The following is a 144179-nucleotide window of genomic DNA, read 5'->3' on the forward strand; positions in this document are numbered from 1 at the left end:
TTGAACGTTTAGAATATTATTATTTTGTTGATCTTCTTCTCAAGTCTAGTCTTATTTCTACGCGTTGGTTTGATTTCCAGGTGGAATAAGTTTCTTTATTTTTTTGCATTCATGATGCCACGTATAACATTTTTAAACCAGTCATATGAAAATGTTGTTTGGTGGTTTTCTATCACTGTGCCAGTCTGACAACTTATTTCACTATAGTTAAACATGAATGACAAAGTTTTTGCGATAGGCTGTACATACAAAACACAAGACGTCTAATGTTATGTAAATGGTAGGCAGCAGCCGTCTTTCTAGAAAGAAAAAAATAAATAATTTGTAATGCTAAATCTGCTTACAGACGCGAAAATAGAACAGTAAGCTCCATTTTTGCCGTGTAACCTACTTTGTTTTGTATGAAAAGAATGAAATAATAATTCATGTAGGTTTTATGTAACTTTATTTTTTATTTTACAAAAGGTAGATTTTCTCGGCTTCGTTTTAATTATGCAGTGGATTAAATGTTATTCAAGGTTTTTTTTTTTTATATTCCTACTGTCTGGTTCATATTCACCTTCGTTCATTTTTTTACAATTGCTGTCGATGAGGTCCTGGGTTCAATTATGAGGTAGGCACAATTTTTTTACATGCTTGTTGTATATATTATGTACTAACGTGTACATATTTAAATCCAAGATTCGTTAAATGCAAAGACATTTTGTGACCCTGTCACCGTAAAAATCTATCAATAAATAATGTCATTCCTATAAATTTTACACTTCCAATTCTCTTCGCCGTTACCTACCTCAAATAAATAATGTATGAAAGGGAACGCATACATTTAAGTGCGATGTAAACGGGCCTTACAGCTAGTCTATATGCATAGTGCATACCTTTGACCTAGAGAGGCTTCCCTTCAATATATTCTACGGCGGATTTAAACTTGAGCGAGGTGGAGGTGTTAAAGGGTAGGTATGTTGCTCTGCTTCGGATTTTTTTGGTGATATTTAACTTAAAAACATAAAAGAGCGTAGTTTTTGAAGGTTTGTGAATCCCAATGTATTGGTTAGGTTAGAATAATTCTTTATATTCCATTTTTTTTTTTGTGAATAAGTATTTGAGATTGAAAGGGATTAAATGGTGGTTGGTAAAACAATGTTTACTTGAAAATGTTGTTGTGATTTTAAATAGATAAGGCAGTGTGTATTATTTTGGTTAAATCAGAAAAGCGTCAATAAATGTTACGAGAGACGTTTGAAATCTCTAGCTTTTGAAAATACTCATCCTACTTTTCTTATCTTGCCAAAAGTAGAGCAACTTACACACCAGCTTAGCTATAGGTCTAGAGGTATAATATATCTCCGGCAATAGAGGCTAGGGCCGCGGGCTACAGATTCACCGACTATATTGCCAGCACAGATAAAATATAGCACAGCTAAAAAAAGTGGGCAATTATTCCGCGGCACGAAATTGTCTGTGACATTTGTATTGGCTGAATAAAGATAGATAAGTTTCAAGGCTCATTTTATTCCGTGGGTGTATAAAAGTTAATATCCAGACTAGATTTAGAATTATGAAGGAAATATACTATTCTACAATATAAATCTATTTAGGTTAATAATGCTCAAAATGGACGAGTGATAGGAATTATGTTACTTATGTTTTTATTTATTTTAAGATTGCGGGGACTTTATTTCAGTGTCATCTAAACTGATTCTGCCAGTTGTAGAGAACCCATAAAAATCTAAGACATTTTTTGTCTTCATTTCTGCGTCTTGTTGTCTCCTCCGCTTTCTTTTCTCAATAATTCGTGGCTTATACACAACGTAGTTTATAACAAGCGTTACTTCAGGATAACATAAGTTTATTGTGTACCTATTCAGGTGAAGGTAAGCGCTTTCTTTATGATGCTCGTGACTAGGAGATTAAAGAGGCTAGTTACTTTTGCAAGGATGATCACACATCTGGTGAACAGGCTAACCAAGGGAAATTGGGTTGCCCGGGTAACTGGGTTGAAGAGACCAGGTAGGGCAGTCGCTCCTTGAAAAGCACTGGTACTCAGCTGGATCCGGTTAGACTGGAAGCCGACGCCAATATAGTTGGGAAAAATGCTCGGAGGATGAGGATGATGATCACACGCATCTGGTGGATTCTTCTTCGTTTATGCTAAACTGCTTGAAAGAATTACTATGCGAGAAAATTCTGTATCTAAAAGTAGGTTTGTCATCGCGATACACTTTCGTATAGTGTGCCAAATTCTAGACTGAAAATAAGATGGTGCTCTTCAAGCTATATAACATTATAGTCATGGTTTTGATAATTTCAACAGTCTACGATTAATTGTAGATTTAAAACATTCATGTGTATGGACCCTTATTTTTTGTGCGGATAGGCGTGAATGTAACTTATGGTGTAACCATTTTTCCTTATAAAGCAAGGGTGTATGAGAAAGTTATACACGATACGATTGGATTATTTTTATTAGTACACATTTCAAAGCAAACCTGAATAAATCACGAACTGATTTTGTATATAACAAAGAAAAAGAAAGGAAACACAATTATTGACCATTTGACCGTCCTATGTCAGTTAAAATTTTAATTCCTGTATAAATAATTTGACATTAACAATTTTGTTCTCAATATTCTCCAACTTCTTTTTAATATTTTTTTCTCAGAGCTATCAGTACTTAAAAATTTCCATGGTCGACTAACCTACCTATACTGAAATAACCTACCTATACTCGATGCGAGCTCGCTTCACGCAGCGCCATGAGATCACATCAAATATTGGAAAAACCATGAGTGTTTCACAAACTCCATGCGGGACGAACATGACTTCTATTTCGAAATTTCACGTCGGGTTTATGTGTGTACCTGTATACCTTAAGTATGTTTCGGTATGTTCGGTGTAAGAGTTTCAATCTATGTTAATCCTCCTGTATTCTACATAGGATTTATACTATCCTTATCCGCCCTTTTTTAATTTGCGAAAAACCCATATACTGACACTACGGGGATTTTTAAGCGATTTTAATTAGTCATTAGATGGACTTACAAAAAGCCATAAATATAAATCTATAATTTTATCATCGCATAGTTATGTCTTTTCTAAAAAATATTCAATATACTAGTTATAACTACATTGTATGATCTAGTCTCCATGAGTGAACAGGGTGGGGTTTTATCAGTTGATTCTTTAATACTCTCATTCAAACCTAAATAAGTTCATTAACATTTATCCAGTAGGTACCTATAATAGTAAGTTAAAAAAATATCTACCCCGCTTCTAGCATCAAGTGTTCACAACAATAAAATGGTAAGCCGCTTAAATCAATTAAAAAAAAAAATACTAAAAATAAAATTATTATTCATACAAGATTTGTTACGCTAAAGCTATTCGAGTTTCCATTTTAAAATAAGATACACACAGCTGGTGCATCTCTCGCGGATAGGGGATGCACTAATCTCTCGCCGTTCAAGTTCTATTGCTCCGTGGTAATCGTATTTTAAGGTGGTTTGTACACGGACGGCTAAACTAACAATATTTTTTGATTAATGACCTGCTTATTTTTTTAATTTCTAATGACAGGATACAAATTATATTAAAAGTAAGTATGTTAAAGCAAGAATAATATTATATCGTAACCAGCAACAATTTCTTCACAATGCATAGGTATAATAATTATCGTGCGTTTTTTGTTGTTGATTTCTGAAGTTTTAAGAAAATAAATAGGTACTATAAATAGAAATAAATAAAATAATCTTTATTTCGGATTAAGTGGCATCCATATGGGTTAGTAAACAAAGAACAATAAAACCTATGTTATTAAAACCTAATATCTATCTACTATAGATACCACAGCATATTTTTGTGTAAATTGGAAAAATAAACTACATGAAACGTGAGTAGAAAAGAAATCTAGCAATCGCCTACTATCAATATCGACTAACGTATATTGAAAACGATCACAAACATAAACTAATCCGTCACACAGGATACATTGTTATTTATTCAGTTTTAATCCTGAATGTATCGAACGTGCCTATCACACAAACGTGTAGTTCAAACACATACAACACTGCAAATCGTATTATTTTCTGACAGTGAAAAAAAGTCGTGTTATATGCATGGCATATTTCTAACTACTTTCAGAGAGAATAATAATTTCATCTTGCATCCGACCTAAAAGTGGAACATATGTACCTCATACCAATACCAGAGCTTTTTTCCTATATAAACGTATGAACTTACTCTTGCAATTATACTTTTTAGGGTTCCGTACCCAAAGGAGGATAGATACTTAATACGGGACCCTATTGTTGTCGCTCCTCTGTCCGTCCGTCCGTCTGTCACCAAGCTGTATCTCATGAACCGTGATAGTAAGAGAGCTGAAATTTTCACAGATGATGTATTATTGTTGCCGCTATAACAACAAATACTGAAAACTAGAAGTAAATAAATATTTTGGGTGGCTCCCATACAACAAACGTGATTTTTTGTCCGTTTCATAAATCGGTACAGAAACCTTCGTGCGCGAGTCCGACTCGGCCTTGGCCGGTTTTTTTAAGTTTTTTTTTCTAATAATACAGCAGATAAGATTTTTTTACGAAAATTCCCTTTCATTTTTGAAACAGATACTCGCCAAGTTGGATGGAAAAATGCACAGGAATTTCAGCAAGATACCACGTTCTATGTGTTATGTATGAAGCCGGTACAATTTCATGGTAAATTTGATGGTTATGGCACATTGTAGCGTCCTCGTCACAGAATGTGGGATTTTTAAGGATTCTCCTTTGTATTTTCTGGTTTTTATGATAATGGTAATAGATGATGTGTTTCCTGAACATAATATGTATATTTATATTACCTCGGACAAAGAATCAGCATGGCGATCCAACGAGGTAATGCTGCCAGCCTCTTGGGCACGCTCCCAGTTGACAGCGATGGGGACGAATTTTTTGACGCTTTTTAGTTGTTTGTTTTACTAGGATAGTTTTTGATTTTTATTGTAAATATGTATTGTAAATATCTATGTAAATAAAAATAATGATATTTTTGTGTAAGTTTTTCCCCAATTATGTTCGGGAAATATTAATGGAAATTTATACACATTGTATTGTTTAAGTTAAGTATAGTCATATAGTGTATGTGTTTGTGTTACTTGTTTACTTTGAAACTAAACCACCAACAAACCTAATGGTACATAATGTATTTTTCAGCCGTCATTGTGCACAAATCCTAAGCATCTGGAGTGTATTTAGACGATATAGAAACTCGGTAAATACAACTGCAATGAAACGCAAAGAATAATATTGCCCCAAGTAAGTTGTTTCTTACTTTTGTATATAAAAATGTTTGTTTGTTTGTTTTCTTATTGCTCCTCAATTACGTTGTGCTTTAGATGAACATTTCATTGTATTTATTGCGAGTAATATTAAGTAAAAATCTTTATTAGAACTCAAAATGTCCTTAAGCCTTAATTTGAGAATCACTTCGGTTTCTCAAGTCAGTACCCAAAATTAAGGTATAACGGTCCTAGTAGATCGAGACAGTCGAAGTTAGTATTTTGTTAAGTTAAATTCAAAATTTGAATACGTTTTAGATGCAATAGCAAAAAGAAAATGTACGAACCTATTTAATCCTACCAGTTGAATCAGCCCATTAGCTGATTTAACCCATATTCTCTGGGAAGTGCTCCGCGCAGCCGGATAAAAGCCTTCCTCGATAAATGCGCTATCAAACACTGTAAGATTTTTCGAATCTGTCCAGTACATACCTGATTATTGGGATTAGCGCGGTCAAACAAACAAACAAATTCTTTAACCTTAAACAGTATAGATACTGCAAAGCTACTAAGCGGTAGTTAAGGTACTACTACTACTTCCAACAATGGGTCATTCCTCAAAGAGCTATTACTTACTTCCTAAAAACCGTACTTAGCAAAATAAGTCGGTTTTTCAAATAGCTTAGTTCTTTCAATGAACATAATAATATACTTAACAGCTTTAGCACTTCCTGGTGTTTCACTTGAATGGTTTTCTAAAAACAATGTTTTATGACTAGAAAAATAATTTCATGTAATTACTTCTATTTAAAGTGCCTTCCATTGTCTTGGAAACGGTAGCTTAGGAAAAAAAACAGTTTTGTTTAACACACAATTTGATAACAAAAATTCTCGTCTCAAACTCATTTCGGTAAAATGAGTTCTAAGATATTCACATACACTGACTTACGTAAAGGTATTTTGTGTATCAAATTTTCCCTTCCCTCTCACCTTCGTTATAGGCTTTTCAGAAACCATTATCCACATTTACCTGTTCTAAAATCAATGTGAGGTAACGCATGGGAAGCAAAGATTTGGATCAAGACACGTGTAAAGGCTCAGGTATGGGTATGAAGCTTCTTCACTACATATGTAGTATACAACAAAGTCGCTTTCTCTGTCCCTATGTCCCTATGTATGCTTAAATCTTTAAAACTGTGCGACAGATTTTGGACATGTTTTTTTTTAGATAGAGTAGGTAATTGAAGAGGAGAGTTTATAATGTATAATGACATCAGCATTGCTCCCGTGCGAAGCAGCGGCGGGTTGCTAGTTTAATATAAAACAATTGAAGGCTGAGATGACAAATTGGCGTGAATGCTACTTACCTACTCCATTCCTCTATGTGAGTATTTCAAACTGCAATGCGATACTGAAAATGAAACATTAATTTTTAAATTAGTTAGAAAAAGTATGTTGAACAAAATATATCCGAATTGAAACCCTTCTTTTTGGGAAGCCATAAGAAAATCAAAGGATTTTTAGTCTTCTTTTTATTACCGATACTTATAATCCTTAAGTATCTAAGTCTATATAAGGAAGAAGTTGGATAGTCAACGAATACTGGCAGGTAGGTATTCCGAAGTTGTTAAATGTAGAACAATTTGGTAATATTCGCTGGTATGCAGGACGTGGCCACTTAATTAGACATTTGCATCAGAACCTCTTTACTTTGATGTTGGGGAATGTTATGTTCTATGTATGAGTGGTATAAGTAATAGACTTTGAGTGTTTTAGATGATAACGTCAGGTTTATCGCTTTACCTAAACTTAATAAGTCATGGTGTCTATCTAGCTTTTTCCTTTTACACTGCTTACCTGACTCTGACTCGGCGAATACAATAGGTTAGGTAGATTGCTTAGTCTCCGAGTACGCTTAGATAACGTGCCTTCCAATTCACGGAGAAACTCCTTATGATAAAACCAGTTATCTACCAACGACCGCACAATTCGATTGACCCATGCATCTGCTCTGAGTGCTTATCATTAATACGTTACATATATTAGTTCGTTTAAAATTTTGTATTTCAACGCTGACTTCGCAATAGACAATATTGATAGGTAAAATTTGAACATTTTCTTTTATGCATAGGTAAAACAGCGGTTTTAAAAGTCGCTATATCTCATTACTTACCCACTACCCCTCGCATAACGCTCAGAGCACATGCTAGTGGTCAACCAACATTCTCTTTGTAGTAACTTCGCAGAAATTGGGGCATTCAGTCTACAACTATGTAGGTACGTGCAAAATAGTTTGCGACGCTTCACTACGCCGACGGACTGAAATCGAAGCTGCAAAATGCATAAGTACTTCGTAGATTCTATGTGTGGCGTCCGCGGTTTCATTGCGATGGGAGTTCGTCAATTTTCGTGGTGGTAAGTGTAGTTAGAACACTGGTCATTTTGTGCTGATGAATTTTTAAGTTCAGTTATCACGAAGAAAATCGATCTCAGTGGCGTGCACTCGGAGAGGCCTATGTCCAGCAGTGGACTGCGATAGGCTGATGATGATCAGGAAGTAGTGGAAAAAATACTTTAAATAAATTAAATATTCACTTTAATTTCAATTATTTAGTGTTCCAATTAAAGAAAGAAAATAAATATTCAATCGGTATTTTAGTTAATAAGTGATCCATTTACCTCCTGCAAAAACAATCCATTCATTGCGTTCAGATACGTAATTAACACACATATATGCTCCCTATCATAAATTTTTCAGAACTTTCTCTACGAAAATATTGCACTTCCTTAAAAATCTCCCCAAAAAGAACGAAGCAGAAAGGGCGACTAAAAGCAGTCTAAAATGGACTGTAACCTTATTAGAAACACAGTCACTAACTATAGCTTGACGCCCTAAAAGCAACGTAAAGGTAACTAATATCAGCGAGAACGCGTAATTAAAGTGAGCGGTGACACAGAAAATTAATTCCGAAGACGTTTCCCGTCTCGGGAAGTAGGCGACCATCCATGAGGAAGGAATGCTAATGTGACCAATTTTGGAATGATGTTTTTGGTTTCAAAGTTATTTAAGCTGTTTTTTATTATTGTGTTGTGGTTGGTGGGGTTTTTAACCAGCTTTTCTAAAAGGAGGAGGAGGTTCATATGACTCATATTTTTAATGTGATAATACCTAATTATACATTTGGTACGTAAAAAATTCATCATCTACCTAACTAGCCTACTATAGGGTTGGTTTCCACAAATGCACCGCTGCCTCACCGCAGCCTCACCGCCACGAAACGTCCAATTTAAAAGCACCCTTAGATTAAATTAATTAGCGCCTGGCATATATTTCAGAGCAATAACACTCACGGATGCGCGCTAACCGCCGCCCAAGGCGCTTCTAACAACCGTTTACGTAATAATTTATGGCTAATTTTAATTTTAATTAACAGGATTCCCGTTTTGACACCAAAACGACCACTTTATGACGGCCAGCTATTGTTAACGTTACCAACATAGATTATTTTGAAAATAGAAGATTTATTTCGAACTCTGCGTTAATTTGAAAACCTTTTTTGTCATTTGTTGGCGTATACACGAAAAATAACTGACACTGCTTTCAAAAATAAAATATTGTAACTCTTTTTCGGCGATGAAAACACTTTTGCTGTATTTTTTTTCAGCTGAATAATGTAAACGGTAATTTGTAATATTTTTATGTAAGTAATTGCTGCTGAAAAGTAATGATAACTCCGCATATTATTTTAATGAAGAAAATTTCATTTCTTTAAAAGGGAGAAAGTTGTGGGCATCGTTGTACGGGTCGATCGATAGACGGCTGTTTCAGCACTCAGCAGGAGTCCTAATAATAAAAGATAGTCAATATTATACCAAATCTCCGTGGTTAATCAAGGGTCAGAAAAACTTGTATCTGAGACAAATAGACTATATGTAAGTATACCTACACCACTGCTTCATGTAAAACACTAGTCAACTTTATTCTAGTTGTACTGGAAAGTTGTCTCCAACATTTTTGAGAATAAAAGGTAAGATGGAAGATTCCCAGATATTTTTTAACGAGAGTAAAGTTTTTTATTCCATTAAATAAAATACATTAATTTAAAAAAAAGGACGCTTATATAAATCTAGAATGAATGAGAGTTCATTCTTGGCCAGCACATTGTGACATTCCGTTGCTAAAACAAGAAGAAAAGCTTTATAACCAAGTTTTCATAGGTGTCTGTTTTCCTTTAGGTATTTCTTCGTTTACATAATTTAGGAAAATTCAATTTCTGATGTATTAAGAGGAAGATTTCAAATAGATTACTCATCAAGCATTTGGCACTTGAATGTACTCGTTGTTTCTAATATTAAAACGACGTGTTTCACGTGTAACGTTATTTATCACCATTCTGCGGAACTTCAAGATTATAATATTATTATTAGAATTGGATTTATTTGTGTCTACGAAGATTGGTTTATGAGACTGCAATGTCGGTTGTAAATTAATCATGGTTATTTTACAGAAATTACAGTAAAAGCAGTTGCATTTAATACACTATGACAATACTGCATAATTACTTTTACACCTAATAAAAGTCTTGTGTTCGAGAATCCTAATAATTGCAGAGATTATTTATTGACATATTTTTATTGTCTGGGTTTGTTTCTAAAGTACAAATGATGGCAATACTTGTTTTTTACACACCTCTCAATATTTAGAGTGTTCACCGATCATGATTTCCACGCCGAAAATCTTATATGTAATAAGCGTAAATTATCACAATTGAATTTACTCATCCTCTCATACAACATTGCTAATTCTCTTCATCATTACGAACATTAAACAGAACAAACGCAAACTCCAAGAAAACAACATTATAATAAAGCAGCAAAATTCAAAACATATACATTACTTTAATAAGTTGATCTATTATCTTAGAAACAAGTACATAAAGAGACGCAGAACAAACAAACTTCTTAAATACATCAAAGCATGTGAAAACTCCAAATGTCGTTTGCTAACGAGAATCAAGTCAGTAAAGAATTAAGGAATTTCGGATGTCATTTGAACATCTTTGGCAGTCGTTATGGGTAATCAGAAGCCAGAAAGAACCAGTCTTAACAAGAGGTATTAAGTTGCCCGGGTAACCGGGCTGAGGAGGTCAGATAGGCAGTCGCTCCTTGTAAAACTATGTTTCTCAGATGCATCCAGTTAGACTGGAAGCCGACCCCAACATGGTTGGGAAAAAAGCTCGAAGGATGAAGATATTCTAAACAGAACTTGTGCCTTTAATAAAATCAAAAACGGTCAATTAGATGAAATTAACAACAGCTTTGTAAGTGTAAAACAATTAGTAACAAAGAAAAGGGCTTTGAAACAGGGTAAAGATGGTACAATAAGTTTGTTTGTAAGTTTAAAGGTTACCTTAATTGTGTAAACAACGAATTTCTAAGTATTGGAGAACCTTTCAAAAGCAGTTTTTCTCTAAATGTATGCAAATCCTTACTAATATTATAAATCGGAAAGTGAGTTTGTTTGTTTGTTTGTTTGTTTGTTTGTTTGTTCCGCTTTCACGCCGTAACTACTGAACCGATTGCTTTGAAATTTTGCAGACGTAAAGTTAGAAGTCCGGATTAAATAATAGGGTACTTTTTATCCCGAAAAAAAATAGATATTCCCGAGGGAAAACAAAATTTTGTTTGCTTGATGGATGGATTGTAGATGGCGCTGTGTGTCATTTAAAACAAGGTAATATATTGCAAACGAATATAAACATGTAAATTTAGAAGCTAAATGATACGATAATGAATCCCCGAAAATGAGGAATTCCCGTGGGATGATGTACAATTTGTTTAATCGTCTAAACTGTTTTTTTTACATCTACTTATATATTGCAAACGAATATGAACATATAAATTTAGAAGCTAAATGATACGATAATGAATCCTCGAAAATGAGGAATTCCCGAGGGATGACGTACAATTTGTTTTATCGTCTTAACTGTTTTTTTTACATCTACTTATCCTGAAATAACTATAATTCAACGAATTACTGAGGTATGCGATAGATGGCGCTGGGTGTTTTTAAAACGTGGTAACGATGTGTTTTTAAAATACGTAAGAAGTGGAATGATAGCTTTTTAAAACGTGGTGACGTTGTTTTTTTTAAGATACGTAAGAAGTGCAATGATATCTCGCGCTTTAACCTGTAGCTCGTTGTTCAATCGCGAGCTTCCCGATAGCTCGATAGATGGCGTTGTGCTTTTCTGTATCGCGGTGTTAAGGTTTGCCGCGAATTAGTCTTAAGGTGTTTTGAAATCAGTGGGGCCCAGTAGCGCCAGGGCCAGCCGCGGCTGCGGGTTGTTCGAAAGAGGTACCGCGGCCCTGGTATATGAAAGGCCTAGGACGGAACACGACGATTTTAGTCAGTAAGGGTCGGTTCATATCTAACGGAATATGCGTCGCGTATTATCGGTCGCGTAACGCCAGAACTGACAAATATACGGTAAAACATTCAATCATTCACACATAACCGATGATGCGTTAGTGCGTCGATCATACATTTACGATACGCTCGACGCATTTTCCGTCAGATATGAACCGACCCTAAGAGTCTGACACTCCCTCACCGCTGCTAACCCACAGCGGGAGGGGTGAACTGAAATCCACGCGGGCGAAGCCGCGGTCGGAAAGCTAGTACAATAATAAAAACACGTAATCTTCATTATATACATCGAACAGTAAACTTAATCATAAAAATCATAGTCTATTTAAAAAAAAAGGCACATTATATTTTCAGTTCCAAAAGTTTTTTTTTGAAAGTATAAAGTAATTAGATTAAACGCTCGTATTATTTATTTTGCGTTCGTGATTAATTTTGGCGGAATCACTTTAGTTTGGGAATGTGTGTTGAGTGTGTTTTATCCTTGCTTTAATCTTTACACGTGAATGTAGTGAAGTTTTGAGAACCTTATAAAGTTTTTGACCCCACATCAAAGGAGCAGTGAAGACGTGTTAATTTAAACTAATTTGGTGTAAGTGTTTCTTAATGAGCTTCTAACTGCGTAACGGTTTATTTTACTAAGTGCTGTCTTCATCAATTTATTGATGAGTCAGAATTTTGATATTATTATAATTTGCCTCATATATATAATCTAGCAATTTTGTTTCATAAAACGAAATAAGTATGATTCTTTGCTCCATTTAAGAAAATATGATAAATATTTAATAAGTTTGTTGTTAATAAAGAAATTGTAAATAAAGAAAATGTAATTGAAAATCAAATACTGGTATATGAGCAAGGTGACCTTAAGTTTAATATTCACTTTAAACCTCAAAATAATAGAACAGACAAGTCTTTTAAGATTTCAGACATCATAAAAAATATAAAGTACTAAAAGATTTACTCTGCATAGCACTTTTAAGACAAGATATTTAATTCAAAATTGTTGTATTAAAATACTTTAATAAGAATTTTAGATAAAAGAGGTTTAGGGCTTTATGAAGTAATACTTTTCACAAAATTGTAAAAGAAAACATGTAACGCGATTTATCCAAAATTAAATACATGACAAAAGCAATTAACCTAAAGCAACATAGAATATACGTTCAAGCATTCATAGATCCCAGCATTCATTAAGGCTGCCATTTGTACATCTGGGCTTGAATAAACCATTTGCCAAATAAACTAATCCGCTAGAGGGCGCCACGCATCGTCACTTCATCAAACAGTTGCCACAATTCCCTTAGCGGGGGAAGGAAAGATGAGCGGAGATGCTATAAGACAGGTAGGTCAGGCGCCTTCTAGGTCACCTACGTACGATGAACGATCTGTTAAACTAAAGTTCGGGTTATTTGAAACATCTATAAGAGATTAGTTTTGATTGATTATTGATTGGGTTTTGAAAATGGGCGGTTTCCAAAGAAGGCGTATGAGGGCCAGTACCTAACGTTTCGCATGCGCCACTGACATTTTTGTGATTTTATATTATGACATTTTTTTTTTACTATCGATGGCAAAAATCATCAAATGATCCCTCCTGCTGTGGGTTAACAGCGGTGAGGGAGTGTCAGGCTTTTACTGACAAAAAATCCATCATGTTCCTGGGCCGCGGTAACTCTTTCGAACAATTCCGCAGCCCCCCACATTATGACATCTCCGTTCATCGTTTTGTTTTCCACTGCTATGACAATTCCCTCACAATAATGCAATTGTGTACGTTGTTTGTGATAAGACAATCCTCGTTGCGCGTAAGGAACCCTGATTGCTACGACGCAGCTGTGCAACACAAATATGGGAACTACTAATGAATACAAAGTCGGAGTGTTGTCGTTTATCGCAATCTGATTTATTCTCGTGTCACTAATTTTGCTTATGCGTAAATTCAATCACTGAAATAAGTGAAATTGTACACAGAGTTTATGTAATGAGAATTGCAACTGGGGTTTAGTATTAATATGTGAAAGGATGTTTTCTTGAAAAGAGAATAGTGTTGATGTGTAACTCAATTATGCAAAATATAATGATAGTCAGTATAGAATCTATTGAAGTATTATTAATAAAAAATAAGGAATGTTGACCAGTCAATTGCAACTATAAGTTCACAAAAAAAGTTTTTTTAGAATAACGCTAATGATTATATAAGAATGGCTTTTAATATTACAAAAACATACATGAAAGTATCATTTATTTGCATAAAACAGAAAAACAATTATTTCAAAGCTGATGATGATAATGTTAATAAGTATAATCTTTAATATGGATAGATTAAAATAAAATATTACGTGTTAAATAATGTAAAAACTAGAAAATAAAAAAATAGTTACTTACCTGTCAACCTACGTAGGTGGTCTTGGTCATATTAGACTAAAATAAAAACGTGGGGCCCATTAACTGTTGCTGTAGTACTTTCTTTTAGAGGTATAATAGGTGTGGATTGCATCGACTTACTATAATCGTAACTGGAGATTTTGACAATCAATAATCAGCCGTAGCGGCTTCACCAGCGAACACCGAGCTCATGATCTACCAAAGTATAAAGATATGCTTTGCCATAGGTAGGATTTCAGAGGGGCCCCACGTTTTTATTTTAGTATAATATGACCAAGACCACCTACGTAGGTTGACAGGTAAGTAACTATTTTTTTATTTTCTAGTTTTCAGTGCACATAAGATAAAACCGTTTGACTTAAAAGTTTTTTTACCGATTTTTTATTTTCTAGTTTTTAGTATTTAATGAAAATACCTACCGAATATTCCTCATTCTATCTAATTCATTTAGTGCATCATTATTACACGGTCTCTTACCTGATAATTTATTACAATCTAATTTTTTAAAAAGTCAATTTTTTTAACGACACCAAAAATCATCAAGTGACCCCTCCCTGGGTCAGCAGCGGTAAGGGAGTGCCAGACTCTTACTGACTAAAAATAGTTACGTTTCGTCGTAGGCCTTTTATGTACCAGGGCCACGGTAACTCTTTCGAACAATCCCGCAGCCCAGGCAGGCCTCGGCCCTGTTGGGCCCTGCTGGGGTTGCTGACAGTATTTTACTTGTGTAGCCCTTTCATTTGATACCCATATTGAGGGGGTTGTGGAAAAATATGTAATCCACCATTTTGTGCCGGCCACCATATTAGATTTACAATGTTATTGATATTACTGTATTGTATTGTCATCGGAATAAAAGGTGTATACAAAATTTCAGATTAATCGGTTGACAGGAAGAGGGTGTTTGAATTACTAAATTGGACCCAAGAATAAAACAAACGGGATGAGCTAAATAAAACCGTTTAAAAATTGTTATCAGCCATTTGGTAGCGGCGGCCATCTTAGATTTCAATTTTGCATAGTAAATTGTATTCTACTTGTTGAGACCTTTCATTTGATATCCATGTTGATGGGATTTATAAAACCTAAGTTATCCGCCATTTTGTAGAGGCCGCCATCTTGGATTTGAATTTTATATAGTACATTGTATTCTACTGGTTGAGCACTTTCATTTGATACCCACATTGCCGGGATTGATAAAACCTACGTTATCCGCCATTTTGTACCGGCGGCCATCTTGGATTTGCAATGTTATTGATATTACTATATTGTATTGTCATCGGAAATACAGGTGTGTACCAAATTTCAGATCAATCTGACAACAGGAAGGCACTGAAATTTCAATTTCTAAATTTGACCCAAGAATGAATAAATAATAAAACAAACGGGGTGAGCTAAATAAAACCGTTTAATAAAAACATTTGTGATTTCAAAGTCATTATGTATTTGCGACCTTTAAATATGTTTTCTAGTTTTAAAGAGCCTGTGGGTTCAAATAGAATTACGACGTTTACCAAAAAAAAAACTATTTTTCAAATATCTTAATGTTTTTTTTTCTGCATCAAACACAAATTCTTAGTTTTTAATCTAAGAAATGTGTTTTTACATTTGTAATGCATTACAATCTAGAATAAATCATAATCTTAAAGCAAAAATAAACTTAGGTAAAATCTATAAAACATCATAATCATCATTTGACTAAAAATATTTAAATTGTGAAATATAGAATTTAACTATTTAAATACACTCTTTTGCAAAAAAAACGGGCACCTATGCGAAATCTTAGTTTTAACTCTTTTGATGCTAGAAACATACTACAATCATTAAAACCCTTTGAAATACACGTAAAGTACGTGTATTTCACAATCATTAAAACCCTTTGAAATACACGTAAAGTACGTGTATTTCAAAGGGTTTTAATGATTGTAGTATGTTTCTAGCATCAAAAGAGTTAGCCGAGCATGCGTGAGAGTGTATTCTAAATTTGAATTTTGTACAATTGCTAAGAAATTGGTTAAACCTTGTTTTGGATTAATTGCTGGCAGAAAGTTCGTCGGTGTTTTGAAAAGTTTTTGGAGTGATTTTCAAGAAAATGATAATGCAGTTTTAATTAATGATTAAGTAATGTACTTTTTTGTTAGATCAAAACATTTTTGAAAAACTATGCGTATTTGATAAAATTTTCACCTGCTCTAAATGGGCTATGCTGATGATTGTTGGCAATGTTAAGAGTTTCGGTATTTTAGTGTAAAGTGTTCTACTGTTTAGGTATTGTACCCACGTGTTTTAAAATATCGCTTTTTCATAAATAAACACTATTTAGAAGAGTATCAGTACCTTTGGCTGCGACAAAACCAATTTAAAGTTAGCAGTGCCCATCACAACTCGTCTCCTATCGGACTTTGACATTTTTAAAAGTCTTTGAATTCTACTAAATTCAGAAAATAGCGCATAGACTGTGAGCACGAGGTCTTAAGGTTTCGTAATCGCTGATTTTTAAACAACCTCGCCTCTTGGGAAACTCCGTAGACCTCTGAAGATCTATGAGTCTGAGTGTTCAAATAGCGTGTTTTCATCCCACGGACATTTTATTAAATAAACTTGCCTACAATGAGATTTTCTGGCATCTGCAGCACTTTCCTGCTTAAATCATAACAATAATTGGCTATCTGCTCATTTCTTAAGAAACATACGTTTGGCCAATAATTTTGAATTTTTGACTCCCTTTCAGCTAAATCGTCGTTTAGTAACCCGATACCTATGGAGTTAGCGAGAGCTTCAACGGGGCAATAATTTGACTTTTTAGATAGCTTTAACCCTCCTCATCATTTTTCATGTGGTTAATTTTAACATTTATCACAAAATTTGGTATTTTTTAAATGTCAAAGTCCGATAGGAGACGGGTTGTGATCGGCACTGCTTACTTTAAATTGGTTTTGTCGCAGCCAAAGGTACTGATACTCTTCTAAATAGTGTTTATTTATGAAAAAGCGATATTTTAAAACACGTGGGTACAATACCTAAACAGTAGAACACTTTACACTAAAATACCGAAACTCTTAACATTGCCAACAATCATCAGCATAGCCCATTTAGAGCAGGTGAAAATTTTATCAAATACGCATAGTTTTTCAAAAATGTTTTGATCTAACAAAAAAGTACATTACTTAATCATTAATTAAAACTGCATTATCATTTTCTTGAAAATCACTCCAAAAACTTTTCAAAACACCGACGAACTTTCTGCCAGCAATTAATCCAAAACAAGGTTTAACCAATTTCTTAGCAATTGTACAAAATTCAAATTTAGAATACACTCTCACGCATGCTCGGCTAACTCTTTTGATGCTAGAAACATACTACAATCATTAAAACCCTTTGAAATACACGTAAAGTCCATAAAACTAAGATTTCGCATAGGTGCCCGTTTTTTTTGCAAAAGAGTTTATTTTTCATATTCTAGTAGCTAGACTAATGTTCCTATTTTTGGCTGCCCACAAACTGCCCACTGCCCTCGGTAAAATAACGATATTTTTACACTAATTGTTAGAAATGAGGAAAATGTCTAGTTAATATACGTCGTACCTACCTAGATTTAATTACAACGACATTTACTAAGAGACGGCAGTCACAATGAGAAAAAAGCTGTTTCTTACTCAGATCCTCTACACTGTCATAAGTAACTAAATAAACTTTGTTCGTGGCGGTTCCATCCACCCAGTTTTTGGGACAACTTCCATCAACCGGGTTAAAAGTAGCCTAAGTCCTACAACACATAATTTTATTTAAATCGACTCAGTTTTGGCGTGAAAGCTCAATAAACAGTTACTTTCCCATTATTAAGAATAGTTATATTAGTAAGAATTTTCCAAATAACACATAACGATTAATATAAAAGTTACAACTTAAGTTTAAAATATACATACATTTGTACCCTATTCTTGTTCGTGTAAATATAGCCTCTATACAAACCCTGAAGACAAGATATATTTTTATCTCACAGCTTTCTGTTTACAATGTACCATTTCTACAATTCTTTTATTTATATTTACGCCTACTCTACTATAATACGTAGCCGGGAGGGAAATACACGACCCATTTTCTCTTTCATAGAACATTTTTGTTGTATGAAGTGATAAAAACAGTGTTAGTATGTTCTTGGAGGATGACGAAACAAAATATTGTAGAATTCTTTTGTACTATCCTTAGCACAAAACATAATAAATCTGACTGTTGTATTGTAATTTTTGAGAATTAGTTTTGACATATTTTTATCATTGATTTATTTTAGGTTCTGTCTGATCATAAATGATGTTCCAATCATCATTATCTTAGCCATAGCACGTCCACTGTTGATCTTAAACCTTGGCTGGAAGCGACCTGCATTCAGTGCCCACCCACAACTTTTTTTTAGATCCCCCTTTTTTTTAGATAATTGATAGTGTCTTCTCCGATTGATACATAAATAAATTGAAATAAACATTGGCCGCGAATATTGGTGAAACCTCCAAAATTCATGTGATTACACACACGTAATTATGATACCAAAAGGAGATTATTGTGTTTAATTTTCACCTCATTATACATTATTAACTTTCATTACATTAAAAACAAAAGACGACCTAAGCTTTCGAGTTGTTCCAGTAGTAAATAATATTTGAAATGCGCCTCTCCAAGCTAAAGTAAACGTTTATTTTGCGAAGCTTTGTGTCAAAGACATAAATGAAATGTAAATTGCTTAAACAAGGATCCTGGCGTATGATTTCCCATGTCGCTGTTCAGATCTCGAACAGTTGTGTTGTTTAAAGGGGATTTTGTACTGTCGTTGTTCTAGTAGCAATTGTTGTTTAAGAATATTGTCTTATTTTGTTCTCAACAGTTGCTGTAGTAGTGCCTAGTTGAACTGTAATTGCAAAACTTCAATGTAATTAAACTTTTGAGCTAAGGTAGGACAATCTTTCTAGCAACGTTGTTTTAAGACCTTTTCACTAACTAGACTAATAAATTGCCCGATAGGGTCCATAATATTAATACTTATATTTTATATAATTTATCACCTTTATAACACAAAGCAAGCTAATACAAAATGATTATTGAGGTTTAACTCTTCAAAAAAGCACATTTACCAAAACTCTACTACACTCTTGGCACTACATTCTTCGTCCTCCTAATTAAAAGAGATAGTGTTAATTGCTCATCATCAAGGCCACTATTTCTTCACCCACAGTTTGGCAATTATCCCGATAATTATTTACGAGATACACACATAATATATCTTTATTTAGCCTTCTATTTCGACCTCCCTGTGTTTTACTTCCAGCGAAATGTGCGCTTGCAAAAAATATGGCGGCCATGACAGATTGGTGTTTTCCTCTATCAAAGAGAATGATGCTGGATGCCTAATGTCGTGGTCATTTGTACGGTCCAAGTTCTATTTTTGTCGCGGTCAGTGACCGTGGTATTTGCTGGATTTTCTTCTTTTTTTAGAATGTCAGATTATTGAGACTATTTTGATTGTTGTGAGTTTGCAATGTCAGTGTGTGTTTAGACTAAATGATCAAAGAACTAGAGAATAGGTAGAAGTGTAGGTACGGTGAATCATCTTAAGCTGTGATAACTGTGAAAAATATAAAATGTCCAGAAACTTTATTACGGTCAAGTCGACTAATATTTAGCAATATTAGTCGACTTGACCGTAATAAAGAAAAACCTAAAAAGATTACATACTGTATATATTATTCATTTGTTACTTAAATAGTTATCTAAATATTAACTGTGATTTTGACATTTAATTAATTCTTCAGAGAAATAATTATTCTTGAGTCTCAACGGCCATGACTCTTTTAAAGTTTATTATTAAAAAAATACTTATCAAAAGCATCTCATTTTAAAACATCTAACCACACTATTTAATATTTAATGAAGTAAATAAGTTTCGAGTTCAACATTGTTGTTAAAAGTTTCAAATATACTCTTTTAGAACTATGCAAATTGCGAAATGTTATTGCTTTAGTAATTTCGTAGATAATTGACACATTAAGTCCAAACTAACAACTGAATTTAAATAAGATCTTTGTAAGCATTCTATTAACATAATGATATCGTTTGAGCTCTCTCGTTTGTTATTAAATGTTTTGTTTAGAGATAAATATGTTAAAGAATATAAAGTTATCATTCTTTGAGAATTAAAATAATAAGTTTGTTTAAAATGTGCATTGTGACATTTGAAGGTTAGTGTTGGGGTGTGTCCAAAAGTGATAGAGAGAATAATTTTATCAACTACAATTGTATTTACCGGTTTAGTTTATCGGTTTGTCTTTTAAATGATGAACCGACAAATACCCAAATAATCATTACGAAACGAATAAAACTGTTAAGAAAAATTGAAATGTTACCCAAAATTGGATCATCTAATTTATCCCAATCCCATCAGAGGCAAAAACTCTCTTTACGCTATATCCATCAAAAGGAAAGACGTTATTATTAATATATTCAATTCGGTTCATTTCCTAAAATTTTTCTTTTTGTAAAAGCCAATTGAGGCGTATTTGTTGAATAAATTACATTTTGATATTTCACTGAAGATTGTGGTGACTCCGTCTACATTGAGTTTTTTACTTTTTTGCTCTGTGGCTAGCAGATTTTATGCGATGGAAACGTCGCTTTTTCATATTCAATGGTTTCTGGAGTAAGATTCTATTCGAGTGCTAGTTTATGAGTAACTCGATTTTTCTAATTATCTGTATGTTTAACTTGTACTTTAAAAGGGTCGCAGTTGATTTTTTCACAACTTTGTGGGATCATCATTGACCTGATGAACATATCTAAGTTTATTTTGACAGAGTTTTACCGGACGGAATACCTATGTGTCACGCATATATCTGCGCGCGGTTTTGCTACGCGTTTAAAAAATCCGCAGTGTGAAAGCGCACCAAGTTGAAAGCATTAAAATTATTGTGTGCTTGATTTTAAAAACAGAAATAAAAATGTAACCCATAATTAATGTTTGTAAACTTACCTACGTGTAAATTCTAACATACCATGACACTGCATTTTTCCAGGCATTTTCCATTATACGCTAGCGTAGTGACAAATTGCAGTAAGATGAGCACAATATTTTCATATTTTAAGTGTATCTATTTGCAAATCTATCAACAATATTATTCCCTTTCACGACCAGACAAATAGCATCAATAAATAATATTATCTTCCCTATACAGTCCCCAAAAATCGATCTTTTCCAACGAATTGTTAGTTCACTAAATCGTGTTATTACAAGTCTATATTTGCGTTTACTATAGTCCTTATTCTGTAAGACATAAAGCTTAGAATTCCATGTTTACAGTAGAGTTTTTCTTGAATGTTTTTGATAGACTTACTGGCTTTCAGCCAATGGTACTGTCAATCATTTATTAGCCCTCTTGTTGGTCGGTCGGTAATAAAGTAATGTTTATTTTCCAAAAAATAAGACTGTTATGATGGGATGTCCATTTGATTTCCTACTTAAGTATGAAACCCATTATATTTTTATTGCATTTGTAATTGGGTCATGACTTATCATTAGTAATTTGTGTCGTTTCGTGATGGCTAAAAGTTTGGTGAGAACTAAATCATTGTACCTACATACAGTCAACTTCAGGTCAGTGGTAACAGTTTTATAGGAAAATCGTACTTATTACTATTGAGTTAAGGTGCATGACAGTTACCACTGATGTGCGGTTGACTGTACATACCTATCTTGTCTAGCTTCTCTTCGCGCACGCTATAATTTTTTGAAAAGACTGTTTAGTGTTTATGGAGATTAAAACTCACAAACCACCCACTCCTTGGAATCGTGCACCTATTGTCGTTTTTTAAGCCTAATGTAGGTAGGTCTGCATAAAAAAAAAACCTTTGACTTTGATTTTAAATCATCCTGAAAACTCCGCCCATAAAAGCGCATCTCAAAACAAACCGTAAAGATTATTACAAACTACCCTCGGTTGCAGTGTAAACGCGACAGTAACAATATGTAAGCCTAAACTAAGTGGCAATTAAGGTTAACTTAACTGACGGTTAAGAGAGCAGTTAAACGTACGAAGTGGGTATTAAAACAGAATTATGAGCTTATGAAACGTCTTGTGTAGACATTGTTTAAAATTGAGTGGTGCTTGAAGTGTTGGTGATAGAAATTTTATTTTAGGCGAAGGCAATATTTAAGACCAGTATACCACCAGACCAGCCAATATTGCTAAATCACTAAGTCAAAATGAGCAAGGCATGCACGTAGTGATGTGGGCAGCTTAAAATCAACTAAGGTAAGGCTTTGAAACTACATAAGTTAATCATTACATAACAAGTATACAGTAATAATTGTAAGTGTAAGTACTGCAAACACTCTTGGATTGCATTTTTTTTACTGAGACTAACGACACAAGGCAGAGAAATTATCCAAACATTAATATATTGACGAATTTAAGGATGTAACTTATTTTATTTCTGCAGTAGTATATTGCTAAGATAAGAAAGAGAACCATAATGTCCTTAAACAAATTTCCACCCCGAGCGGTTTCCATTCACGCATATTCTATTCAGATTTTTGGATATTACGCAAATCGGAAACTCGTCTACGCGTAAAATTGAACTGTCTTTGGTATTTGTTACATTATCGGGACATTTTACAGTAGCTTTATGTATTTTGAGGCACTTTTTGGTTTTCGGTACTGTAACATGGTATAAAAAACTTTTTGATGGAGGAAGGAGGAAGAAACATTACAAAATCCTCAGCAAAAAGCAGAAAAAAAAATATATCATAACAAATTGCTTTTCCTACTGTTCCTTTTTTAAATCACTCATCCATCGGTATTCATTTGTTTATTAGGTAATCATTTTGATGTGAAACCTCCACAGGATCTTAGTAACATTAGTTTGTAAGTGAGCAACGGCTTTGCATAACTTTAGCTGCTTTAATTTCGGGTAGACCATAGACAGAGACCGTATTTGCTGTTTGAAATGAGAATAGTCTCACGTACGTACTTCAGGGAGCACTTTAGGCTATCAGGCCTGCGCCTGAATTCACGCCGGTCGGTGGATTACCATTCCATCGGAATATGAGAGTGAGGGAATTAGAGAGCGCACCTGCGTCTTTATAGTTTATGTATGGTGGTATAGTTACTACAGTTTGTCACTTTTTGTTATTATAGCTACGTAAATAATAAGTTCTCAAACATTAATTATGAATAGCAGTAAAATTAACGTGAACCAGACTAAAAAAAATTTTCGTAATGATGATTTGTGACGAAGTTTTAATGAGCAAAAATATTAACTATTTACTTTCAAACTTAGTTTTGTATTAATTAAAAATTTCTTTACAAAAAAATTTTGAAAACTTTCGCTCACCAACACAAGATTTATTCAAAACACGCCTCGTAGGTAAGCTACATAAATAAGAAGTTTCCTTCAATACCCCGCAACTGAAAAGAAAAACGTATACTTGGAATTAATCCAGCACTCCACATATTAACTTTTGCACTTTTCTTCGAAGCCTAAGTCAGACGTTCAGAACTTGGGGTAATTTTCGGTGAAACCAACCAATGGGTTAAATTGAGGTTCAATAGAAACCTAATCGGTATAGCAGGGGTTTCCTTGTAAGCCGTATGGGATAACCTATTGAGTAACTAGAAACTACTGTCGGTAACTGGTAGCCATTGTGCATAAATCGCTCAACGTAATTGAAGATCTAATGCAGGTATAGAGAATCGTTATCGAAGGCTAATCGGCCTCAAAAATGCAGAAGATAGTTGTTCATATTCAAGTATCGTTCATTAGTTTGATAATTGGGCTTTTTATTTTGGTATAATATTCTTTGAATTTTTTACCAAGTTAAATTTATTTAGATCCCAGTCTGACTCAGATTTGATTTTACTAAAAAAACGTTAAACGAAAATATAAGTAAAACATTGATAAATAAACGTTTAGAAAAAAGGCGTGATGTATACGAATGTGTCATTTAAGTTAAAACGTAAAATATACAGCGAGAAACTTATATTGCATCTTATTTATTTTTTCATACTGAAAGTTATAAAAATGTAAATCTCTGAATAGATTCTAAAGAAACGAATGGCGACATGCCTACCCGCCTAATAGGGCCATGAAAAACGTGGCTTTAATAAAAATAATATAAATAAACATTATTTAAATTATTATTTTTGCTTATACTGGCGAGAAGTGAATTCAAGTCAAAGTTGAATTAACATAATATTATTAAGTTGTCTTTATTTAAAAGTTAAGCTTAAGAAAAGATCTTACAATTGATGGGATGAGATAGGGATTGGCAGAGTAAAGATGAAAATATAACTCTTTGATAGCCTTGGGAGAGTATTTAAAATTCTTTGAACATTCCGTATGTTATTCCGACAGATGATACTTACCTATTTTTATAAAATAGACACGATAAATCTAATCATGATAATTACCAATGGTATATTAGTCAATACCAATGGTGAATTGATAAATACTAGAGATCATCACTAAAACTGGAAATTATGTCCTTAAGCATTCTTTAAGTACCTAATGTAACCCTCAAGCTTTTTGCTTGCAACACATATTTTGTTTCATTATTGGAATCCAACTCATATGGTGTTATCGCACGTACTACAACATTGCAAGCGGTTACAGTAAACAGTGTATGTAATACAATATGTTCATGTTCTCCTTTGTTCAAGGATTTCTGAAACAAAGTGTAACATACAAGGGGTTATTTTATGTTACCACAAAATATTCGAAACAAGTGTCTACTACTTGTTTAATGATCCAATGAATATTGCTCAATTATTTTAAGATCCTTTTAATCATATCTTCTTTCCCATTTTGAATTCTAAAGTCTTGCCACTTTCTCACGTATACTTATTTAAACAATTCAAATTAATCGATTTGAAAATATAGAACTCAGAATAACCCTTTAAAGACTCAAAAAACTGCTTTAGAAAATATATTTTCAAAATTAGTTATTATCGCTACACCTTTTCAAAATCGCTTATTTTATAGCCTATCGTCACCGACACGGTTCACTAACAAGAAAAAGTACTTTCAAAATTGGGTATCAAAAGTTTCTAACGCTCCCTTTGATGTGTCGCTGTTAACATTTTGCTTTCCTACAGATATTTTATTGATGCAGTCTCTCGCTAGGAATACCATTTCGAATTCTCGAGTTTATACTTTTGAAGCTTTTTCTGTTGACTGGATAAAGTTGAAACTCTGTCTGCACAAAGTTTTATCTGGCACGTATCGTGTTCAGTCGCTACTCTCTCAAGTGTGAGTGTGTGGGTTCGATTCCAGGTCAAGCAAGTACTGTTCTATGTTATTTTTTTGTATATCCTGGACACTGGCTTAATAATACAAAATAAACAAATTGTAAGGATATCTGGACCTTAAAATTTGGAAATTGTAAGGATATCTGGACCTTAAAATTTGGAACCGATGTCCGTCTGAGTCCGAGGAGGTCAATAAAAACTGATAATGATGACTGCATTCAGAACAAATTATAAAATTGTATTTTAAAATTTCCTTAAGTAATATTACTAGCACAAACTGAGTCATGAAAACATAATTTTAACTTTAAAATGAGACGACAGTTACACGGCCAAATATTCGTGAAACCACGGCTGTTATCTGAATTGAAGTTATAAGTCTCATAAACGTCAAGCGTAAGTTTCAGTATCTTGTTCTACTCGTTTTAATTTATGTTCTAAGTTAGTAGGTAGGACTTTGATTCATTGTACTAGGTCGGGTTATAAGGATTAAAAATTGCCTTAAAAATTGGGTGTTATGTCTTTCACTTTGGTATAATTGTCGCTTGAAGTTCTTTAAATTCATTGAAAATTTGAAATTGTTAGAAAGTTGAAGAGTTCGTATGTCTCCGCTAGTCTTACAGCCCTTTCACACGGCAGTCCAGTTTTGCGGGACCGGCATTTTACTGTATCCTGCAAAACTGAACTACGTGTGAACACAGCGTCCGTTTTTGCAGGATTCCCGCTTTTTACTGGACGAACGTTCCAGTTTCAAATCGACGGGAACAGCATTTTGCAGGATCCTGCATACGGTTTGCTCGTGTGAACGCTATCATATAATATCTTTAGCGATCAAACAGGATTCTGCAAAAAACGGTATCCTGCAAAAAACTGGACTGCCGTGTGAAAGGGCCGTTAGGAACTACTGGTCTGATTGCTGCGGGTAAACCCACTGGCGAAACCTAGTATTTAACAAAGTGTTTGTAATGTAAAAATTGTTTACGTAACTTAATTTAAATAACAAAATACCACAAGACAAAAACAAAAATTATTAAAAAGTTTGCAGTTATTATTTTATTCGTACAAACGAAAATAAAATAATCCAGTTTATCATTATAACTTCACAAAATTGTTTCATTTATACGAATTCTAGACTCTTGTACAAGTTTAATTTATGTTATGCTTCCAAGTTTACACGCGGGCTAGGTTACAATTTACAAGTTACAATCTACAGAATTTTGCTCGGAATTTATTTCAAAGTATTGCTACACTTGAGTGCAATAAATCTGGGTTAGTTTTCAAATATGTATATTATGTCAAGTGGTCAAAAAAACATAATTTATATTTAAAAGCATATAATTTCTGCCATTTATTATTATATTAACAAAATTACCTTAAATTGATTATTTTTATTATTCAGTATCTACATAGCTGGCCGTAGTGTTCAGTTAGCAGGTAAATCCATCCAAATTATATATTTCTGTTTACTTAATTAATATGTAGTATTCACATTTACTAAAGTAAAAAAATAAAAATTATTTTAAGAAAACTACTTTTCTTATTAATGTTTTTAGTACCTACCTAAAAAGGTTTTTAAAACTAACCCAAATTCATTGCCGCTAAGTGTAAGCGAGATTCGCTTTTAGCTGATTGTGGCCATGATATATTGTGATTTATATAACTCATTTATGCAACAACTACTTCTTAATGCGATAACTCATTGAAACTTTAAGAAAACATATATTTTTTCTGAAAAGTTATTTTTCAGCTGTAATAAATATTTAGTTGTGCTCAAAAGTTTTTTAAGAAGAAAGCATTTTTAGAGGTTTTATGACATTTAATATGGAAAAATGTAAACACAGTGAAATCCTGCTACACAGGTATATTAATATTAAAGAGTGTTTTGTTTGTACGCGCTTATCTAAGGAATTAATGTTCGATTCTAAAAATAATTTTACCACAAGTTAGTATTCAAATAAAATGTGCCTATTAGTTTTCCCGAATGGGTTTACCAATCAACACATTCGGTTTTTCTAGAAAGAAAAACATTTCATACCTTTCAATTCTTAACTGTTTAATTTGTAACTAAATACTTGAGCTTACAAGATATATTTGCAATTACATCAGCTAACAACTACTTTGAGGAAACAAAGGACTGCGCAGTATTTTAATTGCGAATATCGCTAGCAAACGAGCATATTTTATTGAGCAAAAGACGTTCTATATTCCAACAGTTAAAACATTAAAGCAATGCTTTTGTGGTGCTCCTAAATTGTTTCAAGAAGTGTAAGTGTAAACCAGTATTTGTGTAAGCAACCATAGGAGTATGTTTTTAAGGTTAAAGCGTGTTCAGGCTGCGTGATTGATTAAAAGTAAACTTGGAACATGACGAACCCAAGAAAGAAAATTATGGGGCATCATTCAGAACCATGACTCTCCTTTCCACTATTCTCACAGTGGGAGAGGTCATTTTGATGATTTAACACCTACCAAAAAGAGTTACACTCAATCATCATGCCCCTTTCCTTATTCCAATCTATGATTTGGGGTCGGGGCGCAGCATGTCTTCTACTTCCATACTTTCTTATCTGACGTCGTCCAATAAGGACCTAACACTTTTAGCAGCCATGTCGTCTTGCAGCCAGTCCATCCATCCATAGGGCCTTGGGTCGTCTTCTTCTTCTATATTCATCCTTATATTCATGTTCAATATCTGTATATATCTATCTATATGTATAGCTTAAAAAACTATTAAGTAGTTTTCGTAAAGTATAAAAGTTTCGTTACTTATATCAGCTGGATACTTTGTAATTGAGTAAGATTTAATGGAAAAAATAGCTTTTACTCTGTTGTTTTCATATGGTGAGATTGATAGAATAATCAAAATTATAACATCTTATAATAATGTTAACTCTGCTAAAGTGAACGTGTAAATGTATTAACTTTACAATATTAACGTTAATTTACAGAATAATTAGTAATATAAGGTTTAATTTAAAGAGCACTGGAGCGTTTAATTTGGTCCCCGGTTTACTGTCAAGTAAGATATTGGATTGAGGCCAAGAATATAAATGTAGTGCCAAGTGAAGATTGGAGGTAATAGTAGAAAGTGTGCATATTTCATGTGCTTTTAGAATTGGGAATCCAAAATAAAATTGTGTTTTATAATACTTTATTAAACCTTGCTTTTACACTAGCGGTTTCAACAAACAATTTGCAACTACCGGTTCAATCGTTGTCGCTTGTAAAAAAATCCCAGCGGAAAATTCGCGAACTTGACGTGTAAAAACGATCATACAAAATTCAGTCCACCATAAAAACGTTCCTTAAGGTTTATAGGTACAAAAGGTTAACCATATTACACTGCCTTAACCGTACAACTTAGGCCCGAGATTAGTTTCCCTAAAAGGGGATAATTTACACTCTCGTGTCGCATTTGGCTCTTAGGTGCGAGGGAACAGATAATTTATCGTGGAATTACCTTCGTTCCTTGTTCAGTTACATTTTATGTTGTGCTCTATTTTGTAGTGAATTTAGGTGTATGTGTGTTATTGAGAAACGATGGAATACGTTGGTGAAATCATTGTCAAGTGCTACCTATGTTTAAGCATAAATTAAATATTAAATGCATTTCTTTCAACTGTTAAATAACTAGATTTACATTTTAGAACCTGATTTAGTTGTGAATAGTAGTATGTTGCATTGATTCTACAGTTTCGAAATATAGTGCGATAACATTATAGTAGGTAGATGATAATTACTATTCCTCTATCTGAGACTCAAATAGACATTCAGCTATCAGCTATCAGACAATTTCAATATTCAGGCTATATTATAATACCCACACGAACATCGTCGCGGGGCAAACCAGTATTACAACATAGCTTCATGAATGCAATATAAAAATAATGCAAAGTAATTGCATCTAATATAAACACAGTGGTAGCATATTTATCACCCGGGTAAGACGATCCCCCATTCCTTACCGCATCTGTCACAAGATACAACTAAAGTAAGACGGATCGCATGCATCTTAAAGGTACTGGTATAAAAACGCACAGCGAAAATCTTCAGCCTGTAAAATATGTATGGAGTGACTGAGAATAATGTTCAGGATTTATTTGAGGCCTAAAAGGATTGGGGGTGTTGCGAGGACTCGATCCAACTGGAATGGGAACTAGGGTATGAAATAATGGGGACCTAAAAGCCCCCGCGCATTGAGAACTTTTAGTCGGCCGGTAGTTCGATAAATCAGAATGTAGCCTATTTGCCGACCGTAAGTCTACGGTGTATGAGGGCTCTAATTTTTTTTAAGTACTCATTCCTTGCACAAACGTTTAAGCTTGAATTTCATTATAATTGTCAAAAGCATTTTTAACGATAAATCCGAGATAATCCGGTCATGTTTTGTTGTGAATAGATAGATCATTTGAGAGCCTTCTAATGACTTGAATTACATGTGGCAACAAGAATACTCGATCAATAATTTTGACTACACTACTCTTCACAGTTCCTCTCAACCATATATTCACTTTCTTCTTTAATTATTTGTCGTACCATCACTGACAAACAAATTTTAATAAAAAACACCAACACAATTTTCCCGAGTGCTCTCAACTAACAAAATACATATTACATTGTATTCCTCCAACACTATTTTTTATCAAAAGGTCCCAGGAGTCAGGTCAGGTCCTGTCAAGTGAGTTATGATGACGTGACGTCACAAGTTTCGGGTTTAATTGGAGCCCGCGTCAACGTCAGCCGTCAGGTGTATGAAAGTGGAATATATGTGACTATGTGACTCCTTACAAAAGGTGTACAATATGTCAGTTGTAGATCTTTCTTGATTTATTTTTTGGAAGTCGTGTAACTAATAACTGTTTTCTTGTTTTGGTGTGGAAGAAGGTCTCAGGAGGATGTTTGCTAATTTCTTTTTTTTTCATGTTATAACTGGGATACATCTGACTAGTATGACTTCATGGTAAAGAAACATTCATGGATTAGGCTTTTGTTAAATCCTTATGTCAAAATTGCTGATTTGTTCGTCTTACCAAGTAGTATCGGATTGTGTCCTTTGAGGATATCAGCTGGTATGCTGGTATGCTGCATCTCTCTGGTAGTTGACTGTTTAATCATGACTTCATCAATGTCGAACCAAATTCTCTTTCACAAATACTCCAGTATCATCAGCCATACAATGTTCATAGCATAATTTCCCATCGCATTAGAACGACATTGGTCTAACGCATTGGACATAATCCAACATACATTAGAGTTTCCAGTAGCCACTGTATTTTAATAGAGATATAAATACATTATCTGGAAGTCTATATATTTTGTGCATAGACTCGATGCGTGGTTTTGCTTGACGTAATTTTTATTTTTGGAGTCCTTATTGGTGACGAAAAGTTAACCTCATTAAACTTTAATTGAGTATGTTTTTTTTTTTTGGTTTTCCGACTTCCAGGTTGTAAGAAGTTATCAGAAAAACAGACTTAATATTTGAGCAGAGACAAAAATTGTGTTAAGGTGGTCACTGAAAAGAAAATAATATTTAAACCGTAAACTCTAACAGAATATTTTATTCCAGTATCTCATAATGAAAATATAGCTTCATAAAACAGAAAAATAAAATGGCAGCAAAATAATCGATTCAGCAGATAATATGTAGTAGATACTATTCATAGTTGACGGAGCGCATTGGAACGCAACCGACTGGATAGAAACTCAGCTTAGCATGCATATAAAATACGTTTATTATAACGTAAATCTTTGATATAACTTACAGCTTGGATTAGCAATGATACATAGAAAAAACATTATGGAGAATTTATGTTTATATTATATACCTACTTTTAAACAAAATACAGTGTGAAAATAGTCAATGACTTGAAAATAAATATGGATAGATTTGAATTCAAATAGATATTTTACTTTGGTGTAATTATGCAGATAAACTACAAAATTACTGTTGATTGTATGAAGTACGAGTACAGGATACATGATAATATGATTCAGTATTAATACATACCTGAATATTTCATAAATATAGCCCTTGTTATACAAGTTGATTCACAACTGCACAATATATATTTATATCTATAAATCCAATCCCAAAATTAACTTCTACTTATTCAGCCTCTGTTTACAAACAGATAAACAAGAAAACTGGCTATTTATATAATATATCGATGACGTCATTGACTTATTTACGCCAACGACGGGCTTCTGTCTACTTTGATTTTGTTAATGGACGGAAATTCAATCCAGAATCTACTTTGCTAATGCCGTTTTGGTTGTATCTCAATATTATGGCTTTTGGATACTCGTCTATTTTAGCAGATATTTCTCGGCTTAAAGGAAGATTAAAATTGTGTTGTGAATTCTTCATATTTTTGTTATTAGCATTATAATCATGATTAACACACTTATTACTGGAAGAGGTGTGTTATATACAAAGTAGGCATTAACATAATATCGTTATGATATTCATTTCATATGTGATATAGAAAAATATGTGGATGTCATGTCATGTTCAATCTACAAGAGATGTTTCTTATTATATTCATTCTATGTTTTCTCTGAGCTCTCAAAGTTCATGTATTCCATGCGATACTTGTGACAAAATAAAACATAGGTATTTTGACAAACTTGCGGCATGCGCGCACCTCGCAGAAAAATTAGATATCTCCAAATATGCCAATATTGATGAGGAAAAATCTTAAACAAAATCACTTTCACATTAAATTTGTGTATCGCACTAAAAGGCAATCGAATCCTGACAAGTGATAAATGTCCAGAAGAGGGACGGTCCCGTAAAAAGTTAGGGAAAATTTGCGTTTTCAAATTTCTATTTAAGTCCTTAATGCTTTGATAATAAAGTCTATATTAGATTTCCAAGAAAGGGAAGACAGTTTTGAAGATTTATGGTTTTCTAAAATGTATGCTGTCGATGGATATTTTTTTAGATTGCTCTCTACGTGGCAACAGCGTTTTATTTGCTGTTTTCAGCATTTATTGATAAAGGTTTTTTTTTTATTTTTGATCTTGAAGAAAATGTTGTTCTGAGCTAGCACTATAATTTAGGTACTCTTTCCTCTTTAAGTTTACAATCTCATCTGAGTTGAATCGATGTTAAAAAATATATTTACTGTTAATCTGATGATTAATTGTTTAGCTGTAATAATACGATAGTCGTTTAATTTATAAAAGCTAATTTTATACAATTTGCAAGTTGGGTGTACCACAAGGCAACATTCTAGGTCAAAATACTTACCTTACCATTCAAAATAACAAAAAAAACTGTCTCGCAGCCTTTCAAAAAACCTATTTAGATAGGTACCTTTCACGTTCTCAAATAGATACTTTTTTTCACGTATTGTTCATTCGGCAACCCTTCTGAAATAATAAATGGGGCTTATAATATTTTAAGTGGGTTTTAAGTGCGGGATCGTACGTTTTATACTTTTTATACACATTCGGATTTTACTGCGAGCTTATTTTTACGCCTATGCTTTACTGCTACTGTTTATACGCAAAGGATTTATTATATGGAAATTATTTTGAAATGAAATGTTTTACTGGTATGCGGCAGAGTGATACAAGTAGATATTTTCAAAGCAGTGTTTGATTTTTAAATATATCGAGACCGGTTTAGAAAACCGGTATTTTGAATTCAATATAAATACGTCGATCATTTAGAAATCGTAGCCAAAAGGCTCAATTCGACTTCTGATGCACACTGAATAAAAACTGTATACCTGTATATCTACCTACTTAATTATTTAACCACTTCAACAGATAATAGTGGCATAGTCACCTCTAACATTTAACAAAGAACAGTTTCAGCAATATCTATTATAATACACTGATGATGTGAGATTGTTCGAACGCATCGAACAATTCTAAAATCATCATTTATGATTTTGACCCTGCACACGTAATGCGGTTAGAGCTTTAATGTGCTACTGGCACGGAGGAAGGAAAGATTGCGGAGATGCCATGCAGGTAGGTCAGACGCCTTTTTCTAGGTCAAAAACGGTGGGCATGACCAAAATAATCAGTCAAGAGTGAACTAACAAAGTCTATGGAGTTTCTTGCCGGCTCTTCTACATGAGGCCTACTTTTTGGAACCGTGCAAACAGAGTGACGTTTCATAGGTTTATAGATTTTGAGTGGCTTTTCGATTCTTTGGGACAACTGTCAACGCTTTTGGTATTAAAAAAAGGGCGGGTTCCAAAGAAGGTGTAGGTATAAAAGCGGAGACAGTAATGTTCCTCGCCCCCTGCACACCCGCATTTTGACGCGCTACATCCTTAGGTGATTTTGCGTTATGATATCTCTGCTAGTAATTTTAATCTCCATGGTTACTAGTCATAAACTGCTCATTGTACTGTATAAAATAAAGCTTCATTATGATACACAGTTATCTACGTTTAGGTCGAAACAGCTTGCTTTGTTGTCTGAGTCTGAGTTATAACTAAAACGTTTGGGCGTTGAATTTTGTTGGATGAAATGTTATCTTGATTGTTCTGCTTTTGTTTTGTTTATAAGATCTTATACATATTTTTTGAAGCATTCTAATTATCATCACTAGTCTTTAAACGTTGTGTCCCTTGTATTGAAAACATAGGTCTGCCATGGTGTGCCGAAAGGTATACTTGCAAAATTTTGATTTTCATTTAAATATATGACTAAGCGTGGACCCGGCAAAATAATGTTTTTCAATTACATGCTTTTAACTTTTTATATGCTAGATGAGGAAAAAAAATAAGACTATAAAGTGCGATTTATTTATAGTAAAATCAACGTCACAACAACAAACTTTTGTAACATTTAGTCAAAAGCAATAAGTCCAATAGTGCGAATCTTAGTTCGAAGTTAAGACAAGCCTAATGTCAGACCAGATAAAACAGTTTTGGACATGAGCGCGGTCATAAACCAACTGTTTAAGTTTTGAAGGCTAGGCTGAAGTTTGGGTCTTAAACCCAGATTATTTGGCTAAGTTTTGACTGCTTTTGTGGATTTCATTAGGCTGCCAAGGTTGATGTAAAGATTGTCCAATCGTAACTTTGATATGAATATTCAAATGCAGAGAATATTAAGAAGACGGTTTATAAATTGGATTTATATTGTTTTTCAAAATTGGTGCGTACCTACGTAGTATTTTTACTTACCCTTTTTTTTCCCCTCTCAACTAAGCCACACTGAACTATTTAAAAGGTTCTCTACTCATTTTTAAATCTTCCTGTATTTATCTCTCACTTTTATATTTTTCTATATAGATATGTTCTCGATGTTCATACTTGTTTAAAATAATTGATTGAAAGAAACAAGTTAATCAATTTACAACCTTATCCGTCCAAGAGTTAACAACTAAAGTGCTGGTCTAACTTCATGTAATACATTTGTAACTGTCTATGGTTACAAAATAACATGTGCCCAAGAAATGGGTTGACCACACTATTTCAAAGGACTTATCCGCAGTAATGACTTTGTGATCGGATATTGGAGGTATGGTCAAATGGTCTATTTATTGTCTATTTATTGAATCTTTCATAGTTTTCTTGAAGTTTTCTGTGATTTTATATGCAATACATTAAATACCTACGGAAGTATTTCAGGCTTATGATGGTATACCTACTTTTTACTAATGTTATTAACATGTTGTTGGCGCGTTATTTTTTTTTCATTATTTTTATAGGGCCAGGTGAAAGAAAAACGATAAAATATTATATACGAAACAATTTTCGTTTATTTTTGCAAAAAGCATTTGATTACACGCACATATTAGGTAAATACCTAAAGGTTAAAGTCGCACCACGCATCATTATTTTTTAAATAATTTAAACAATTTTATAATAGCAATAATAATACATTAATTAATTTAAATATTATTTTTTCTATATATTATCACGTATGGCAATAAACAGAATATTTACAACTTTACATAATAAAATAAATTAAAAATATATTTTTTTAGTAAAATCTCGATAAAACTAGATTTAATGAATATCAAAATAATAGGATTTGTGATGACGTTTATTTTAAATTCACTAACAATGATATACTATCACAGTATCGTAGGATACAACAGACAAATCATTAAAACGAGTTTAAAACATCAATTAATTTCTAAAAAAAAACTATAAAAAACATTTTGCTAACAACCATTTGCATAGAAAATGTAATAAATTAAATATATGAGATGCAAAGATTTCACGTTGAAGAAATCTATTCTATACACAGATCTACTTATTATTACACATAATGGTTTCTTTAAATTACATAATATTGCTGTTTTTTATCTATTTTACTGTAAATTCTAGTGGATTCAACTATTTTGTAAAATAAATACTAATATACGTTTTAATATTAGATATCTACACTTTAAAAACTGACAAACATTGATTTTATGTACATTATTCTCTGAAATTCCACATTGATATTCGTCTACAAATTTCTAACACATTTATTTTCTGAAATCACAACAAGCTAATAGGTTTCGAACTAGTGGAAAACAGATTAAAACAAAACAAAAAATAATGGACGGATTTGAAAAGAAAAATAGGAGAAGAACAATTTTAACTTATCAACACGAATTTATGTATTTTTGGTAGGTATTGTACTTTATATACCAAACTATGTACAGTAGAATTAAAAAAAACTGGTTAAGTTGAAGAAAGTAAGTTTTCAGATATGATTAATATTGTTAGAAAGTTAGTTGTAATATCTATTAGGAGTCACAACCATTTATTATTACTTTTTTTACATTTACAGCCCGTACGTGCTATTTTACAATTTCGCACATACTATAAACACTAAAAATTGGCTATATTATAGTATATGGTTTACTAAAAATTTTACATGCTAAAATTTTCTTTTTCTATTTTTTTACATATACTTTGAGCCTATGTTACTTATTCAAAAGGAAGACACATTGAATTTACAATAGCGAATATAGAAATTGTTGTTTGAAACCAAAAACAGGTTCATTTATTTTGACCATTATTTTTTCTGCCTAAATTATTAGAATGACCACAGTGTCGCTCACATTTTGACATTAAATTCTAGTTTCTATTTTATTATAGGTGTTTTTAACGACAAACTCAAAATCCATGTAAACAAATAGCAATATTTGGCTTATATTAGGAAACAAAACATTACGTTTTCCTTTTCAAACAACAATTTCCCAACAGTTTATGAGAACGCGAAAAAACAAGCTAACGTGATTAACATGGACATTGACACGACAGAAATGAATATTATTATATTAATATCTTTGGACGTAAGAGGTAACAAAAAGTATCCACTGTGGACTATAATACAGATTTCGATATCAACAGACAAAATAAAAAAATAACAGACAGGTATATTTTACCGTGTACTTAATGTTGTAATAGTGGTAAAAATCCTATTGAATCCGAAAAAAGGACAGATCTAAACCTTTTTTCATCAAATACCTACAAGATTTCTTTCACGATTTGTATTTAACTTGTGAAAAGTGTAATGTCTTGAACAGTTGTTATATTAATCAAAGTGGGACATCAAGACAGGTTAGGATAAGACAGGATTTTTTTTCACCAATCAAAAAGTATAATCAAAGATCTGAAGTTTAAAATAAAAAAATAATTTCAAAATAATCAAAACCTTTGGAGGAAATGTCTACAATACTGGGAAGCGGACAGTGCCTTGAATATTAGTTCAAGTTAGTAATTATCTATAAATATTTAATCGATGAGTTTTGACACAACACTAACACATCAAATCTAACAGGTTGGTTATTTACCGTAGCACATCAATAATAATTATATTAAAAATCCTTTTTTTCTCTATTGAAGCGTTATTTGTCCCCATTATAGTATCTTCCTATTTTAATTTAAATAAAATCGTTATTATTAATACTAGATGACTGATATTATACTATTTTAAGACTATTTTCTATCTACAAGACTGACTATTCGATAAATACTATTTACAAAAAGTCTAATTATTACGTACGATTTATTCATGTTTTGTTGTTAAATTAATTTACAAAAGTTTTGTATTTTAAATGAAACTTATTTATTCTAAATGGTTATTAAGAAAAAATGAAAACACCTAATTATTGACTTTGCCTAACACTTTAGACTATATTTCGTTAAGTCAAGATAACCTATTCCTTGTTTTAAAATGTTTAATTATTATTATTATATTCTGTACGATTTACATTACTATTTCCAAAGTCAATATTTAGTTGCTGGACTGAAAAATGAAAATTTATTCATATTTTTATAATTATTTTACTTAAATTAACTACGGCCTATATACGGCCTTTTTACAGCTAACAATAATTTATTTCATTTAATTTTACATTAAAATCTAATAATTAAATATTTACAACACTTTGGCCTCTTTTAAAATTAGTTATATCTTATATTTAGGCCCGTAAATATAAAACAGCCTACATTATGTATTTTATCAGAAAATGACTTTAAAATGTTCTTTTATGGAATGATTCTATCATACAATAATGTTTTTTAACTATGTTGTTCAATAAAATTCAGATGAGAAAAAGTAAAAAATGGTATATAAAGTAGAAAAATAAAATTAATAACAGACAAATATAAAAAATTACTACGTGAAGAAAAATAAAAAAATATATACGCATTAATGAGTTAAATTTTAATTAATGACTACATATTTACAATTTGATCCTTTTCGTTCTATAATTACTTACAGAGCTTTTGTTTGTATTTTTTCGTTTCACGAAAAACTTCGATGAAGTAGACTTCGTTCGTTTTAGCCTCATTTAATATTTTTTCTATAAGTTTTTAATTACTTATCTACATATTTTGCTTAAATGGGTCAGGTAAAATAAAAATGTATAGGTTCAATATTTAAAACATAGAGTGAGTTTAGAATAAAAACATTATGTTAAACATTCATTTCGTAAAAATGATAAAGGAAACATGTCCGTTTGTGCTGAAATTCTGATCCTAAACCAAAAATATTTTCAAAAGTAGAAAAAATAAAATCTTTGGTTTAGAATTGATAGTTATTTAATACTATCAGATTTAATACATTTAATTATCTACTCCTTCATTTGCAAATAATAATACAAAAAACTGCGTTTCTTGTGTGTTATACTTATATTACATTACAGTTTCTGTATTATTTTTCACAGGATATACAAATTCATACCTAACACGACACGTACGTATATTTTTCTATACAAAATTATTTATACATCGACGATTCTAAATAAATCACATCAACTTTGGGAATAAGTACACGTATGTCCTTAAATATTTCGTTGAGACTACACTAGGCCTCTCAAACCGTGGTCACCTCACACTTTGGCGATATTCAAAGCGATGCTAGGTCTGATGTTCTCCTAGAAGGTACTGGCACCCTCAGGTTCGCCGAACCTCTCCTATCTAACCGCTCTAGAGCATCAAGGTCCGAAGCACTTCTCCTACAAAAACTGCAGAACGCACAAGCTAAAGTGTTCTTGAACGCATTACGGAAGTCTCTATTGAAATACGCGTAAATGATTGGGTTCAACGCTGAGTTGAAGTAACCAGTCCAGAACATGATCACTGTGACGACTTCGGGACACCGGCACGAGTCACACAATGACGTTGACACGTAGAATAGGAAGAAAGGTAACCAGCAGAGGATGAAGGCTCCCATGATAATGCCCAAAGTCCTAGCTGCCTTGTGTTCTCTCTTCATTTTGAGGATATTTCTATCCTTTGTCGGAGTGGTAGCGTTTATGTGTAAGGCGCCATTTTTGTCGCCCACTTCTCGAGAATGTCTATGCATGAGCATAGCATTGCCAGCTCTGGCGTGAAGGTTTTTCTCCTGTCGATTCGCTTCTCGGAATATAGCGTAGTATGTGAACAGCATTATGGTACAAGGAATCCAGAAAGATATTGAGCTGGATATGACGGCGTATGGCTTGTTGACTATGAATTCGCACTCGTCAGCTTTTTGGACTTTTAGATGATCACTCGTTGTGTACCAGCCCATGAATATTGGGACGTAGGATATCGTGATTGGACTTAACCATGTTGCTGCTAACATGATGAATGCCATCTGAAACAAAAGAGTAAATAAATATGAATTACTTTAAGAAATGTTTTTATTTTGTCCTACGGAAGGAAGGATAAAAAAAAATATTAGAAGGATTTATTTGCTGTAAATAAGTAATTTTTAACAGTTAATTTTGATAGGTATTACTGTAGTGACTTGATAATTTTAATCACCGGGTTATAACAGATTTTTGCATATTTCCCCAAACCAATAATTATATTTAGCGAAAATTGGTGTTCCGTGAAATAAGCATTAATGAGTCGGCAAATGGGAGGCAATAAATTAATATTTGCCAATTCATTAATACCTGGTAGATGTTTATTATTCATCTGCATTATTCATGCATTGTATTAGTAGATCGCTAATGGATTTAGCTTAATAGCTCATAAACATTACTTAACTCTAAACCATTAATTAACTTTTGAGGGAGAAAATTCCACTTATAAAGTTGATTTATGAGGAGATTTTTATTACCCTTTTTAAAATACATTCTTTGAGAATAAGGGCTACTATTGTAAAACCCCATGAGCTAGCCCCAGTTTAAAGATTTTATATTCCTCGTATATTATTTTGGTCTCACCATGCAGATAATATTTTCTGCATCATAAATTAGAACATTAGCAAAGCTGTCAATATAACAGCTAAAATTGCCACACAGTCTTCTGTCGAACGAAAATAGCTGCTTAAATTATAATAATGACACAAAGATACCAACCTTCTTCGTCATCTTAATAGGATACTTCAAGGGCTTCACAATAGCGTAGTACCTATCCACCGATATGCAACACAGATGTAGAATCGACGTGGAAGTGAAGTATACATCGGAGGAGTTCCAGAGGTCACATATCGTTGGTCCGAAGAGCCAGCTATTGTAGAATTGGACGCTGAAGTTGAACGGCATTACCACCATGGCCACTAGGATATCGGCGAACGCGAGGGAGACCACGAAGTAGTTGGTGATTACGCGGAGTTTCCTGGGGATGAGAATGATTTGTGTTAGCATACCTTAATAGTAGCTATGAATACAAGAAAGGTCCAATGGGAGCTGGGAATGCCTACTAGTAGTTCTGGATGTAGAATCATTATCAATAGTTTAGGTACCTGGTTTTTATGCAAGTGCATGAAATATTCACCCCAAGAAGCTGACGGAACCACGGAAGTTGGGAACATGAAAGTATGGTTAAAAAGATAGGACATGTAAAAATAAAAAGCGGAGCTTCAAATTTAAATCCGTCTATCAAATTATATACAAAAATAATAAGGTTCTAAATGTGAAATGTATGTGAATGTTGAATCTTTTGATAATGTATAGACTGTGCTTCCTCTTTATTACTCTCACGGTTCTCAAATCTCCGAATCGTTTAGCCCCAAGAGGGTCATAAGATAGAAATGAAGTAAGATTCAGAATGCAACTACTTTCTGTCTATCCATAAGAAATAATTACTTTTGATTGGACCCATGGGACGATACATGAAGAAAGACAAATCTTATTGACAGACAGCACATGAATTTACTGGTTATAGTTTTAAATCCCCCAGGATTTTTATATCACTAGAATTATGACAGTCACAGTAATAAAAAACAAATTTTAAGTACACTCAACTACTGTGAAAATGCTCTTGTTTTAGAAAGAAATACAAATCAAAAACTTGATTCGTAATTTATATAGATCGCCCTTTTTCCAGACTACCAAAATTGATTTCTCACGAGACTAATACAGTCGTTTAGCAAAACGTTCCATTTTAGATCTGATACAAAAAACTTAGCCGTCTTATCTCGACGGCCTCGGGTCTAATGTCCAAGAATAATAAAGTCATTTGTCCGACCAATCCGTTGACTAGTTTCGCAAAATATACTGTGTTGGGAGAAAAAGTTAGGAGAACTTTTGATTGCTTGGCTGAAGTTCTAACGATGGACCCGGTCGCTAGCAAACGTGGGAGGCATTTTAAGGGTTATGTTATTTTGTTTGTATGTGTGTGTATGTGTGTGTATGTGTGTATAGTATATTTTAGTGTATGTTAAAGTTCATACTGTGTAGTTTTTGATGACTTTCTAACATTTGAAAACTAGTTATCAATTTTTTCTCTATGTGATTTGTTAGAAAAGAAAAAGTCAAGTGCAGTGACTCTTTGATTTTATGAACAGCAAAACTTCACAACGCGATCTCTTGATCTACAAACTGCATACAATTTGGTCATTTCGGAGCCAATTCATGCAAGGTAACAAACTGAACGAATAACTTAATCATTCTTCTTATTTATACGTAGAGGGTACAATGACTAGCTACATACAACAGCAACAAATCTATCAAAACTTGTAAAATTAAGTTCAAAAACTTCATCATTGTTTCAAAATTCAAGTCGTATAACCAGAATATGATGACCCTCACTTTGTTAAAGACTTTTGACTTAATTCAACTTTGATGATATAATTATTATGCTTAAGACAGTTATCGTTAAATTAGACTTGTTAAGTTAATCTGTAAAACTTTCGTTAATTAAGGAACGCTAAAAGATTCTTTGAATTAATGACTTGGACTGACTTCATTTTTCAAGGCAATTGCTAGCAATAATCTCTAAATTCACTAAGTAAGACTTTCTCACTGTCCGTTTCCAAATTTAAGTATTTTTTTAAGCCATTCATGATTACATTCGTAGAAATAACACTACATTTTTCTTTCTTAACAATAAAAAAATGATTTAGTATAAAGATAAAACTGCTTACACAACATTTAAAGCATTATGTAAGTTATGTATAAGCAAATAAATATAACAATAGAGAAAAATAATATTTGATCTTTTCACAAACAAAATACCTTAAATTTTTGACGTAAGCAGTGTTTTACGTTCATCATAAAAGATACATATATTTTATGAAGGTATTGATAGCTTATAAATATTTACTTTCATCAATCGTTAAGTGAATTTTAAGTCTCTTCGATGTTCAAGTTAAAGCTTATGAAATTTTAATATCCTTTATTTTATACGTGTTTGGATACGTATCTGTATTTTTACTGAATATTAATGTCGTTTCAGATATCTGTGATTTTTAGGGCAAACTTCACTGGGTTTGATCATGTATCTTTAAAACAGCGTGGAATTTCTTATTTTTTCTAGAACAATGTCTCCAATATTTGTTTACTCGGGGTGAAAAAAAACTACCTTACAGATATCTATACTAATATTATAAAGAGGAAAACTTTGTTTGTTTGTTTGGTTGTAATGGATAAACTCAAAAACTACTGGACCGATTTTAAATATTCTTTCACCATTAGAAAGCTGTATCATCTGCAAGTAACATAGGCTATATTTTATCCCGGTGCGGGCAGTAGTTCCCACTGGACGCGGGTGAAACCGCAGGAAAACGGCTAGTATTTGATAAAGCATGTTGTAAATAATATGTAGTAAATGGACTAAAATGTGGTAGTGAGAAGTGAGTATTTTTTTGTGGAAATAATGGAGTCTAAGGCCCATTTAGGCCACGAAGATCACCCATCTGCGCATGACATATATACTGCACAAGCATTTGCGCGGACACAGGTGCACTTACAATATACAACAGTCTTACCTGTGCCTCATAACACTGACTATGACCAGCATATTGCCCAGCACCGCCATGATGACGATGAGCAGCAACACCGTGATCCTCAGCTTGAAGAATATGCTCTGCGTCAAGTCATCGTCGTCTGTCTCCGCGACTGTGCCGTTGGTGGTCACGTTGACAGTCGCGTTCACTGCCGCGTGGTGGGTTAAATTTTCGCGATCCATATGGGGTGGCCTAAGGAACAAAATACGATTAGAAAATCGAAATAGAAAAGGTAATAAAAGCAAACATTGATGAAAGTCCATGTTGTTTTGTGGAATGTGACACATATTACAAGAGAATCACTCAATATTTCGCATATATAATTAAAACCGATCATTTTTGCATATTACATTTGAGTTACTACGTTAACGCACGAAATGTTTTATCTAACAAATTGAAATATAGTTCTCTACTCAAATATTATATTCTATTGTAAACTAGCTCCAACGCTTTACCGCACACATTTCCTTTTGATTCAAAATTTATGAGTGTGGGTAGACTCATAAATTCTAGGATCGATATTTGAACTGAATTACGTTATTCTAGTTTTTGCTGGACGTTAAAGAAACCTAGCATTTTCGTCCATAAAAAAGGGTCATATGACAATTTTTCTTATTTAATGCTTTTGGTGTAGTACCCGGGTTTTCGGGAAACCTTTTAGTGGTTGTAAAGCTTGGGATCCAAAAAGAATGTGGGAGATTTTGACTTTAGGGGAAAGGAGCTGTAAATATATAACAACATACAAACCTAGTTACTCCCCACAAAATCAGGGTCTGAATTAAAAATCCCCTCCTATAATATTCACATTATAAAACGTAAAATCTCTTTTTTACTTTGGAAAAATCTTCGAGAAAGATAGCAAAAGAACAACTCAAGGAATTAATAATGACGACGTTATAAAAAGTGAATATTTGCGTGGCTGCTTATAATTTTCTCGGAAAATGTTTGTTTATTTTACACCAATGAGGTATTAAAAGATTTTAAGGAAAGCCGACGTGGTTAAGCATTTTTATGTCTTTTTTTGCGGCTCACAAATGTATTTTATCCGGTCTCTATTTTGGTAGAAGTAGGTATTCTTTTCAAAATTTTCTAAGGAATATCATTTAATTTCAAAATAAATTTGAAATTAAATCCAACTACATAATTATGTCGCAGTCAGTTTCCAGTCAAACTGGATGCAACTGAGTACCGTTGTTTTAGGTGGATCGACTGCCTGTCTGACCACATCTTAGTTACCGAATAACAAGGTCTGTAAAGCTGTTTAAAGGTTGTTAACTTTCCGCCTTTTAACTACACGTAAAGGCTGTCAAAGATTTACAAATTGTCAGCCAAAACACATGCTACATACTTTAGCATTAATAAGACGTGCCATCACCGTAAATTGAACGCCATAAGTCTTGCTTACCTTTATCTGGCTCGTTTTATCTCCGTTTCACTGACAATCCGGCCGCCAACCTTACACGCAGTGTATTTCAGTGACTCGGTATCTTCGCACATTATTACAAGTACTTTATAAACTTTTGAAAATAACACTTTTGAGTATAGTACTCATTTTCTTCTTCACCGCCTCTTCGTTGAAGTTTTGAAGCAGAATTTCATTACGCATCTTCGATTTTTCTCAGTTCTTCATTTTGTAAAAGGTTCTTTTCGATCTTAGGTCATCGCAGCTCTGAAACAAAAAACGGTATAATGAAATGAAGTATTGGAATGAAATTAAAAGAGTTAGAGGGTGATATTTCCTTTGTTTTTTTTCTTACGTATTCGAAAAGATTGCTCTTCTATCTTATTTATGTTTTGTATTGAAGACTGTTAAATCATATTCTAATTTTGTAAATTATATTTTGAAATGCTTCATTTAAGATTTTAATTCCAAAACACAAATGCATAGCAATACACGTTTCATATACCTTACTGTAAAGTAAGTACAGACTTTTCTTAACATTGATTATTTTGTAAAGGTAAATACGTCTTTTTAGTCGTCAAAATGTATTTGTCGAAATTGTTCAAATATAATATTATTGAAAGAAGCCTATTGAAGGTTACTTTACTCAATCTAATGTTGGTTCAAGAAATCGGCTTTTGATTAAAGTATTTCGTGAAAATATCTTTTTTCTGTGTGTTATTTTTCCTCGCTTATGTAAATCTTTTATCGTTATCGTAACAATAGAAAATCCTTTGTAGTACTAATGTGTTGTATGTGTTGAAGAAGAAAAAATATACGAAAGTGTTTTCTTTTTTATATGATGTAATATTTATTATACCTAGACTAGGACGTTGTTTTTGTTCCATGAAACTACGAAAACGATAAAACTAATGAAAGTAATTGGGAAATGGAATATAAACCAATGTTAGTTTATACTTTACGTACAGTATTTAAAACAAACATTTTCATATCAGTTCGGATAATCAATTCATGAAAATATATTTGGGTGAATTATTATTATTTTAGGCAAAGTTCAAATGAGCTTTCACATAGTTTTATGTATAGTGGTCAATATTTGAGCTTATAAATATGTTTCAATATGAATAGTAAATAGTTATACATGTACATAAGTCATTAAATAGCAAGGACATACTTATACCTGCAAGTTTCTCAACTAAAAAGTTTTGTCAAAACCTCGATGAAAAGCGTTTATTATTAATCCTAAAGAAAATAAAACTTGATTCTCTTTGGGCTCCCTAAGAATCATCGTTAAAAGCACAATATTTAAGCCCAGCACCAACAACTAAAATGGCCTACTGTAATCCACCAGGACCAAACAACAGAATATCACCTAAATGCTTCACACAGACACTTCCACACAAAACAGTATAAACGACTAAGGTACTGAAATTCAGAAATTCTAGACTACCGTATATTCTGCACCAAATGTTTCGTAGTGCCCATTAATTTTATATTTTACAAGCAACGCTCCGTTTTGTGCAAGGTCTTAAACGAAGCTATATTGCCCCGTTTAGTAAAGTACAATGTCATCAAAATCGTGTAGAAGAGCTTCCATCTGGCGTTTAAAGCATAAAATGAGTAGATGCATTTGCCTTTGCAAGCTAATTGCACGACATGAACATTTTGTAGATGAAAATTTGGGCTGAAGTTGGTTTCGTTTGAAATGTTTTTTGTGTGTTGCAACTTTACTACACAATGAAACGACTTTTTGAGAATTTACAGTAAAAATGATCACGGTCAAGTTAGGTCGTATAAGGTCACATAGCAGCGAGTATTTCTTTTTATGAAAGGATGAAAAAATCAGTCTATATTAGATACGAGTATTATAAAGCAGAAATTTTTGTTTGTTTATTTACTTGAGCGCTTTAATTTTATATTAAGGCCTTAAACGAGGCTATATTGCTCCGTTTAGTAAATTACAATGTCATCAAAATCGTGTAGAAGAGCTTCCATCTGGCGTTTAAAGCATAATATGAGAAGATGCATTTGCCTTTGCAAGCTAATTGCACGGCATGAACATTTTGTAGGTGAAATTTTGGTGCAAGTACTATTGTAAGTTGGTTTTGTTTCAAATGTTTTTGTGTGTTGCAACTCAAACACAAAAGGAACTTATAATTCTTTTGTAGAATTCTAGATATGCATGCAAAAGGGCTTGATTAATATAGAAGTTAGATGGCAAGAGTGAAAAAGAGATGTGATAATGATGTTATAAAATTGAAAAGTTTGTTCTATTGAGCGCGCTAATTTCACAACACTAGCTTCTGGACTGATTCAAAAAATATTTTCGTAATAGATAGCCCATTTATCGAGGAAGACTATAGGCTACTTTATGATGGAATCGTTCCCACGGGATGCGTTCAAAACCGCTGGTGAAAGTTAGTGGTTTATAATACGAGATAAATATAGTAAATAAAGTAAGTTTTTATATGGTCTTGCTCTGAATAGGGAGCATTTTTAATTAACATTCATCTTAGTTTTATAAACCAGGTCACTGTTAGGGGAGAAAATATTTTTCTCTTTCTAGTGCCTTCTTATACCTCTTAGGCTGAATATTTTTTTTTGCTTCAGGCGTCTTTATATGAAGATTGTTAATTTTCAAATATTAAAAAGAAAAATGATGATGTCCACCTAGCCGATTATCGGCTACGGCGGCTGTTCTCATTTAAGGAGATCAGCCAATTGCGCAGGACATATTATAGTGCACAAGCATTTGCGCAGACACAGGTGCACTCCCTATTCCTTCACTCTCATAATCCGATGGGACGGCAAATCCGACACGACCGGAGAGAGAACAGGCGCAGGACCGACATTTACGTGCTCTCCGATTCACGGGTGTATCAATCACCAACTTACAGGCTCCGGGCTACTTTGTGAAAGTCTTCTAAAACCCACAAAGCGATTTCGGCCCGACTCGGGAATCGAACCCGAGACCTCGTGCTCAGCAGCCGCACTTGCGACAGCTAGACCAACGAGGCAGGCGAAAAAGAAAAATACGATATAACTTGCACTGTTTTGTAACTTACAACAGTTAAATTGGTACTTTCATGGTCTGAAATCGAACCCGCAAACTCGTTCTTGAAAGGCTTGTGCTTTAACCGCTTTCGAAAAAGAAGAATAAATTCCGCAATAAAGATTGACTGTACTGTTTTTCCTGAATTTCTATACTTAAAGACAACAACAAATAAATTCTAAGTAGCTAGTTAACTTATCTAAGCCGATCCATTAAGACAAGTGATTTATAACTTAATCTCCCGATGGTACAGGATTCTGTGTTAGACGTTTCAACTTTATTGCCTAATTTAGCTGAAAGAAAAACTGGAATAAAACCGTTTAATAGATAACGATAAATTGTTGAAGTTTTTGTGCGTTTGTTTGAAGAAATTGTCTGAGATTGTAGATCTGACGGCAATTTATTGTTATTGAAAATTAGTAGAATTGTGTTTGGGATTAGCTTAAATCTCTTGAGTTTTAATGAACGTTTTTGGTTTTTGACATGACTTTGAAATAATTGTATAATTTTTACAACATATTTTTTATAATTATTTTTAATTTTAAAGAATCTCGAATCAAGGTATTTGTTTTAATTATCAAATTGATAAATGATGGGCAAATTGATAAAGCATTGTAATCCGAAATATGAGTGACAATTTTATCATCATCCCTTATAATTAATTTTTGAAGTATTTAAACAAAATATAATACGAGTACTTTTAATTAAAATGACGCATAACAATCTTACATTAACGTAGCCTACATTAATACGTTCACGTTGTTCCACGTAAAGCCAGATTTTATATTTCCCTAGACACAGGTGAGATACGTTGCCTGAAAATACCGCAATGCGTTTTTGTCTAGAAGGGTCTTTTTCCTACGAAAGCTTGGTTATATGAAAAGGCCTAATGTTATACATAGAGAAATGATCTTTGTTAGGTATCATAGGTATATACAGGTACATGTTAGTTGTAAGCCAAGTTTTTTATTAAAAATCTAACAAATGTTATTGATATGTTCTTGCTTCTGTTTTCTTCTAGGTTATAGGAATTACTTAATTTGGAAAGGTATAGTGAAAGATAAAGTTCATAGCTCAAATGCGTTATCTATGTATGAAGATAAATATTTAAAACACGTTGTGTCACAAAAAACAAAAGGCACATAAAAGTATCGCTTGCAATAAAATAGATTGAAGAGTAAATAACCAACTATTATGTTATAAACTTTTCAAAACAAAAACATAATAATTATCTTCCACAAAATAATGCAAGTAACATCACAAACAAAAGCGACATCAACCAAACTAAGAACAATATAAAAGCAATTTATTTAACGACAGTCCACTCTAGAGACGACAGCACAAAACTTCTATAATAATCTTCAAAGAATAATTGGACTTCATAACAAGGGCTTTCTGGTCTAAATTCCATAGATTGTTGTAAACTGCTAAAGAGCAAATTCCCTTGAAAAGGTTATGCGCGTATGCCATTTTGGGTAACCGCTCCCTAGAGGATGGTAATAGATTCTGTGCTAAACGCTTATTATGCTTCAAGGACATGAATTAATATGGAATGTAAACATGAAACACCTGTATTATATTTGTTCTAGTATGTAATATGACACTAAAATCTTGCTTCTTTGCTTAAGGACCAATGTTGTTACTATCCTGGGGTTCTTTCATATGAAATTCAAAACTAATTGAATAATAAAGAGTGACTTGTCGCCAGAATAATGTAACCAATTTGGAAGAAATTATAGGCGTTTATTTAATTTATCGTCTGCTCTGTATTTTCCATGCAGCTAGTGGTTTCATTAGTCAGTGGCTAATATTATGTATTTGGTACATCATTTTGCAGTTTTGGAAGACCTTCTAAGAACAGCCAAGATCCTGAAGAAACTTGACGAGGACTGAAGCATTTAATCTTACTTTAGTTCTTAATTCTTTAATTTCTTATGTTTATGTGTATTCCGATCAATTGAACACCCAATACAAACGTCAAAAAATGCAATAGGTACTCCTTTCTCATAAAACCAAAGATGAAAGAATAAGTATGTTCGACGTACAGGAAAACATCACGATAAAATACATATTTTCGAGCAAAAAATCTTCTCGAGTAGTAACATGTTGACATGATATGTGGGGTGCATGACATAAATGTCAATTGAACAGAATATTGGAGATTGAACACGATCTTCTAGGGAGATTATTTTGTAAGGAAACATGGTAGTATAAAAGTCTTATTGGTCCAATCATGTCACAGAAATAATTAACTTCACTTTCCGGTCAGCTTAAATATAAAGAAGATTTTTTGGGTACACAATAATGAAAATTTCAATTAGACTCCTAAATGATGCACAAGGATCTCTGAGATTATTAACTTCTAAAAGTACTTCATTATCTTTCTTTGCGTTTTGCCTAATAATTAGTGCAACTATGATGAGGTCGACTTCCAGTCTAACTAGATACAGCTGAGTAGGTACTATTATTTTGCATGGAGTAAATGCCTATCTGCCTTCCCCAGCCAAGTCATCTTGGCTACCCAATACAGGTATGTGAGTAGTAGGTGCGATTGTCAGACTTTCAGACTTCTTACTATCCGTAACGATTTCAAAAGTTCTTCAAATGTCAGCTGGAACCTACCAGCTTATGCCTTCCGAAACAATGAAGAATTCGGTAGACATAGAAAGTCACTCATCCAACGACCTACCGAACCCGAGCGTTGCCTAGCCCCTAAAGTCAATAGGTTTATAATAACAGTATTTAAGTCCAGTCTAGACAACAGAGTTACGTGGGTGCCGACTGGTATCGGAACTGTACAATATAGAACAAAACATTACGGACAGGAAAAGCCTATTTAAACTTGTGCGGCAGGTCAACATCTGTCCAAGGACTTATTGTTACTGGAAGCGGCATTAATGCCGTTTCGACATTAGGTATTCTATTTCGAATTTCAAAATTAGGTTTGTCATATTCTGACTTGTAGGAAAAAGGCTGTTCTCATAAACTACAATGGGTTTAATTCTGAATGACTCATTATATCTAGACTATTTCTAGACTTATTTTACCGCATGTCTTTGAAAAACTATTTGCTTTACTCTGTATTTGACAATTTTTATCAAAATGAAACGAAACATTAAAAGAAGTCAGTTTATTCAAGGTGACGTAATGCAATAGGTAAGTAGGTAGTCCAATTCAAAGCCATTAAATAAAGGATTCTTTACTTGTAACTCATTAATAAAAATCATTTTTGTATTCAAACAACTAAAACCCCATTTAAAGCCACTTCTAGCAATTTTATTTCCAAAACATTGCCCGCGCGCCGGACACAGTGTAATATTTAATTTCCTTTGATATTTCGTCCAATCGAAACTTATTGTTAAATGGCGGGAAAACCATAAAAAGTCGGCCATTTTGAGTGGCATGTGTGTTATTATAATGATTTATGGCTACACTAAAATACCTTGGCTGATAAATTACCTAGATTAGCGGCTATTAATATTGTGTCGTCAAAATGCTTTCCTTTGAAGTTGGATTCGGATTATTTTATGACAGGTGACTTATAAGTTCCGGACTAGAAATCTACATATAATTTTATCGACCGTTGAGAATTTGATGTGTTTCATTACCGTGAATCGTCGTGAACTTATGAGAAACCATTGAATTTTATTCTCCAGTGAATTTTCTGACGTGATAGTGTCATATAAAATTCCCACTATACGTACGCAAAAGTATAACACATTGAACTCTGTCTACCGTGGAACCAGCAAGAGGTGCGATCAATGAATTTTTTCATGACATTAACGAGTAAAAATATCATGTGAAAACTGACTTTACAGACATTTTTTCATAAACGATACATTTGGCATTATTTAAACGTATAAAGAAAGTTAAATGTGCTTTCTCTTTGCAATCAAACGATATTTTATTCAAAACGTCCATCATCAACCATAATTGCCGAGTTTTCACCATTGATAAAAATCGTTTTCAAACCGAGTTTTATTTGTGTCTATTAACAAACTACCTGAAAATCATATAAAAACAAAGTTGTACGAACTCCCACTAAAATCCCATTGAATTTAGGTAGTCTGTAAGCGATGAGTTTTTCATTTCTCCTTTACAATTTTAATGTCGAACAGAGTTTCAAACTGAGCGCACACAACGCTGAAAACTAGCATTGAAAAATAATTCAACTTACTCCACTTTATAAGCGAGAGTAGAGAGAATTCAGCTTTTTATTTTTGTGTAGCAGCAGTTTATCTCTCTAGAGTGTAGTTAAAAGCCAGCAGAGGATTTATACGTGTTCCATTTAGTATCGTTTAATGTAACTAAATAACTGGTTCTTTTCCAGGTAATTTTTACTGCATTACGTATAAAGTAAACCAATCTATATAATCGGCAAAAAAACATTACAACGCACATAGCAGATATAGAAGTACCGTTTAGTTAACATCTGTCAACTAATAAGATAATGATGATGAATTGAGTGTACTTTAAAGTCCCCTACAAAACAACATGCTAGCCAGACCATATTAAATTAATCGGACACAAAGGCCATTTGTCACATCACTCTTTTAGTCAACAATTGGTCAAAGGGTCAAACGATTGGTAATAGGTAACGCGGACCTCTTTGATTTAAAGTCATAACTACAGAGAACAAAATGACTAGCGGAGGTGCCATAACGGAAAATCTCCTAAGGTGTGCGAGGGACGAGGAACGTTACTGTCTTCACCATTATACGCCTGTTTTGGACCCGATCATTTATTGTAATACCAAAAATCGTTGATATATGGCTCAAAAAAGCCGAACGCCTCATTTGTTCACTCGTAACTGATCATTATGCTCATGCCCGATGTATTTGACCTACAAGAAGGCGCCTAACCTACCTGCATTATAGCATCTCTGATCATCTTTCCTTCCTCCGTGGTCGTAACTCTGTCGTCAAGGCCTGAGATTTCGTAATAGTTTGATAACTTCTAAGTATGAAGGCCATAACACATCAAAGTTTCTCACAAGACCGGGCACAATAGTTCAAAACAAGGACAAACTGAAACTAAATAAAGAGTAGTTTAGACTTTAGATCGAGATCGAGACAAAAGTGATATTGAAGTAGAATTTCAGAACAATATTATAACAACTGATAATGTTTAGAATACTTGCACAAATATAAGAAGCGAGATTGCAGAAGAAAGGTTATGAGCAGGTAAAGCGAACTGAAATATGAGAAAATTTTAATAAAAGAATGATGACATTAAAATGAAATACTAGACCAACGGTTTATGATGCGCTGAGAAATCGATACAAAATGAATATGTTATTAAAACCATAGGAACTTGCCTTTGTAATAAGACATTGAATATAAGTTCTTATAAAAATGTAAATAATACTTCACAAGGCTGGTCATTGCCATTGAACATCCGAACAAATTGGCTAAATTGTGAAATATTGCTAGTTTATAATATTGAACATTATTGTTTTAATTAAAACGATACATTATACAGTTGGCTCGTGTTTTGTATAGTAAATAGTAATTAAAGTTAATTAATTCTATGATAGGGGACGGTGTTTCGTTACTTATTGTTTACGTAGCCGAGTTGGGGTTTAGAATTGGTCACAGTTGTAATTTACAAATGTTTATAGGTCCCAGGATTTATTTAATTTGTTTGTTGAAGGTATTTCTCCGAATTTTACGTTATCTTTAAGGTTCATAATAGTATTTTTGTAATATAAAATTGTGTTTACTCTTAAAACGTTTTTATTGAAATAGGTGTTTAACACGTGTGAAATCCCAGCCGTTTTACACGAGAAAGTTTTGCCGCAGGCTTTTATGTTCTGTGATAATTTGTAAAACAGGAGCTACGGATGTATAAAATTACGCTATTTAATATCAACATTGCTTTAAAATTAAATGACTTCTATTGTAGATTATCTCAAGGTCAAATAGTATTAGCAGACCTGAATAAAAATCTCGTATATTTTATTTTTTACCAACCAGCGCCTTCATTAATACTATTATATTCATATGATATCACGCTATTTTAGTCACTAAAGAACAGACAATGAATACAAAAGATTCATACAAACATACCCGAGAGAACTATCATTTCGACCTTAATAAAAATATACGAAACGGTCCATTTAAGCTGACCTTCCCCTCAAGGGCGGAATTTCTCTATTGTTATATAGGGTGTACTGGGATTTATGAGATATGCCAACGTTCTGGAAGGGTAGAATGGGGACACCGAGGGGAGGATTGATTGCTGACCCTCTTTTGAAAGATTACGAATGTTTTTCGTCACCAAAACATGAATAAATCTGCTTCTGTCAGAGTTTTCGAGTTCCGCTGAGAGTTGTGCTGACATTTGTGGAAGTTGTCTTTAGTTGTCAAGGTTAAAAGTTGTTTGAGAGATTTAGACACGAAGCAGACGATTGCCATTGATTCTGGAGACATAGTGTCTACAGAAGAACCGATAAGTTAATAGCATTTTTTTAAGAGACCTGTTAAAGTATTATAGATTAACACAGTTTACATAGTTATAGCATCTAAGTAACAATTGCATATGGTAGGTGGTACATACATTCGCCGCAATAACATTCACAAAACATTTTAATAATGTATTCAACAGACAAGAATGCATTCAATTACACACTAATGAAGAACTGCCATTAAAATTAGAGCAGAATATTCGGGACGCTCATTTTACTCGTCTCAAGTCCATACTTTGAAAATATCGTTAGTACCTACTTATTCTATCTTCTCCATTGGTGCCTGATAGTCTAGAAAATTCTTATAGAAAAGTGAAACGAAACTTTAACGTGGTTGGCGTCAGGTTGTACCTAGGAGCTCGGAATAAGAAAATCTAGAACTTAAGTAACGTTTTATGAGAAGTAAGGATTATAGCTATCCAGCTTGATTTTCAAACGAGTCGGCAAAGAGGCAGCCTAATGTGGATTTGATTTAGGACCCAATAAAAAATCGGGACCGACTGCTAAGAGGATTTCCAACGATTTCAGCTCCAATAACTTTATATTACTTTGTTACTGTTATGATTCTTACTGTTGTAGAAATGAATATTTTAATGTTTTATATTCAATATATTGGGAATGGGGTTTTTATAATATTTTGTTTTGCTAAAATGACAGTATTTTAGCCATATTCCGAAAAAGAAAAAGTTGGATGACAGTATTTGTTAAGATGTTTAATTATAATAATAAACATTTTCTGGTTCAATTTATTTTATAGGTTTTCTAAATGTTATGGAAATGCGTGTTTTGTACTAAACAAACGATGTAATATTCGAAATCCTACTACCAGTACTGAAGTGGTAGTTCAAACGTTAACAGATATCTAACAAGCGTATTAATATAACAATTAATTGTTACAAGTTAATTAAGTTGGGGCTGCTAGCAATTATGTTGTTCATGTATAGAACCGTGAAATAACTAAGTTATTGATACTTGGGCTATTTTTGGAACAAAGTCAGTAGGTTGGCTTTTGTTTATAATACCTATTGATTTTGATGCCAAATACAAAAATGTTTTTTTTTTTTTACTATTTTAAGTTTACTACAGTTTTAATTTTATGCCATAAATTGTCAAAGTTGCTTTTGAATAACTTTTTTGAAATCTCGTTAGTGCAACACCTTTGTGCGAAACCACATTTCATTAATGACTTGCTCATTAAAAATAATTTTACCTCACCAAGATTTTTAGTAAAGAAAATGTTTACAGAAAATAACACCATGGGAAATATTACAGAAATCCTTTTAAAGACCCACATTATGATAGCAACCTAATGCCTGTCATTGCAAAAAAAATTGGTCATTATTTCAAAAACCCGCAAATCTTGGGAAATAAAAAAGAAACCAGTCTAACTGAAAACTCCGTTCAGTAATAAACGGGGATAGGCAGGGAAGTATTTGATGAAATGAACAATAATAAAGGAAAGTCTGACGACAAAATTGTGAGGAATTCCACTTACCGACGAATTTTGAAGAGTTTTACCTTTTTAATCCATTAGGAACGCTCGGCAGGCGAAAATATTTTAAATTAGGACATTAAGGTTGATAAGTGAATTTTCACAGGAAAATATTTTATTTGGAAAACTTTTGGCTGTTATATCATAACAATCTTAAGTGGTTTAAATAATACTTGTATTTTTTTTACTCTTTTGAGTATTTCTAAGCGCCTTGTTTATTTCAATCGTTATAAGTTTGTATTTATTTTTATGGCGAAGCTTTCATATACAAAATGATTATTAATAACTTTACTACACAAGTAAACGCCAAAGATATAAACATTTAGCACTAGTAACAAATCAATATTCAGGTAAACTATTATTGAAATCGACAGCACGATTCTGTCTTCACTATTCCTTCACAAATACGTTTGTTTGTAAACCACCGTGAACTATTAACACAGTCATAAAACAGTATTTCGGAAGCCAAGATCTGATACCAGAAGTTCACCATTTGGTCATCCAATATTTAAGGTTCATTAAGTTATTTATAACTATGGCGTAAATCTGAAACTAACTGAAATGTCTATTTCAGATTCAAGGTGATGGCTCAGAGAATTCAACTAGAAGCATCATCACTTCATAGTATACAAAAAAGTCGCCTTCTGTGTCCCTACATCCCTATGTATGCTTGTGTCTTTAAAACTACGCAACTGATTTTGATGCGGTGTTTTTTTTTTAATAGAAATCTGATTAAAGAGGAACGTTTATATGTATAATAACATCGATTAAACAGCTTTGCACTCGTGCAAAGCCGGTGCGGGAATTGTTCAGAATAAAGTTGTGTTATAGATATAAGAGATCTAGTATTATATATCGTTGTATATATCTAACATTAAAGTTTTTAGGTAGATTAATAATTTATTTTTACCAACTATAATAAGATTTCTTAAAGAATGTCCAATTCTTTATTCCAATAGGTACATGATCAATCAGACAAGATATTATGTCTATTCAGGGATATTATTTTCTTAGTACAAAACTAAAGTCCTTTATATCTCAAGTATCATTGTCTATTTTTGTTGAGATCTCTTATTTCCATTGACCTGGTTACACGAGTAAATAGAAATTGAATTTCAGTCTATCTCTTTAATTCTGGATTACGACTATTGAATCCAATTTGCTGATGAACAACTCGGGAAAGAAATTCTTTGCTGACTTATTTTTCGTGCCACGAAGTGTAATCGCTTGGTCGAAGTTAAAGTAGCTTTTGATTGCTATTTAATTAAATTGTTCTGTTACGGATAAAGAAATAGTTTTTAAATTCTATGTTTAGTCAATTTTATGTGAGTGATCTTTTGCGATCTAGTTTAGGTATTTGACCATTCTTTAGATGGACCTAACTGACGACTTTGAAATGTTATCTTATGGTGGATTTTCTATGTACCATATACTTAAGTTACTATACATTATAATTTGACAGTAATTGTATGAGAACGAATTCCTCTACTAGGCATATAAACAAATGGATAGGTAATAAAAATCCGCAGCTACAAATCAAGACATACTGTTATTTATTGGTTAGAAGTAGGTAAAAACTATAAGAATGTAAAATATATGACCTTAATCACCTTTACAATAAAAAGGTTACCCATGAAAAAACAACATCATATTTTAAAAAGAAGTCATGGTAAATAGGTATTTATTCAGAAAGGGTTCAATAAATAAGAACAGTTTTATCTTCGAAAAAATCATTACAATAATATATAAAGTTCTGCAAACAAAACTCTTACACATGACTAGAGATGGGAGTAGCGGGGAGATTAATATCGATAGCCCATGTTGATGTTTGTTCTTATTCTCATTACAGCACAGGAATTTGATCTATAATGTATATTTCTTCTTCTATATGACACTAAACCCGTATTATGCAGCGGTAAATGTGAACAAAACCATCACGCTTTCTGCATTGTCACTGTTGCAAACCCTGGCTATTTTAGGACACGGAAAACTTCTCAATAAAATAAACAATAAGTTATTCTATCAATTTCCTAAATATCTTGTGTACCCCAAGTGTCCCACTATAAATTGGATCAAAGCAAAACTTTTCCCCTTACATTTTGTTGTCAATCCGTTCAACCATGACCCTAAAACTCCGTTGGATCCATCTATTATCGATAATACTGTCCAACCCTAAGATAGGGAAAGTCTCAGAAAAAATCTTGGCACGAATAAACACGAGAATGTATTAAAGTGTAAAGGGGTATCTTCAAAAGCTGTTATTTTAGGAGGAAAACGAGAATAGAAGTATAGTCATCCATAAGTACCTATTGAAATTCTGTGGTTATAATATTGGTGTCAAGAGACTGTATTAGAAGCAAATATGTATTATTTTTCTTGTAGAAATATTCACGAAAAAAATAACGAAGTTTCATCAGTACCTATTGCTCATACATATATGGACAAGAAAGCGATTGCGCCTATTATTTACTAGTTTATAGTATTAACACAAACAGAAACCTCATAAACACTACATTAACCAAATAACTGTATCAGCAACAAACATCGATACTATCATTAAATATCATTTGTGTGAAGCATAAAAACATGAAATAGCTCAAATAGCATTACGTGGCATGGCGTGCGATGCAAATGTACCCCGTCACGCACACAATCATGGCTTTTCATCCACTTTTACACCGCAACAAATTAGCTCCGTGATTAATTTTAGGATAATGTTTTAAGGCATGTGATGCGGAGGATCATTTATGAGGAATGAACATGGATGGTTGTAGAAGATGACGAATAAAGCAACGATGGATGGTGTGAATGTCGTTACGGCTAGAAAGTTTCGATTAGCCGTTTTTTAAGAACCTGTAATAGGTCTTTATGACATAAAAACTCTTGATTTTGACTTTGAAAAGAAAGTTACTAAAAGATGACAGATATTTAAGAAGAGAATTTGATGTACAATTAAAATTAGAATGATGTAGTGTGCAGTGTTTAGAAGGATATTTTTCGAATAGGTTTATGAACCAAATTAAATTGGTAAGGATCTACTACGGTGCAAAGATATAAACAGTCTAATAATCAACAAATCTAACAATAAAAAAACAAATCAATCTAATGTTAAATAAGTTGATTTTGGGCTTATTGTGCGAGTAGAACGCAAGAACGGAGAATTTGAGTACTGTATAACAGTGCGATAATTGCCCCGTTTTGATTAAAGTTAAAATGTACTAAGAGAAGGAAATGATTATGAACAGAAAAATAAACGTGGGAGGACTAACATCTGATGAGCAGTTGGTGCGAATCTCACGCTAACTATAAAAGTCGTGAAGGATTTATTACGTGTTATTTTAGCATCTGTATTGCAATCGATTATCATTTATTGGTCGTTATTGCAATATGCAACTGCTATGTAGGGATCGAAATTGATGGTATCCATACAAATATGTAATTAGACACCAAATGCAATACAATTGTATGTGGTCAGTGTTGCATAGTTTATTAGCGTCAAGTCATTAGTCAAGGTGATGCCTGTTTAAGATGATTTGAGAGGGTTCATTGACTTCTTAACCTGGAGAGGAGACACTGGGTGACATCGGCCTGTTTAAGTACCACAAAGACTTTTTTACATAATGAAAAGGCAACAGTATTGATTACCATATGTTTTCGATGCAGGTAGGTATATTATCATTAAGATTTGAGATAAGGTATCATTTAATTTACATGCTTAAATGTAGACTGATAAGACCAAAAAGTTTATGAAACCAGTGATTTTTGATCAGCTCATGGTTATAAACTGCTTTTGAATTTGAAAAATGAATTTCTACTATTTAATAGATAGAATAAGACACAATTTATTAGCTACATTAACCAGATATTACAGAGGGGATGCTTCTTTTTTGCCTTTCCAGTAATAAAAGTTAGGTATTATCTTCAAACTTTATCACTTCACTAAACACTGTAGATATCGGGAACAAAATTTTCTAAGCGGTTCTCTCAACCGGCTATGATAAATGCGATATTGAGTGGCTCGTATCAATCATATAGGATCGACGGGTAGATTTGAAAACAATTTTACATATAATCCCGGCTGACCCTGTTTCAATGAACTGAAATGTAAATTTTAATTGAATATTTTAGCCCAAAGTTGGATTAGGTAGAATAATTTGGATGAACTGGCAAAATTGAGATTTCAGGTGATCTGCATAGATAATTTTTTACATAATCATTCTAGCTTATTCTACAAAAAAAACGTTAAAAATGTATAGGTACCAAAATTACGTGCTTTTCAGCACGTAAGCTATAAGAGATTCCGTAATTAATCAAATTATTTAAAATTCGCACGATTTGTTCTCGAAGAAATGTAAACTGTAAAAAATAAAGTCCTACCTTTAAAAATAACCTTCTTTTTATCTGGCCCAAATTTTTTGTTAGCAGTTTTATAAATCTCGAAAATAATCTTGCAAGTTCTAATCCGCTGACTATTGAACACAAAATCAATAATTCATCAAAAAGCAGGAATAATATCAAAGAAATAAAAGATCCTTCATAAAATACAGCACCGTACCTACCCATTCAGGCAAATCCAAGTCAAATGCCACATTCAACAAGAGAAAATGTCTTTTCATACAATCTTTGGTTACAATAAAAACTTTTAAAAGACCATTCTTGCTTGTTCAGACGCAAAAGCCTTTTCTGAAAATACTTTTCCAAGAATACCACTGTCTTCCTTCAGTAAGCCTTTGACATTAAAACATACATAATGCCGTGTCTTTCTGTTATATTTTCGTTTAATTATTTTACAGTGAGAACTAATTTACGTAAGATGCCTTTATTCTCCGTATAAAATTATGCAAGTATGCATATCTAAATCATACGAGCCTATAGTAGCAACACGTATACACATTAATTAATTTTAGATTTTTTTACTTGATTGCTGAAATTGCCATCAGGGCAATAAGTTCCTGAGCACTAAATAAGTCATACATACCAAATATATAGGTAAATACTTCTAGATAGAGGCCTATCTAACATCATTCTAACAAGGTTTGGGCCAACAGCCGTTGAGCTGGCCACAATTCAATAATTCTGAGATGTATAGTATATATTTTCAACACGTATTGAAACCTCTTGTTTTCTAAAGCTACGTACAGAACATGCATTCTCACTAGGCGTGCCTACGTACTTAGTTCTGTACAGACTATGAATAAAGGTCAACAATTAGTAACGCGATAACATAAACGTCAGTTTTCTTAAAACAACCGTAATTGTAAACCTAACTATGAATTTTCACTTTCACTTTTCAAACTAAATAGTTGTTTTTAGAAAAACGGACGTTTACGCTTTCAGTGAAAATGGGCCTTAGTGTGCGAAGCATTTACCTACCTTAAGACATCAACATTTAAATAAGAAAAATTATACAAAAAAATATAGGAATTAAAACATTACCCTACAATTCAAAGAAAACTAGGCTTACTGGGGCTTGCAGTTAATTAGCAAGGCACAAGCGCCTACCATGATATCTAGGCCATCCCCGCTTTATAGAGTAAGCTCTTCCAGTACCAACGACTTTGTTAGTGTTGCTTGTCATACTGATGTTTGAGATTTTATTTTGTTAAAGGTAGATTTTTATTGGTCTTTGTTTATAGAGCCACGTTAAAATTAAAAGAGAACTCTTTGATTTACAACATTATTTTCTGTTATCGTTAGCAAGCAACCAAATATAAGATCGAGTACTTTTAACACAATCAAAGCTATCAATAATCTAATTGTAAAAACCCGGTTTTCTCTGCGGTTCAACCCGCACCCTAAATGAATTAATTCCCTCGCGTAGATAAAAAGTTTCTTATAAAATTATATAGTTCTTAGAAAATTAAATTACAAATTTTGATAAAAAATTAAATGTTTCATCAAAATCCATCTAGTAACGTGGGAGATTTGAGTAGTAGCATTTATAACGTAGTAAGATTGACCCTATAATGAACCTATTTAATAGACAAACTTACGTAGAAAATAGTAGTTACAGATTGTCTGAAGAAATATTTTTTGCTTCGAAGATTACGAAGAAGATACGGTTTCATTTCCGCACAAGAAGCAATATTTGCCACGGAATATTTGTTCCGTGGTTTCGACGCTTATGCAATATTTTCCCTTTAGTCTTATAGCACACGTGACTGAGCAGTGGCTAGTTGAGCAGAAGGTATTGTGTTTGATTCCAAGTCAGATAGCTAAAAAGAAAATAAATAAAATCAATATAAATTTTTGGGAGTTTAAAATCTAATGGTAGCTATATAATTTTTCAGTCATTCTTTACAGCGATTAGCGCCTGCCTACAGTTTCACTTGTGTCGTGTGAGAATTACTTCGTGCATACGGGTAAAAGCATCCGATCCATCCTAATTGACACTTAAAGAATGGTTGAATCCGGATCAGTGGTTCCCGAGATTAGCACGTCCAAGCAAACAACCAAAAGTAAATATGTATATTTTAAGCCATTCTTTCATAAAGTCATGTTTGCAAATACTTTTTTCTAACGTGTTTTGTCACAATAATTCCTTTTATACTCTGCCATTTTGCTAGCGTGATTCTAGGTCATATCTAGACAAAGTGAAGCGTTCAGTCTAGACACCGTTGGAGTGCTTTTAGTTGTGCTAGGTTCTTGCCTAGATATAATTCATTTACAAGCAATATCTCTTAGACTGTCGTATAATATATGGAGAGTAAATCATTCTAGGTCTTGAGTATGAACGTGGATGGATATATAGAGGAAGGGGCTCAACAAATAAATGATCAGTAGACTGTGTAGATTAATTTAATTTAATTTAATAGCCTTTTATTGCTAAACATGGGGTTACAAGAGGTGTAGATAGGATATGGTAAATCTATTCAAATAGTTCATGTAATATGAAAAAAAAAATACAAATCGATCACAACAAAAGAATTCAAAATTAATCAGCTAACTTTTATGTGACCAAATTATGCTTGTGATTGTGTCTAATGATTCCAATTTGTATGACTAAAAATAGTAAGTAGGTACACGATATTTTTAATATACCGTGTAAAAGTTTCATATAGGAATATTCTGGGCAACAAAAAGGAAACTGTAATAAGTTATTTCGTAAATTAATAATGAGTAAGCGGTACCAACCAGACTTTAATTTTCCTTCCGAAATTAATCACTTAACATCTTTTACAAGGCTTTTAATTAACGTTTACCCGAAATTTTATAAATGAGTCACATCATATTTTGTAATCATAATTTTTCATAATAAAGGCCGTAGAAAACTGTTTTTAGGTGACAAAATATTGTAGTTTTAGCCTATATTAAACCAAGATATTAAAAGAAAAACATCATAATAATCACGGAGACGTTTTATTATTGTAATCAAAAAGTAACAATTTTTAAGTTCTATTCTGGACTAGTAGTATCCTGACTACTGAATAAAGTAAATTCTAGTGTAAATATATAAAAAAAATAGTTTCATATTTTGAAAAAACTAGGTACGACTATTCGCAGTTCACAGATCCACAGTTTTAATACTACCAACCTGTATTTTTCAAACTCTTTTAATCTTTTTAATTACTTTGGCACAATATACAAAAATGAACCCTTTTCTTCTCAAAAGATCTTCAGTTCTCGTAAACAAGAGATATTTTCGCTTAATTTAGGACAAAGCAGTTAGCTCTAGTCATAATCATAATATAGAAAAGTTATTAGGTCACAATTTGTATTCTTCACAGAGCATTTATTATGAGTTTATAGGACGCTGTTATTAATATTTGTTGATTTTATGGATAACTGAAAATTTTGAGTAATTTATAGGAAAATATGTTTATATTTGGATAGAGAGTGTCGTAAAAACATTTCAAATGTAAATTTTTTCATTCCAATTCGATTTCAGTCTATCGATATTATATGCTATCCTGCTATAGGAATGGTTTAACTAATAAACCTTAAAAGAAACTACGTATTAGCAGAAACAAACAATTTTAAACTTCAAGAAAACTGCCAAATCAACTTGAAACAATGAAGAACCATTTATCAACACCAAGCAAACGCAGCTTAAATAAAAATCTTAAAAATCAAAAGGCTCGTTGGAAGATAAGAGTGTTTATTAACTTATAAAGTCCGCAGAATACTGATAGAAAATTCTTGTCTCTTTACAAACAGGAAAATAAAATGAACAAAATAATTTTGAAAAGGACAAGTGACAGGCCTTTATGAGTCTTTAGATCCGAAGCCAGAATTTTTATAGGCGCAAGTAAAGCTTAGGGATACGCTACAGTATAAGCGATAGCGAATAGAATTTTCAGTACTACTGATGAATTTTTCGTCCGAATAAATAAGCCTAGTCGATATTTTTTTATGCAATCTTAACGAAGAGCCATAATCGTCTTAATTGTAACTATGAATTTGAATTGTATTCAAAAGTCAAATTTTTTTGAAGATTTTTCAGTATCAATTGTTGTAATTATTAATTTATTAACATAATTATGCTTTTACTACTTTTTCTTTTAATAAATTTTGTCCTTAAATATTATGGCATTTGTTTCTAACAAAAAATGTAAAAGCTTTCTTTATGTTCCAACCCATTCAATCAAAAATCGCTGCCTACATAGCATAACCTTAATTTCTGCAAAAAAAACTTTTCCCGCCCAAATAGGGAGGATAAAAACGCGGTAAAATAATATGGCGTTTCCAAATTTTTGTGTACAAAGAAAAACCGGCAGGAATGTCGTATTCAGGCCCTTAGAAGCAATGGCTTTGATATTAAATTGTAAATTGTTTCCTTGCTAAACCTGGAAGTCTTTTGAAAATATTATATCAGAATATTAGACTGTAAAGAATACGAAGCTTACATATGCCTCTATTTACTTCGCGTGTATCGTTAATAACCTCTTTTTGGTTTAATCAGGTCTTTGAACTCTGGAGTCGAGTCTTATTCAAATTAAAGTGAATTCAAAATTAAAGTCAAGATTATCGCGAATACTCAATTTTGTAAATACTTCTGATTGCGTAAATAAACAAAAGTAAACAGAATCAGTAAATTATGTCTCCTTTTATTGGGTTTCAAGACGGTTACCTAGTTATTTTCCATAAAGAAGAGCTAAAATTAGTCACATACTCATAAAAGCTAAGAACGCCAAGTTCTAGAAAATTATATTTGAGTATTACCATAAATGAAAATAAATTATCCAAAAAAGGCTAGATACGCTCCATTGATATACTGGTCTCAATATTTAATTAACTCAAAATAAATATACCTAGTCCTTATCCACAAAAATTTCCCATCCATCATGCTCACCCATATCCGAATCCAAATGAATATGTAAAAGCAAACAAAATAAATAAAGCAAACATTTTGACTACAAGACCGGATCAAATGAGGCGTAAGTCAATACCTGTGTCTGCTCAACGAACAGTAGGTTATGTGGAAACAAAACTTTTTTAATTTGGACCTCTGCCAATGCTTTTGGTGTTCTATCTTGAATGACACGTAGATGAGTTCAGATGTTCGGCTAAGATTAACCGGTTGAATCATTTATGAGGGGCCGAGCAATTTGGGTACGAATTTTTATTCAGGAATTGGAATTTTGGCAACATTGGGCTTTTTATTGATTCATTGTTGGATAAAGCATTTGCTCGTGGAGAGAAGGTTAATGATCCCTACGCTTGGATCGCTTGCTAAAGGGGTATGGGCAATTTCAAATCTCGTTCCATCGAACTATGGAAGTGAAATAATAAGAAGTGCGCAGCTGGCAGATCTCCTTCGAGAACATAGTGTGTGATCTGCCTCAGCAATATTTTTCTTTAGATTATGCGTTCACCGTCTTTTACATATTCATTCATTATTCCTAAAGACGGCAGCGACAATACTACATACTGAATCTACCTGGCTCCGTTGCAATAATTAATGTGCCTGCAATTACTCTAGACCCCCTGTTTTACGGATCGATCGACTGTTATGCAGCTCGCTACAGAAATAGACATTTGACTAGCAGTTTTATGGTCCGTTTCATTCACAATACAGCTCGTATTAGTTACTTATTTATTTAAACTGTTTTTTCCTCATAGAATTGGAGGGTTCGAATGATATTTTTACGGGTTTCTTTGCTAACAAAACATATAGCCATCTCTAAGCGTATGTCTGTTACATCCTTTATTACTTCTCTTCATCTTAATACGCTTTCCTCCCTAAATTGCTCTCTTTTACCTTGATCCTGTTCCACGTTCCTTTTATCCTCCAAAACTAACAATACGAAAATAGTATAAGAATTTCTCAGAACAAACACAGAACGTGATAGGTTATCCGTAATATGCTTTGATTGACAGATCCATACTCTTTGGACTCGATTCCTTTTAGTATGAATAAACAATAATCCAGCCATGACATTTAACCTAACTGCACCGCGTGAATAGAACGATATATCGATCACCTAGTGTTCTGAGTCCCACACTATCTAGGTATAATCGAGGTACATAATCGTCGGTAATTTGAATATTGCAAAACTGGAACATTACTTTCAAGGTAAAAGGGTCTTAGGCAAAATTTGAAATCAAGTCAATAGAATTGAAAACCATTTTATAGGGGAAATTGTGGAATCAGGCGATACTTAGGCGATACGTTAGGAAAAATATATAGCTTTAATTCCTAAAATTTTTTTTATGGCGGCTTCAAAATGGTTTGACGGCTTATACTTTTGTAGATTAGCTTCCAATAAATCAAGAATAAGGCAAACAAACCTAAAAACAGCTATTAAACATAACTTAAACATAATGCCATTCGTGACAAATTATCAACGAAGTTTCGGTAAAACTTTAACCACGGCGACGATTAAAAAGTGATCAGTGATCACAAATTATCCTAATGTGCATTTCAATTAATGGTTATCATTAATATTAAGGGTAAATACAGTTTTTCTTTATTAATACACTGACATGAGTGTCGTTTGTTTTTGTTGTGGTTTAAAAGTAGGGAAACTTATGTCGAAAACATTTTCCAAAATGGTAGAAATATTACAAGCGTAATAATTTCCTTAACATGAAAATAGATCTTCAACTGTAAAATGGTAGCCCATGGCATGGATAGATAATTTTTTTATAGACTACTTCAAAATACTCATAAGTTTTCGTTGTGGGCAGGCTATGACAATGTGATCTAACTAGAACACTTTCATTACAGTTTTTAGCTTGATTTGGTAATATCCTTCTAATTAAAGACTTATTTTAGTCTAAATTAACCCTAAATTAGTAGTATCAAATGATCAATTAGCTGAAAACCACAATTTGAAACCACATGTTGATGTTAAGTTGGTTAGCAGTTGATGGAACCACGCTCACCACGTAACCATTACTTATTTTACTAGATAAAATACCTAACTATATATGAAACTTCTGAACTGGTACATAATTGTATCTATTTCTTATAGTTTTTTGTGATAAGTAATATAAAAAGAAGAATCCAGGATTGGACATCAATTTTATAAATACACAACGATATGAAATAAATTTTAAAACTTTTTTCTAAAATCCTAAATAACCATCCTCTATGGTCCACCTGCTTATTAATCTGACCTGTCATTCTACATATGTTCACATAAAAATGGATCAGATAATTATAGTTGACTTAGAGAAATATTCAAAATGCTATGTACAAAATATACAAAACTAGCTGTTGCCCGCGACTTCGTACGCGGAGCCTGTCCCTTATGCCAGCGACTACGGGGTCAGCAAAATCAAAGATCTAAATAGTCTGAAATTGAATTTTAAGGGATATATATACTATATACTTAATTTTTGTACTTTAACAGCAAAAGCACAGCAGACTAAACAAAACGCTGAGAACTGAACCGCAATAGACCATAGGGATAAAAGTAGTGATTCTAATTAGTCCGCATTTGTGTGTGGCAAAAATATTACACAAGTATTATTACGTAAAAAAACATTAAATAGATGACAAAGTCGTGGTGACTTAGTGGAAGTCGTGGTGGTTTAGTGGGTAGAGAACCAATCTCTCAAGTATGAGCGTGCGTCTTTGATTCCAGGTCTGGCAACTGCATGCCAATGCAACTTTTCTAAGTTCATATGTACTTTCTACGTATATTTTGGATACCAATGACCGTCATTTGGAGGGGATGTTAAACTGTAGGGTCCGGCTGTCATTGAACATTCTTGGCATTCTATAGTCCCGAGTTCTGGAAGAGACATACAATATAATAATGAGATATAACGCAACAAAGTCGGAGAGTGGGGCTCGTGACGCCACGTCTAGGTATGTAAAATTTGTACTAAGCAGTGAATTCAAGCGTTGTTGTATCTTCGTTATTATTTGTTTGTGAGAGAGTGAAAAGAAAAATACGTGTCTAAAAGACGGACTAATTACTTTTTGATTCACCATACCTATTTCATAACATTCATTTCTATTCATTTCAAGTGTAGTATTGCTTCTGAAGTTCCACATCAGGTGTTCCAGATTTTCGATGTTTATACGTCAATAGAGAGTGCATCAGATTGAACCACTTTTGCTCAAACGTCATATCTTCATATGCTATAGTCTAGCTGGGCTCCTGGAGTTCCACATCAGGTGTAGGTGTGGTTCAATTTTTATAAGTCAACAGAGAGTGCTTATCAGATTGAACAACTTTTGCTAAAACGTCATACCTCTATATGCTATAGTTCAGCTGGGCCCCTGGAGTTCCACATCAGGTGTTTTAGATCTTCAATTTGTGTAAGTCAATAGAAAGTGCTTATCAAATTGAACAACTTTTGCTAAAACGTCATACCTGTATATGGTATAGAGAAGCTGGGCTCTTGGGGTTCCACATCAGGTGTTCCAGATCTTCAAATTTATTATCTCAGCTGAAAATGCTCATCACATGAAACAATTTTTGCCATGGCACCATTTTTGTATCTCTAATAGTTTTGTTGGTCTGTAGGAGTTCTGCATCAGGTCTTCAAGTTTCGAAGATAAATTATAGCCTATATGTTGACCAGGCTTAATACTGATACAACAAAGAAAAAATCATTGAAATCCGTTCAGAAGTTCGGAAGATTAGCGTGTACAAATCTAAGAAGATGTATACAAACTTTCATCCCCTATTTTATCCCCTTAGGGATGGAATTTATCAAAATCCTTTCTTAAGGGTTGCCTACGCCATAGTAGCTTTATGCATGCAAAGTCTCAGTCCGATCGGTTTAAAATTGACAAAGTTTCATACAAACTTTCATCCCCTATTTTATCCCCTTGGGGGTAGAATTGATCAAAATCCTTTCTTAGCGGATGCCTACGTCATAACATCTACCTGCATGCCAAATTTCAGCCCGATCCGTCCAGTGGTTTCAGCTGTGCGTTGATAGATCACTATGTCAGTCAGTCAGTCACCTTTGAGTTTTATATATTTAGATAGCTGTTGCCCGCGACTTCGTACGCGGAGCCTGTCCCTTATGCCAGCGACTACGGGGTCAGCAAAATCAAAGATCTAAATAGTCTGAAATTGAATTTTAAGGGATATATATACTATATACTTAATTTTTGTACTTTAACAGCAAAAGCACAGCAGACTAAACAAAACGCTGAGAACTGAACCGCAATAGACCATAGGGATAAAAGTAGTGATTCTAATTAGTCCGCATTTGTGTGTGGCAAAAATATTACACAAGTATTATTACGTAAAAAAACATTAAATAGATGACAAAGTCGTGGTGACTTAGTGGAAGTCGTGGTGGTTTAGTGGGTAGAGAACCAATCTCTCAAGTATGAGCGTGCGTCTTTGATTCCAGGTCTGGCAACTGCATGCCAATGCAACTTTTCTAAGTTCATATGTACTTTCTACGTATATTTTGGATACCAATGACCGTCATTTGGAGGGGATGTTAAACTGTAGGGTCCGGCTGTCATTGAACATTCTTGGCATTCTATAGTCCCGAGTTCTGGAAGAGACATACAATATAATAATGAGATATAACGCAACAAAGTCGGAGAGTGGGGGCTCGTGACGCCACGTCTAGGTATGTAAAATTTGTACTAAGCAGTGAATTCAAGCGTTGTTGTATCTTCGTTATTATTTGTTTGTGAGAGAGTGAAAAGAAAAATACGTGTCTAAAAGACGGACTAATTACTTTTTGATTCACCATACCTATTTCATAACATTCATTTCTATTCATTTCAAGTGTAGTATTGCTTCTGAAGTTCCACATCAGGTGTTCCAGATTTTCGATGTTTATACGTCAATAGAGAGTGCATCAGATTGAACCACTTTTGCTCAAACGTCATATCTTCATATGCTATAGTCTAGCTGGGCTCCTGGAGTTCCACATCAGGTGTAGGTGTGGTTCAATTTTTATAAGTCAACAGAGAGTGCTTATCAGATTGAACAACTTTTGCTAAAACGTCATACCTCTATATGCTATAGTTCAGCTGGGCCCCTGGAGTTCCACATCAGGTGTTTTAGATCTTCAATTTGTGTAAGTCAATAGAAAGTGCTTATCAAATTGAACAACTTTTGCTAAAACGTCATACCTGTATATGGTATAGAGAAGCTGGGCTCTTGGGGTTCCACATCAGGTGTTCCAGATCTTCAAATTTATTATCTCAGCTGAAAATGCTCATCACATGAAACAATTTTTGCCATGGCACCATTTTTGTATCTCTAATAGTTTTGTTGGTCTGTAGGAGTTCTGCATCAGGTCTTCAAGTTTCGAAGATAAATTATAGCCTATATGTTGACCAGGCTTAATACTGATACAACAAAGAAAAAATCATTGAAATCCGTTCAGAAGTTCGGCAGATTAGCGTGTACAAATCTAAGAAGATGTATACAAACTTTCATCCCCTATTTTATCCCCTTAGGGATGGAATTTATCAAAATCCTTTCTTAAGGGTTGCCTACGCCATAGTAGCTTTATGCATGCAAAGTCTCAGTCCGATCGGTTTAAAATTGACAAAGTTTCATACAAACTTTCATCCCCTATTTTATCCCCTTGGGGGTAGAATTGATCAAAATCCTTTCTTAGCGGATGCCTACGTCATAACATCTACCTGCATGCCAAATTTCAGCCCGATCCGTCCAGTGGTTTCAGCTGTGCGTTGATAGATCACTATGTCAGTCAGTCAGTCACCTTTGAGTTTTATATATTTAGATGAAAGCATTTTAGACATTGTTTATTTTTTATTATTATTTTTATAGCTTTAAGGGTGCTTTTCGATTATATTTAAGGCTATAATCACCCATCGATGTCGTTCTAAAATGTCTGCTGCTATTAACGTAAACCTCATTTACACCGAAGAGAATGTCTTTTAACTAACGAGATATTATTTTAATTTCGAACTTACATTTTGTTTGAAATTAAAATAACAATAGTACGCTTTATTATGTTTTAAAAATACTTTACTTCGAATATCCAAAAAAGACGCAAATGTGAATCCATAATTTTGACATTTCAATTCCTTTTGCAAGGTTCTGCTGATTGATCAAGAAAGGATTTAAAAACTGGTTAAAAGTTGGATAGCGTTTTAAAGAAAGCTAGTATTCCACCGCAGGCAAACACGAGTATATTCTAATAAAGTGCTGTTTAAACACGACATAAATTTCAATTTCTCGGAGCAGTCTCATAAAGGTCATAAATCTTCGCCTGTCTATAAAATTGTTGGAGTGGAAAATAGTTTTTGCACTGCGTTGCAAGAAAACTTTTTTGATAACTATAAAATAGATTTTGATTCTGTCTTTAGATTTAATGGACTTGATGGTGTAAGTTTTCGTATTTAAACTTATATTCTTTTCAAAACTCTTTATTTTTCTGCCAAATACAGCAATTGATCTTTTTCGTATTATATTTAAATGGGAAACCAAAAGATCTTATTTTAATGTACGAATAAATTAATTATGGCTCCGAATCGTTCCATTTTCTTATTAATTAACCAACGTCAACTTTATTGAAAGTTTGTGGACACACTGCAATAAATTATTACGACGTTGAATCTTTCAAAAGATTATTATATTAAAACATAATTTATGACTTTATGAAAAAGCTTTTTGCTATGCATGTAATTTTTATGCAGTCATGCATTAAACAGTCACTTACTGGAAAATGTCACCTGCAATTTTAAAATAAATATTTTACTTCATAAATAATACTGGCTGAATATTTTTTTGTAGCGTAACGGTGTAAAGCAAGGAGTTTGTATAGCTATTTACACGACACTGGCCATACCATAAAGTTAATGGCCGCCGGGACTCATAAACTTTACGAATTGGACAAATTGATGGTCGTAATTGGACAATTATAAGTCTGAGAAAGCTATGAATTTTATACTGACATGGAATTATTGTGATTGACAATCTGGCGGCTTCATAGATGTCTTTATTTAAAGGAATGTTACAAATTATAGATGTGTGTTATATAAGATGGATGGTCTTGTGGTCGCTATATTGAAAAGTAATTTTAGGAGGTCAACAAAATATGTATATTTAGCTGTATATAAATATTTTTAATAAGGAAATTATCAACATCGTCTTAGGTTATTAAGAAAATTATTATACTGTCCAATTTACTTCGAATGGTATTAAAGAGTGAACAAAATGTACTTAGAAAACTTACTTTAACAACTTTTTTGTCAAATATTTTACGTTTGACGAAAATTAAACACACCAGTGTTAATATACGAAAACTGCTATGAATAAAACAGTAATAAATGTATGTTACTTCATTTGACATTTGTATAGACAGCTGTCAATTTCCTTCAATAAGAATTATCGAAATGTTTGGAAAACTGTCTATTCTATTACAAAATCAGTCTGTTGCCAGTTATATAACAACGGTATCATAAACTGGTTTGTGAAAAAAGAACTTATTTTTACCGAAATTGTAATTTTCATTTTGTCGGTTCTAAAATAGCTTTTGTAGTTGTAAAAGATTTCTTAAAGATCTGTTTATTTTTATTTAAATCTGTTATAGATACTACTTAAAAATACTCCACAACTTTATATTTTCGTTTTTCAGAAGCACCATGTCGCATTTAAAATATTATCAAAAATAAACATATTTTTATGTGGCTAAATATTCAACTCCTTAAAGCCTATACAAGTCAACTATTAAAATGTAGAAAGAAGAATCTATTCTTGTTGTTGGTAACCTACAAACTACATCCATGTGAGGCTGGAAAATTCTAAGGCATCAAACAAAGAAAGGACAATACATTTCCACAAACAAGGACTTTCCACCAACTGTCCTCATTCCCATAGACAACAAACCTTGTCCTGTTACTTCTTTATCTACTGGTCATTGAAGCAGCTTAATCAATAGACAATCACCTATTCTGTGTCGAGCTCTTTGCGTTCGTTCCTCTATGAAATGATGGTTTTGCGTAGTGCAATGAAAAGCACTCGTTCTTTTGAACACCATTTTAAACTGTATACATGTATCATGCATGAATAGTTAGACATAGGGTATAATAAGTGAATGGAAAAACACGTGAAAAAATTTCGATTTCTGAACCTGAAAAATCTATTGGCTAAAGCTACTAATTTGCGCATTGTCGTGACCCAGTTCTCAAATGTGGGTTCAGTTTTGCTGAAAAATTAGGACATCACTTTCCAAAAGCGTATTCTAATGATATTTTCAGTGTGTTTTTACCAAGATTTACAACTAGCTTTCGCACTAGTGTATTTTCCGAGCGGATCGTAAGGGACAGCAAACAATTGACAACTACCGATTCAAACGATGACACGTGAAACCGAACGATTGGAATGTGTCGCACATAAAAAAACCGAGCGGAATATCCACTGATGTGAAAACGCTGTCATGGGTTTCTGAATGAGAAAACCTATACAGAAAGAGATTTAAAGTATTTATTTTATAACTGTAGCATTCGTAACAGTAGTTATTCGAGCTTCATGCATCCGAGGCTTTAGATCGCTTTTGCTTCAGTATTCCAGAGTAAACCAAAATAATTCGTCAGGCTGTCACATGCCAGGCGGTTAGTAGTGTTTGTGGCGATAATAAATTGTACACGCTCAATCCGACTCACGATTACTCTGCTCTGAATGAATGTTAGAGCTCGTTGCATACAAACGTGCTTTGTATACATATAAGCTTAGCGTTTTTTTTAATCTATGGTTAATCCGAAAAAATAACAGACTTATATTTTTTTCGGTTTTGTTAATATGAATGGAAAAACACACCAGTCACAAGGAACATGCCAGCACGTTGAGTCAAACATAAAAATGCCTCCAACTACATATTAATAATATGTTCTAGGATATAAGTGACACGGCATCGTTTGAAAAATTATGTCACTGTGTACAATTTCATTAATTTTCAATATTTTAACTGTCTTTGATAAAACAGTATTATGAGCACCTAAACAATATACATGGCAGTTCATAATTTTTATAAACTTACAATATCGTAAATCTTTGCGTCAAACAAAATAAAAGCTCCTTTCATACTTTAACGGCAACCGTGACATCTAATTATTTTTTTACAACCGCTTTGCTACCTTGTAGGTATATTCGTTTGTTTTAAAAGTGACAAAATGAAAATAGCCTCTAACCTACTTCCTTTGCAACTCGCTTTGCAGTTTAACTAAAGCTAAGACCATAAAAGCCTTCTCGATCCTAATACAAGTATCTTGCAACGTTCAGAAACCGCATTCTGTGGTCACCATCACTGCAAGCTACATGTGTTAGCAACCTCCTGTGGTACTGCGGTTGTCGCAACCTAAGAACATTATAGCCAGCATTAATGAGATGTCAGAAAAATGTATGGACTTCGATGTGGTGGGAAAGTGTTGGATTTTGGACCTTATACTGTTGTTTTAGGGTTTTTATTTAGTTGTTGTAGTTGTATGTATCTATTGTTTGTGGAAAAGCCAATTTGGATATTATTTACAGAATAAAACTGTTTACTAGATATATGCAGTTTGAGAAAATGTAAGGATTAGATAATATTGTTGGCTTCAGTGTAAGGGCTGTTCACTGACTGGCTTGTGATAATTATAGAATTTTTCACCGCACGTAGGCAAAGGCATGATTCCAATTTGTTTTTAAAATCATAATAACATCGGTGCACCTCATACTTGAAAAATTACAAATTTCTACGACGCCAGAGTTCAAAAAGTATTACTTAATATAAAATAAATATTTTGCACGTACGCCGTAGTTTCTGAACAATTTTTGTACGTTAACCCAAAAGTTATTGGTGAAAGCACCTAGCTTGGAGGTATTTGTGCGTGCTCAGAATTTTTCTTGTCTCTAAGTAGCCTCAAAATATAATATGAAAAGAGTATACTTATAAATATTTTCCCTATAAACAGGTGAGGCTGTAAATAGCACGTGTTGTGGGCAGAAAGATGAAATCAAGATATAAGATGTAATAAAAGATATATTTTCTGTATTTTCTTTTAATCTTAGGATTGGTTACACCGCCTTTCAAAGAAAATGTTTAGAAAAGGAGACTGATTCATTTTTTTGTGAAATTCAACACTGACAAGATATTTTGAGTAACACTTGCGGATTTTCCGATCGGTTTTTCCGCGCGTCAAAGTTCTATTCCTAGGCGTTGTGTCGTGTGTGTACGCGAGGGACAATGCTACTGGTACCACAAGATAGATATGCGCGATAAAATCCGCTGGTGTAAAAGCGCTGTTACAGGTTTTTAACAGTTCATTTTTGTTATGGATTAAATGATTGGCGGTCAATCAACTAATGTTCACTCGCATACATAGATTGATGATTCCAATATTTTTTATTTCATCTACAAACTATAGACTTTTATTGTAGGTATCCATAATAAATTATATTATTATAGTAAATAAATTACGCTACATTCTGTTTCGTGGTTCTAACTTATTATATTATCCATACATGTCAATATTGTTCCACTTATGATCACCGAATATGACAATCTGTGAACAAAACAATGTACACTACTACTAATGTACATATATGTATACCAATCTGATTTTAAATAATATTAAATAATAATGTGGGTAACATTTTTTACTTTTTGTAGTTAACGTAAAAAAATATGTGCTACTCAATTAAATTATACAATATATCTTTTTTCAATGAAACCTATCAAATGCAGTCGGAAAAGAATTTAATTACTTTTAAAAATAACCAAAATATGAGAGTTGATACAGTTATTTAGCAACAACCACGGAATTTTAAAAACCAGGACATAAAACATTTATTTTTTAGTTACAGACTTTGTTAATTACTTTTGCACATTATAAACATAAATAACCAACAATATAACTAAAAATAACGAATAATTAAGTACCTGATCTAAGTATTTTCTAACTTCCAGTTTATAGCAAGTTTGTGAATTTCCCGTGGTTAATTTATCCATAGTGACAACATCACCTCATTAGCAAAATATAATTAAGTTATTAATTAACTAACCTTTCCGCTTCACATCCAAAATCTGAAACAATAGATAATAATTGGATTATTTTAATGGTTACATGATTTTAGTTGCAATATTATGTTTTAGGGTTGTTAAATAAGTTTGAAATGACAAATGTATACTTTTATGCAAAAAAAAAACATTATATACCTCAACATTCTTTCTAACATTTTTCATCAATTAGAACTTAAAAATAACTATAAAATTTCGTACTAGCTAAAGCCTGATACTTATACTACTAAAATATAAGCAACTTCTTACGCAGAAAGCAGTTCCTTTGGGGCTGGAATGGAACAGTTAAAAAAATACATAAAATACCTACAACTAACTTAAAAGTAATTTCAATTTTAACTTGTACTAAAGATTATGTAACGTCAAGTAAAGCGATTCCTAAAATAATTTGCTTCAAAAATCACTTTTCCAATTTTCCTAAAGACCCATGTTAAACAATTTTGTTAATTAACTAATTAAATCTGAGGAGGGTATGAACAAAATAACAAAGTGAAATTTAGACAACCCTACATTCTATACGTCAAAGAATCGATTGTAAATTAAATAGGAAGGTTTGTGTTACCTGAACAGAAATATTTTCAGAAGGTTCATATATGTTTTTCTGTATGAAATTTCTAAATTGTTCCCATTGCTTAAAAAAGTACCTATTCGGCGCAAGGAACTTAGTATCAAATCGTGATGGCATATAATATCAGTCAAGATCCTGTATACTAACTTTTACTTATGTGATTCATCATACGATGCTAACCTACGCCAGTAAGATTTTCATTATAAAAAAAAGGATTTACTTAGTATTAGTACTAGTACAATAATAACAGTGGAACTTCTGAACATACTTTCTGTAGCATATAAAATGTATTGTTGTTGCTTTTAATGTAATTATAATTAGTTCGTTGATACGGTACAAAGAGAGGACACAATACCAGCCCGTCAAAGCTTCGGAATGTTCTAGAAACGACCCTACACACAAAATGTATTCCAATTGGCAATTTGTAAGTTCGGTATTGATACGAATATGATCCCAATTTGTATTCAGCATTGTGGGTTTAATTTGATTTAGTAATAGGTGGTATGTGAATAGCCTATAACTGTTTCAACTGAATTAATTAAAATTTAGCAGTGTTTACTATTATTCATTCATTAATGAAAAAGGAGCATTGACTGTCAAAAAAGTTTGAATAAAAAGTATTTTAGGACAATGTTTAATCGTAGGGATTTATTAATACTGTAGCATATTTCAGTTATACAAAGACTTTACAGATTATTTTATCTTCGAAAATAAATGCTTTATTTATAAACGTAATTTTCCGTAAAATTTACTCGGGGAAAATGTTTATTTAGTATAAAAGCGAGTAATTCGCTGAGTGCGTAAAAAATTAAAATACCCCATTTTTTCCTTGTAAACCGCTTAGCAAAGCTTAAAAGCCTGCCAATATGTTTTTGAAGGGTGACAAAATATAATAACGTTTTGTTTTAGCACCACCCCTGTTTTTTATGCCTTGTATAGACGTATATAAAAACGACGAGTGTCAGAAGTTCCCACGACCAAACCCATTATCATTTTATCACAGCAGCTATTTTAAACCGGGAAAGGGTTCTTTTTAATTTACGTTTGGTGATAAGAAGCACGGTTTTCGTAGCACGCATTTTTTATGAAAACAAATGATCGTCCATGCACCGGACGACAACCGCACCGTTGCCGCACCGACACAAAATGTGCAATATGAAAGAACTATAATTAAGCTTAAGCCAACCGTACAGACTAATCATTTCGTGCATTCAATCAAAGTTTTTATGGTCTGATAACGGACAAATACCATAATATATAATAATACAATAATTTTGTTACGTAGGTATTACCATTCATCTTCATACTGATGTTACTGACTGATACTGATGTTCGGTTTAGTACTCAAAAACATATGTTCGAATATTCGTAACCTAAACGTTTTTCCTCATCAGAAATCAAGAATTCTGTACCTTAGGCTATATTTTGCTATTCAATTCGATTTCTGAGAGACAGACGGAAAGGTATTTCCTATATCCTGAACGCTGTACGGTAAGACGTCTTACATTCTTTAGCGAAATATTGAGGCCTCAAGCAAAAGTCTTTCGATACGTGCACTGATATTAGATTGAATCCCAAAGAGCAATATTAATATTTTCGCCAGATTTAAATTCTAGAGAAATTATTTTTTGTCTTTTCTGCTATTTAAAATATCTCGAAAAGACGGTTATAAAGTTGATTTTCAGGTAACAAAAAATTATGACAACCGACGTGATAAATCGCGCTCAATAACCAAGCAGAAAATCTGCTTGTGTTAAATCGCTGTAATCCTATCTTATGTTAGAAAGCAACACTTCTATAATACCATATTGATTTCCTAATCCAATTAATCATACAACTCAAATATTAGCTGACAACTATCTGTTAGTTCATTATTATTCCATAAGCAAGGAACGTCGAACAAAGTCCGTGATACGACCAAAACTTTGGTACAAAGTAAATAAATTTGATATCTGACGGCCCCTATTTCCCGCATTCATCAAACCGCACGCAAACCCGGGCCCTTTGCTCCTGATATAATGACAGACCAATAAATATTGCTATTGTTTCCCAAACTGCGGGTTCCGTTTTGAAGAGTTCTAAAATCAATGCTCTGATTCCGTCCTTTCATTTGTTTAATGAACTGGGAATTTGGGACGCTGCCTGCGAGCCAAGATTAACATTTAAAGCGTTCACTGAAAGACTATTTATTATTTGTACAAAAATATGATGTGATTAAAGAATTTTTTGTTGAAAATAGAAAAGCAAATAATTACATTTATAATTAATAGCAAATCAGAGAGCATCATATTAATGATGTTGACTATTTTAAATTGAAATAAAAAATCTGCTAGTTACAAACAATTATTTAGACTACGACATTGAAACTATAACTCATACAGATTTATTTACTGATTCGATTAGAAAACACATTACAAAATACCTCAAATATTATTCCGAAAAAGGCAATCAGATTATGAACCTAAAAATACATATACATAAGCCTTATGTTACAATGAAAGAGAAATACAATACCATGTGTAATAAACAGAAAGGAATAATCAAAATTTATTTAGTTAATAATGTTGTCCCTTATAACGCAGGCAGTATAAATTTTGACACCCCTGCCTGGAAAGTTTGGCACAATTTATGAGTTACCAGGTGTAATTACCAAATAGGACTAAAAGTGATGAGTATATTAAAAGGTAAGTTGTTATGTTAAATGTAAATTGAACATTATTTGAAAGGCTGACAATAAAGTGAAATCGAACATTGCTACAAAAACAGTAGCTGCTACAAAAGCACTATTCCTGACGGATCTTTTGTAGGTCATACATTTATCTACGTTCTATTTTCACAGACTAAAAAGTCCTTCGTCAGCAAAAATTTGTAGCCCAAATACAACCAAATGTTATGAAGCTGATAACATGTCCTTGCAATAAGAAAACAAAAGACAACACCAGTGACAATATCACAAAATAACCGTCGCATAATTTTGCCAAACACCCACTATCTTCCGCTATACGGTAATAAAAATACAACAACGTAGAAGCAACCGCCCGGTAATGACAGGGTAGCGGCACATTTCCTTGATAAATATTCCCCTGGCACCCGCTAAAGTTGGTCGTTTGTACCATTATTAGGCTCCGTACATGGTAGCAAGTTTGCCGAAAGGCTTACTGAGATAACTGGGAGAGCCTAGTATAATAAAGAGGAAACATTTTTTGTATGTTTGTTTCTACAGTTAACTCTTAATGGTCCAAAACTACTGAACTTATTTCAATATTCTTTCAAGGAAAGCTACACTTTTCCCGAGTAATATAGGCTATATTTTATATCGATACGAGCAGTATTTCCCCTTAAATAATCACACTAATATTATAAAGCAGAAAGTGTGTTTGTTACTTCTTCACGTGCAAGCGAAACAGTTATTGTGGAAAGCGGCAGTATAGCTTATCTGGGTGCAGAAAGAAGCAGCCGTTTCAAATAAAAACAGACGAACTGATTGAGAGTTTTGGTATGAATATGAGCTCACCTGCCGACTAAACTCCGCGAGTCTTAAAAATGTGTTCACGCAAATACGCGTACAAGTCGTCAAGTCTGAACATTGCTTAACAAAACAGCCTCGGTAGTCACTTGGGAGGCGAAAAACAATGAATGTTAACCTATCCCTTGACAGTTTTCGTTGGCGTACGTGGCTCGTATGATCAATTGTTCCTGCTTTAATTTTAAACGCTTTTGTTGTAATTTGTCTTGATGTGTTAGGCAATGAGTGGGGTTGTTTTTGAAGCTCTTTTGAAGTGACAAATGTGGAGGATTCTGTTCAATTATAAATGAGCATTTTGGTAAAATGGTGAGAAGGTAATTAGTTCTGAGTGACTTATGGTTTGAAAACCTTACGATTTTCTTGAAAATATCAAACCACTGACGACCTAACAATGAGAACATGCACTCGTATAAAAAGTAGCGTCCTGAATAAATTAAGGGTTACCTATAAGATTTTTTTTCAATGGCAAACAAGTTACCGTTCCTAAGATTGGCACATTCGATAAACTCTTGAGTTTTAGTATAGATAGATGACACCAACTATCATATTAAATAAAAAATAAACATACCTACCTAGTGATAGAAGTAGGTAGGCATGTTTCTAAAAAGCCTTACAAATGTTGAAATTAACTTCATTCGCCTATAAATTAGATGTCTTCAAATTCAATTTAGTTTAACGTTATTTATAGCACTGTTGGGATTCCTGTTACGATTTCATTATCTTTTGGTTTATCTTTTAAGGTTTGATAAACCAAATTCTATTGTTTCACTGTGAAATCTTTGTGTAATTACTTACGAACAAAAATACTATAAAAATAAGGCGGAGATAAGTAATCATTTTCATGGAACTAAATATTTTTTGCTGCCAATTCCATGGGATATAAAATTAGGTAGATGTAAATGGAGGAAAACAAGAAAGAAAAAAAGTTGACGAGACGCGGAAAATGAATATTTCTTATTGTTATACTTACTTACAACAGATATGTTATTAAAACTATGGTTTTGCGTTTTGTAACTATAGCAATAAAAAAAAACCTGTACATTATGTTTTAAAATAAACTAAATCTATATTTAGGTACATAAAAAAGAAAACTTGAAACTGTTATGTTTTGTAACTATTATAATAAACTTTTTAATATTATGAATGCGAAAGTAAATCGATCTGTATATACACAGATATCCTAGAACTTGAGAAAGGACAAAGCCCAATGTTTATCCTACCGTGTGGAAAGTAGTCCCTATGGCATGCGAGTGGAAATGATATGCCTGAAATAGCTAGCAGTAAAATAAAATAAAAATTGATGATGAAACACAGACATATAAAATGATTAACATTTTACAAGCACTTAAAATCCCCAACATATTTTTCATGATCCTTTAATTAAAACATGCCTCACTACGAAACGTAGTAAGTATTACTAAAACCGTGCATTTTCCGTAAACGAAAGCCATTTCACAAACTTTAATTGCTACACACAGAACAATGTGCTATTTCCCGCCATTTTGCCGACCTTTGTTTTTCTGTATACCTATTTCGGCGCGCAAAAGTATTTTTGCATTCAGCCAATTTCGGGAGAGGTCTCCGCGAAACGTGTGTGAAAAGGTTCATTGTCTTTTTACGTGTTTTTTTTTTTATAATATCTGCTCACAATGTAAGAGTGTGCCATTTTATTTTTAGTGGTGGTGACATTTTAAAAAATCAAACGGGTTGAATATTTTTATCGCCGCTGTGGCAGTATTTTTACTAAAAAGAGCTAGGTCAGGCGTATGAGTTTTTTATGAAAGTGTAAATGCTTGCCGAGGGATGGGTTGGTATACATAATTATGCTGTGTTTTTACACATATCTTATTTATATTAAGCGGCAGATGCTTGTCATGTATCTATGTTACTAATGTAATGACAGCTAGATTAGTGGGATGAATAACCAAACAGAAGTATTTATTACCAACAAAAAGCTATATTTTTCATAAACATGTTGACTGAAAAGTCACAAAATAAAAGGACATCCAAGACAAAAGTGGCAATGTTATAAAAATAAACTGCCTTACAAATCTACTTACACATACTTACAAATAATAAACACACACACGCGCACACACACCCTGACACACCCTCACACACCCTCTCACACACCCTCACACACACACACACAAAGCTAGCATCCGTAAGCCACCAAAATGCATGCACTTTACCTTATTAATAATATAGAATACTTATATAAAATTTGTTAAATCTTTAGACTTTTTCACGCCAACTCACATGAACTGTAACTAATACTACTGAATCATTTGTATTGCGAGGGCCCTGGTACTCAAAACTCAAGTTAAATCTTACCTTGAGTACCAGAGTTCAACAAAAAAATTTTGTGTACCTGTATTAGTGTATAGTGTTTTGTTTGTAATGTGTACTTTTATATGGAAAATAAAATATTATTATTATTATTATAACTGTATGTCTCTTCCAGACCTCGGGACTATAGAGTCCCGGATTTTTGGGAGGCGAACGTGGGGCCGAAGCCAACACGCTGAAGCCCTTTTGAGACAACTTTAATGAAATGGTGACAGAAAACCGACGATTATCCCTGTATACACTATAGAAATGTACCCAAGGACAATCCCCGGTTCTGTGCTAAACTATTGCTAACTATGGATGAAAACTACTTGGGCTATTGTGATGGGATGCTAATGGACTAGGAATGGGGAAACTACGGGAACTATGGCACCTGCCGATAACAATGTAATAAATACACGTAAAAATGGCAGGTGGAGACTCGCCAACTCACTTACTGGGCCCCCGGGAATCAGTCACTGAAAAGCAACAAGAGGGCAACAGGTACATGAGCGGCTGAGAAGGGTGAGGATACCTCGGCGGACTTTAAACGCAGATCACGCGCTCCCTGTGGGTCCAGCATCACCGGCCCACTCGCCACTTACCACGAGGCACCTACCCTCCGAGCATTGCTCTAGCGACTCCACTCTGACCGGCCGGTGAAGGCAAGCCAAGAGGCGGGAGACCTATCCCCCGTCATGCTTCACTCCGGCAAGCCGGAGATGGGGGACAGTATACTCTCCCTGGAGCACTCGGATATATAGCCCCGCGGGGTCGCTACTCCCCGTCATCCGCCTCAGATGCCTTATTATTATTATTATTATTACTTAAAAATAGGATGACGATGTGAAAACGATCAAAACATCTAATTATATCTTCAACGTACATTTTTGAAGAGACAATATTATACTTGGATGATTAACGACTTTCAGTATGAACTTAAATATTCAATTTGTTCTATAATCATCCGCCTAGCTATTTCCTTACAGGACAATCTTACTTTATAACTAGATGCAGCTGTGTAGCAGTGTTTAGGATAGAGCGATTGCCTGTCGAACCTTTGTTGATGATGTTGAGAATGATTTATGTACATTCTTAACATTGCCTTTGACCTTCATAAAACAGGTAGCTGTATAAATGTCAATTCAGTAAATACTAAATAGGTTAATCTGATAAAAAATCAGGTTGACGTCACACTTTGGGCGTGGTTGACTTTGGTGGCTTCTAATCCGATAGCACGAAATATCTACGCCAATACTGATTAAGATCTATATATCTGTTGATTTTAGGTATTGGAAATCATTGAAACGTACAATATACATATTTCCCCAAAATAGTTTTGCTATCCTGAAACTGGCCACAAAAGAGTCAAATTATATGAAAAAACCTTGTACCCCCATACGCGGCATAAACGGGCTGAACTCAAACTGGACTAATTTATTTAACAGCCAACTATGGAAGATATTGAAACTGACTTGTACTGAACTTACCTACTCCCATCACGTATATTGAATTTACCAAAGTAACAAGTTAATCCATTTACTTCCACACAATTTCACAAATCGTATTCAAACGCAAACCATTGACAAAAACTTGGCTTCTTATTGAAAACATCCATATTTATAGACGAGGGCCTTCTATTGAGGATTAATAATAATAATAAAACAGAAATCCCGAATTTAGGGATTACTTTAATGAAAAACCGGACTAGCATATTGAAGGGATATCTATGGCGTTCCTATTGGCATATTTCTCTCCATTTCGTGCATTGACAGTCAGAAGGACGAATGCCTCAAATAGACTGGCGATTAGATTGGGACTTTAGTAGTAAATGAAGGCGATTGGTAGAATAGAATAATTATTTATTTGCACACATTAGTTAAGAATAAAATATATTATTCTTCTCTATCAGGACTGAAAGGTTATTCGAAAAAGTTATCGTAGCCTTGTTACCTAGCTTGTTAAAAAATGGCACCAGAAAGAACAAAGTATCATACATTAGCTTCTGCCAGCGGTTTCACCCGCATCCCGTGGGAACTACTTCCCGTACCGGGATAAAAAGTAGCCTTCCTCGATAAATGGGCTATCTAACACTGAAAGAAATTTTCAAATCGGACCAGTAAGTTCCTGAGATTAGCGCGTTCAAAAAAACAAACAAACTCTTCAGCTTTATAATATTAGTCTAGATAAACCATAGTCAGCTAAAGTTTGACACTCGGGGTTATCTAATGATATCCCATCTTACCTCATAAAATGCCTCCTCTTTTAATCTGTCATTTATATCAAAGTTATACCCGCACTCAAGTGGAATTCACTTTCACATTCACATTCATTCACACACTCATTATGAAATCAAAATATAGAATTGAAACTATGAAAAAGAATCATGAACAAATTCCATAAGTTCACATTGCCTCTGCAATGCAATCTAATATACTGGCAATATTATAATTCTAACCGCTCCTCTCATACACCATAAACGTACCGTAAAGCGGATTATTAAAGAACTCCGCGCGTACGGACCAAATAAAAATGTACCTATCAAGAATACGAATGATATGTCAGTAATATATGGAGAAAAATTGGTTTTTACGCTCCTGCTTTCATGACATCTGCCTTAAGATTATATTGTACAGACTTTTCCTGCAGTTTCGCTCGTTTTTTTAAGAAATTTCTTTGCTCATCTGGGTTAAAAGGGCACTTTTAACAGATATTACGTACTCCGATATATCTCTAAACATTTAATCCGCAGCCGTTATATACCTAATTGGTATTGGTTCCTCTTAAACCACTTTTAATCTCCCTATTAGAGTTTTAATTTCGCAACTTCAAACTAAAAGTTGTCCGGATTTCAACATTCATATGAGAAAAGGCTGAGCAGATGATGACCTAATTTCAGCGCAATCGGTTTTGGAAGCCTCACACATAGACGGACATACTCTCGCATTTCTAATATTAGTAGGGACACGTTACTTTAAGGATAATCTCGACTTGAAGGGTTTTACGGCCGCACGTAAGACTACGTTATGTCATTTGCAAATGATGTTACATGTTACAGGAGGTTTTTAATCAAAAATGAAAATGATATGTCTGGGAAGAGAAAATGTATTTTTGTTGTAAGGTGATTCTGTGTTCTATTATGTTATTCTTTCATTGTTTTTAAGACATTTAGGTTATAATGTAACATTTTTCGTTTTGAATTCAGTTAGCAAAAGCAACAAATTAATATGGTGATAGTTTATTAAAGTCTTACGTCCGTCCCTATTTTGCTAAATCCGAGTTTCTTGGGATACTGTAGACCTTGTTTAGTATCTAAGCCTTATTAATGGAATCACATCAAATTGTCTTCGATAAATGGGTTGGGGAGGCCGTAAAGCAGTCGCTCCTTATCAAGCACTGATATTCAGTTGCATTCTGTTAGACTAGAAGCTGAATCCCACTGGTTAGTTTGATAATAATTAATTAAATAATTAATAATATTACCATGTTCAAAGACACCGAAACATTACAAGTACAGGAATTTACTTTTGAAGTTCAAAGTTTTGGGTGCATCCATAGCTTAACCGTAGAAAGCGAGCTTAACCGTAGCTTAATTTAGTCGTAAATTGCTTTAATTCCGATTAGTCGGAACCATTTCGAGTATCCAAAGTTCAATACAGACGTAATTGGGACTAGTTTCTATGTTAAGAGGTCTTGAATAGCAATGAAACAGCTAGGGGACAAATTGTACAATCTCCTTCAATTTGCAACCGCTGGGTAACTGGTCCACCCAATTTAATTGAGCAGAACATTCTCCTTCATTGGATAGATGGATAGAATTTAAAATTGGAAGTTTAAGACGATGATGAATTGTTGTTTTAGGATTTTCTGTGAATTTTTAAAAATATATACCTAACTGGTGATTTATTGCTAAAAGTATAACATACTTTGCAATTTTTAACGAAAGGTAAGTACCTATTAAGAAGGTTTAGTTTAGCATGCCTATTAATTTTGTAAATTGATTTGTTAATGCTACGCTATCAAATATTGCAAAAATAACTTCAAACACGATTTCGCCCGCATCCCGATAGAACTATTTTGCACACTCAGATAAAAACTTGTCCATAGCCTTCCTCGATAAATAAGCTAACATTGTAATAATATTTCAACCTAGGCCAATTCCTAAGATTAGCGTGTTCCTCCAAACAAACTCTTCAGCTTCATAATACGATGTATACATAAGCAACCACAAAGGCATATTCTAATCCCCAATAAATCATTATTATTTTGAAAGAAAAAAGCAGGGTTGACTTAAACCCAACGTCAATTTGCGTAATTGACTAAATTGAAGGGAAATAGCTGGTAGATAATAGCTTAGCAATCTGACATGGCGCACGATATGTCCCTTGAGAACATTTTATATTCAGAACGACAGTGTATTTTTGTTTTTTATGTACCTTTTTTATGTACAAAGAATTATTGAGCAAAAAATATTTAGACAAATTGTACCACTTAAAAAAAATCTTGGTTGAAAATATAAATGAGAAAGTAACTTTGTTTGTCTGGCTTTTAAAACCGGAACTACAGAATCAATTTAAATGAAATTTGGTACATAAACAGTCTAGGGCTTGAGCAAGGACAAAGGCTACTTTTTATTTAGCTGAAGGAAATAGTATTCTCAGGATGCCGGTGGAAGTTCAGGAAACATTTGGTACCTTAATGAAATCGTATTAACTAATCCATTAGAATAATCTTCCGCTACAACTAATAAACGAATTACAATGCTACACAGATTGACTCATTTAAATAATTTATGTACCATACTAACTATACTTGGCCATCATAATCCTTATTCTATGATACACACAGTCGCCACCGCCAGCGAGCTTGCGATCGAGCCAAAATAACAAATGACTGTCAGATGACGCGCATATTTCGTGGGTTAAGAACTAGAGTAGCGTAAGGCCAAAATGACAACTTCTCAGGAGAGCCCGAAAACAACTCAAATTCACCTACTGTTATCTTATAGCCCTTTTTGTGGCATATCTATAGTAGTTAGATATCTGATTTTTACTAATAATAAAACTTTATTTATCGGCTACAGAATAATGTAACTTTTTGGTCAATCAAAATACGGTTTCATTTTAATAAAATTTATTTTTCAAAAACTGGTTGACATACGTCATTTTGGCTGTTACATAAATTAGTGCCATAGTAGCGTATCCCACCCTTACGTTTTTTTGGCAGGAAGAAAAATTACGGAAGCTTACGAAACAAGGCAGTAGCGGTACTTTACGTTTATTTGGCACGAAACAAACTAAGCCTACATAATCAAACTTTCTGCGTTAATAACGTATAACAAGATACGTTATTTAAGCGATTACATTGAAGGCATATTTTGGTGTCTTATTCGCTCTGTAAATCGAGTTACGATCGTTGTGCTCGTAATTTTTTTGAGAAAATATTGTCAAGATTATTGTAAGTAGAAATACTTCATTTTAGCAATAAACAAATATCTTTTTTTGTTATACGTTATTGTTGTACTAAGCAATCAACTCACTACATCGTTCCAGTTTTTTGGCACATAAAAATATGGGGATTAAATAAACGAATGGTGAAAAAAATTTTTTTTTGTATTTTTGCCCTTACGCTACTCTAGTTCTTAACCCTCGATTTCGTGTATATTATTATAATGTCAAGCCTAGATTATAAATACATTGTGTACTTTGTAAACAGAAGTGTGATATTTATACCCAAATGTTTTTGAAATTGTTATTATTTTTAAAGAATGGTGAAAAGGGTGTTTGTCATTTTTATTGCTAGTTTAAATTAGTGTTGTTTTTGTGTTTATTTGTTGTGAATAAAGATATACTTTTTTAAGACAAATTTTTGTAGTGTTTTACACAAAATTATTTAATAAATTACGTCCTTGACGCAAGTGCATATATCTTTGTCAAGATTTTTCAGAATCCATTCTGTAGGTACTTGCGTAAAACACACGTAACATCTATACAAACAAACCGCCGTTATAATATAAGTAGTTTTTTTTTAATAAACGCACTACATAACACAATATCCGTCATACTACTCCCACACAATGGACAGTGTCGGTCATTACGCGCGTATATCCGCCGAGCGCCGCTAAACGCGCGCTGATGTGAATAACTAATTGTATATTGTTTCTGTTGTACGCTAATCGTGTGTTATGTATGACTACACCATTGCGGGTAACTGTACTTGCTATAGTAAGTTAGTGTTACTTTAGAAAATCATCATCATCTGCCTAGCCTTTTCCCAACAATGTTGGGTTCGGCTTCCAGTCTACCTGGATGCAGTTGAGTACTTGACTTTTTAGTGAAAGCTTAGATCATGGACAAAGAAATGGAGAGCTAAGATGCCATAACAGAAAATCTCCTAAATTTGCGGGTGATTGGGGGACGAACGACGTTACTGGCTACGCCCTCATATTCGTATTAACGTATGTTCTTTGGAAACCACCCATTTTTGTAAAACCAAAAATTTTTGACAGATGTGTTAAGGAACCCGAATGCCTAGTTAGTTTAGTTCACCTCATGTACCTACCTATGCACAGTCAAATCATCTTCTGACCAGCCTTTTCCTTATTATATTGAGATCTTCTTCCAGTCTCATTGGATGCAGTTGAGTATCATTGTTTGCACATAGAGTAACTGCCTATATTACCTTTTGAATCTGTAGATACACGATACCTCTTGATAAGTGATTGTCAGACTTTCTGACTTCTGTCTGACTACCAAAGACGAACAAATAATGGGAGCTGGAAACACGTAGGTATTTTTGTAACACTGACCCCATTATTTACAAAAACTATTGTATCTGCAGTGTTTTAAACAAAATTACAACCTGAAATACAGGTGTCGTCAAACAAAATAAACCTGTTCAATATTAATAAAATGCCTGCAACACTGCGTACTCATTTGTAATTCTCTCAATGTGCAGCGCAAATTAATTACACAGACCATTCTCGTTTATGTACGAAACCAACATGGCTTTAATTTTAATATTAAATAGTAATCGCTGCGGTTATTTGGTTTGTGGGGTAAGTAGAGGTGTTTTCATTTGAAACGGTCGGCAAACTTAGTTTCCTTAGCATTAGTTTTATGTTTAAGAGCGTTTGTGGGAATTACTATCTGTTAGTGTTAAGTAAATGAGTTTTAAAGAGAACTGTTTTTTCTATCTGACGGTATCGTAAAGGGAGGTTTCTGGGGTCATATTTGCTTTGACCTGTAGTTTTTCCTGCTTTCCGTGGAAAATACTTCTTCTACCGGTGTACAAAAAGTAGCTTTTCCTCAATAAGTTATCTGACACTCACGGCTTTTTCAAATCAGGCTTTTAATCCTGATTAGTGGGTTCAAATAAACATATGTATTAACACTTTAGCTTTTTAATACTAGTATAGATTAACATTAACAGAAGTCTTCCCAGGCGTTCGTAAGATCTTATCAAAGTTTTGTGATAATCCCATGTGTAAAATAAAACAATAGACATCGTTACGACATACACACGATCATAAAGGATGTTGTTAATTAGTAATAACAGCATTAAGTACTTGTACATTATTTTGTAGTAATTATAGAACTTTATGATGTGTGTGAACTGTATAGAATTAGTGAAGCATTGTTAGTTGGAGTTGAAAAAAATAAATTATGCTTTAGTGTAATCGTTACTGGTGAAAATGATTAGAATACGAATTGAGAAATAAATATAGCGGTTTCACATATTTCCTGTACAAAACCTCAAACATATTCTTTAGTTAGAACATCAAAATACCCCGCGACTGAAAAATAGGCCCTTATTATAATAAAAATACTTACTGTTTTATATTATGCAAAGTCAGAGAAATATGTATAGGTATCTGTAGGTATGTATGGTTGGCCATGCGTAGGTATAAATATTCATCCGTATCATTCAGGACAAGAATACAAGCACTCAACAATTTGTTTGTGTAGTGATGATAATAAAATCGCAAATGTGTTTTCAGATATCAAGATGTCAATGACCTGTAGTGCGTATCTTGACTTTATTTTTGGCAAATGCATTTTAAAGTGTGTTTTTATTTGATAAAATTCTACGAAATACTGACGATGATAGACGGTTTTATCATCATAATCTGTCAATTGCCGTCCTCTCCTGAACATAGGCCTTCCTTAATTAGAGTCAATCATTTCATTTTTTGAAATACGTAATTTTGGCTATCGGCATAGTGTTTTTCATAGTTACTTGTGAAATAGATTTATTTTCACACAACATGTGGGGAAACTCAGGAAGTGCCCACAATAAACTTTAATTTCAACAGCCACGTTGTATTTACCACGTTGGAATCAAATGTATAACAAGAAAAAAACTAAATAATATGAAAATATAATATTATGATATACCTGGTGTGCGTAACTGGACCAAAAATTATCTTCCATGTACCATTTCAATGTTTTTAAAATAAATTATGTGGATGAAACAGCTGCTTATTTATCGTTCATAGTGCCAGAAATATTATTTGAATTAAATGTTATTTTGCTATAAATACTAGATGAATCCTTTTCAATATTTAGCCTTTTGAAATGTCGAAGGAGTAATATATTTTTATACGTCAGATGTTATATCCTTTCAAGAACAACATTACATCAGTACATAAATGCAATACTATGCATGTAGCAGATACATTTCAATAGTCATCTTTCAACTAGATCTATCAAAGTAACCAAACGAACTCTGACGAGCGTTTCCTGTGCTATTTCAAACCGTATTATGTCAGTGCTAATGTCATTTCCTGTAGTTTTTATAAAGCTATGAAAAGTGATCTAATGGCGAACAAGAAAAAAAAGGCTAAAAATTCCTTTCGTTCTTTCAATCTGTGGGTGTTTGGCGCCACACGCACTCATCTACATAATTTAGTATAAGACAGCTGTGTGTGTTTTCATAAGTCATTCATTATGTTTGTTTGTAAGTTTTTGCTCGTTTAAAGGGCTATAGCTGCTGTTGTGTTAATGGTCTATTTTATGTCAGCTCTACTAGTATGACAGAAGGGAATATACTAAAAATATACTTGACTATGTAGGTATACTGCCTACATAATATGTTTACGTTGCTAAATTGAATAAAATTGTATAATTTCATAGTTCTTTCTACTATAGATTTCTGCTTAAAATATGTGTTTTATTTCGACACTTTTATCTAAATACCTACAATCTAACACAGTCTAAGACCGTAACAGTCTTTACGAGTGGTCAGACGCCAGAAAGTTTGACGATAACTTTTCTTATCAAGGGCTATCGGGTTGCCCAGGTAACTGAGTTAAGGAGATCAGGTAGGCAGTTGCTTTGTGTAAAAACCGGGATTTATCTTCATCCATGATAAATACCAGCTTTGTCTTTGTGAGTGTTAATAAATAATCGGGACTTATTTATGTGTCCAAATCACGAAAGTTTAAAAACCTTTAATCTAAGTGGTCTAATTTTAACTCAGTTAACACTCTATTTCACAGAAGGTTCAAGGAAAGACTGTCAGTGATTGATTGAACTGACTGCCATTCTGACGCAATTGGTGACTGACAGACGTTATAAGATGGCCATTGTTGAATGGATAAAAATGGTGTACGGACAAATATACTGATTTTAGACATTGCTGCTAATTATTAGTACATTTTGAAGATTTTTTGCGTTCTGCTTGTGATTGAAGACATCATTAATGTCCATCCATCCATCAATCAGAAAGGTAGCTAGTATTGAAGTGAAATAGTGATAGGAAAGTAAAAAAACAGTTTCAAGTCTAGAAACAACAACTAAACAAGCTATGTATGCGAAGAAAAATCTAGGAAAAAATATAAATTCCCGCATACTGTAACATATAACATCATGTGGTGTATATTTTATTCACATTAAATCAAAACTCTAAGACTTTCTGAATACATAATTTAAACTAGAAGTTCGGAATATGTTAAACTTCATACTATCGGGGAAACTTTCAGTGAAATCTTAAACATAGTTTAGTTATTGACGCATCTGAATATTTGCAAAACATAGAGAATGTTATACAGTTTAATACATTATTAGGAAAAACCGTGTTTACACTATATAAGCTAAAACGTAATCTACGAACTGTCACAAAAATATTAGGGTAGTCATCCAATAGCACGTAATTTCTTAACAGAATATACCTAATTCCAAATTAACTGTCACGATGACGTACCTAAAAGAATGCAATCTTTTTTAACTAGTATTCATTATGGTAAATGGCACTTAAAGCCTTGTTTCTGGAAGTCGTCGAAATAGCGTTTGTAAGGTTCTGGCGTCCATGATTTGTTTTTCGAATCGTACAATGTAGCATTGGTGAAATTTTCCTTCGAGTAAAATACAAAAATGAAAGGGGTCTTTTCATTCCATGAGACTTGACAAAATACATGTGTTATTATATACCTTTTGCCAAGAAATATTTTCACGAAAAACAGACAATGTTGTGTTATGTTATTGTTATCAGTTGCCAAGCCCATTATGTTCCCTATACTCAACACCTTTACAAAAAGGTGAAAATACAAAATGGGTGCCTCATTTTTGTATCCACACTCCATCCGCCCATCTTTTAATAGATAAAAAACGACCGTGAAAGGGCAGACGCGTGAGCTTCGTGCGAACCTTACATGAATACTCAGTTTCGTCCATTTTAAATATTCCGGGACGGGTTTTATTTACGGATATCGGGATCAATGGCGCTTTAGAAATAGTGCTCTGAACCGTAAAATGATGCAAACGCGTTTTCACACTTTGCTACGCATCGCGAGGTACGAGTTTACTTTCTTTTGAGCATTATTTGGATGTCATGTGTTTTTTGTACTAATATTGAGTTTGTGAGATTTGGCAAAGGTTTTGATTGAGTTGGTTTTAGATGTTTTGGTGAGTAACAAAAACATTTTGACTTAAATACCAACTTAGAATATTGTGTTGACATGCTAAAACAGATGTAAACACTCAAAACTGAAATGTTTTTATAATCCTACATTCACCATTGATACAAATATATCAGTTAAATAAAGCGATGATGTAGGTACATAAAAAGCCTATTACAAAATACACCAATACTCATTACCATTTCCTGTGTCCCCATTCACATTGATAAATGATTCGTTCAATATCAAAGAAATATATATGTTACACCTCAGTGGACACCAACGTTAACAGTATCCAACAATTTACTGTATTTATAATACCGACATGACATACGACATAGGACTGTAGTAATTTCCTGGAAACTATCCAAATACGAATCTAAAATAGAATTGATATTGCATAGATTTTAAAGAAACAAATTAGAAGTCCGTAGAAGTGAGCTAAAAATAAAATAACGTGTTTGTGATTAATACAAGATTAATTATGGTACCTGTCTAATGATAAACAGCCTTAACTTTAAACATGTTAAACAATTAAAATTATATTTATTTTAGTTTTCATGAACCTGTAAATAAACAAAACAAAGCATTTACAATTACCACTAGCAACAGTAATTTTAAACACACTAATTATTTATTTTTGCGAAGGCAAACCATTTTTCATGCCCAAAAAAAAAGGTTGACAGAAAATAACCACACAGACTGACAAAAATGTATGATATATTTCGTATTTCACGTTTCAAATTACTACAATAGATGTCAGATGTCATATATGAATGTTTGCGTCAGAAATGTCAACAAGAACGTTAGGTATTGAAAAATGTGTGAAAAATGTTGTTTTAACCATCTTCATTCTTTGTTTGCCTGGTAAAAATGAATGAAGGAATTAATGATGCTAATGAGATACTGATGGTTTACTCAACTATGCCGGAAGACGGTTCATATTTTTCGAGTATACAATATATATGTATGTATGTTTTTTGGTACGTTCTGGAGCTTGAACGTCTTGTTCCATTTTAACTTGATTGATAAAGGTAGATTTGCCTTAATTGTGAAAGTTTTGAAAAGTTATGAAAAATGAAATATAGGATAGTTGACGAGAAATTTTGTGTTAAATAATACACAAGAATTGCCAATAGAATTGGCAGCAGGGGTTGAGTTGGATCGTTAACTATTTTACCACGATAAATCATTAAGTATTGTGTACTTAATTTTTGCCTGATATTTATTTTATAGAAAAAACGGAAGTGTTTGCTTGCATGTAACCTTGAAGAATATGTAGGCCATATAAGTAGCTACTTTTATTTCAACACGCATTCAATGAAAGAAGCCAAGCGTTGAATTAAAATGAACATAAAATGAAAAGAAGCCAACTAACCGAAGAATTGCATGGCGAGACAATCTTACACTTTTAGTTTGAAATAGGAAAACACAGGCATTATATTTTTGATACATGTATACGGGAAGGAAAGAACACTAATGCCCATTTTCACCAACAAACACCTAAATTTAGGGAAGAGCATTTACGGAACACTTAATACGAATTTCGTTTTCACCAAAGTTTTCTTTGGATATTTGTTATAAAAACTACGGAATTCATTTTGATGACACTTTTATCAACTGCATAGCCAAGGCGACTCCAACAGTTTGGGGTCGCCTCTTAACAGAGTGCGCGTAGTTGTTCCCACATGCCATGGATGAAACAGGAAACTAGTAAAATGGGCTTATAAATGAGTATATTTTTCGTCTACGACATTGAATATTTCTTGAACAGTTTTCTCACACAAACCAGGAAACGTCACCGGAAATTCGCCATTAGAAGGCGAGAGAATTCAAAAAATAGGAAATTGTAAACGTTTAGTGAATTTTTTTTTTTTAATAATATGGTTTAAGGTTTTCGCGTAAAGAGTAATTTGTAGTCATCTAAAATTAATCTTCAAAAAGATTAAGTAGGTATGTTTTATAGGATAGGCAATGGGAAATCATCAGATGGCCACAGTTTACCAGAGCCTCGGTAACCCTGTCCAACACTGAGCGCATACACAAACTCAGTTATAATTAACCAGCTTTAAGCAATTTTTACCATTACTACACAAAAGCCGTTAAGAAGAAAAACAGTCGTATTTATTCTAGAATTTTCTCTTAGAACCCACTCGTGACAATCAGTCTTTAGTTTCATTTTATCTTTGAACAAACTGCTCTTTGAGTTATGAATGGCTATGAATAGTCTGTGGGTTGTCCAACATTGAAATAAAGGGTATGTACGAAGGCATCTCACACTGCCTTGCGCTATATTTTCACACACGCTTATGTCAATGATCGCTAGTAGATACATCTATTCGATAGTTCAGCGCTTAAAATGCTAACTCAGGTGAATTTGTCTGTTTCAAAATGGCTTAAACGAACGTTATTTTTAACTGAGTCACTTATAATGAGCAAAACATTTTAGAATAACTTTTGAATTCGACTTTCCAAATCGCCAACAACCATCCAGAGGGGTGTTGCTCAACACTTGGGACTTTACTGTTGTAGACGAGGTCTTTTCCTAACAGTAGGATAAAACACAGACCGAGGAAGATAGCTTTAGTTAGTAAACAAAACATACGCAGTACAACACTCTGACATGTTAACGCTTTAACCGTCCCTCCGTTTCCTAACACTTGGTAGTGTGAGATCCGCTAAAGTCGATAAAATTTATTAAAACGCTGTGCTGATGTCGGAAAAGTGTGTTTCTTTAAATATATCGTGTTTTATAGCACAAATTAGGTAATATATCGATGTTACTGTTTTTATTCGGATGTGACATAGTGATGTGCGAAATAGACGCAAAAAAATTGATTCTGTGTATATTTTTTGTATACACATACAGTCGTGTAGTTTATGTATTTTTGGTTATTTTGAGATGGGAGTTTTTTGAAAATATATATGAGAAAAAATCTTCTTAAAATAAAAATTTATTTTAAGAAAAGATACTGTAAATCCAACGTAATCACCTGTAGGTAAAATTATTAATTAACGCTATTAATTGGAAACTCGTTGAGTACGTCAAATATAACTTACCTCCGAGTTGGCGTAGATACGGTGAAGTTTGAGTAAAGTTTTCACGGCTTAATGGATTTGCTTCAATAGATATACTTGTAAGTACGTATTCTGAAACTTGAGACTTTAACGGTTCCTGAAGGCTATAAATAAAGTGAAAGGTAAAATTTACGAAACTAATTGAGCCAAAATTAATTGATTCATTTATTGCACTAACGATAACATTTAAAATATTTATTTATATGTTTATTATAAGCAAGTAGGGGCCGGTAGGCACATAAAAATACTTATAAACTACAATATACAATACATATAATTATTGCACGTCTGAATTTTAAGCTCAGGTGTATGTTTTCCATTATGTTAAAAAACATTGTCCGAGCGGCTTCTCTTAATATAATATTTTTCTCCTTGGCAACAGTTATCTAATAAACAAAACAACGAACATAGTATGTGCATCACAATATTGGAATGTTAGTATAATGTTAATGATACCTATTAATAATTATTTATTGCTTCAATCCTGTTTGTAGGAACGCCCATAATGGCACAAGTGTGCATCTTTACATATCTTCGAGCCTTTTTTTAACTACAATATCATTTATATTGTTATAGGTAGTTTATTCTTTATACCGGATTTAAATAAATAACATAAAAAGTACAACGTATGCCCTAAAGTATTCTACTTTGCTATTCTCACAACCCCATCACCGCCCACAGAACGACTAAACAACGCCACTAATCCATCTTTAATTCGCTAACAACGACCATAATCTTTTAAATCAGTACCACGGAACACCCAACAATTACCATATACTGATAGGACGGTAATCGGTGACCTCGAAGGTGACCTTGGTCGTCTGAACTCGAAGTGTACTGAAATGAGCCAGAAATAGTTTTGTCCCCACTAGTAATGAGTGAAGATGGCTACATGCCAATGTAGTATTATCAGTTCGATGCAAACGCGGATGGTCGCCGGAAAAATAAATATTTTGTTTATTTTTTTGATGGCGACCAGATTTTTGCTTAAACTTTGTGCTGAATGAAAATTAGGTTAAAATACGAAAACTCGTTTTTTATTTAAGAAAAACGTAAGTAGTTTGCAAGTACTTGAGCACTTACGGCAATTTTTAATTTAATAAATAAAGAGCCGTGCCAGAATTCCAACACAAAAATCTTCAATTTGTCTGTTAAGTACAATTTAGGATATTTTAAAACACTTTTAAAAGTATTGCCAAGATTAAATGTGACAACTGACTAATTACGGATTATATTTATTCACGTGACGACACTGTTCTCATTATCACAAACAAAAATAATTACGTGTGTAACCTACTTGGAGCTTAAACCCTTAATTTATAAATAATGGACAGGGCGTTTAGTTGCTGAAAATAATTGTAAAGCCATACATTTATTTTACACTTACTGTTTTGAAAGTTAACTTACAAAACTTGGAATCAGCACTCTGAAAGAACTTTCGCGTAACCGGAATAATTAGCCTATGTTGCTTTTATTATTTCACTGTTAGACAATTAATAATTTATTGAAATATGTTCAGTAGTTTCGGAGCAACAAAAATTGTTATCTCTTTATTACTTATATCTCTATAAGTATAGATATAGATTGCCAAGTCAACAGTGTCAATGGCTTTGAAAATATTATTCGTAGATATTGCCGTTAGTTACAATGATGACGAAACATGTAGAATTGGTTGAAAATATAGGACAACACCTGTTTCTGTTGGTGACAAATGTTTTGGGTATTTGATTGTTAAAATAATATTGTACTGTGTACTCATTGAAACCGCATATTTCAAAATTATTAATAACGTGAAAATTAATGAGTATGCACATTTTAATGTGTCACCAAAGTGCAAAAGTTTACCTTAGAAATTGATTCAAGACTGCAATCACGATATAATGAGAGGATAAAAGCGATAATCTCGTCGAATCTAATGATAAGCTACTTATTCTTTTAAAAATCACATCTAATACTTAACTTTTTCTTTGTTGTTGTTTTTACAATATTTTCTCATCTTTCTTTACAAAAACATCTTATGCAATTTTAGATTGAAATATCTACAGCGTACTTGAAAAGTGATGTAAACGGTAAATTGTAATACTTTTATCTCATATCCGTCATTACCAGAGTAGATTTGTCTAATTTATTAAAACTTCTAACATTTTTCATTTAAAAATGTGTTGTATGACGTTATTAAATTCTTTGGGATAGTTTAGCGGACGCATTTTTTCTCACTAAAAATAAATATTACTCAGACCGAGGTTATACTGGATTAAGACGACCTGTCTCTTAATACAATTTGAATAGGTTAGGTATTTGAAAACTTAAAAAAAACGAAATATCTTTCACCAGCATCAGATAATGATGATATATCTGAAGAGTAAACCTATACTCTTTACTGTTGAATTATGAACTGGAAGTTCTTTATTTGTATAACCTTAATTCACAGTTAATAAAATATAACATAATACGCTTTTAGAATATCCACGCAAGTATTTACGATATTTTGTCATTTGCGACCATGGTCGCCACAAAGATAATATTGTTACTAACTTTATTGGAAACGCCACAAATATTTACGTTTTGTGGTCATGCCTTTGAATTAAAGGTTATTTGTAGGAAGTTTTGACGATATTTCAAATATCTAGATATCGATGATATACTACAGAATTAACAAAAAAACATGTGAAAAGTAAGGAAATACTATTCATAATGAGGTATTGGGGTTGAGGTCAGATAGATAGTTGCTGTAAAACACTGGTACTAAGCTGCATGTGGTTAAGACTGGATGCCGACCCCAACCTAATTTGGGAAAAGTCTAGACAGATGGAGAGATATAAGTACCTCACTCATATTCTGCATTTTAATGACACCGAGTAAACTCTTACGTAATATTTTTATGATATAAAAATCCAAGTTCAAACGTTGGTAACGATAGTAAAATTTTAATTGGAACGCATAAACGTTCGTACACTTTAGCAATGACACTGGTACATACGGAACTGTTATATTACAATTTGGGAGTCTGCCAAGCGTGCGACAAAATATAAGACATGACAGTTGTAGTAAGCTTGTTTTGTATGTTCTGTTGATCTTGAATCCAATGTGAATGTATCAGCATCTTTTTGAGTATATTCACCCCTATTTACATTGTTATCGAGAATGTTAAGGACGGTCCTGCGCCTGATCGCTCTCTGGTCGTGTCGGATTGCCGTCCTATCGTACTTTGCGGCTGAGGGAATACTTAGAGAGTGCACCTGTATCTGCGCTGATGTCTGATCTTCTTCATAGTCGTGGCTGAATAATAGTCTAGATTATTATGTTGCCACGTCATTATCCGTGCAGAGAATTTCAATAAAAGTGATTTCAAATACGGAAAAAATATTGACAGTATTTTAATAATGGTTATGCAAGAATTGCATGGAAAAAAGATTACCAAGTTCTATTCAAAATATATAATGTACCTCGTTGATAGTCATCATAGTTTTCGGCAATAATTTGACCAATGTGATCCATGCTTCTAATTACTAAAGATAGTTTTATGTCCACGAAAATGAGAAACCAGTCAAAAAATAGATACTTATTCCGATGATTTTGGGAGATTTTCAACACCAAAATAATAGGGAACACATAGGCGGATGACGATATAACGAGAAGGTTACTGATTCATATGCAAGTACCTTGATAATGGCCTCTCGGTCACTACACACGTGGAAGCGCCGAGTGCCAAGCCAGAACGCAATTATCTACCCACAGTGCTATGAAAACTGTGTAGCTGTTGAAATTTAATTAGGAGCATCCGATTTTAATCGTTGCGATAATTTATTAGCTTCAACTTGTAGGAATGTCGCGTGTTTTAATAATTACTGGACTTAAGTTGACCTATCGTGAAGTCATATTTTAAACAGTTTTGCCTCAGTGCCTATATGATTAGGTACCTAACAAACAACTAAGACAATATTACTAGCACTAAATGGAACGGTAGGAGATCTTCCAATTTGGATAGCTATAATGTTTTGAGAGTTAAATTTTAACAATCAACAATGATCAGTTGAAAGATTCAGTAAGATAACATCGGGACTGTCAAATATGATGATCCACTCATACATGACGACTAGGTACCAGCACTACGAAAAATTACCTATCAAATAGTTGGTCAGTTCTATTCTACTTTCAAGTCAGTTTAATACCCAAAAATGCACACACATTTACCCTAAAAGCAACATTCTGTAAATACATGTCAACGTTTTCTTCCTACAAATCGTCCTCAAACGGTGCCAAGCCCCTTGGCATTGACTTGCACATCCAAAGCGTGAACACTAATTAATTAGTACGCACCACGGAGGAGGGAACGATAGCGAAGATGCCATAAGGCAGGTAGGTCAGGAGCCTTCTTGTAGGTCAAGTTACATTCGGTAGGCGTAATCAGTTGCTACAACCAACAGCTACGGGTTTCTTGTCAAATTAAGACGAATCTATCAAAGAGTGGTCTTGATTGGTTGGTGATATTGTCTTAAAAAATGGACAGGTTCTAAAGAAAGCATATGAGGGCGAAGGTAACGTTCCTCGTCAATCGAACACCAGCATTTTGGCGAGCTACTTTCTTAGGAGTTTTGCGCGTTATGGTATCTCCGCTAGTTTTGTTCTCAATGGTATGGACCGTATGTTTCCTCGATTCTAGTAAATTGGCCGGTAAGTGGGCGGCGACGAGTGTTACTGTCAACGTTCGCGCAATTGCGTACTTTAATCGTACATTGTCACAACATAGTAGTTAAAAGGATTGTTCAGTTGCACACGACCATAAACATGTTACAGGTAATGCTATATTTTTCATGAAGTTGTAGGCATCAACCAACAGCTGTGCTTGTGTTGCTGTTTAAAGAATGACATGGGTAAAGCAAAATAATTCTGTCGCTAAACAAGAAACTACAATACTATTTAAATTTAAAAGTAATCATTAATAAAGTTTTTATGCATTAGTCATAAAACAAAATATACGAAAAAGTGAGTGTAGCTGTTGTTACATGTATTATGCCTTCATTTATTTGTAAACCTATTAAAAGCTTAGCGGCACGAGCATTGAACCGATAAATGACAACCCCTGTCCGCCTATAAATATACATTACATTCTGTATCTAATTATATCTTTAACAATACATATACAACGTAGGCATTTAAAATATTCCCCATAAATAAGATCATTGAGCCGATAACTGACACCCACAATAAATATTGTGTATCAACACCTATTAATAAAAGACTAACGGTCTATATTAAGTACATTTCCACCCACATAATACTTGTAATAAATATTGTGTATCAACTCATGTACATTCAAAGTGAGATGTCAAATGACGACAATGTCGATGTCATAGAAAATGCCCGTCATATGAATATCAGATCGCGTCATACGAATATTGGTTGTTACTCAGAAGATTTTTTATTTGAGCAAGTCTGAAAGTCTGAATCTGAGTCAAACAGACACTAGATGATACATTAATTACAATAATTTCTATTAGCAAAATGCATTATAACTGTTTCTCTTTTTCCCCTTGTCTTTTGAATAAGTTAAATTCCAAAACAATAATAACAGGCACTATAAAATAAATCATTTATTTGGCGTTATTTCCAGTTTTTAAAACATAAAACCCCACATTTCTATCTTATTGTGTTCTATGTTTACCAGGTGCCATCTAATAATTTATTTAAAGCACATAAGATGTGCGAAAAGTATTATTATAATACCAATTAATCAATAACGGCAAACACGAAATTCGGTTTCCAAACGGGAAATTGAATTCTGCCATAACCAGTTCTGCTGCAGATACCGATTGCTCTTGCTTACTTGCATAATTTTGAATAATAATAGGTATTTCTTTTGTTATCAAGTCAAATTAATATTAAGCTATCCGTAGATACTGTGAAATTAACAACATGAGTTATCTTATTATCTACCCATTAGGCGCAGTTTGATTTTATAATATTAAATTGACATTATCTATCAAAGCTTTTTCTATCCTGCACAAAAATTATGACCATAATGTTTTTAAGTCACGTTTGAATAGTAGTTATCAGTCAAAAACCGTGTAAAATCACGAGAAAATGGCATGCAAACAATAATAAGTAGTATTACCAAATAACTATCGATCGAAACTGAAAACTGCTGATTAATCCAAACACTCTATTTCAAATATACGATTAAAAATGTAACGAAAACAGCTGCAATATGTTTCAAGTGGCTGTCACGGCGGCCATTTTGTTATAAATGGCGGGAAATTGGGTGGCGCTTATAGATGAAAACCTGTCGCACTGTGTCATGCCAATTTATATTGATTTATTGAAGCTTTGATTAATATACGTGTTTTAAGTTTTTATTTTAATGATAATAGTGAATTTTGCTGTATAATGACATAAACTTATTTAAGCTGAAATAAAAGAATAAATAGCATAATTGCATAACACAGATCAGTCAATGATCAATTTTCATAGCCATTTTCACAGTCTAAATAATTTATTTACCAAACACAATATTCCTAAAATCAGTAACAACCACGAGACTTCATACATTATTAAAGGTCTAATATTAGCCACTGAATTCAAAAGGTTTACTTAAATAGCCTTTTAAAATATTGATTTCTATTGAAAACCTTTCTGGACGAAGCATAATGAAGGGTTAATAAAGGCCCACTTTAATTTTCAACGTAGGTTTTGATTTAAAGCTTCAATAGACAATGAGAGTGCTTGAGATTCAATGGGGGTAGTTTCAGTTCTATATTTAAACCTGTTTTACCGTTATTTAATATTTTGTGGGTTTTAATTGGTTTGCAGGGATTAAATAAATTGTGTGCGAATTAATGAAATGTTACCATAATTATCGTAATATTATGCTTGAATTAAATACTGTTTTTAAATAAAAAATAAATGTTAGCACTTTATACGTGAAAAATTATTTTAAAAACAAAAGATAAAGTGAAATCCACACTACATCAAAACCATTTTTTTTTTTTCAAAATTCGAACCCCGCAAATTTCGAACACCTCGCGTATTATTTATCACTCTCAGTTACCCAACACACTCAGTTTATTAGTTTACTCATCGAACGACAAACAAAAGACAGGGACGGAAAGAAGTTTTACTCAATTACTTAGTTTGTCTCTGTTTTGTTATAGAACTATTTTGTTCTCTTTGGATCAGGTGGCTCTGATGTACTTTTAGTAATGTTGCTTGATTTATTTACTTTTGTTCTTTATGTCTTTTTCCGACCTCTTTGGCAAATTGAATAATGAAATGGGAGGGAACGAGGAATGTTCTAAGCAGTGTATCAACAACGAAAACCACCATTTTGCTGTTTTATGTTGAATGATCAAATATCAAATAACCCACGATTTATTAGTTTTAAATTTCCTTTTTTTTATGGGAACATAAAATATTTTTACCAGCTTTTCTGTAATCCGCGTTGCTTTTTAGTTTTGTTGTACGTTAACTCAATACTAATAAGTACGCTTTTCCTATAAAACTGTTACCACTGACCTGAAGTTGACTGTACTACAGTGGCACAGACCTCTTTGCTGAACACGGAGAAGGTACGAGCCTTGATCACCACTTTAAATTAGGAATAAAGAATGTGTTCCTTCTTTGTCAGTCTGACCTGCTTACAAGGCACTATGACTTGGTGTGCTTAATAAAACACTCGGCATAAAAATAAAAAAACAGTGATATTACATTACTTTGACGATATTCTCTGTATATCACATCCCTTTGTTCAATGATCTGAGGACTTGAATGTCATATATTGTGACTAAGAGAACAGTAATGCTTTTAGAGATCCAACGTGGTTTATTTGAAGATATATATAACACAAAGTAACTTTATATAGTACTGATATAATGTTTCTATGTCCGGGTCAAGTGTAATAAGATCCTTTGAGAATACATTTGTCCTTGTCACTGCTTTGGTTTCGCTGAATAGCAAAGAAGACTGAAGTTAGTTGAGGTACTCTAAATGGAACCTTATTTCTGATAGTTAGAGGGTTCAAAATTGTTATTTCTATTTTATTTTAGACAAAGCATTGTGTTCTCTTTAGACAATTTTATCTGTCGTTTACTTCTACGGTAGTTTTCGTGATATTTTGTCTAGGTGAGTTATTTGTTAAATTCACATTAACTTGTGGTTATAATTATGGCCCTATTTATCTCAATTCGCTTTTTGAAGGATTAAATAAAGTCATTAAAAGCGACAAGGAACCATGATTTTTAGGAAAAAATATTAAGTTTTTTGTTTTTAAGTAAACCAGTTACAAAGATTATGATTGTTTTTTTAATGAAATGAATTTCTTCACACTTCGTTACACAGTAGGAAAATCTGATGAAAATTTTCCTGTTGTTTCATATTTACTCTTCACCCCGCAGTCTTGTTTAATAACACATTACGAAGTTATTAAACGTACTTTTTAATTTGCTGAAAGGTTTTCACAATGTTTTACTTACCAAGAGTAGTTCATAGAATCTGAAACAAGAAAAGATAATTCTTATTCAAAATAAACAGTGTATACATTTTTTATAAAAAAAAAACACTATGCTCATTTTAAATCGATACAAATTCCATTCTGAACCATCCTTAGAAATACGCACCTCATTTCGAAACTCTAGAAAAGTACGCACTGAAAAAAAATAGGTACCAATAATTTTAATAAAACCTCCATGCTAGAATTGCTACTCTTTGCTAAAACGGGGACAAGAGCCCATATTTCTTTCAGCAAGAAATACCCACGCTATATGCATTCAAGTGCTATGTTACGGCCTAGAAAAGCATTTACTTTGAACCAAGCGTTTTGAAAGACATTTTTATTCTAGCACTGAATATACTGAGTTTTTTCTTCGCGAATAATGCGGTGGCGGAAAATTTAAAATTTTAATTTTCAACTTGGAATTAAAAATGAGGTTTCTGTTATACTTAAGTGTGGTTTAAGATTGTTTTTGTGAATGCTTCTGATAAGGAGCTTTAGTATAGATTTATTTATTGTGTTTGTTTTGTGAATTAAGTAATTCTGATATATTTTCAAAAATAGAACTATGTCATACTACGTGTACTAGTTAAGTGAACTAAACTTCCATTCATAATGTCATGATTCTGTCAGTTAACTATTAAAGACCCACACATTGCAACTTTCGAGTCGGTAGATAATTTTTTTTGAGTTCATAGAAGATGAATGGTAGTACGCACATTACAAATATCATGTATTTATCCGGCATCAGACAAAATGAAAATTTTGATTAGTAACATTTAAAAAAATAGCCATCGGGTCAACTATCGGCTGCTGGTTTAGTCTGCAATTTTTTATTACAAAGATACAGTATAACACATATTTTGCATAATACATTCAAAACGATATGCAGTATTCTACACAATGTTACGATCTAGAAAACCGTATACTACAAAGCGACAGATTTTAAAAAGAGATTTTTATTCTCACAACGAAGCAAGCTTTTTGCTGATGTTTCATATTTTAGAGATAATTTTATGTTTAACCACTGTGTAAAAAGGAAGTGAGTTCACTTGTTTTAGAGTATAATACACTCTTTTGCAAAAAAAACGGGCACCTATGCGAAATCTTAGTTTTAAGGACTTTACGTGTATTTCAAAGGGTTTTAATGGTTGTAGTATGTTTCTAGCATCAAAAGAATTAGCCGAGCATGCGTGAGAGTGTATTCTAAATTTGAATTTTGTACAATTGCTAAGAAATTGGTTAAACCTTGTTTTGGAATAATTGCCGGCAGAAAGTTCGTCGGTGTTTTGAAAAGTTTTTGAAGTGATTTTCAGGAAATTGATAATGCAGTTTTAATTAATGATTAATGTACTTTTTTGTTAGATCAAAACATTTTTGAAAAACTATGCGTATTTGTCAAAATTTTCACCTGCTCTAAATGGGCTGTACTGATGGTTGATGGTAATGTTAAGAGTTCCGGTATTTTAGTGTAAAGCGTTCTATTCTTTAGATATTGTACTCACGTGTTATAAAAATAAAAATACCAAAATTTGGTATTTTTAAATGTCAAAGTCCGATAGGAGAGGAGTTGTGATGGGCACTGCTTACTTTAAATTGGTTTTGTCGCAGCCAAAGGTACTGATACTCTTCTAAATAGTGTTTAATTATGAAAAAGCGATATTTTAAAACACGTGAGTACAATATCCAAACAATAGAACGCTTTACACTAAAATACCGAAACTCTTAACATTGCCATCGACCATCAGTATAGCCCATTTAGAGCAAGTGAAAATTTTGTCAAATACGCATAGTTTTTCAAAATGTTTTGATCTAACAAAAGTACATTAATCATTTATTAAAACTGCATTATCATTTTCCTCAAAATCACTTCAAAAACTTTTCGAAACACCGACGAACTTTCTGCCAGCAATTAGTCCAAAACAAGGTTTAACCAATTTCTTAGCCATTGTACAAAATTCAAATTTAGAATACACTCTCACGCATGCTCGGCTAACTCTTTTGATGCTAGAAACATACTACAATCATTAAAACCCTTTGAAATACACGTAAAGTCCTTAAAACTAAGATTTCGCATAGGTGCCCGCTTTTTTTGCAAAAGAGTTTATTTTGTTCGGGTTTTATGCTTAAGTGGAACAAGTTATTATCTTGTTTCTGTTGTTGCTGTATTCCAAACGGCAGGCCCGTTTTGAAAAAAGATTTTCAGTTGTCTAACTGGCTTTCACTTAACGTAGTTTTCTAACAGACATTAACAAAAAAAAAACTTAATACTAATAATACACACGGAAAGTTTAGATTCGTCGATGTTTGTTACTCTCTCAAGTAAAACTCACTGAACAGAAACACGGGGTGAAGCTGCGGAAAAAGGACTTTAGCTTTAGCTTTTTATTGCTCTTAAAGGAAAACAAATATATAAAAATTAGTGGCACTCATGAATGTAGCTAGTTTTTAAAACTCTTAGCCGTAATTGTATTTTACAATAAGTCCTGGAATTCTCAATTCATATCCCTTTTATTACAGAAGCGGGGATTAAAAAATCTCTATTTAAGTAAGCCGTTTTAGCCTTACCATAAATTTATTGTTAAACCCAGCTTAAAATTATAACCGGCGATTAAAACTGTGAGATTAGGTTGAAACCTTTTTCGAGTCTTTATTGTTAATAATTTTAAATAAATAAATTGTAGAGGTAGATAAGTATTATTTGTGTTTATTTAATTAATTACATGACATTGTATTTTTTTTTTCGTTCGTCGAGGCACATGTTTGACCAGTCTTACCTAGGGAAATAGGATTGTCCGGGTAACGAGGTTGAGGAGGTTATATAGGCAGTCGCTCCTTGTAAAACACTGGTTCACTGGTAGCTTCACTGCATTACCCACGTATATAGACAACGATGGTGTGATTTACTTACACGATGTAAATCAACAAGATACGTCGGTCCTTCTTCGTAAAGCTCTCGATGTGCGCTTATAGCTCCGGATCCAAAAGCGAAGTTTACTAAATGGAGCGTTGGGAAGCCGTGCGCAGCACAGTTCTTTTAAGATAACCTATATTACAGAGGTAGAGTAATTGAAGTTAATACTGAAAATTCTACATGTATGATTCACTAGATTGATTATGGAAATGAAGAAATATGCTCCTTTGCAAACTTGAGGAAAAGTGTTCCTCTTCACCAAATTCCTACCCAGGCACACAAATGTGTTTTAAGCCGCATCCGATTGGACAACAGTGGGATAAACAAACATTGGATTATATTCACAAGTGTATTGTTGAAAAGCGAAAGAAGTTGAAAATATTATGTGAAAGTAACTGGAGAACCAGTTTATGGGGCACTGCCAATAGAGTTGAAATATGACAATACGATAAGTTATTGATAAACGAACATTTAGTAGACTTTGAAATGACGGAATACATAGATGGTACTAGGCCTGTAGAAGTAAGGGCATTTGCTTCTATGAATAAACCAAATCAAACAGTTTAAGAAGAAGTTGTTGAGTCAGAGTCTAGCCCGTCTACATTGTAGTAGATGATCCTGGCAATTACACTATAACAGATCAATTGTTTACATCCAAAGAATCTTTAGACAACTCTCTAAAAGGAATAGACTGGAATAAAATAATTGATGCTGAAAAATCGATGCCAGATGCAAATTATATCACATATCCGAAAGATATCAAGGAGGAATTCAAGTGTAATATCACAGTCATAAACGATATTAAAGCATTAGAACTGAATGTAATTGTAGATGATGATACAACTAAAATTTACGAGTAAATGTTTGAGGACCTACAGGCTGAAAGCATGAATAGATCTCCACTAAACGGTATAAATGAAAATAAAGCATGTGTGGCAGTTTTTCCTGAAGACGGTTGCTGGTATCGTGCATCAATTTTGCAATATAGTGAGGTGAAAAATCGAATTAAAGTTAAATATGTTGACTATGGCAACATAGTAATTATTCCATTATCTGATGCTAAAGAAATGGAAGAGTGGGCGAAACTTCTACCTGCAACTGTAACAGCCAAATTATTTGGGGTACAAGTAAATCCGGATGTTAGTATCAGTGATATTACTAAGGAATATGCAGAAATTTTCTTGGATCAAGGGCCGTTCCATGTGAAAGTCATGGGCTACGACGAATCTGTGCCATCAGTAGAGCTTAGAAATGACAAGCAGGAATTAGTTTACAAAAAACTTATAGAAGATAAGATTTTTATTATGTGTGTTTCATGTAACGACCTCATGGAAGCTGAACCGAACTGTGATTTATTCGCTGATGATTATAAAATAGTAATGTGTTTTGGTCTCAGCCTCTGCGAACAAATAGCTTAATTTGTATCATCTGATTTTAAATTGTATATTTACCTTTTGTTTATTTTATTCTGCAATTTTGTTTAGTTTATGTGTATTCTTTTATAACATGTTCTTCTTTTTTCTCTCTTTATATTGATGTAATTTGTAATACGTTTTAACATGATAAATAAATAAATAATGTTAGAGTTAGTTAATGTTATTTTGTTCTCTTTCATTATGTCGAACTTATTGGAAACTATTTCTTTTCTTAGCTTCACCTAAATACTTAATTTACCTCTTGAACAGTTATTTGATTTAAAATAAAACATTCCTATTAAAACATACGGTTAGACTGGAAGCCGATCTGAACATAGTTGGGAAAAGGCGAGACAGGTAAATGGTGACATGTTTGACCATTTTCAATGTTATGAATATAAGATGTGGTTAAAGTTGAACTACCATCGTCCTCGCAGGCGGGGTAGGCCCCAAAAGAGATGGCGGGATGACCTAGATGCCTACAATCCTGATTGGTGGGAGGTCTCAAAATGGGGAGGCCTTTGCCCAGCAGTGGGACAGTACCTACGGGCTAAGAAAAAAAAAACAGTTGAACTATTGCATAGTAACTTGGGCTTATAAACATCATAAATCAAGACACATGAAACCGTCCTCGTAGAATTTGAGCAAAGCCGTGTAACACAGACTAGTCCATATAAAAAACTCACTATTCGCTTTAATAACTCGTTTTTTGAAATTATTATGTCTCTTCACAACATCTGCGAGTAATTTGAGAAAGTCTGACAAAACAAAAATAAAATATGGCCTTCGTAAAACCCGGGAAGTCAAAATAATCTCAATGATAACCTCTAGAATAACATTGAGGAAGATTCTACAATAATTCATGTCATTGAATATATTTTTTATTTTTCATGACTAATGGCGTAGATAATTATTCCTAATTGCGCTAAAAGAAGAACGATGTTTCTTTTTCATGCCAAAACTTTGCAGATTAACGAATGGAGTTGAACCTTGTTACTTTAAAAATAGAATTTCGAAATACTGACTGGTCACCAAAATAAAAAGCTCTTTGTTTCTGATCCAAAATCTAAAATGATTGCCATAAGTTTTCTTTATGTTCTGATAACCTGAAAATCGTCTACTATAAGACTCTCGAGATAATCTCGGTCTTTAATATAATCCAAATTATTAATTTATTAAATCCTTTTCAGCCGCATGGAATACTTGCGACAAAGATTTCTAGGAAATTATAATTAATTAAATCCCTTGTCTCGTAATGATCCCGTACCCGTATCAAGAGATAACAGAAGTTTCATTCTGTACTTCATACGATTTATTATCGTAATATAGAAATAGTCAAATTTAACTGCGCTGTATTGATATTATTTTAAAAAAATAAATAAAATTCATAGAGTGTGTATTAGGAAATACATAGGGGAGTTCATAGAGTGTACATAAGGAAATATATAGGGGAGTTCAGAGTGTACATAAGGAAATACAAGATTTAAATTTTTACCTATTGAAATTACATCTCAAGTTCGTCAAAATTGTTCGTTCAAAACGTATGTGAACACGAAAAATATTTTACTGATAATCCTGAAAAAATCTTGAAGTGTCACCATTATTATTTCCCTTCTGCCAATCAACTTTAATATAAAGTAGCGCTTCTAAAATCCGTCCAATTATGTCTGTGATCAGTACTGTTGTTAATTATTCATCGTTTCCTTATCTTGTCTTCGCTTATTTATAGCTATTGCAAATTGTTTCAGGACCCGTGAAGTTTTGGAGGAAAAACAAAAAAATACGATCATAAAAATATTTTTTGGGCAAGTAGTAAGATATATCCAGTTTAAATGGTATTTAAATTGATACTTTTTTAAATAAATACAGTCCATAGTTCAAAAAATATAAAAGAAGCCAGAATTTTTTGTGCAAAATTTGTACCAGAATTCACACATTCCAAAAAGCTTTATTGAAAGATCCTCAAGACAGAAACAAAAACAGTTCCTTTTTGTTGGACCTTATGACTCATTTCATTTAAATATGCAGCAATGTACATCGCAACCAACCTAAGACCCCAATTGGCAACACTTCATATCACATTCAATTGTAATTCAATTATACATGGAGAAGTCACATTCAAAGGTTCATTGATACCGCTTGACGCATCAGCGATTTGGTTACTTTGATTAATTTGATCAATGATGGATAACTTTATGGCTTTCAAGGGTTCGGATTGGTTACGAATCACTAATTAGTAATGCTCACCTACTTTCGTGAGTGTGACTTTGACAATGTACAATTCGATTAATGGTAGGTCAAACCTACCATTAGGTATGGTATCATTTAGGTACACACATGTGTCCAAAGCCAAACAACGCTTTCAATCTGGTGGATTTTCCATTCGGTTTTTTTACGTGTGTGAAATACCGGGTGTCAAAATTTCGCGTGGTGTCCGTGTGATCCTTTATATTGAAGTAAACGCGCGATACCGCTCGAAAAATCCGCTAGTGTGAAAACACTCAAAACCTCTTCGTTTCTATAATTTGTAAACTTTAGCATTCAAACAGGGTATCGAAGTAGAATGTTTGAATTGGTAAACTAATCTTCAAGTTAAATTATTGTCTCTCTGAAATTAGACAGCATTTAATGTTAGCGGTTTTTCCTGGCAAAAACGTAGTCAAATACCAGCGGTTCCCCGTCGTTTTATCCGCAAATTGAGTAAAAAACGTATTTAGTTCAGTAAGTATTACTGTCTAATTACAAACATACCATATTCAAACTTAATGCGCTGTGTGATAGATTAAAATTGTGATAATCACATAATATAATAAGCAGTGCCGTGGGTTGTTGTCGAAACAGTGGGAAAGTCTTAAAAATAAACCGTGAAATACACATTGTTGTAAGCATTTTTCATAAACATATCGGTTGATTAATAAAAAAGAACTTTCGTTCCTATAAACTCGTAACCCATTTTCCCTATAAGCCGGATTATTCTTCAGCATACACCTTCATAGTAAGCGAAGCCTGAAATTGCATGCAATGTACGCATATGAGAGCTTGCTGTATTGAACAATAAATATTGAGTTCCCAATTGTTTATTTCACAGAGACAATCGAGTCAATTTTTGTTGTGAAAGCTTTTTGGATTTTATTAGTGAAGAGTTTGTGAAATTGGACCTTTTAACGCAGTTTGTAGGGGAAAATTTCGTTTTAACGATGTTTTGACAGAATTTTCTGAAAGGTCATTGGGTCGTTAATTAGGTATCTATTTGAAAGGGATATTCTTAAGCCCACTGTTTTCGGTTCCATTTTCAAGATGGGCAACATTTTTGGAATCTCTAGGTATACCTACTGTTTGATTCTGAAATGGCTTCGTAATTCCAGTGGTAAAGACTTGCATATTGTTATCACAGTTTTAGATAAAACTGAATATCATTGGAATTCAAAAAAATTAAGTGTTTGCTGGCACGGCATAAACCTAGTACATATTTAATAGTGACGCTTTTTTTATGTGTCCCTTCAATTTAATCACAACAACATTGTGTATTTAATTATTAACATTACAATGATCACTTTCCTTATAGCGTTGCAAAATCATCATTCATTGTTAACTTCTCAATTTTGGCTAACGGCCATTAATTAAGCCGTTTTAAGCGACCCGGGATTTCCTCAACTCCATTTTGCAACAAGGCACTATTATTTATTCTCCCACTCCAATCGAAATGAAAACAGAACAAATTTGAATTTCATGTTAATTGAATATTTTAAACATAACTTAATTCAATGGCCTTTGAGAAACATCAGGTGTTTGGAACTCATTTACAAGTCTTTTTCGACTTTTGTTTGACTGTTTCAAGTTTCTTCTCATTAGTTATTCGAGGACACGTTTGTTAATCAAATGTTTGAGAAAGCTTTAGCTGTGTATTTTAAAATATAATGAGTTTGTCCCCGCGTCCCGAGGGAACTAATTTCCGTAGCCAGATAAATAATGGCCTATGTCCTTCTCAGGCTCTATACTTTGCGCGTTCTGGGCTGATATGTGTACCAAATTTCATTACCATAGGTTCAGTAGTTTTCACGTAAAAGCACGCTTGCCATACAGACAGAAAGTTATAATTATTTCAGTGTTAAATTGCCCGTTTATCGAGGAAGGTTATAGAGTACTTTTTACTCAGATGCGCTAAGCATTTTTTTACCTCGTAGGTAAAGCCGCTGGTAGAAGGTACTTTCTGCAGTCTTTTAACAAAATGAGGTCGAAAACTTCAAAGGTTTTATGTACTATCGAACGCGGTGGATGCAATTGGCATACCTAATGAGAACTTGCCAGTTTGAACCTTTCGGTGCCAATACTCATTAAAAGTCAGCCACTTCAGTTGCTAATGATCGGTATCGATTGGTTTCCAATTTCCTTGTATGTAAATTCGTTTAGCTAGGTTTTTAAATCGATCTTTTATCTAAAACTCCCTGAAAAAATGTATTATTGACTAAGCTATTTACAGAAAATTAATGTAAATCTTGTCGCAATATGAAGCCTTTATGATAATCGTGATTTTAAAGGTTTTTGCACATAGTTACACACAAAAATATGTTAAAAGTATAAATCGCATATTTTAATTTAACGTCATAAAACTTGAGTTATAAAACTCCAACAAAATAAAACGTAAAACAGTCGTAAAAAAAATACTCAAAGTTGCATATAAATAAACCATACTTTGGTTGTTTCAGTATAATGATATGCACGTATCGAGTATTCGAACCATTGAACGTGATCGGCTTTGAAGCAATGCTCCATATTATTATATATACCTCTACATATTATCTTATTAGGCCAAAACTTCACCAAAGCGAAGCGGAGAATCTCGTTATTCAAATATCTCGTCTTCGCCCATTCAGAAGCATCTAGGTATAGGTATGGATGAAAAATATTTTTTCAACAACACAATGACAAAATACTATAAAACTGTTCTTATTCTTGGTATGCTTGGTCTGAACGAATCTCCGAAACATACCTCCCCTTTATACCTAGATTTATTTAGGTACTACAAATAAGAACCAGTAATTTCCACTTTCTGAACATAATATGCCTTTTTTATGGGAAATCATCGAATGACTCCTCCCGCTGTGGGTTAGCAGCGTGAAGGAATGTCAGACTCTTACTGACCGAAATTCATTATGTTGCTTCTTAGGCCTTTTCTGTACCAGGGCCTCGGTAACTCTTTAGTATAATCCCACAGCCGACATAATATGTTATTCTGAATCCAGAATTCATTTTTGATCATACTTTCTTAGTTCAAACTGATACTAACTGAACAATCTCCATTTCCCAACCTATTATTCTACCAACTGCGTGGGGCGATAATTGGATAGCATCGACAAAGCTAATCTTATATAGTGATTGCTGTAACGTTCGGCCGCCATATTAAACTATGCCTAGACTATCGATTTTTTTACCTATTCAGTTCAGTATGCATTGCAGGTCAAAGGTACCTTTGATAGCTATCCGATATTATAATATAGAAGCTAAGTTACTATTGAGTAAAGAGAGATGAAGGAGTACTGCCCCATTATTAAGGTAACATAGGATTTCTTAAATAATTCGCACATAAAATGTGCTGTGAAATGATTTTTATTGAATCGACGAAATAAACCCTTATCTAACTTTTAAGATCGAAGATTCTGCAGTTAGTTAACTATTTATTTTTGTTATTGAACACTCGACAACCAAAATAATATCATCTTTCATCTAAAAATTCTGCATCGAAATCTTTTTCCCCTTTTAATGCTTTCGGTGCCACAGACAGACACACACAGAACAAGCTTATAACCTCTTTTTCACATACCTTTAAGAAAAATGACGACTACCAGCAAAACTCAACAAGCATCTAAACACTTTAATCCAATCTAATCGCTCCCAGTCCAAGCCTGGGTCCTTATTACTAGACCGTTCACATTTCATTTCACAGACCGGCGCAGCTTCGATTTTCCCACACTATTCACGGCTTCGGTGAAGTCTGAGGCAAAAGTGGACGCTTATTTATAAAGTTGAATGAGAAACTGGAATTGAAGCTTGTGCTTTATGGTTCAACAAACCTATTACAACCAAAACTCAACATGAACATGTCGAGTTTAAAAAAGTAATTGTAATTGGAGAATAAAGATATCCACTAATGTTGTAAGTGCGAAAGTAACTCGGTCTATCTGTCTGGCTTTCATGCTAAGACTAATGAATCGATTTAAATGAAAGAACCCAGGTAGTTAATATTCTAATGAAGGATATAGGTTACTTTTTATCCGCATGCGTAAAGCACTTTTCTCGGCTGCTATCAGTGGCTGGAACCGCCCAGTAATTTAAAAGTTAGATGTCTCATGTACCTTTGTAAGTTTTATGATGGACCTTTGAAATCGCCATTACTATAAGTCGAATACCTCTATTTACAATAGCTTAACAGTAGAGATTAATACAGACTTTCGTTCAGAAGAGATTATCGGCCTAATCTCAACGTTGAACGGAAAAGCTAGCGACTGCTTAGATAGAAAATTAATTAACGTTTTGTTAACCATTGATCTAGAAAAGGATTACTTAATAATCATCTTTACGCTTCAATTACTTCATGAGGGAGTAATTAGAGAATATTTCAATGGTTTTACTCAACTGCGAAGATGAAGGGTGTTATTGCTTAAAAGAATCAAGAAGAGTGTGTTTTACAGATAACTTCTAACTGAAAAACTCTTAAAAATGTTTTAACAGATATCATTAGTTATTAAATGTACCAACGTATACCTAAAACACCTATCTAAAGGTCAGTTGGCAAACAAAGAAAAAAACAATTGAATGTGTCAGCACAGCGCTATCCCAAGTCGTTAAAGTTAATTGAGCGAAAACCCCCAGTTAGCACTTATAGCTCGACCAGATTATTGTGTACTCTCTATCTAACTAGCCTCGTCTATATGATAATTTGATTGTTTCTAGACAAAGAGTCTTATCATTAAACTATGTGCCACTTGAAATGAGTAATACTTTTTACGAAGGAAAGTTTTGACAACGCGGTGAATATGATTGAATTCGCCCCAGCTTGGTCCAGCAGTGACCGTTTTTATGCTGTGACGATGATGATATTTTTCTTATTTACAGAGTTTGGGGACTGTTTGTAAGAGTTACTATGGCCCTGGTACATAAAGAATTTCAGAAGGAACATGATCTTAGACAGTGAGTCTCACACTCATTTTTACACCACTCAAAGTGGGAGTAAAATAATGATAACTTATTATACCATCCAAAATATGTGTGGTTTATCACGAAGATTACTTTTTTGAATTATTTGACTTAATTAAACTGTGCACGTGTAAAAAAGCTATTTCGAACATCTGTTTTGATACCCTGACTTTTAAGCCTTTTCGGAGTTATTTCGTGGGAAAAGCAACGCCTACACTTATATTTTGAAAGAAAAGTCTACCTGATATTGTAAATGCCAAAGTTGAGTTCTTTGTAAGTTTGATAATTTGTTTATTATTTTGTACATCAACAATATTTAAATACTTTAAGAGGATTAATATAGAAACAGCGTAGGAATCGGAGAAATAAATACATATTTTTAACCTAAATAAATGTTCATAATGGGTGTCGTCTTAAGTACGTCGTCAGGCGGATATGAGAAAACTCTGATCCTAAGGATTGTAATGTATGGAACTAAACCTGGAGCTCCCTCGATAAGAAGAAGATCTCATGTAAAATCTTAAGTCAAATCGTGATGAAAATATCCAGAAAATCTGTTATCCAAAACCAACATTTTGAATAAAAACGTTCGTTATATCTCAGATGCCTATTAAATTCTCTAGTACGGTATGCCAACAATGAGTCTCAATTGGTGCATCAGAATGAATGCACAATCGTTCGAATATGGGTCGCCGTCACAATGACGACTCGGAATCAGGAAAACTTATTGTTTGGATGCGGTAAGCCTCGTCGATTTCCTTCTTTGAAATTTCAAAGGTAACCCATTGAAATGCTTTTGAAAATATTTGTTTGGAGCCTTTGTGAGAGATCTTTTGAGTAATGAAGATATTTTTTCTCACAGAGTTTTTTTAGGAGCAGATTAAAAAACATAATTTTATTGAATTCTTATACTAAGGAAATCAGGCTTCATATTTCATTTGCAAGCCATCTTTAATTCTTAGACGGGTGTTCTAATCAAATAAGTATTATGAGCACAACGTGCAATTGTTTTTAATCAACAAACATAACATGTGTATCACAACACATCGCATATAAAAATCCGATTTTTTATGTACTTCTATATTATATTCGACAAAACCATTTCAGTTAATTTTCTCTTACTTTTCACTACAAATAAACCGAATTCACCCTTCAATATATTAGTTAAATTCTTTCAATATTACTGCGATTTACGATAGATTCCAAGTAACCACTAATAAATAGTCACAAACATCTTGGCAGCCAGTGTTTGCATCTGTTTCCACTACAAACAGAATACTAGGAAACACTACTGGGAATATATTAGATTGATGATCTAGTACATTATTCTAGTCTATTGTCTTATGTGTCACAGACGTACATGTTGAGTCGTAAATTAATAACTGCTGTGACGGTCTGAATGAGCCCTTATTTTTCATCACTCGATTCTATTTACAGCGCTTTCACACTAGTGGTTTTGCCACGTGGAGCAAAAGCACGGTTCACGTCATTATACCGGGACAGAGCTCGAAAGAGTCAAGGAAAATCCGCCCGTGTGAAAAGATTGTTAGAGCCGCGTTTCTAAAACAAGAACCTATGATAGTTTTTTGATAATAAATGCATCAAGATCGTGTCAAAAAAGTATCTTGCTAATGAACAAAGAACTTGGAAAACGCAACTGGGATAGTTGCATTATTACAGGAAACGAGGTATTTGATGTTTTGGCATGCATCGAGGCTAGAGTGAATAAATCAGTATAAATTATTATCCATACCAAATTATGAGCTGCACTGTCTAAACGCACTAATCTCGGAAAATGCTATAATAATATGGATGAAGATTCTTTCAGTAATAGACAGCTACATTGTGGCGTACTAAAGCAAAGCGAAAGTTTGTATGTATGGAAGCTTGTTCCTATTTCATGCAAAAACTACTAGATCGTTTTCGATGAAAATTGGCAGCGATACAAAAAAGTACATAAGGTATTTTTATCTTTGTGGAGGAACTAGGTCCCCTAGGAGGCGGGTGAAACCGCTGGCAGAAGGTATACCTAATAGAACACCATGCAACGGCATGGGGTGCTCGGAATTCATTGATTGAATCTATACTATATTTCTATGGATAGAATAAAGTCCTCTTCTACAGATAAGGTCAGCCACATACCTACATTCGGAATTCCATCTAGGAATTTCGATACGGGATTCCGTAAATACATAACACACTAGAGTTTATTTCAATACGGAGTAACAAGTTCAGTTGTACGCTAGTTATTGAGTTCAGATATTTTGTTAGTGAATATAGATGACAATTGCATTCTTGTTTCATCTTGCTATGATGAAGGAAAACACATTATGATTCGCGTCACATAATTTTGCGTCTCTGAAGTTAGCCAATTGACAAATGTTGCAAGCAATGTACACTGTTTTGTTCATAGCATTTGTAACTTTCTACTAACTTCTGAGGCGTTCAGTTTGGAGCGAACTGTACTGGGTTTTGTCAATCCGAATGCATCAATTTAAAAGCTACGTGGCACAGATTGACACACATATCGGTCAAACTTATAACACCCCTCTTTTTGCGAAACACACACGTAACAAAGAAATAAAACTATAAGAAGTGAATTCAAGCACGAACAATTAATCAAGTATGTGTTCCTAGTTCAAATACAAATAATAGTCTAGCATTATCTGGGGACCTCTTCGTACTCAATGTATCTACCGTTATTGTTTACCATTGACATTTCCAGTATTGATCTACCACATAAGCACCCCGTGGGATTTCTATCTTGATATTACAGAATTATAGCATTGATTCCCAGTGCAGGTTTGCAAGGCTTAATATCTGGGTCGCTCGTTTCAGTAAACATGGGCATAGTTTATCTGTGCTTATGTAAAATTTTGTAGAATATTGTTGTAAGTTGCCGGCAGAAATTGAAATACTTTTGCTTTCAAACTATTGTGGAACTGCTTTGTTAGTCTAGTAGGTACGCGCGTAGCGCAACTGCTGTACTTGGGGTCTTTAGGTTTGATTACAGGTAAAAAAAGGCTCTTGTAGGTTTTAAGAAACTTTCACAAAACCGGTGTCTGAAAGTTGATAATTGACGAGTTTGATTGATTGAGTTAGTTAATGTCGATCTCTCTCAGGTCTTGTCGGATTGCCGTCCCGCCGGACTATGAGTGAGGGAATAGTGAGTGCACCTGTGTGGCCGCAAATGCTCGTGCACTATAACATGTGCTGCGCAGCTGGCAAATTTAATTAGAGATAGAACAGTTGCCGCGGCTGACAATCGGTTTCTGATACATATTAAGCTGTATTAGACAAATAAACAAATAATTGACAAACGTTGTTTTCTGGTCCTGAGATTTTGAAACTTGTGCAGCAACCAACCTACCAGTTTTCGGTATGGTAAATGATTTAATAAAAATTCTGTGTACATGAAAATAATGTATGTACGTACATATTTTCAAATGATTCCTAATATTAAACATCCAATTTGAATCATGATTTGATATGCTTCCATGATTCTAAAAGCAATTGAAACATGTTTAAACAGAAATTAGCTATTTCATGAATGAAAAGTCAGTTTGTACATAAGCTCGTTAAATACGACAAATCGTTAGGAAAAATACTAAGTATACACTCTCTAAATAATCAAAGGCAAATGTTAGATCATTAGAGTAAAAAATATTTAATTTTATCTGAACCGTGACAATTTTTTTTGTCTTTTAGAAAACCGTTTTGAACATAGAGTAGAACTAAAATACCTGTTACCTAATATTTAAAAATAGTTGACATTTTTTAAATGAACTCCTCTTCGCGTCTTATTTCTTATTACTGAGGGTGCTAACTACCATATTCCGTCCGACTTTTGAGGAAAGTCGAAATGGTATCTCTCCATCGGTTACGATGGCTTGGCTTCATGGAAGTTTGAAGATTGGTGTTCAACGAAGATCGAATTTGATCCGACCACTTTGTAAGGCCACGTTTTGGAAGTTTCACCTCTCGTTTGTTCAACACAATTATTTTCCCAACCTGAAGACTATCTATGTACCATGATCAAATTGCTCAGACAGAGTTAAATTTATAATATTGGAGAGCAATCGAGAATAAGCTAGTGTTATATTATAAAATACGTAAAAGTAATTTCATAAAAGATTCACTGTTCAAAAACAATGCAAAACAATACGCAACACACAAACAATGCAAAAAAAATCAGCGTTCGCTATTCAGTACAAGTTGGCACATCCACATGAATGAGCAATTACAATTAATAATTGCCCGCAGAACTGCCGTGTCCTATAGCATTTATGTTTAATGTAACGTGTGCCCAGATTGCCAATTACATGTCTTCCGTTCATAGTTCAATCTTTTCATTTCGTTCACTCAGTTCCGTTCCATGTATGGCCGCAATTGTCATGATTGATGAACCGTTTGAGTACCGACTATGGCCGGATTATTGTCTGACCGAATGAATATTAATTTGTCGGATTAAAAATGGGTGTGACTATTTTGGATTGGTGTTTGTATTTACATTTATTGGGGTTTTAATATATTGGCGATTATAATTTGCTTACATTATGTTTCGTTGGTAATTCCATTCATTATTCAGGGGATTTTCTTCAGTATCTCTACAGCCTTTATAATATTGACAGAATATCAAGTTTATTATTCGACCTCAAAACACGTTCCTACATCCATGACTGATTCGATTCACGATCTCAAAAGGTTCGAGAAACATAATATCGACACCAGAACAAACTTCGTTTGTGTATCATTAAATGGAAAACAATAATAAACTGGGAATTTAATATCTGTAAGACTTTACTCAAAGACAGCGGCTTGCTCTGAAACGTAGGTAAACGTGCTCTTAATAAATATTTTTTTTTTTTTTTTTTTTTATTAGCCTATGCTGTCCCACTGCTGGGCAAAGGCCTCCCCCAAAACCTTCCACTTTTCTCTATCCCTCGCTGCTTGGGGCCAGTCCGAGAGGAAGCTGTCCAAGTCTTCCCTCCAGCGTTTCCTTGGTCTCCCTCTCGGTCGCCGTCCATCCTCCGGGATCCACATTGTGGTTATATTATAATAAATAATACATAAGGTTTATTATAATAATATTCTATTCATTGAATTTTGTTTATAAGAGGATCATGTTTATTAATGTTTTTTTGATCTTGGTACTTAGCACATTCCAAGATACCTACGCAAAGTTTGAGACTGCTTTGAATTTAAGAAGAGTAAATGACGAAATATATTTCAAATTTATGTTTTTTTATAATAAATCTTAGCCCTTTACGTGTATCTAACCGGTATCACCCGGGTAGCCTGGGAAACTTTCTGCGACGCCTGTATCAAAAGCATATTGTCTTTTTTAGTGAATAGGCTATCTAATAAAAACGAATTCATCAAATTGGTCTAGTGGTTCCGGAGATTAGCTCAATCGAGCAAACAAAGAAACTACTTATAGATAAAACTTTTTCTATGACTGAATCGCAATTATTAAGTCTTAAAAAAAACGATTTGCCCTTATTTTATTGCAACTTCAATACATATATCGTAGACGCCCAAAAACAGTATTGAAAACTAATAAGATAGATAACTCTGCGTACCATAATGTTACTTTATCCAAGGATTAAAGTACAAGTAAAAACAAAAGTAGCAGCCCGTTATCATGATCTAATTAAAAGTTATGATGAAGTTAACGATACAAGTTCATTATCGTCTTAATGAGTCTGCCTCACTTGGTGAAGTACATTCAGAGATATAGAACGTCTTGAGAGACTCTAACGATGAGGAAACTTCTTGTGAATATTCTTGTTTTTTGGGGTAAGCAAATACATTTAAATCTTATGTAAGTATATAATTAGAAGAAAAATGATAAACTTATGTTTCGAAAATCCATATGATTTGGTTTCAATATGCAAAGCACAAAACAAGGGCTTGGTGTCACTAAAAATAGTTGACTCTTGACTTTTAATACGAGTCTTGGTGTACAAGATATGTATGCTTTGAATTTCCTAAAATTCAAATGTATCCCAGTAAAATAATAAAATACATGTAAATATTTAATTATGTATTTATGTTTAAGCATTACTGGATCTCTATGTATATTTTAAAATGAATACATTTTTTATTAAAACCGCATAATATAAATATCTACATTACAGTTGGCATGTGTTTAAGTCAGGACGATAAAGAAACAAAAAGATATGAAGGAACAACCGAACCTTACAAAGTAATGCTCAAACCAAATCCATTGGAACTGTTTGAGCCCTTCGAGCGTATAAATTTTGAGGATTCCAAAATCGTCTTAAAACTGACGCTACTGTAAAATCTGTCACCACCCCAACTTTAAGTGCATGTCTAAATTGTAAGTTTTTCTATTTATCCCTAATATTATAAATGCAAAAGTAACTCTGTCTGTCTGTCTGTTACGCTTTCACGTCTAAATCACTGAACTGATTTTAATAAAACACGTACAGAGATAGAGTTGACCTTGAGAAAGAACATAGGATAGTTTTTATCCTGGACTTTTGAAGAGTTCTCTTTTAAACGCGATAAAACCGAACTCCGCGCGGGCGAAGTCTCGGGCGAAAGCTAGTTTACAAAATTATAATTGAAAAATTTCTTACTCATTTATGGATAAAATCAACTGTTTTATTCGTTTTTTTTTTTGTAGAAACTTCCAAATTAATCCCAATGAATTTTCAGAAATAATCCGGCTCCAGTGTGTGCTTACGCCAAACGTCATGGGTTGTTCAATTATGAAGATATTTGCAAAATACATATACAAAACTGCTTGGCTCAGCCATTAAATACTGGTTATGTATATGGAGTTCCAACTGAACATGGTAAGTCTAAGAGAAATAACGACGATGACAGGGAATTACTAAAATTACTAAGTGGCCATGCCATAAAAAATGGGTTTTTGGGTAGTCTTTGTCAAGTCTCATCCTCCGAGCCTTTTCCCCAAACTATGTTGGGGTCGGCTTCCAGTCTAACCGGATTCAGCTGTGTACCAGTGCTTTACAAGAAGCGACTGCCTATCTGACCTCCTCAACCCAGTTACCCGGGCAACCCGATACCCCTTGGTTAGACTGGTGTCAGACTTACTGGCTTCTGACTACCCGTAACGACTGCCAAGGATCTTTGGCAAGTAAGGGCTTGTAACCAGGAGGGGTGGAACACATATTTATCACACAAACTGTATCAAGTATGTGTGTGGAAGAATAGAGATGGAGTGGACCAAAAGAAAAAGGACATGGCTAAGAAAAGAGTAAATGTTACTAAAAAAAAACTGCCTCGTTGGCCTGCCTAGCTGTCGCAAGTGCGGCTGCTGAGCACGAGGTCTCGGGTTCGATTCCCGAGTAGGGCCGAAATCGCTTTGTGGGTTTAAGAAGACTTTCACAAAGCAGCCCGGAGCCTGGAAGCTGGTGATTGATACACCCGTGCATCGGAGAGCACGTAAATGTCGGTCCTGCACCTGATCTCTCTCCGGTCGTGTCGGATTACATTCCCATCGGGCTATGAGAGTTAAGGAATAGTGAGTGCACCTGTGTCTACGCAAATGCTCGTGCACTATAATATGTCCTGCGTAGTTGGCAAACCTCCTTACATGAGAACAGCCGCCGTAGCCGATAATCGGCTAGGAGGACATCAAATGGTACTAAGCGATAGAGAAGAATGGAAGAGCATAAGGGAGAATTGTGTTTGAACATATTGGGAACAAATGATAAGAAAAATAATATTATGTTTTCAGATATAATATTCTACAATGGCAAAGAGAAAGACTGTCACTATTACTTCAAGCAAGCAAAGAATAGTAAGGATGCTATCAGGTTGTACTACGAAGTTGCCCACGAAACTGTCAATAATGACCTGTAGGATTTAAAACGATTGATTTATCAATTCTTGTTCATTTATTTAAAAATTATCATCAATTCTTGAAGAATGCGTTTTGTTTATTTGTATTTTTGAAAATCCTGATAAATAGGTTCTAAAAAGGTGTTTAATAATTAAAGAATGGGAATTTGATACTGTGTTATTTACTTACTCCCTCAGCCATAAAAAAAGAAGTTTCAATACGTACCTGAAAAAATAAAATAAAGAAGACATTAAAATATGCTTTTTTGTCTTAATAAATATCAGTCACACTTAGAGTTCTATACGTGTGTCGTGTATGTTATAAACAATAATAGTGCATCTTCACTATAATGTATCCTGCCTGGCTGACCTTCTAGTTTTCGGAACACCCACCATTGCCGAAATTAAGTCTAGACGCCACTCATATATTAGTAAAAATATATTTATAACATCTTGCTGTAGTTTACTATAGCCATGAACTAAGTTGATTTTACAACAATTTGTGTAACATACTCAAAAGTAAAACTTCATCAGCGATTCAGAACAAAATAAAACTATGTAACTGAAACAAAGCAAAAACAGATATTTTCGACGTAACAGTTGACTGTATGGGACATCTACCGATATATTCAAACTAGCAGCCCGCACCAGCTGCGCTCGTTGTGTATTCATATACCAAAGGATTAGGTTACTCATGAATGATTCTATCTATTATAGTCAAAATTGCTTGAAAATACATGATAAGAGTTTTGTATTAAGCACGAAAAAAACATGAAAAGGTAGATAAACACGGCGGAGGAATGTGTTTTATAATACATAGTTATGTCAATAAAAAATCGAGACAAAAATGATCTAAGTCATACTCCGTCAGTTGCAGAAAGATCCATTTACAGTTTCGTTAAATCTATTGCTAACAATTTTTATTTTGTTAAGAAAATATATACCGGCCGAATTGAGAACCTCCTCCTTTTTGGGAAGTCGGTTAAAAAATTTGTTAGCAATAGATTTAAAGTAGCTTTAACTTTATTGGACCTTTCTGCAACTGATGGATTGTATTATATTGTGTAAGCCAATAAAATATTCTCATTTAAAAAACAAGGCTGATTCCAACATTGGCAAGGCATTAGCTTCTTAATTTCATAATACTTCCTTTAATGAAGATGGTTTTACTATGATAATCCTATTAAAGCTTATCAAGCTTAGATATCGATACAGATTTATGGCTAATCGATTCATTGGTTAGTATGGTGTTCATTCTGAAGCTAATCGGATGTGTGAGATCAGTTGAAGTAAAAAAATGAGCTATGTTTTTTACAGTATTTTGTGTCTAGGAATGGTTGGTAAGGATTATAGTTTTTTTTTATTAATTCTTTAGTGATACTCCAATGTGATAAAAGATAGATCGTTAATTTGTTCCTATAAAATACCTAAACTTTAACAATGAAGCGACATTTACACATGCTTAGCAAAATTAAATTAACAGATGATTTCGTTTTTTAGGACTTAAAATATTGATACAGTACATGCATTTAAAATCAATATAAAATTAAAAAGTATCTTGACTTTGGAAAAAAAAAAACATATTTATTCACAAACTCGATCGATTTAACTATGATCAATAGATTAACCTTCTTAATAATATTTTTACAGTGGGAATGTATTTATCACAAGAGGTAGGTAATACACCAAGTAACAACCTGAGCCACGGTGATGAAAACCACAGTGGAGAATATGAAGACTATGATGACACGCAGGAGCCACAATCAGCTAATGATTGCTACACTGAAAAAATATCCTGTACTAAAGAAATGTATGGAATTCTTTTTTTTGCAAATAGTTTATATGATTATTATTAATACCAAAGATGCTATATGTGCATAACATGGCTTGCGACAGATGGGCGTTGTAAATGCGTCTATAGTATATATGTACATGCTTTAAAACATAATTTGTAAAATAAATATATATTTTTTACAGGAACTTAGAATTCCCAAAACCAGTATGCGTTTATAAAAAGAAAATGGGTTTGACCAACTATGTGGGATTGTGTGATATAAAACTTCGATTATGTCTTAATAAGCAAATGGAACAAAAAGGTTTAGTTGTAGTCGGTAAGATTTATTTTGGTTCATATCTTTACTAAGTCTAATTCAGAGTAAGATATAAGAAATGGTGAATGGATTGTGTGAAAGACGATATGAGTGCAAAATAAGATAGGGCACTTGTGAGATGACATCAAATAGGTAGATATTAATTAAAGAAAAAGTCATGCTGCGCCGACCACAATTATTAATTAGGATAAGATCAGGGAAATAATTTTTGAAGATTTTTGGGAGTGTAATTAATAAAATAATATTTTTGTATTTACAGATGAAATATATCACAATGGAAAATCTTATGATTGCCACTACTATTTAAACAACGCAAAGTCTGAAATACAAGCTGTAAATTGGTATTTCATGATGGGAGGCCGTGATACCCGAAACGAAAACATTACAGCACCTATTATTAATAAACCGTGATAATTTCAAATAAAGTATTTTTTTCGCATTTGTGTTACAAATAAATAATTTGACTAATACGTTTTATTTACCTACCATCCTATTTTGAAGCTACTGAAAGTATCAAGGCTATTTGCATGATAACTGATCAATGATCTGCTATTTTAGATACGATTACTTTGTATAGAATTATCTATGTGATATACACAGAGTACACAAAATACTATGCTTGTATTAATTATGTATACTGTTAGAAAGGAAACAAAGAAATTAACGATTATTTCAAAACTATCATATAGAAAAATGATGAATTATAACAAGAGAATATCACGCGAGCGTAGAATAAAGTGAAAATTCTGGAATATTTTTAAATAACAAATACACAAAACGTCTATTTCTCCACACCCACCGTAGTACAATATAAAAAGTATTTAACAAATAAATAAATAAATATTCTCGTGGATTTTTGCATTTTCAAGAAACCCATACCTTGATCCTCACTTTCAATAACTTTTCTCCAACCAATTAAAGATCTAGAGCAAGAACGAGAGCATTTTATTGAGATTTCGTAGTGTAACCTGGTCGGACCAAATGATCACAGAACTGTAGCATTTTATCATCAGCCTTTCCACTATCCCAAAACAACTCTGACCTCTTCTCATACAGAAAAGGAAAGAGCGTTAATTATCACGCTTGTTCAAAGCAGAATTTAAACACCAGGTTTACTCAAGATGTTTTCTTTCACCTTTACTCAGACCCTGGCATAGAACCTAGAACATAATAATTTCCATATCGTAGGTGTACCTATTCATTTATCAAAAAGATGATCGACTGAGAAGAGGCTCGTCATACATTTTCAATCAAAATGCCTCATTATCCAGAAAGTCAATTAATATGGAATTATACTTCATCATAAGTTCATTAACGTGTCTTGATTAAGTACTTTATCTTCTACTTTGTGTGTTTTAGCGTTTCGAATGGTTTGGTGCTGTTTACCATGATTTATAAGTACCTATATTTTTCTCTATTTATTTGTTTTTTCTTATTTGTTGTTTGCAAGGTAAGATGTTTTGCACCATTTATACTTGTAACAGTGTGTGTGTAAATCTTCTGTTTCTTTTTAATACCACTGTGATTTACATACGGCAGTAAAATTCAATATTGAAAGTAGCTGAAACGTGTTAATACTACAATTGATTAATGAGCTAACTTAGTAGTAATTTCCTCCGGGAAATGTGAATCCTAATGACGAGTTTCCCATTATTTCAATTCACATATTCTACTGCAAAAAGAGTACCTAAATACGATGATGATGAAGATTTAACTGCAAAAACTTCCATTGCAGCCGAAGAGGAGGAAATGGATAATGGAACTGATGGCAAATCTATGAAAAAATTAATGAAAATACCACCGCCGCCGCTCATCACCTATGGCCCATTCCCTTTCGAAGGAGTAGACTATGATCTACTGCCTAAACCGACTTATGATTATTATTATGACTGCTACTATTTGCATACAAAATGCGTTAGAGATAGGTAAGTGTTGTTATTTCTGTAGCCCTACTGAACTAACATAGAATCATGTTCTAAGGAATGTTTTGGACGTAATATGGACAGATGTAGTGGAAGAGGACAACGAAAGAAAATATGTATGGTTTAATTTAAGTGAAGGTCTATATGATTAGAAAGAATGTTACTTATAAAATGATGGCAGATAGAAGAGTATGGAAGGATCACACATGCTTCGCCGACCCCAAATAAATATGCAATAAGAGCAGGTGAATAAAGTGTAACTCCTTTGATACTTTTTCAGGGTTTACGACAATGAAGTATGTTCCTACAGTAAATCTAAAGGTTGGGTTAATTTCGCGACACAATGTGAATTGGACCTACAGAATTGTTTAGCACGAGTGAAAAGTAAGCTTGGAATGTATGGGACTACTATGAAGGATGGTAAGACCTTTGAGATTATTAGGAATCTTGCTACCAAGGATGCGTCCTGTGTAGGGGAATCAACGCGAATGCCAAGTTATTCAAAGGGCTGCCCGCCGCGCCGTCAAAATACGGGACGTATGTCACTCACTTACCTATGTAAGGGTGTGTACTTAACTTTAGTGTTTTTTTATGGTTTACTAGGATAGTTTTTTTGTGTTGTAAATATCTATGTAAATAAAATAATCTCTAGTGTTCAAATCAACAGATTGATAATATATTGGGAACAGCCTTTAGTAGATAATTCTTTATACAGCAGCGACTACATCGCCCTAGAATTAACTCATTATTCTACCTAATTATATCTTACCTACTGATTTATATATAGGGAATAAATAGAGCAACTGTAGCATTTTGAGAAAAAAATACTATATTTGATGGCGCTTTTATCGAATAAAATTCTAGGAATTTTTTTTAAAGGGTGGACAAAGTACTAAAATATAAATGATATATAAAATTTATTCTTATTTTCAGATACTTATTTCTACAATGGTGATGGTTGGGACTGTAAATATGCTAGACGTAGTGGCAGCCGGATCTCATTTTATAGTGAAGAGGAAGAAAATGCGTTTTTAGAAGAAATTAGGAATATAACGGCCATGTATCAGGTCAATGCTACAGAAAATACTCCTGAGTTACATATTAATTAATATTGCATTTGATTTATTATAATTTTACAAAAACCTTAATACTTACCAAGGCGTTACTATAATTATTTAATGTAAATATAGATTACGAATAATTATAACTTGCATGTGTGTACGTATGTGTCGTTTTGGCAGACATAATAAAATGCAAAAAAAACAATAATTACCTCATATTTATCACTGTTATAGTGATAGAAACATATAGAAAATGTTCTATACTGCCAAAATTAATTCCAGGTTTAAGTCCTACTAATAAACTAATCCAAAATCCAAACCCTTTTCGAAACTCGTTTATAAACTGCTGAAACATTTTAAATTAAAATTTCACGTTTTATTGAAGGTACAGTTTCCAATATGAAGGAACTCATTAATATTCGTGGAAGCCGTTGATTTGACAAATATTGATTGATTGTTACTTAAACAATGGTAAGACAAACTTTGGGATTAAGGCCGGATTTAAAGGCCTAACTTTGTGATTCTAAAAGCGGTTGGATTTATTTATTTTTCTATATAAAAGTTGAGTCAGTATTTCTGACTTGGGAGGATTATTTTGACTTCTTTAGATAACATTTTACATATAAAACTAATATAATATAATACATATATAGAAAAATGCTACTCGTCTTACTATCCGGCCTACACGTCAAAACTACCTACTGAAAAAAACCAAGGTAGGTTTTACTGAACCGGGAACAGCTGTATAGGTAAGTCGCATCCATTATTTGATGTTTTTGTTCTAATGCTAGAGATGTCATGGTTTACTATCACTATTTATTCATGATAAAATATTGCCTTGTTCAGTTTAGCTTGAATAACAGACAGAAGATTTTAACAATTTTCACCGTAACACTGTTAAAAACTTCTACAACAGGTACCTAAACCTAAAAATAAATAAGAATTTGAAAAATCTAAGTAATATTTTTCAAAAAGTAAAAAACAATGTCGTGATGGGACAGGCTTTTTCGTCGGTTAGTAATCATTCAGAAACAGAATGGTGAATCCAAAATTAATTTCAAGTGACTTCAAAACTGAAGCAAGTTAAGCTTAGCATAATGAATGCAGTTTCTCGTTAGTCAAGTCTTAGCTCGAAGTTTGGCAACTGTATCTTTACAAGTGGCTTGTTAGTTCGACGTCTTATGAGCTCTTCTTGAAGGTATCTTTGTATATATTTTCGGCAAAATTTTTGAAGGCACACCACTTCACTGAAAACTTTTTTAAACATACTTTTTTGTGCTCGTTATTTATTTACGACTAGACTCTTTCAGGGAAATAATAAACATTGAAATGTATTACTAATTTAATACTTTCTCTTTCTACATTAATTTACAGATAGAACATAATTAGGGTTCATCGTATTGCATAAAAAGAATCTCTCCTTTTCTTCTTGTGCTTAATTACTTTGCATATTTCCGACTCTACAGAAATAACCCTTTACATCCCAAAACGGCCCAAAAACATTCAAATTCGAAAAGGAAACATCTTAAAACAAATTTTGATATAAAAGCGAAATCCTCAATAATAACTTTGAGACAAACTTCTGGCTCTCAAAGAAATTAATAATCTCAGATTTATGTACCTACATTTGCTAAGAGAAGCCGGGTGTGCTTTATTAGTTCAGTGTTTTGGAAGTTGTCAGGCGCACTTAGTTTATACACTTTATACACGCTGTTTTGAACGGTAACGTCTTTATTGCGAACAGAAGTTTTAAGTGCTAGCCAATGCTTTTTGACGACAATTTTGGAACGCACTTTGCATTGTAGATTGTGATTTTTTTCACGTTGGATCTTGATTTCCTTTTGAAGCCAAGATATTATTATACCAAGATTCTCATGACAGATGATGCCAGTATAACTACAAATTAACACTGAAACTATAGTATAATTTCCCATACCATAAACACGAAAAACACTTTTTTGGCCGTTTCAAAGAAAATGGTACGGAACCCTCCGTTTGCGAGTACGTCTCGCACTTATTCAATTTTCCGACTGGTATAAAACCATAATTGTAATAAAAGACTAAAATGAAAGAAACCTAGAAAACTCTTCTAGCAAGCAAAGTTAATGCGTATAAAATGAAAATTTTAAATACACAACAGCGGTTGCATCCCAGGTAAGTTTGTTCAAAATTAATAGTATTTTATCTTTAACGTTCGCTCGAGTTGTAGCTATAAATCTTTGTGTACTTTCATGAGAACATTAAGTTTGTACAAAGTAATTTATGTTTAATGCGGTAAGTGTTTAGAGTTCAATTTTATTTGTGTTATTTATCTTTTCTATTAAAAATAATGACTGCTTTATGTGATGTCTTTTAATTAAGTAATTTGGATAGGTTCTTTGGAATTATTTTCACAATTCAAACAAAAAGAATGTATAAGGATTTGAAGCTTTACAATGATATTATAGAAATAATTCAGTCTTTAGCATATTTATTATCATAAAATAATTCATTAAAAAAAAGGCTATCCACGCACACACATCCATAAAAAGTATAAAATAATCTTTTAACTTTTGTTTTTTTAATTACAAATAATTTTAACCCAAAATACTATTTACATTAAAAACAGTACATTAAACAGTAATAAATTCAAAAGTTATTTCGACCCATTGTTCAGTGAAGAGAATGGAAATCCGAGGCCTTTAAAATTCAGGACTACAGCAATTGATAAAGTGGCCCCAATAGAATAATTAATACCTGTAAATAATGAATTCATTAACCGTTATAATATTTCTGTTATTTTCATTTGAAACGAGAGAAATTAATTTAATATGCGTTTTTTTTTGCAAATTATGTTAGCAGTCTTTTTATCGAATTTTTTAATGTTGGTATTTTATTGTCATGTGGAAATACTACATTATGAGTTTTATTAATTTCAGAGTCACTTTACAAGAATGTGTAGGTATGTGATCAGACGAGCACAAAGCCTAATAATCTTTGATTATATCACAACAAAATTTTATTAACCCAGAGAAAAAAAGTTTTTTTTTTAATTACAAATTTGTAAAAAATATTTAAAAAATATTTAAAAGCAGTATTGTTAAATATTTATCCATCAAAAAGTATAATTAATAATAAAGTGTCGAGGATTTTCTTTTAATCCTTATAACTTTGTTCAGAAGTTCGACGAATAAATTGTCGACAATTTGCGTGCATCGCCGGCTTCCCGTTACCGGCTTTTAATGAATTACGAATTAAACCATCGTTGGATGTGAAAATAAATATTTGTACTTTAAATCTTTGTTTTAATGCTGTGTTTTTGTAAGTGATTGGGGTTTTGCGATTGTTTGCTATGAAGTTAATTTCGAAAGAAGATTTTATATTGATTTTGACTTCCTTTTTTCAACTTTGCCTTGTTTAACTTTCCCATTAAGAAGCAATAAGATTTTTTTAAATAGATTAACGGAGCATGTATTTTGATATACCTACTTACTATCGAAAATAGAATGTAATACATACTAATTGTAATAAAGGTCAAAGAAAAATTGCAAACAATAAAGTATTTCCCCGCATTCTTAGCAAATACTCGAAGTACCCCAAATTATGATTGCTTTAGCCCTTTTGTGAAATCTTCCAATAAAGCCTCTGTGTAATACCGCGGTTTTGTCCGAAACTAATAATAAATTACCGAACAAATTTCTCCGAAAATTCCTTTACCCAGTACCAGTTACTTTATTACGCTCCAGAGAAATTGTTGGATCCTATATTTACGTTTGAGATGTTTCTTTAATTGTTGCCTTTTATTGCTTCTTTAGTACGAAAATTATGAAAAAATATGACGAAGCGCATCTTTAGGACACCGAGATACAAAAGTTTAATCTATTTTGAGTTATCATCACGTGTATTATAAATGGAGAGACTGCTTATCTGACATCCTTAACTATGTAACCTGGGGACCCTGGTTGTTAGACTACCTGACTTGTGACGGCTCATACAGCTACAAAAGCTACAAATTAGCATTTCTTCCAAAACACTGAAGTCTCTATGGCACACTAAGACACCAACCCATTCATGGACTGATGCAACTACAACAACCTTTGCTTAACCGACATACTTAGTTATTGAACATTACTAGTGTCCATTAATGTATATTCAATTAGGAACAAATGAAGCCTTTACCTAAACAAATCATCGTTATGATTCTTTTATCTGCAATCTATATTTATACAAAACAAAAGCATACCACATGAGGGATGGGACATAGATATGAAATCCCGCGAACAATGTTCCCGCAAAGATATCCCGTGACATATGAAGTTTCAAATGGGGAAAAAATGAGAATACGAACAAAAAGAAAAAAGGAAATAATTTGTGTAATGTTTTGTGTACTTTTGATGAATGTGACGCGATTGTTCGTTGATTTCAGAATAAATGTTTGTTTAGATTCTTGTGGTATTTTGGTGAGTTAATATTTTGTAGCTGAAAATAACATTTGGTAGGTACTGTATTCAGTCAATGATAAGTAATCATAAGTTTATTGAACTACAAGTTTAACACAGACTTGAGCGGTGCAGGGAAATCAAACAGATAAATAGATTACTTCATTTATGAGTTTTCCTCCCTATTAGTTTTATTTTCAAGAACAAAATTAAAATGAATTGAACATTTAAAACATACATATTTTTTGGAAGTAATAAAAAACAGGGTTGAAAGACCAAATTAATCTTTAAAATGTTCTCAAAGTCGTTTTACTTTGTTTAAGCTCAAAAGTGCAGCGATGAGTATATTAAATCGTTTCAACAATAATTATTTATTTACAAACTCAGTGTTATAAAGCAGATAACCATTAATTAAAAAGTAAATTATAGTAAACAAGCAACGTTTATAATTCGCGTAAATAGTACAATTGTGAGTAAACACATAATTAACGGTTTATCTACACAAAATAACCATGTAATATTGAAAAAACTGAAGAGTTCGATTGTTTGTTTGACCATACTTATCTCAGGAACCGCTGATCAGATTTGAAAAAATCTTTCAGTGTTTGATAGCCTATCTAAGAAGGTACATGTAGGCTACTTGTCATCCGGGTGCATGAAAAGTTCCCACAGAGAGCAAACTATTCCGCGAGTGGAAGTTACTGAAGAATATGTGCAAATTATTTTTTATCTTAACATCATTGTTGAAATAATGACGTCATATCAAAAAGTTTATTAAACACAGATCATTTATCAAGCTATATATTAACGCCTGAACTTATGGAAGAAGATTTGTTGACCGACAACCGTTTTGGCAGTGATTAAACCCGTAACAATTGATTGATTTCTACTGAAAGAAGCTGATATTTATAGTTGCATCAATTTTGTACCAGTTTTGTGAAACAAGACTCATATTGGGAGGTTATTCATAAAATATGTTCTAGTATTCTCTAATAATTATTCCTAATGCAGGTTTTACATAATTGCTTCAAAGAAACCTTAAACCTTTGTATTCACATAACGGTACTTTTTAAATAAATGAAAAAAAAGAACTTTAATGGCTCTAGCCCTACGAAGATCTGTTATAGGTATATACTTTCTTTCTAACTTTTCTTACATATCGATATAGCGTTGAACATAGAAATTAGAGACAGTAAAGGCAAGGCCAAACGCCCCTTTTTGATGTGAACGATGATTGTACAGCATACTTTACCATGCCACACGAGGCGTTTTGGCACAGCATTTGTGATGTGAGAAACGGTATATGCTCTGTTGTTGAAAAGTCCCGCGCTCAAACTGCGCCGTGTACCCTCGCCTTTACATTGATTGACGTAAATTCACGACTGCGCAAACGGTGCAACACTGATATTTCAATTGTGATTTTTCACTGTCAGGCACGTAACCGTTTTCGTCGTAATTTTTTGCAAACGTTATTTTTTACTCAAAATCTACTCTCAATTTCTAGGCTCAAAAATATACTACTTAAAACAGTTAATTTACACAGAGACAAATAATACATTTATAGAGTATTTCAGTATGTAAACGTTGACTTCAATCTAACCTGGCTTCAATACGAAACAGTCAAGTCGTATCATTTTAAAGTCATGAATTGAATCAAGCCGGTTCAAAAGATAACCATATCATAGCGGCCCTAAGTCGATCAGATAGCATAATATGAACAAAGATCACAATATTAAAACCGCAAACAAAATAGTCAAGTTACACAAAATTCCAACCAACATGGCGTTCAAAAACAAAAACAAGCAAACAATACCCGTTTACACTCGACAAAAACCGCACAAATTTTCCACACCTTTGATAACAAACAAAAGGAGTAAAAAACAAAATTACTTACATTCAAAACGGGGACATGATGCATAAAACTGGCGTTCAATAGTGCTCTGACGCATCGTAGTACAATGTGAAGTCCTAGTTTTTATTAAATGCAAACTAGTCAAGTGGGGATTGTTCCACCTAGTTTGATGGGATTTGTTTTGCTTAGTTTTGTTTTTACTGTTGATGCAAGTCCGTTATCGATAGTAACTGGGACTTGGTTTTTCTCTCATATGAGTGTCACTAACGATCACTCTCAATATTCTGTCTAGTCTATCTGATGATTTGCATACTAGAGATGGAATTAACATTGGTCTCATAAAAGCATTGTAAACAAAAGAACAGGGTACCAGCCGTAAGTCTATAATGATAAACTGTAGGAGTACTAAAATGAATTTATTTTGAGCCGACTAAAATATTTGTGTGCTGCAAATATATGATGAACACAGAACCTGAACACCCAAACGCAAACCATAGCTCAAACAACAAAGATGAACTTCCCAAAATTCCCTCATAAATCACCAAATGAATAGTTTAAACATCCAAAACCAACAGTGGAAGTTTCTAGAACAATTTTCACCCAAGTTTGCGCAATAAAAGCGTTGAATTAAGTGAATAATAGTTTCTAGGGCCGCCATAGCATATTGTCATGCGCTCAGCGTTATGCAAGGAATGTCCTACATATTCTTTGAATAACTCATAACGCTTTATTGAAGTCTCCATGTTTGGTATTAATAAAACTGGGCCTTTAGGTCGAATTGTAGAAGCTGGAGTGGGTTTTATGAATATTATGTTGAAGTTCAAGCTTTGCTGTTCAATTCGGAATTTAATTACGGTATCAATTACTTGGGATGGTAGAACTTTTTGAATTTGCCACGGCTATATTAGTACTATTATCTATTGCCCAGGCATAGCCGATGTGGGCAATAAGTCTGCAAAGTTGATTGGGATTGGGTGGGTACATCTGCCAAATGCACCCGGACAAGGGCCAACATTACCACAAAATGAATCCTGACTATGGAAGGCAAAAACTAAGAAAGCGTTTGCATATTAGAGATAAAATTTCGACATTATCCCCATACAAGTATATCAAATCCTATCTCCAGTAAGCAAAAAATAGATAGATAGAATATGGGGAACGGCGGTAAAGTTTATTCATTAATTTGTATTGGTTTCATCAATTAGCTTGGCAACACGTGTATCAATTTTCATCTGTATCAGTTTCATGTATTATGTACGGTAGATTAATTAGATAATGGATGAGACTACACAAATGTTTAAAAACATGTAGTTGATTTTTATGTATTTATTACTAGCTTTTACACGAGGTTTCACGCGCTTCCCGAGGAAATTACTTATAGTACCCGGATAACAAGTAAAATATGTACTTGTTCGAACTCTAAACTAAGCTTTGGATTTATATTTCATATAAATCGGTTCAGTAGTTGGGCTTGAAAGCTGGACAGACGGTCAGAGCTACTTTCGCATGTATAATATTAGTAAGAATAAACTCCAATGTTAGTTCCTTATATAAGTATAATACATTAACTAGCACTCCACTTGTCGTCTTCTTTAAGTAACGAACAAGTATTGACGTACAGACTGATGTCGTTTATGAATGCATCAAAGTACATGAAGGTATAGTATTTTTGCAATATGATGAACTCCCTTGCTTTGTTCTAACTTTTTTGCTGCCATTCTATTGCCTAAAACATCTCTAAATGATTTTCAAATAAAGATTCCAATATAAAAATGAAGATGATTACTTATAAAGACATCGAAGTAAAATCAAGAAATGAGTCGCAATCGTAAATATGATTTGATTTCATCGAAGCGTAAAAGTAAGCAAAAATTATTCGCGATCACATTAAACAAAGTTATAAGCTCAAGAGATTCTGAGCATCATATTTTCAGTATTTATATATAAACGTTAAAGCCTTAATATTAATATTAATTATGAATACAATTTTCACATTTTGCGAGTATTTGATATACAGCAGATAGCATAAAGTCTGAAAAGGAGGAGGCTACCATTAATTATCCGGGTCTGTTTCCACTGGTCGGAAATGGTGATGTGGAATCGCAGGACAAACAGTCATGTAGGTAGACAATTCTACAGCGATTCTTTACGTGAGAACAGATTTCATAGAAGTTAGAACAACAAGAGATATGCTTACCGCCAACCGGCGGAACGCGGTTCCGCGTGAATTACCATACACGTATAGTAAACATCAAAGTTTATTTGCCAAACAAAGCTTCCAGTTGATATCGTTTACCGAACTGCGCACAAAATACATATAAATATTACGCTCAAACAAATACACGAGGCAGAATAAATGTTATAATTTGATATTGTGAGTCTGTGTGTGTGTGTGTGGATTAACTACGGTTCCTTGTTTGTAGAAACAAAACGTGATATGATGAATTAGTTCGTATAGTCTGATGAAGTAAATAAAGATATAAATATTTTAACAACTATACCTATGTGATTGTTAATTATGATTAACTTGTCAAGTACAAAACTGTAGTCAGTAAAATGTTGGTTTTTTATAGCCCCGCCCTGGCTTTGTACGGGCTAAGATTTTACTTCCAACTTTCTCATGAGTCTTTGAAGGTAAACCGAGATGCAAAGCTGTTCCGTAGTTTTGAGTTTAAAGATAAGTCTTGGACCATAACTAAAATAATTTCTTTCCTTTATACCTTCAATACATTCAAGGATAAAACTTATAGGATTTTTGAATCGTCTCTATAACGTTTATTGGCACTTGAGACACTAGTTTACAGTGTAGAAGTTACGAAAGAAACTGTTCCGGTATGCCATATTTGGTCGTCATTTACTGCATGATGTGTCATATTTATTTAGCAATCAAAACAACAGTAAAAACTCCAGACACAACACCAGCCGTCTATAATAATAACGATTATGCTAAGCGTTTTTTAATATCTAAAATTATTTCGCCCGACCTTTGCAACTCTAGACAGATTGCGTGCTTCTAAAACTTCCTATAATACAATTATACTTGGACTATCAAAACACTAACATATTATAACTCTAGCTACACTATATTGCTTTGACGATTTGTTGATCCTGCGTTTTGAAGGAAATTCAACCTAGAAGATGAAACTGTCGATCATGATCATCTATGGGCCTGATCAATCTATCGGGACTAAAACCGTTTAAAACCAAATTCTATAAAGTATTTCAGCTTCATCACAACGAAATCGTAAACAAACAAAATCAGATTCCTTAACGTAAAAAATAGTTACAATCATCAAAACTAGCATTACGCTAGCAATAAAATACTTACAAAACCCGGTTCTCGAGTGACGTCACAACGTCTACCAATCATCGTAACCTACCCCACGGCAATAAAAACAATTTTATAGTCGTCTTCGATATAAAGAAACTTCATCTTGAGAGATATGAAAAAACATTGTATTAGCTTATTATAATATCGAGAACGAGATATGAGAAGAACTTATAACAAAACAAGGTGCCCTGTGGTTCCACACACGTTCTGAAGAACTACTCCCACACTCCGGATTAAAGGAGGACAAAGCCTCCTTTAAGGCTCTAAATTAGGGTTTAAATCAGTTCATTAGATTTTAAGTGAAAACCAAAAAGACAGACAAAGAGACATAGGTAGTTAAATTCACATTCATAATATTAGTAAGGATTGAAAGGAAGCTAAAAGACTGTTAGGGGTTATAGAGCAAAACTTGTTCTATGAAAACTTGTTTTTTCAATGTAGTCTTCTAGATCTTTGAAGAAAGTTCTTATAAAAACAAAATCTCTACAAACCTTCAAAATTAACATTCAGGAAATCACCCCGTTACCAAGTTATCAATGTGGCTAAGATTAGTAATAGGAAGGACTAATGTATGAGCAATAAGCAGCAGTAACTCATGTTATCGACAGTCATAGAAATATTCGTGGAATAGTAAACCGGTCATTGCCAAGCCGACTAATATACCTAGGTAATCGGATTTAACAAAAAAATATCATGGAAAACTATAACTCTTTACGAATTTGCTGCTCAGTTTTGAATAAACAAACATTTTTATAAACAAAACATTGTATTCTCAATACCTACCATCCATCAAAATCCGTCCAGACTCTTAATCAAAACTAACATTATTTTCTTATTTCAAATATAAGTAAAGATTTGTGGTTTTAGGGACACTCAGTTGGATAACAAAGATAGAAATCAGCTAGTCAAAACATAGCTTTAAAATCATACTGGATGGATAGATTAGATAATCTTATAATATTGGCATTGAGCATAATATTGTGAATGGACACGATATGATCTACGTAATGCAATACGCTAGGGATCTGATTCAAATTGTTACTTGTTAGCATAGTATTTCCTACAATTCAGTGAACAGAGAATTCTTATTATGTACAGGTATAAGAAGGATTATTGTCGTAGTTGTATCTATAACAGAAATGTATAATGCAGATCTTGTATTGATGATGTTTAGTGTTTGCTAAATGTACACGGATTTCAGCATCAATATTTCTGGAGTAAAAATTTCGAATCTTCTAAGTCTATTATAATATTGTAGTGATAAGCAACTTACCATAAATGAGTTAAAGAATGTTTAGCGTCTAAGACCTATCATCTAAGATTGTCTGTCTACAACTAGAACCATTGAAAGAATCAAAACATAAATATGGTTTCAAATCAAGCACAGACCATTCATCATGACTCATCAAAGTCATCAACAAAGTCGTGGAAGCTAGAATTTTCTGTTTTACCAAAATTCTAAGGCATTAAAAGGTCAGTGAGGTCACAGAATCGAAGATAAAACTTAATCATCCTCCTGCCCTTATCCCAATTTTATTTGGGGTCGGCGCAGCATGTTCTTTCTTCCATACGCTTCATCTGCCGTCATCTCACAAGTAACATTCTTCTTACTCATATCTACTTTCACACAATCCATCCATCGTTTCTTTTCTTCCTCTTCCACTATATCCGTCCACGTTCATACTTATTACCTTCCTCACAACATGACTCTCATTCCTCCGCATCACATGCCCATACCACGACAGCCGGTTTCCACGCAGTTTTTCTGATACCGGCGCTTACTTAAACTTCCTCTTTATATACTCATTCTCACTCTATCCATTGCGTAACTCCACACATACCTCGTAACATTCTCATCTCTGCCGCATGCAATTGTCTTCATCCGTCGCTTTATTACGGGACAAATTACGGACGGTTGTCGGTTTAAATTAATTAATAGTTAGTTTTAGCTGATTGCATTTTTCCATTCTTTAGCTGAACAGATTAATACTGGAACAACGTTGGTTATTTCAATTAATTTCGGTGAGCTGACGATAAAAATGTTAGCAATAAATTGTTGTTTGGCTAGTTGAAATTTTGGCAATTTTCATCAAGCTCGTTTTGTAAATAGTTGGGATTTTGCCTTTTTGTTGTCTGTGTACAATCATTTTAGTGGAAATATGAATAATGCGTTATAGATAATCTTAATGGAATAGTATTCAATTAAAATTATTATTGAACTCAACCAATATGCAAATGGAAACTTTATGATAATAATTTTGATACCAACTAGTAGATTTAAATGGACACTGATGTAATTTTTACTGAATATGTAAACGTTTTTATAAAAGTGGGAAAAGCCAACTGTATAAGAAAAACACACAAAAGAATTAGGTTGACACAAAAGTTTATTAAAAGCAGTATGAAACGGACACGTTTGTGTCATATTTTAGTAAAATCTAGCAGATGTAGGTGTAGCAGATGTAGGTGACAATTTTATTAGTTCGTAAAACATTCAGTACTGCAGATAGCATTGTCATGCAACTTTAGACCTTACCACATTGACTTAAGATTCATATTCCTTTCCAAGTAAAATGTGAGATGAAATTAATATTGATCCCTGAACCGCAAAAATACTCCAGTAAATAATATCTTTCTTTATTAATCCCAACTCAAATATTAAACAAACTTTGTATTAACAATGGAATTAATAAAGTCCAAACTTGTTTTGCCAGATTGTACTGGCACATTTTGTCAAGCACTCGAGTGAACAAATCAAATCAATCAAAGTTTATTTTAACAGTAGAAAATCTAGAGCTCGGACAAAGTCTGTAATCTTTACAACATTAAGGCTCAGTATCCAAATAATTTTAGGTACTTTTTCTTGTTTATTTTACACCAGTGACTTCTGTAGATTTAGACTTATCTAACCGTTCTACTTGTAGTTTAATTGATTTCATTAGGTACTATTCTTATAGGGAATCCAAGACATAAATATTAAATAACTAAATGGAAAAACATCGTAATTAAACCGAAACTTGAGTTAGCGTGGTGATTAGCCAGTCGTTCTGTTTTGAGACCTGTGCTTAACAGTGGTATAATTAAAAGTTAAGCATATGTATGTTGTTCATTAAAGAAAGAATTATATCCCAGCTATAATATGGAAATTAGTGCAGCCATTTAGTGTACCAACATCACAAACAAACAAACTCAAGCATTTATAATATTAGTGAGAATAATTACACATTCATTGCCCCCGTCACTATGACAGCTCATAAGACGTGAATCCTACGGTCTGCTTGACATAGTGGATCATTGATATTATTACGTGTCCAAGTGGTAGAATATTGGGGCACAAATTCAGCCCCAATATTTCGCTTGATATTATGTCCTTTGACTGTCAGATGTCCTGTATCTTCAAAGATAATATTTCTTAGACAAATTCTAAGGTCTACTTTCCCTTTACCCATTGAAAATCTTTTGACTAACTTTTAAATGTATGTCAACATTATCTTCTAAATTAATCGGTCCAAATGCATGGGTGTTAGAGTAAAAACAAAATAGCTATCAATAACATTATGGATATGACGTATTGACATTATGAAACAATATCTCTAGTCTCTATTTATAAACGAAAGAAAATATAAGAAAACTAGTTGGTGCCCGCGACTTCGTCTGCGCAGGTTTAGTATTTCGAACAATATGTTTACAAACTATGTGTTATTCTGATGTATAAGCTATATTATTGTAAAGTTTCATTAAAATCCATTCAGTAGTTTTGCGTGAAAGAGTAACAAACATCCATACATCCATACATACAAACTTTCGCGTTTATAATATTAGTAGGATGTATCTTTCGTTATCCTCATAAAACATAACAAAACTGAAGCTTCTAAACGGAAATCACTTGATATGGATTTTTCCGGCGAATTTACTACATTAAAACCCGGAAAAGTGATCGAAAAATGCTTGGAGACGGTAAATCTCTTAGTAATTTAATGGGGCTTTTACGATTTAATGGGTGTAAAGGAATAATTTTATGTATCAGCTGTTTCCATACCCGTGTTAACTTGAAGCCGTGACAGATTTAACGGTAGTCACGTTATAGACCCTTTATCTCCGAAGATGACGAAGGTTGGATGCTGCGATCCTAACTAATATAATTGTACATATTATAAATGTAAAATTATGTCAGCCTGTTTTAACTTGAGTCACAAGTTCTTCCATTTTACAAAGTAAAAATAGTGTAGAGTATTTAGATTTTGCTGTACCTAAAAAACTCAAAACTTAACTACAATTATCAAATGACTTGCTAAAAGAATTTAACCATCAACTTTACGACAAGAAGATTATACCACAAAAAATTCAAACAGCGACAATTGCTAAAAAAGAAACAAACATGAACGACTTATTCGAAGAACAACAACAATACCAGATTAAATTATTCCAGTATATTTATTTTGGTACCAAAGAGTCAAAGCAAAACAGTAAAACAATATTTAAGAAAACACGTGAAAGAAATCACAAACCTACATGTAAAGGCGATGCTCAACAAAAAACTTGACACCAACTGAAATAAAATGTTCCACTCGAGTTGACGTAATGACAAAAATTGTTAGACAATGTTTGCTGGCGCGTGGTGCAAGTCAGAAGAGAGCTTCTTCTTTAGACGTCGAAACATTGGGTTGAAGCAAAACCTATTTCTTAACTATTGTTACTTCTATCATCAGTCTCCTTGTTGGTCTACTTTGTAGCATATACATATACCGCTGTGCATGAGGTTCGGTTTCGATTCCCACTGGGCCAAAATGTTCAATGGTTTTAAGAAACTTTCACAACGCAGCCCGGAGCCTGGAAGTTGTTGATTGATACACCTATGCCTCGCCTCGGCATGTTGGTCATGTGCCTGATCCTCTTAGATTAATTACCATTTCATTGGACTGGGGTGAGGGATATAAGTTAATCATTATTATTATTCTGAAATAAAAGATCATACATCACGCCATTGAGCATCTATAACAAAGAAGCGATGCACCCATAAAAGCACTTCTGACAATTATGATAGCAATAAACGCGCTCATTTGAATTTCAAATCATTTCCGACAGGATTAATTGCATTTAAATACGTTTGTGTTTCATTAATATTTAATAGATTATCAGCTGTCGGACCTTTAATATTTAATGGTGCAACATAATATATTCCAGTTTTAATTAGCTAAATAAATTTTGATAATGTTTCAAACACCATTGTTACCACAATACATGATGCCTATTAGATTTAAGCTTCTAATTAGACTCTGATTGGAGTTTGTTTTGACAAGTTTGATTCAATTGTTTTAAAGATTTGTCTAACATAATACATTCAGAAATGTTTATATTCTTTCACATATTGTTGTCGAGATGTTTTGATGTAATTCAAACTATTCAACCT

The 144179-nt window shown here is 33.3% G+C and overlaps 2 protein-coding genes and 1 long non-coding RNA gene across 3 annotated transcripts in view; 1 reads left to right on the forward strand and 2 right to left on the reverse strand.

The window, feature by feature from the left end:
* Positions 1-35083: 35083 nt before the first annotated feature.
* LOC135118362 (octopamine receptor beta-2R) lies at positions 35084-104719 on the reverse strand. Its single transcript, XM_064040188.1, has 6 exons — positions 104699-104719; positions 75818-75839; positions 44421-44684; positions 42998-43207; positions 40146-40404; positions 35084-39433 (listed from the first exon to the last, which is right to left on the reverse strand). The coding sequence occupies exons 4-6, from the start codon at positions 43195-43197 to the stop codon at positions 38702-38704; spliced, it is 1191 nt and encodes a 396-aa protein (XP_063896258.1). The 5' UTR covers positions 43198-43207; positions 44421-44684; positions 75818-75839; positions 104699-104719; the 3' UTR covers positions 35084-38701.
* A 20604-nt stretch (positions 104720-125323) lies between these two features.
* LOC110374295 (uncharacterized) lies at positions 125324-126655 on the forward strand. Its single transcript, XR_010277520.1, has 4 exons — positions 125324-125414; positions 125725-125884; positions 126052-126185; positions 126445-126655. It is a non-coding gene; the product is annotated as an uncharacterized LOC110374295 (long non-coding RNA).
* A 16819-nt stretch (positions 126656-143474) lies between these two features.
* The window catches only part of LOC135118322 (uncharacterized), a 3832-nt gene continuing 3127 nt past the window's right edge, over positions 143475-144179 (reverse strand). The window contains exon 6 of the mRNA XM_064039955.1: positions 143475-143599. Coding sequence (XP_063896025.1) covers positions 143475-143599 — 125 coding nt within the window. The remainder of the gene's footprint in view (positions 143600-144179) is intronic.

This window comes from Helicoverpa armigera, chromosome 21, assembly GCF_030705265.1.
Source record: "Helicoverpa armigera isolate CAAS_96S chromosome 21, ASM3070526v1, whole genome shotgun sequence".
In the NCBI taxonomy this organism is placed as follows: Eukaryota; Metazoa; Arthropoda; class Insecta; order Lepidoptera; family Noctuidae; genus Helicoverpa; species Helicoverpa armigera.

Excerpts from the sequence above, each read along its gene's own strand:
- LOC135118362 (XM_064040188.1), bottom strand. The coding sequence starts at position 43,197 with ATGGATCGCGAAAATTTAACCCACCACGCGGCAGTGAACGCGACTGTC. Across the intron at positions 40,405-42,997 it reads GTCAGTGTTATGAGGCACAG|GAAACTCCGCGTAATCACCA; the intron begins GTAAGACTGTTG and ends TCTCATCCCCAG. Across the intron at positions 39,434-40,145 it reads CTATTAAGATGACGAAGAAG|ATGGCATTCATCATGTTAGC; the intron begins GTTGGTATCTTT and ends CTTTTGTTTCAG.